Source organism: Macrobrachium rosenbergii, chromosome 5 (genome assembly GCF_040412425.1).
Source record: "Macrobrachium rosenbergii isolate ZJJX-2024 chromosome 5, ASM4041242v1, whole genome shotgun sequence".
NCBI classification, from domain to species: Eukaryota; Metazoa; Arthropoda; class Malacostraca; order Decapoda; family Palaemonidae; genus Macrobrachium; species Macrobrachium rosenbergii.
The window spans coordinates 54150125-54294303 of record NC_089745.1 but is presented as its reverse complement, the minus strand read 5'-3'; the positions used below and the strand labels follow the sequence as shown (position 1 = coordinate 54294303).

Below are 144179 nucleotides of genomic sequence, written 5' to 3'. Positions count from 1 at the left end.
GTCTTGAGTTGAGTCACCAAAAATAAGACTCATTACATGAAACATTACTGTATTACTGCATGTGTGTTTATATAATTAGTAATATCAGCTCCTTTATCTGTTATCCATCATCTCTTCAATATGAGACATCTGGATGAAGTAGTTATAATTTCATATTTCTCATAGTGTCAGGATATGAAAGTATATTTGACAGTACTTACTGCAGGCCAGTTGTTTGAGTTAAAAACAGCAAGGGTTATGCAGTTACTCTACTAGAGCATTTTAGGCTTGCATGCATAGTCAGTCACTCTTAGCTTTGCTGCTGGTTCTGTCTACAAGACACAGAATACACTCCTGTTGAAATATGAGCACCTAAACTTAAGGGTAGTCCTATGGATGGACCCGTCAGTCAAATTATCTCCATCACCTGTATGTCCTCATATGCTTATTGTTGCTGCCAATACATAGAATACCAACACTTGCAGAAGGTTATTGGGTAAGTTCTCAAGTTCCTCTACCACAGATCTCATTCCTTGTATATTTAAATCATTTTGCAGCTTTGTTTTTATTACTACCAGGATATATTTTCATCTTTATGAAGTTTCCAATTCCTGGGATGCAGTGGTTTTTGCATAAGCAATTACCGTGGCATCTCAACAGACCTCAGATTATATAGATTTTTTGTTAATTAAATACACCCAGGTCTGGAAAATAAAAATATTCTGTACCTGCTGAATAACCTGGAAGACACACTTGACAGTAGATGTTAAAGTGAACACTTTCCTGTCAAACCTTGTAAGTATGGCATCTCAGTTATCACCAAGGTAACTGAACAATCATTCTCTCATTCACTTGAACATTAGCATGTTTGTTTGTCATGTAAAGTAACTGCACTTCATATCAAAATGCAATCTCTAATGTCTGTCATTCGCTATACAGAAGCTTGTGGAGGTAGTGTGGTGTGGGTGTTTGCTGCTGCTGCTGCATTTTCTTTTGCATGAATGAATCTGTAATCAAACTATTGCCAAGTCTTTGTTTGATGTATCATTTTCATCTACAAGACTCCCTTTTTAAGGAAGGTAATTTTCAAAGAGACTGTCTGGGCAAATTCTTTGGCTACACATCCATAAAAACACACTTTTCTTTAAGAAAGAATTTTCAATTTACAGTACAGTGAACCCCCTGTATTCGCGGGGGATGCGTACCACACTCCCCCGCGAATAGCTAAAATCCGCAAATACTTAAAACCCCTCTAAAAACACTTAGAACTGCCCATTTTGATAGTTTAAACACAAGAAAAACCTTGTAAAAATGCTTATACCTGAGTATTTTAATAGTTTTATCACAAAAAGTGCATTTATTCATGAAAATCATATGAAAATACAGTAATTAGTGAATATTTCTGTGAAAAATACCGCGAATGGGCGAATTTTCTGCAGAGAAACCCGCGAATGCATGAGGCCGCGAATCATGAAAACATGAATACGGGGGGTTTACTGTACTCTAGTTTAGTTAACATTGATAACATGTGCCTACAGATGCTGTAAAATATAATTCACACTATAAAAGCTGCTTTATATATACATAAAGAGTTGATTCAAAAGCAAGGCATCTACAAAGTGAACGTAAAAGTGACGATGTATCAATTAACGTCCTGTTACTCGTATGATTCTGAATGACTGCTTTGACTTGAACTTAATAGTGTCCATCTCAGTGTTACATGGAAAGTTTGTATTAAATGATAGTGTATTGTATAAAATTAGAAAACTAGACTATTAAAATATTAGCATGTAGGGTTACAATAATACATGACACATAATGAGTATAAAACTTGTGAATCAATGTATATCAGCATTTCTGGACAGAGTTACTCTGTCTATCACCTCCATGTTCGCTACTGCTCGATGTACATTTTATCATGCACAATATTTGATAGTGTAGTTGCTGCTCATACTAAAAAAAGTTAAGCTTCATAGTCCCACTGGGACCCCACAAGACAGACCAACTTGTATTATAACACATGCTGAGCTATATTATTGCATTCATTATTGTATTTAACAGCTTACAAGACCCTCTTCAAAACTTACACTGAAATTATGATATACATACAGAAGGAAGAACAGTTGAGACAGATTCTCACAGTTGCTACACTGGTTCTGGGATATCATTTAAGCTATACTACCAGATTTTTGTCACTTAACAAAATTACTTATTTAACAGAAGGCCAGACCCCATAACTGTCTGTTTAGGTCAAGTGCTAGTGTACCTAAGTTCTTGTGTGGCCTGTGGCTCCTGCCTCAAGATGTGTTCAGAGTCAGTGAGCAGTGGGCATTAAAATGTGATTGTTGAGAGCAACCTGAATATCTTTGCCTGGAGATCCTCTTCAGGTTCATAGATTGAGTCCTTAAAAGTGGTTTGACACTTTCTTAGAAGTACAGCAGCTCAGCTCCTTGGAAGATGAAGTAGAATAGAAGTGGTCTTTAAGGTGGAGCTGCTATTGTCATAAGCAGAATGGCTGTAGTCACCTTATTAGGAGTGGCTCAGGTCTTTGAAATCACAAATTTTTAAAATACTTTGTATTTTTCATAACTAACAAACCTGCAGTCTTAACATTAGGATAAATCTTCTAGCACCAGCTGGAATTCAATAGAATTGTATATGCAAGATTTCTGCTGCCACACCACCTTCCAAAAGTTTCAGTCTACAGAATGGGTGTGCAAGAATAGCCTGGAGCAGTTCAGAACACAGATTAGCATTAATGTTCCCATGAATTTGCTCGGTCATCTGATGAAAGGGTGACAAAAAACCATCTCTTAGGTTTTGGTGAAGGAACACTGTGTTTAAGCAGCAAGCAGGAAACAGCCTCAGGGATCATATGCATCATCTCTGCAGTGGCAAAAAAAATGCTCTCCATTCTTTCTTCACCTGCCACAGCAATCAGACAATACTCAGTCTCCTCTGTATGTCGTCGGATTATAGAGGGATGAAGAAATTTGTTTTTATTTAGCATTTCCCAACGTTTTGTGAGAGAGAGAGAGAGAGAGAGAGTGTAATTGTTGTTGTGAGTGGTTCGGTTGTTGGAGTTCGTTTTACGGCGCTGTCTGTTTGTCTGTTTGTCTGTCGGGAGTTTTTCGGTTTTGGGGAAGTCTTGGGCAGTTGAGGTCCAACCTTGAAAGTGAACTGGGAGTTCGTCTGGCTTTTTTTTGTTTTGGTACCGATATTGATGGTGCATGTGTCTCTTTTTTTTTCGTTCGTTGTTGGTGGAGGGTTTGTTTGAAATTTTGTTTTTGTGGTTTCTGTGTGTTGTGATTGGCGACCGTGGACCTTTACCCATCTCCAGCAACCGAAGATCAGGGTGAGTGTTGTTTTGTTTGTGGGTTAGAATTCCGCCACATAATCTTGACCCTTAATGGAGGACAGGGCTCTTTTGATCCCCAATAATTGCACAAGAAACTCTTCAGTTCAACTCATATGATCACTGTTATTTGGGCCCATAATATTTGAATGAATTTTATGTGAAATCATTCCTGTCACATGAATAAGCCATAAATGACTACAGTATATGGCAATACTTATGACAACAACCACACCTCAGATCAGGATACAGTACTGGGAGATTATAGTGGCTTGTGATTTCACTGGAAAATGTACATCTCCCCATCCCAGTACATATATTTGCTCATAAATATACTCAGGGATTGCTGTTGGTTTTAATTCTCATCTTCTATGATAGTATATCAGCCGTAATCTCCGAGGAAGTGAAGGCAGTGATGGTTTAAAGTGCTGTGGAAGCCATGACGGAGTGTTCCCCAGGTTTCTACAGCTGGATCTTTCTGGTAGAAAAGGCTTCAGGAGCTTGGAGACTGGTCATAGACTTGTCTTCCCTGGACCTCTTCATCAGAAAGACCCGGTTCAAGATGGAAACGACTCTTACAGAACTAACAGCCATCAGGAAGTCTGACTTCTTGCTGACGATAGACCTGAAAGATGTGTATTTCCAGATACTGATCCATCAGCCTTCTTGCAAGTACCTTCGCTTCATTCTGGGAGAGACAGTCTATCAGTTCAAGGTGTTTTGCTTTGGTCTCTCTACTGCCCCACAGGTGTTCATGAGTGTATTCTTTAGTTTCGATCTGGGCCCATTTACGTGGGATACACCTCTTAAGGTACCTCGACAATTGGCTGGTCCTGGAGAGTTCTCAGCTAAAATTGATCCAAGACAGAGACTGTCTATTCCAATTTTGTCGTAGCCTAGGGATAATGATAAATTAGAAGTCAAATCTCATGCCCAGCCAAAGGACTCTGTACCTGGGCATGCTACTAGACACAGCAGCAGCAAGGGTCTTTCCATCAGGCCCTCGTATCGACAAGTTCAAGATCATTGTACAGTACTTCCTATCCAGACAGAAACAGCCAGCACATCGGTGGCAGATCGTTCTTGGTCACTTGTTGTCCCTGGAGAAGCTCGTCCCACACAGACGTCTCCACCTTCGATCCCTTCAATGGAGATAGAAAGAGTTCTGATCTCTGTCAAAAGAACTCTCCCTTCCTACAAGTTTCCCTCTGGAGGGACATGAGACAGGACTTGGCTTAGCGGCTGGATGACAGGAACCTAACCAGAGGAGTGCCTATTCGTGCTCCCCCTTCAGAGATTCTTCTGTTCTCAGATGCATCGAACGAGGGTTGGGGCGCACACTTGGAAGATCTTCTGACTTCAGGTGTGTGGGATCACCCAGACAAACAGCTTCACACCAACATCCTGGAACTAAAGGCAGCCTTCTTAGCCCTTCAGGAGTTCAGGATTGGGTGACAGGGTACTCTGTTGTGGTAATGACCGACAATACCACGGTGATGGCATATATCAACAAACGGGGGGGGGCGACTAGTCTCTCGACAACTTCACGAATTGACAATACACCTGCACCAGTAGACGGTGAATCACTCAGTGGAACTCTCAGCCAGATACATCCCAGGCAAGAAGAATGTAGAGGCAGACAAGCTGAGTCATTGGGGTCAGGTACTGGGGACAGAGTGGCCATTACACTTGAAGGGAGCGGAAAGGTTGTTCCTTCTTTGGGGAAGACTGATGATCAATCTATTTGCGACCTGGCACAACAAGAAACTGGAGGTGTTTTGTTCAGTCGTTCGGGACCCATGGGCCGCGGCAGAAGACACTCCAACAACCCTGGGACAATCTGGACGTGTATGCTTTTCCTCACTTTTGCCTGATTTGTCAAGCAATCAACAGGGTGATGATCACTCAGAACCTCAGAATAACCCTGGTGGCTCCCTTGTGGCCACACATTGAATGGTACCCTGACCTGCTAGCCCTGCTGATCAAGGCACCAAGAGAGATTTGCCCCCCCCGTACAACCTCCTCTGCCAACCGCACATCGAGAGGTTCCACCAGTCCGTAGGATCCTTCTCTCTTCATGGCTGGAGACTATCCAGTACCCCCAGTGAGTGAGAGGCTTTCTCGGGGAGCAGTGACAGAGATGTCTGGCCATCTCAGCAGGTTCTCCACAGCCGTGTACCAGGGAAAATGGGCCATCTACTGTGATTGGTGTTGTCAATGTCGTTTCCTTCCGTTTGGAACTTCTGTTCAGCAAGTAGCTGACTTCCTTGTGTTCCTCTGTAGGGAGAAGTTATTTTCTGTTTCAGCCATTAAGGGCTACAGGGCAGCTCTAGGGTTAGTTCTGTGTTTGATGGGTGTTGACCTCTCCCCCCTCCTGGGAGATCTCGATGCTTCTGAAAAGTTCTGAACACTCTTGTCCCCCCAGAGCAGTGGTTCTCAACCTTTTTCACTCCATTCCCCACTTCATGAATTCTCAGCGTTTTCTATCACACCTACACTGCACAAACAATTACAATTTCGCACACATACATACATACACACATTCGTAACAATATTATGAAACAAAATTTTATTGTCAACTTAATCAATTAAAAAAGAAAATTTTCTTTGCCAGGACAGTGATGCAAGTTTTTTTTTATTCAGATTCCTAACATTATTTAGAAATGTATAATTTGCAACAGCTCACCATGGCCCCCAGGTTGAGAACCACTGCCCCAGAGAGCTTAGACCCCCTAAGTTGGATCTGACTCTTGTCCCTAGCAGCTTAACTCAAGCTCTATATGGAGATCATCGGACAGGGATGTGACTCCAAGACGGTCTTCTTACTGGCCTTAGCCTCAACAAAGAGAGTAGGAAAGCTTCGTGACCTTTCTTTTGATGTTAAACATTCAAGGGGATGGGGGTTGGTAGCTTTCGAATTTGTCCCGGAATTCGTTGTAGAGACTCAGAATCCTTCTGAGTCCTTCTCGATCCCCTCCCTAAGAGACTCTTGGTGATAATCCTGAAGCGATGCTACTATGCCCTGTTAGGGTATTGTGAAGCTACCTAAAAAGACTTGACATCTCAGGCTTGAAAGTTGAAGACGTATTGTTAGCACTGGCCGGAACAAGAAAGAAGTGTCCAAGAACATCTCCTTTTGGCTTCGTGAGGTAATTAGACGAGCATACTGCACTTCTCAAGACCCAGATGTCAGTGCACTGCATGCAAGACCTCATGATGTTAGCGGCTTTGGCCCTTCCATCACATTCAGAAATAGCCTGTCAGTTCAAAGGGTATTGAAGGCTGGTATGTGGGTTCGTCAAACGCCCTTCACCTCCTTCTACCTGTGGGACATTACCCATGGTCCTCGGACACTTTTTCCTTGGGTCTGGTGGTGGCCGCTCAACAAGTTGTGTAGCTCATCCAGTGCCCCTAGCGGGACAGGTTGCATTTTGCCTAAGATATTGGTTGTGAAAGTAAGAGTGATTGTGGTGACTGGCCTCCTTCCTTTCTCTTTCTTCTCCTCTTCTGGTAGGCAGGGGAGTGGCTCAACCCATCATTTGGTGGAGCTGGCTGGATACAGATGAATGAGCACCCATTCTACTTACTACGTATATTGTAATTGTTCCTTCACAATACAAATTCTAGAACAGTAGAAGCAGTCCTACCTTCTGTCTATTACAAGGGGAGAGAGGGATTGACAATAGAACAAGGTCGTTACCTACCCATAGTTTTGTTATTTCCGACAAGTAGAGGTTCTTATATTCTTCCTTGACACAATGTAAACTTTAGTTATGCGTCGAAGCCCAGGTGTCTGACTGTTGAGCATACTACTGCTTAACAAATCAGAGGAATGTGGCTCCTTCCCATGCTCTTAACATATGACCAGGAAGTGAGCCCAGGTGAGCTGAACCACCAGTCAGTTCAGAAGCTTACTTTCATCCTCCCTCCAAGAAGTAAGTCTTCCATACATAAAAACTGAAAGGTTTGTACCTTGTATGGTAAATGACAAATTTTTAATCAGTTTGTATTTTTCATAACATACAAACCTGAGGTCTTTACGTAAATGACCCACCACCTCTCTCCTCCCATTGGCCAACGGGGATGAGCCACCAACCTTGTTCTATTTTTAACCCGTTTCCAGCTGGCAGCTGAGATTGATTCCATGCGTAAAGACCTCAGGTTTGTATGTTGTGATAAATACAAATTGATTAAAATTTGTCATTTTGCAAAGTACAAAAAAATGAAAAAAATTATAAATTGCTAAGTTACTACCTCTCCCCATCCCAGTACATCTGGTAAATATTTTACCGTAAATATACGCTTAGATTACCATTTTAGTTCTTATTTTATGATATTATGTGAGCTGCAATTGTAATTTAAAAAAAAAAAAAAATTGTTGGAAAGAACATGTATAACTTGCTAAAATTAGCATTTTTTTATGTCATGGACAAGAGGCCCTACGCAGGGTTGGAAATATTAACTTTCAACTTCCCATGGAAGGTACACAACATTTATTTTAGCATTTTTTCTTATATCTTGTGCACTTGCATATTTTCCTCTTCCCAGTGATTTTTTTTTTAAATAGGGCAGCTATAAAGTTTGCCTGGTCTAGTGTGTTCTTAATGTATATTTTAGCCTGGCCTGTAAGGGTTACGAGTATTCATTTCCCTAGTTTTTTTTTTTTCCAGAGATCCTGTGTATTTATTTACTTTTGCTTGGTTACTGTGTCTTATGTGCCATTTTTTCTCTTACAGAGAATGAACAAGGCCAGTACCAATGTGAGGGTTGTAGCAATGATGTAGCCGTTTCATGTCACTCGTTTTGGTAGACCCACTTGAGTTTGTACTACTTGTAGAGGAAGGGAATGTACTCTGTCTTTCCATGTGAGAAATGTGTATCATGGCCAGCACCCCAGTGGGAGAAGTATGACTAGTGGAGGATGAACCCTTCACCAGCTGCTTTGGAGGATATCTCTACGCTAGAAGTGATACCAAATTCTTCTGGAACCTTCTTGCCTCCAGCTACCATCTTGCTTCCTCCCCATCTGAATAAGGCAAGTTGCCTACTACAAGCCTGTTGATCCCTCATCTGATGGTGATGAAGCAAAGGATTTATCTTCCCAAGAGTATTTACGTCAGAATTGGCCTTCTTTGAATATTCCGAGAAATCCATTGCTTGCTGCTTTCATGGATTCTTAGCCAGAAGGAAGTGACCAACAACTCTCCAACACTGCCACAAGTGGGGTGGGTGTTCGCTGTCACACTCTTGGGCAGTGTGGCAGCAACAAGGAGTAGAGCCTTGGGTTGCATCAATCTTTCTGAATAGATACAGGGTTCTATTTAAGAATCTTTGCCCTTCCCTATCCTTGACAATAATTTTGTTTCCAACATACTCCCTGGACCTATGGAAATCTCAAGCCTTGTTGATGGAGGAGGAAACATTAAAGAAAGACACGTTTGAAGATGTGGATCACCGGTCTCTTGGCTGAGAAGGCTTCAGGGTCCTGAAGACCGGTCATTGACCTCTTGGCACTGAACGAATACATTCGTCAGACTTCTTTCATGAGTAAACTTCATGACTAGACAGATCTTTCAGATACTTACTTCCAAATTCCCATCCATCAGGACTCTTGAGAGTACCTCCACTTTGTCTGCAAGGAGATTCAAACCTCTGTGCTTTGCACTAACACCAGCCACACAGGTGTTCACTTGAGAGTTCACCCTAGTGGTCTACTTGGGGTCATTCAAAAGGCATCCACCTCCTATGGTACCTGGATGACTGGCTGATTCTGGCCTCCTTCAGGGGACATCTTCTGAAGGATTTGTCAACCATTGTTTGCTATCCTTTTGTCATGATTTAGAGATAAGTGATCAGCTGTCAGAAATCTGCCTCATACCCAGGCAGCAGATGAAGTGTTTGAGCATGCTTCTAGACATAGCAAAAAAAAAACCTTCCTGGTAGGCTTGCATCTGAACAACTTCAGCAAGGCAACAGCCTAGTTCCTGTTGTGCCAGAAAGAATCCGCTCGGTGATGGCAAGTAGTTCTGGGTCATCTGTTGTCCCAGGAAAAGCTCATCCCTCTTGGGTGAGTCACCTTCTGTCTTTCCAATGGCAACTGAAGCAGAATTGGTCATCCTTCTGGTACCTGCCTACCCAGCCTGTTCCTTTGAACTGAGACATGAGGGGAGACTTGCCTGGTGACTGGACACCATCACCTTCTTTGGGGAGGGCCTTTGAGCCTTCAAAAAGAGGCTTGGGTGCACATCTGAGAGGAGAGATCAATTCGGGGGTAGACTCAAGACTTTCTACATCTGCATACCAATGTGTTGGAAAGGCAAGCAGTCTGGTTGGCAATGCAGATGCAAAAATGGACAGCTTTTCAAATGGTTAAGCTATGGGCCAGGTACATTCTGAGCAGGCAGAGCATCCTGACAGATCAGCTAAGCTGCAGGGGTTAGGTTGGGGGGGTGGAGTGGCCCATACACCCCAAGTTTACAGAAGTTATTTGATCTTTGGGGATCTCCCATGATTGATCTATTCACTGAAAGTTTTCCTAGCCTAACCCATCCAAAAGTGCTACAATTATGCAATCCACCCACCTGTTCATGTTGTTCTTTTATAATCCAGCTTACAACTACAAAAAACCACAAAACAGACTTACTGCCCAAAATTGACAACCTAAGCACCACAGCCTTTTTAACACTCCCGCCTGTATTTGTTTACATTTTGCTCCCTCCCGCCATTTGTTGTCCTACGACGTCACAACACGAACAGATAATTTTAGTTAGTTAGTTAGAAATGATTTGTTTAACCAGACCTCTGAACCCTTTTAGGGTTCTTCTTGGGCTGGAAAAAAGGGGAAGAATACATAAAAATTAAATAAGTAATTAAATAAATAAATAATAAAAAAGGGGAAAAAATTAAAATAAAAAAAAATTGAGGGGAAAAAAAGGTAAAAAAAAAAGGGAGAGAAAAAAAGGGTGGAAAAATTATATTTTATTTATTAATGTAATTTTGTTTAAGAAGAGAGTGATATTAATTGAAAAGTTATTACCTTCAGCTAGAATATCCTTTTTTGATTTATAATGTAAATAAGTATTTCTTTCATGTTGCCATCTGGGACAGTCAATCAAGATATGTTTGATATTGGGATGTTACACCTTTCACAAGTTATTGGAGTTGTGTGTGGAGTTGACATCAGATGACCATGTGTGAGCCTGGAATGTCCTATTCTGAGTCTTGTTAAAATTACTTCATTAATTCTTTGTTTTTGGGTAGAAGAATGCCACTTTTTAACTTCGTTCTTAATTTGTCTTAGTTTGTTTTGAGGGGGAGCATTTGACCAATCATTTGGCCAATCCCTATAAATTAAAGGTTTAACTGATGCTAGCCAGTCTGGTATGGGAGCTTTTGTAGTAGCTGGGGGGTATGTTAAAGCCAATTTAGCAGCTTTATCTGCTTTCACATTACCCTCAATGCCTACATGGGTTGGCATCTAACAAATATGAACTTGAAGGCCGTTTGTAATTAATTGATGAAATACCCGTTGGATATTTTGGACAAGGTGATTATTTGATTTAAGGGGATCGGCCGCCTAAAAAAACCCAATAATCTTTAAAAAATTCGATTTGCTGAAAAAAATTCTATGGCTTCGTATAGGGTTCAAGAATGTGTCCACGAAATATTATGCTAAAATTTGCGTATTTCTCTAGTTATGGCCTGAAATGTAACAATAACTATATACCCATAAAACACCAGTAGCATAAATGATTTAGTCTGGTATAGTTTTTGCGATATATATTACGAAAACTTCCTTTGAAATGAAATGTATAATGTCAATAATATCCTACTCGGCACCTTTTTAGTTATTCTAGGCATGGCAACACACACGTCATACCATGACGCGACTGTGGCCGAGTTGCCTATAAACTTCCAAGCTAGAAGGACACGTTTTTTCATGCTCGCTAGCCTTGACTGAACTCTGTATTTTCTGTGGTGTTTTTGTTTTTCACCGTGCCTAAAAGGTCCAAGAGTTCACTTCATGCTTCTAGAATGCGGAAAAGCCAAGTGGAAAAGTCCAGGCGAGAAGTAGAAGAAAGAGTTCAAGAAATTAGTGCCATAGAGGGAATGGAGCGACGGAGAGAGAGCTGTCGCCCATCAAGCGGCGCAGGCAGCGATCTCTGCTGACCAGAGACCAACCACATCCACCCCTAAACGCCTCTTTATTTGTTCGTCACTGCAAAAGGGCAAAGATATTTTAGAAAAAGAAAGCAGTAGCTCGGAGGCTGATATTATAGACGATCCTGAAAATAAAATGATCATAATAAGTGAAGCAAGACTTGATGAATTACTTGAATCACGAATCCCTAATTGTGAATGAAAAGTAATTCCCAGGATCCATTTGGCAAGGGATGGATTCGAGACACTAATAAAAAAGTGTAGGCAACTATGATACCTAGAGTAATACCTTGCAGCAAGATCAGACAGGGGGAACCAGGAACCTAAAATTTATAAGAATGTGTCTTAGGCACATAAATAATCAATTAATATTCTTATTTATAATCATTTTGCATTAATTAAAACCCAAAAATAAAAATTAAAACCATAGAATTAATTGTAACAGTCTTTGAAGTCCCTTTTACTTTTTATGTAACTAAAACTTGATTTCAATAACGGTTCAATTTCAGTACGATTTCAATAACGGTTCAATTTCAGTACGATTTCAATAACGGTTCAATTTCAGTACGATTTCAATAACGGTTCAATTTCAGTACGATTTCAATAACGGTCAATTTCAGTACGATTTCAATAACGGTTCAATTTCAGTACGATTTCAATAACGGTTCAATTTCAGTACGATTTCAATAACGGTTCAATTCAGTACGATTTCAATAACGGTTCAATTTCAGTACGATTTCAATAACGGTTCAATTTCAGTACGATTTCAATAACGGTTCAATTTCAGTACGATTTCAATAACGGTTCAATTTCAGTACGATTTCAATAACGGTTCAATTTCAGTACGATTTCAATAACGGTTCAATTTCAGTACGATTTCAATAACGGTTCAATTTCAGTACGATTTCAATAACGGTTCAATTTCAGTACGATTTCAATAACGGTTCAATTTCAGTACGATTTCAATAACGGTTCAATTTCAGTTTAACACTAGTAAAGACTCTTATAAAATGCTGATGTTGAATGATTAATAATAAACTTTTAATAAAAGTTCAAGTGATTAAAGAAGATGTTTTAATTCTGGAAATACCAGGGCTTCCTGCTTTTCACTCTGAGCATACCTCTTACTATGACTTACCTGAATCTGCAAGCAGCATACTGTCAGGCAATGGTTGAATTTTTGTGGCAAAAGATCTAGTGATGCCAACAACTCTCTCAAGGATCTCAGATACTCTATAAGAGTCCATTTTGATGACAAAAATTAATCCTTCCTGCTCAGCTGGTCAGCAACAAATGTCCATTTGCTCCGGGAAAACTGAGGCAAAGAGAAACATCTTTCCTTTCACCAAGTGAAAAATATTACTTGTGACTTTGTGCCCCTTCATTGCTTAGTAAGCCAGAGAGGTGGTGTTGTCTGAAAACATAGTTATTTTCCTTCCTGAACTAGCTCTTTCTCATGCTAAAAGTGTTCCCCAAGACTGCAAACATCTCCAGTTGGATCTATGTGCAGCTCCCATTCTCTGCAGGCCAAATCCCTGGACATTGTCAGTTGCAACCACTCCCCCACCTTCAGCTGAAACATCTGAATAAAACGTGGGGTCTGGGTTCTTTAACTGGCGGAGACACCTGTAACAGACGAGGTTCATGACTCACTCATCTCTGGGTCCTGCTAAATCCCTGGGGAATCAGAATTTTATGGAATCTGGTTTCATTTCCTGTTCCATCGATAATTCAGAGAGAACTGGCTTGGCTCTGAACTCTAATCTGGTTTCTGACACCAGCTTGTCTAAGGATGCCATATGTCCAAGCAGAGACAGCCACTTCTTGGCTGGCAAGCAGAGGACTGAAATTCTTCTAGAAATTATAAAATGCTCCGTACACATCTCTGCTGAGAAGCCAAGAAATTTTTGTATTCCTCTAACATTTCCAGATAAGTAATTTTAAATGGAGGTAGTGTGAATTCTGGGAATATTTATTAACATTCCAACAGACTTGCTAATTTTGTGAAGATTGTCTTTGCTCTCAGGCTTTCCTGGCTATCTGCTTGAATCTAGTCAGTTGGCTAATAAGAGGAACTTCTGATTTCCAACAGTGAGCCACTCATCCAAACTGGGACAGGACTTAAAAAACTTGGGGAGCTGAAATTCAAGCAAACATCTACAAATTGAAACATCTTCCTTGAAAATGAAATGTAGACTTCTTGAATGGGATGAAACAATATGTGGAAACAGGTGTTCAGTGCATGTCAACCAAGGTTTCATTCCTCCTCCTGGATTCCGCTTAAACCAAACTTGTCACCTCCACAGTGACCAGAGTTGGGTGAGTGAAAAGGTTTAATGTGGACATTGGGAAAGAATCCAGTGTCCAAGGAATGTGGCTCCTGAACACCCTAGAACACTGTGCAGAGGTTAAGGCGCAAAAGATGGAGATCAACACAAGACAAATAAGAAAACGTGACGCTTTAGCATGGTGTGATGCCAAGGGCAACTGTGATCTAGAACAAGCAGACTGATTACACTCATATGCTCAACTTTACATGTGAATAAACCTCTTGCATGTCAAACACACACATACACACAATATATATATATATATATATATATATATATATATATATATATATATGTTATATTTTATAGTATGATATACATATATATATATATATATATATATAAAGGACTCATTCAAACTGGATGGTATCTAATGGAGTATTTTGTCTAAAAAAAGTTACAAGCTTTCTGGACAAACAGTCCACATTATTATCAAGTGATCCATACAATGAGGAGACGTGTAGTCCAGCTGTATTTATACCTGTGTGCCGGGTACTTTTAATCTCATATCACCTGAAGCTCCTCCTGTGTGACCCCACCCCTCGTGATCTTGGTCTTTCTCTGCTCCTTCTTTCCAGGTGTCTGTTTTTCAGTGTTCTTGCGATTTTCTCATTTCCTTGCTACTGTGGAGTACACTTTTCTAGATATGTTGATATGCTGCCTTCAGCTAGTTTCCTGGTGTTCCTGCCATTGTGTTGTTGGTGCAAGTTATGAAAGCGTTCTCTACAACCAGTCTAGACGTTTTGTTGGTGTTCCTGTACAGAAAACTCATATTTTCCCAGTCTATTTTATGATCATTTTCCCAACAGTGTTTGGCAACTGCTGATGTCTGATTGTAATGCCTTATGTTCTGCAGAGATGTTGTTTGCTTCTGCTCTTACATGATTTGCCAGTTTCATTGTATAGACCTTTTCTCACAGTCTAGACACGCTGCCATATATACCCCCTCTAATCTCTTTCTCTACCGACTTTATGTTTCTAACTATTTTATTCCTAATGGTGTTTTTGTAGCTGCCTATCAATTTGAAATTATCTAGCTTTCTGTTGATGGGCGCAATAGAGTTGTTGTTCGGGACTGTAATTATTTTCTTCCCTACTAAATGTTCTTTCTATCCTTTTTCCTCTCTCTAAAAATAGTTTTCCTTGCTTGATGTGTGCCCAATCTCACCAATACTTAGGGTAGCCTTCCACTCCTAAAATCCTCCTCAGGTAATCCAGCCTTCGTCTAAAAATTCGGGACTGTAAATCCATAAGCCCTGATGGCCAACTCCTGTCATTACTCCTATTTTTATTTTCATTCCTATGACTGGAGAACCTATGTATGTATGAATTGGTGTGTGTCTTCTTCCTATATACAATTTGAATTTTAAATTTTCCTCCTTCCTCTTTAACTAGACATCCAAGAAAGGAATTTCTCCTTCTTTCTCTTCTTCTATTGTGAACTTGGTGTGTTCATTTAGTTTATTTATGTTTTCTAGGAACTTGTGTAGATCTTCCCTTTCTCCCTTGTAAATAATCAAGATGTCATCCACGTATCTTACCCATTTTACGATATTTAAGTTCCCTTTATTTACTTTGGAACTGGAACGAAGCCCCGCCTCAACATCAAGAATGGACACTCCTGTAGGACGGTAAAGTGCCCTGAAAGATTGCTTAGTCACATTTCTTTCACCCTTGTGCGTTCATTAGACTTTTGGGCCAGTGCCTTGCTTTCCCCTGAATTTCTTGGTTCAATCCCAGCCCACGTATTCAACACTGCCCCTGTGTTCAAGCTTCTCTCACTAGTCAAGCTCGAGGTTGTCCTTGGCGCCTTCAGTGCACCCTGGTAGAAAGCATTTTTTCCAATTCCTACATTAGACTGTAACCTGTGTTCCATATCATTTCAGAAGGACGCTAGTAGCGGAATTCTCCTTGGCTTGTGTTCCTGGCACTCCCATGCTATTCGAACAGTCAGACTAGCATCGCTGACCCCTCACCCTCTCGCTCGCCTAGCAATAGGGCGAAATCATATTTCAGGCTAGGCACAGCATAGAACTCATAGAGTTCACTATAGTCGAGCCAAACAAAAGTGGCGCATGAGAGAAGGTCTCCGTCCAATGCATCACATCAACATCAAAAGATTTTGGACATCAGACCTTAAGACCACTCAGTGAGGATACGAGCGAACAATCTGACCAGCTTATTACCTGTGGATTAACTGATTTAGTGTGCCAGACGAAAAAAAAAAATAATCTCGTTCTTGTCTGAGAGGGGTTGATATTTACCCAACTACGCGTCAAATTATCTGTCTTTTCATATAAATAAATACTACGTTTACAATTAAAAGGTTCCCTCGAATTTGAGCCAATATGTTATTTAGATCCAAATCTTTGGGTATGATGGCTGAAATATCATCAACATAACAGTACCTTGTTACAAGAAAATGGAAAATCTTGGGGATGTACAGGTATCGAAAAATTCCATATATAAATTTGAGAACGTATGAAAGTGGGTTTCCCATTGCTATACCAAACGTTTGTTTAAAATATTCCTCATTGAAAATAAAGTTTATGCAATTCATCTTTAAGGTATTCCAATACCGAGTCAATGGGCAGTTTTATGTGGGCGTGTGTATGTATGTATGTATGTATGTATATATATATATATATATATATATATGTATATATGTATATATGTATATATATATGTGTATATATGTATATATATGTATATATATATATATATATAATATATATATATATATATATATATATATATTTATATTATATATATATATATATATATATATATATATATCACACACACACTTAAAGATGGCAAACAATCCTGTACAGAAGACATGTGGGTCTTAAGGATAAATGTATTTTTGAAGGAAGAAAACACTTATAATCTATTAAAGCGCTCCCTGTGTGGCTCTGATTGACCTGGGATCATAATTCTTCCAAGGTTCCTATTTGTTTTCTACTGATCACCAGGAGAACAAAGCCAAAAAGGAAAATATATCTGGGATTATGACCGACAGAACCTTCCCACCTTTAAGATCTTAATGCATCTTCGGTTTCAGGACTTCTCTAAATCGCGTTCTCCAGGTAAAATGAACGAACTCTTTAGATTTCGCCACAATACATTCAGTCTCTCACGCGCCACTTTCGTTTGGCTCGACTATAGTGTTGGATTGAGTTGATGGTTATTTCTTTTTTGATTTTTTCATTCATTGGTGATGAGTTGTCTTGTGTCGATGGGATTTTAGAGGATTACTTGTCTCTATTTTAGAATTATTGTCCCTTATGTATGGTTCCAGTGTTATGATACTGGAGTTTACCAATTTGTTTTTATTTGTTTCTTTTTGATTTTCTAAACTCTCTGAGTCTTTAGGAATTGATATTTTACTTGGAACAGGATGTTCCTTTGTAGCATTTATGTCTATACTATGGAGAGTCGGGAGTGACATTCCAATAGTCATCAACTGTGCCAGAATTTTACCATCTTGGGGCCCAGGGGTACTGAAATCTTAATGACTACTTTGCATAAGAAGGAAAAACAAAATTAATAAATCTTGAAAAGATATCATTGGCTTTTTATGAAGTTGAATCTTCCACTAATGGCACAAGTGGGAACTGACTCCCAAATTTCCACGTCCCTACCCTACCCCAAAAAGGGGATGGCATATCATGATTAGTATGGTCCAAGTATAAGCAAAACCCGCTTGCTAGGAATGAGTGTATTGTAATAATATAGTCATCCCCATCCGAATCACAATATGGGCTAACTGGACAGAAAGCCGAGAGTCCTATTCCTAGAACCATGCCCCTCCTGGAATCTGTGGTCAAGCTCCACAGAATAGTTCCGCCTGTAAAAACAGATTCAACTTCACTCCATGCTATGATATGTTTTCCTATTTATTAAGTTTGGTAATTTTGACAAGTGGCAAAATCCACAAAATTACTCCTAAAATATATTATTATATATATATGTGAGACACTTGGGATCAAACTTAGAAAAAAAAAACAAAAAACAGGTTTGACAGGCCCCTCACCACGTCAAGGTGGTCCCAATTGGAGGAGGACAGATACTTTTAAACATGAATGTTTTGCTATAAAAACATCTCATGAAATTAATCATGTGCTTTTTATACATTTTGCAATGCCCATACCATTTCACTAATGCAGAAAATAAATATAAAATAATAATGATTAACTTCTAAAACTAACATATATTCACACTTATATCCTTCTCCCCCCCTCTAACATTTTATCCTAATCCCCTCTAATCTCAAATCCTTTACCCTCTACGTAATTCCTAATTTGTTCCCCTGAAACTCCAGCTTTAATTCATCATCAGCTATTTGATTGTTTTGCTTATTGCTGCAATATCAATTTTTAATCTCTTACTGCCTACTCCCGCATTTGATTTTATTGCAGTCATTAGGGTTTTACTATCAGTTTTAACCAGTGCTTCTAATTTTCTCCCTCCTACTTTCTCATCCCACAAATGTTTGAAATATATCAATCCTTCTATGGCCTCCCCCACACTCAGAGCCTCTGCTTCAATGGTGGACTTTGCTACTCTTGTGGATTTCCATATGGGACTTCAGTATTCCCAAATGAAGCATCTGCACAGGCTTCCCAATAAATATTTTCTTCTTCTAACTCACTTCTTATCACTTCTCCCATTATGCTGTTAGTTTTTCTCACTATTGCAATCAGCTTTTTCATATCTTGAGTTGTTCTTTAAAAGCTTTACTTAATTCACTAACATCATATGATATTTCTGGCATGGTATGTAGCAATACCCAAATCAACTGTCCTATCACTGATCTATATTCTGTTAACTCCTTTTGTCCTAATACTCTATTACCTGTAAATTTTCTAGCTTCTGGTTCTCTTATAGAATTTATATACTGCCACTGATTAAGACAAATTCCATTTTCTTAATGCTCTACTATTACTCCTATATACTTTAAAATTTTACTTTCTTGTTCTCCTACTTGCAATTTATCCCTTTCAATTTCCCAATTGTTTCCTTTAAAAATCCTTCAGTTCCTCCATAGCAAAAATCATCTACGTGTACATAAAATACCACTCAATTTATTGTCTTTCTTCCAAAAGAATATATTACGTTCTAATCTATTTCTCTCGCCTTTAAGCTCCTCCACCACTTTTACCACCTTATGATACCATGCCTTTGCTGCATCCTTGCGCCCATTAAGAGTTTTCTTCAATTTCCATAATCCACTCCAACCATCTTCACTAGGTGGTTTTAAATATGCCTCTTGTTGAATTTCATCACCTAGTAGATACGCAAGCATCAAATAGCTGATGTATTGACTAAAGCTGGAGTTTCAGGGGAAAATATCAGAAATTACGTAGAGGGTAAAGAATTGGAGAATAACGGAGATCAGAGGGGATTAGGATAAGAGGTCAGAGGGGAGGGAGAAGGATATAAGTGTGATTATATGTTAGCTTTAGAAGTTTAATCATTATTATTTTATTTTGATTGATTTTCTGAGATTCGCTTGTTCTAGTACATGAAAACCTTTTGCTTCCCCTTCAAGCATGCTTTTCCCTATCGCTCTACTACACTCTGACTCTGCCTTTTCATACCTAATTATAAAATCCCCTATCTTTTCATCTTTCCACTAGATCCTCTTTCTGTTTTGTTGTAATTTTCTATTAGTGTATTTTTAAGATACACTTCATCTAGTTTGGACAGGATTATCTTTGAACCCTCTTTATCCTCAAGTTCATTTCTATCTATTCCTTCTGTTCTAAAGCTTTTCCTTTTAAGCTCATTCTTATCTCTATCCCCCGATATTTCTTCTCCATACACCACAAGCCAATTTTCGACTTGTCTCCATCCTCTGTAATCATCCTGCTTCCTGCTAAATCTCGGACAGTCTCTTCTCCATTTCATCTCCCAAAGTTTACCATCAGATTCATCCATTTTTAACCAACCATGCTCTGCTACCACTTAAAAGTTTTCCTAGGCTAGCCCATCCAAAAATGCTACAGTTATGCAATCCACCCACCTGTTCACGTTGTTGTTCTTTGATAATCCAGCTTATGACTACAAAAAACTACAAAACGACTTACAACCCAAAATTGACAACCTAACCATCAGAGAGCTCTTTCTACCACACCACAGTCTGTTCAACACTCCCACCTGCATTTGTATACATTTTGCTCCCTCCTGCCATCTGTCGTCCTATGACGTCAACACGAACAGATACTTTTAAACAGAATGTTTATAAAAGCATCTTTTAAAATTAATTATGTGCTTTTTATACATTTCGTAACGCCCATACCATTTCACTAATGCAGAAAACAAAAATAAAATAATAATGATTAAATTTCTAAAACTAACATATAATCATTCACAACCAGACTGAACAGGAAACATTTTATGCTCTCAACTGCCAGATCTGCAGGCAGTGATGAAAGACACTTGCATTCCAACATCCTGGGGTCAATCTGGATGTATGTGCTTTTCCACCATTCATGGTACACAGATCTGCCGACTCTCCTGGTTGTGGTGCTGAGGGAGTTGCCCAGTGGTCTCCCTTCTGTGTAAGCCACACATTTGCAGATATCATCAGGCAGTTCAGTCCTTCATCTTAGGTGGGTGGAGGTTATCCAGTGTGCCTTGCAAGAGAGATTTTCTTATAGGGCAGTGAGAAATGTCTGGTTACCTCCATCATTCGTCAGCTATTGCGTACCAAGGAAAGTCAGCTATCTTCTGTGAATAGTGTCATAGAGGGGGTTACACTCCGTTCCAAGTTACTGTTCAGTGGATGGATGATTTCCAAATCTTTCTTTGCCAAGGTAAACTTCTCTGTCTCCACAGTGAAGGGCTACCATAGATCTTGTGACTGAGAGGGTTGGATCTCTCCACCTTGATGTTGTCTGTAATGTAATTATGAGGAACTCTGAGTAATCTTGCCCGCCTTTGAGCGCCATTCCCCGAAGTGGGATGTTTTGTTTGTTCTACATAACCTTTTGTATCTCCCTATGAGCCCTTGTCTTGTTCAGACAACTGTTCCTTGGTGAAGTTTTTTCTCATTCAGCACTTAAAGGATTGGGATCCTCTCATTCTCCTTTGTACCTTCAGTTTCCAATGAGACAAGAGTTTCTCAATCCCTTCCTTTTGAGACTGGTGGTGGAGACCTGGATGAGATGCTGTTGTGCCTGGTCAATGCTATTTGAAAAGAACCCACTCCCTGATGCTGGAATTTAGGAGACTTTGTTAGCACAGGTCAACAAAAGGAGGATGTGTCTGGGCAGGCACACTCCTGGCTTTATGAAGCTATTAAGTGGGAGTACAATTCATCTCCAGAGGAATCTGATCCCTGCACACCCAAGAGCTCACAAAGTTTAGCGTGTGGGACCATCTCTTTCCTTCGAGAACAACTTTTTGGTTCATCAAGTAATGAGGGCTGGGGTCTGGTGTAGCCAGACCTCTGTTACCTCATTCATCTTGAGCCATGTTGACCCGAGTCCCTGAGGACCTATGGTGGCTGTGCAACAAGTGGTGTGATTACCAGGTCCTGTCAGACACCCTCCTCCTCATCCAGTTAAGTAGACTGGGCGCATTCTTATTTAGATAATGGTTAACGGATGAAAGGTTACCTCTTCCTTCCTTTTACCCCTTCCTGAGTGCATCTGGGTAGAGGTGCTGGGACCAAATCAGGCTATGGGAAGTACACTGCAAGTTTGTATGGAATACATCGTCCTCTGTCTCCTGCTTTAAAGAGGGGGAGGGGCAGGTTACAGCTTTTCTGGGTTCGACCTGTCAGCCAGTGAAATTGGTTCCAATTACCACATTTCTAGGTATAAGAAATTTGGGACTTTGAGAATTGAGAAGTCTGTTGGACGAAGGCCTGTGGTAGTGGTAATAGCTCACCCCTTGTGTATATCGACATCTATTTAAGATGAGCGAACTGGAGGTAGTAACTCCAGCATTCTAGATAGCTTTTTTCTCTGGTATATGTAGCAATCTTATACCTAGAAATGTGCTAATTGGAACCAATTTCACTGGGTGACACAGGTCTTCCCCCAGAAATAGATTTTTCCTTTGTCAAAATCCCTTTTTTCTGAACCCATCACTTGATTAGCCAGACAAGGCTGCCTGCCAGCTTGACAACTACTGTGGCATTGTCTTGGTTTCCAAACTTTATTTTTTTTCTTGTTCCTAAAGAAAAATGGAACTTGGTCTTCTTTGCCCTAGGACTAACCCCCCCCCAAGGGGTAAGTCTCCATATATGAAAAGCAAATGTTGTATTGTTCTAAGATCAATTTTTTTTAAATTTGCATTTTTCCTAGATATACAAACCATAGCTTATACTTACCTCAGCTACTCTGCTTTGTCCTTGTGGCCAAAGGAAAGAATGGAGTGACTCGTGTGAAGAGAATGTGGGTACACCCCTTCCCCCAATCTACACCATTTTAACTGCCTTGCTTTCTAAGATTTAACAGCTGTTCCAGCTTGTTCTGAAGGATACTTCACATATGTGGGACAACTGGTCTGGGAATTGGAAGGCACATCACTCCCAGGTAACTTGCTTTTCAGTGGTTGACAACAAAGACACACCTGTTACAGACAGGCTGAACACATCATGACTCTGCCAACACTCTTCATACAGGCATTTTAAATGGCTTACCAAGGTAGCTCACTACAAAAAAAAAAAAGTTAAATGCTTATGCAAATTTAAACACAACAGGAAACTATCATTGACAGTAGTGATGAACAGAAAGCAAATTGCTCACAGATGAAGCTTTATGGGAAATAAAAAAGTAAATACAACTGACATTCAAACTAGAGAAAATGGCAATTTTGCACAATTTCCTAAACATCTGACTTACTAGGCCTACCAGAAACTCCCAAAAACTGTGAAAACTAACTTAGCACTAATCTTGGCAAAAATCTCACCAAATCCTCTCCTGGTGGAAAAATTTACCAAATGGGGGACAATTGCACTACCACCTAAATTCTAATCTCAAAAAGTGCATAAATCAACCCAAAATAAATAACTAGTTATTGGAAAAAATACAGCACAACATAATGAAAAAAGATAAGAATGATTATCCGTCAAAAAATTTCCTAAAATGTCCGGGGAAAAGTGTTCACAAGCAAGTTAAAAGAATGAACCAGATGGATTGGTGAATACATGAAATTTAGACAGCAAAAGTCTGGGACTTAGAGTCATACAGATCCATATGGTAAAATGATGACATTAAGACATTTTGAAAGCTGAGCACTTTAAAACATAATCCCTTGTATAATAACAGCTGTCATTGGTTACAGGCAGAGATCTAGTTTATCTCGCCTGCCCACCTTTACTACTCTACAGTTACTATTCTTCCTCCTTTATGGAGATTTATTGACAGAACATTTCACAGTTATTGCAACTGGCACTATACTATTCTTCCTCCTTTGTAGAGATTTATTGACAACATTTCAAGTAAATGCAATTTGCACTATGTGTAATAGGTTTATGAAACAAATGGCCTGAAAGTTTTGATTAATACTAATTGGCTAAACCCTAAACCTGAATAAAAAATATAAAGGTTAATTTTCTTCACTCAATTTTACAAAACTTTGTTTATACTTATATATCTCCTTAGGTGTATTTATAATTTTTATAGAAAACTTCTATGCTAAAAAAAAAAAAAAAAAAAAAAAGCTGCATCCTTAAAGGAACGGAACAGTTAAACCATCAGATAATGATAGTTCTAACAAAGAACTATTTTATTACTCTCAAATAGACAGAGGGTGAAAAAATCACTGGAATAAAAATTACAGAATATTTGCATGGATTTTCATGAAGGGAAGCAACCAGTCTTTCAATTTGGATTAAGATTATACAGCCAATTTATGATCTATATAAAAGTAATTTTTTGTAAAAACTTACACATATATTACAGTAAATTATATTTATAAAACACAAAAGCAAAGAATATACTGAAGAACTGCAACTTTCATTATGACATAATTAAACTAAAGGCAAAACTTCCCTCCATTTTGCCATCAAGATATAAATCTCAACCAATCCTCCTGGCATTCAACTAAAGACCTTTTTAACTGAATTACATAATTTTACAAAAAATACATAAGAAATATTACAATCCAAGATAATATAAAAGATTTTTTTATATAAAAATTGCAATATATTCCAAACCATTCCAAATGCAAATCTTTGTTCAAGGAGCTTTCCAACAAAGAATCAAATGGATAAAATACTTCAATACAATGTAGGTTTGAACAAAATGAAGCTTACCACTATTTAACACAAATGCGGGGAAAAATAGTATTGCAGTATTTTTCCTAACATACAAACCCACATCATATGATAGGAGATCCTTAGGTGTGCATACACATCACATGACACCACTGGCTACTTAAGGCCTATCCTGACCCTTGCCACCCCCCTTGTGAATTAAGCCGAGTGTCACTGCCATACGTTTGCAGAGAGAGAGAGAGAGAGAGAAACTTGATTCATACGATGATACGGGTTTGTATGTTAGGAAAAATACAAATTTGTTTAATTTGTTATTTGCTTCGACATGGAGACAAATCCACATCATCATATGACAGGGGACTCACAGAGAGGAGGGAGGACGATCTCTCCAAAAACATAAATAGCAAGAAATGATATAATTTGACAAACGCCAAATTTTAATGAACAGTACTTACTCTTGCTTCTCTGGACTTCCATTGTGACATCTAAGCAGTATGACAGAGCCTTGTAGCTCTAATGGAGCTATGAGGCCACGCTCTGTTTACACCACTTGCTGAGCTGCTACCACCGGACCCAGGTGTCTAAGGATTTGTGTGTTACATCTTTAAAGTAGAAAGATGTAAAGGTAGTTTGTCTCTTCCAAACCCCGCCACACAAATGTAGGTTTTCCTTACAGATCGTATTCTTTGATATCTCCTTAGTGTGCCCTGTACTTATGAACAGCCTATGTTTGGTTGGTCTGAGGGCAGCTGTAAGTTTCAGTTAAGCTTTCACAGCTCTGACTGGACCTGACAACATTTCTTCCTGTTTGTTGCCCACAAATTCCTTGAGAGAGGGAATGGAAAAGCCCTCAAACCTTGGGTCATGTGAAGATGTATTGTATCTTTGCAATGACGTCTGGGAGAAAATTAAAAGCCAATTCTGTCCAACCATGGTTATGAGTGACACCATATGAAAGGGCATGAATTTCTCCTGCTCTCTTCACTGATGCCAAAGCTAGGAGGAACACTGTTTTTAGAGTCAAGTCCCAGTCCGAAGCAGTCCTGATTGGTTCATGGCTTAATCAAGAAAGCCAGAACTTTGGTTACACTCCATTCAGGTGGTTTCAGTACCCTGAGGAGAACAACTCTTCTTAGTGTTTCATCATATCTGAAATTTCCCATGACATTGACAAGTCTATGCCTCTTGCTTTAAAAACTTTAGAGAGCAGCTCTGTAGCCTTTCAATGCCGACACAGACAGGTTTTTATCATGTCTCAGAAAAAAGGGGGAAATCAACTACATCCTTTCAAGTTGTTTTGAGGGGATGTACATTCCTTTCACTGCACCAATCCAGGAAGACTCCACTTTCCTTGGTAGAGGTTGGAAGATGATTAGCAGAATTGGCAATGACTTCTGCAACTTTTCTTGAAAACCTTTTTCTGAGAAGTCGCTTGACAGTGTCCAACTGTGAAGTTGGAGGGCGGCTACTGCTTTATGTACTCTGCCGCTGTGCTCTTGTTTCAGCAGATTTGGAGTTAGAGGCAGATGTCTTGGAATGTCTACAAGCAAGTGGAGATCTGCATACCACTCTGCTTGAGGCCACCTTGGAGCTACTAATGTCATCCTCAGACTGTGGGAGATGAAGCACCTGCCGATGTTGGAATGCTTCTTGCACTATGGCTTTCTTGTCTGAGACTGGAGAGCAGCACAGGGGTAGTCTGTGATTCTTTGATGTTGCAAACAAATCTAGTGTGGAGCCCACCCACAACTTGAACAGTCTGTTCACCACTGGTTGTTCCAAGGACCATTCTGTTCTCACTATCTGGTCCGACCTGCTCGAAGTGTCCGCCACAACGCTTTTCTTCCCTGGGATGTATCTGGCAGTCAGTCAGTCCCTTGGTTTCTGAAGATTCGTGATCTGAACTACTAGTTGATTCAGTACTTGGGAAATCGTCCCCCCTTGTCTGTTCAAGTAAGCAACAACTGAGATGTTGTCACTCATGATTACTGTTGTCTTTCCTTGAAAGTACTCTTGGAAGTACTGTAGAGCCAACCAGGATGCTTTCATCTCCAAAACACTGATGTGTTTCTGACATTTCTTTCTGCTCCACTTCCCTAAAATGCACCTTCCATTTAGGTGGGCACCCCACCAATTTCAAGATGTGTCTGAGAATACTAGCATCTTGGGAGCTAACTGGCTTAAATGCACCACCACTGCAGATCCTGTCTGTTCCTCTCTGTAATGGAAATCAAGTCCTCCCTTGATCTTTTCTGATCCTTGTCCTTTTCCTTCAAATTCCATTGCAAGGAAATGTAGGTGGGCTCTGCCCCTTGGTACCAGCTTCTCCAATGAGACCGGATGTCCTATTAGAATTTGCCAATTCTTCTTCGGTTGGAGCAGATTGGAGAGGAACCTGTTTGATATATCCAGAAACTTGTCTAATCTCTCCTGTGACGGAAAGGCCTTCGATGTTTGAGTGTTTATTATCATGCCCAAGTATCTGATGTTTTGAGTTGGAATAAGTTCCAATTTGTTGCAGTTGACCAGAATTCCCAGGGTTTTGCATATATTCAAGACTATGTTCCTGTCCCTCCTGGCTTGTTCTGCTGTCAGAGCCAGAATGAGCCAATTGTCCAAGTATCTTTGTAGATGAATTCCTCTCTTGTGGGCCCATTCTGCCTTCCTTCTCATTGTCTACCTCTGGAAGATTGGAAGCCGTGACGAAACCTCAGCCGAAAAGGTTGTCCTGTAGGTCTTGAGTGTCTACCTTGGTTGCTGGAACTGAAAGGCTGTCTTCTAGATGCTGGTCTAATGGAGGACGACATTAAAATATATTTTGCATCTTCTCTCCTGCTGCAATTGCCTGATCCATATGTTCTTGAAGAAAATACCCAGACATATCCGACAAAGCACTGTTTCTCAGATTCAGCCAACTGTTTGAAGAGATCTGCCTTTGTGCTACAGAAAGGAGAGATTCTCTTCTTTTCAAACGTATATTAGCCCACAAATTAACTGTTTGGGCTTTACTGGACAGAGGGAAGAAGTCTTTCATAACTAACCACGACTCATTACACTGTCCTTTCAATAAGTTTTAACAATGCCCCTTGAAAGTTGCCAAGCCAAGAGGCAGCTCTCACAGTCCTTCCTTAGGTTAATTCAAAATTCACCATCTCAGCACTAGTGAATTTTGATCTTATTCAACATACATAGTCCAAAGAAGTGTTACCAGACAACCAGGATAGTGTCCCATTAACTATCCTGGGAAGAGAGGCTGGTTTACCTGGAATATAATGTTTTGCTTGTCTAAGCAGAGGAGGAGGCAGTAGTTTCTGAGACCTGGAGGCAGCCAAGGAACTACCACCTCCTGCTATTTGAACATCCGCTTCCTTTATTGCCTACTTCACTAACTTGGTTAATGGGAGGCGGATGGACTGCTTGATTTCTGGAGCGGTATGGGTTACCTGTTCTATTCAAGAGGAACTGGCAAAATACTTGGTTTCCTCTCTCTCAGGCTCTGGTTATCTCAAAATTTTCCACATAATATGGATAAGATCAGGAAACTTTATCCCCCCCTTGTCTGGAAAATCATGCGCATTAATTGACCTAATTCTGATTCTAAGTCCGAAGGACTGAAACGCCTAGACGGTGCGGATCGTTCCCGATCGCCCTTACGTACTGGTGACCCATGGTTCCTATGTCTCGGTGGGGGAGAGGCAGGAGATACTCGTTGCCTCCTTCTCCTACTGTCTATAGGTCTCGCTGAATGGCAAGAGGGCGAATGAGAATGAGACCTATCATGGTTGCCTCGTGAAGGAGACCGTGCCCATGACCGAGAACGTTCCCGTGAGAAGGGTCTGCTAATCTGGAGTGGTCTTACTATAAGTTCCCCATTCGTATCCCAACTCCAGGAATGGTAATGGAACCTATTACTGCATGTCTTTGGCTTCGTGGAATCGCTGCTCTGAAACAAGTCTTCATTGATGGCACAGGGAGTACCAGCCCGATGCCTGGATTTTCGAGGTACCAGATGGCTCTTTTCTTCGTAATATCCATTCTTGAGGGAGTTACTGTGCCACGTTACGCGCCTAGAGCGGGAAAGGGAGGCGACTAAAGGCTGTGTGAGACAAGGAGTGCCTGCTTGGTGCCTGGATCTGCGAGGTACTGGCTGACTTTTCTCTCCATGCCGCCCATTACTAAGGGAGGTACCGTGCTGAATCGCACTTCTAGAACGTGACTGGGAGGTGTCCCACAGATAGGCGTCTGTGACGGGAGGGATGAGGCTTTCTGCGTTTTACAAGTCTCAAGGAAGCAACTTGCCGAGTCATGCTTCTGGAATGTGATCGGGAAATGCTTCTCAGATGGGAATGAAGACTGGTTATCCTTCTTAACAGTGGAAGAATTAGTACGACAGTGTTTCGAAATTCTTGGTGACAGTCGGAAGAGACATCTGAGACAGATCTCCCTCTCTTCTGCCGGCAACAACTGGGACCTGGTTCCAGGCTGACTGACTCAGAAGAGGGAGCCCTCTCCCTCTTCTGCTGGTATCCACTGGGTCCCAGTTTAGGGCTAGGTGGGGGGTCACTGCCCTTCATGCTATTACTATTCTCCATTTTCTTAGTCATGTTATCCGTCACACTAACACTCTCAACTCCTTGTTGAGGAATTTCGACAGTGCTGACATTCTCTCTTGATTAATAAACTGCTTCTGATCAGAGGAAGTAATGGATAACAGAGGAGCAAAGATGGCAGGAAATGGATGCAAGTAATGGAGGGGGTAGGTTTCTCTATGGAAGAGGATGTAGGTTTCTTCTTCCCACTCTTTTCAAACTTTTCCCATTGAGAAGCTGTCCACGATTTACATTCATGACAAGTCAGTGTTCAAAAACATTCTTGTCCTCTACACTTCGAACACACAAATTGGGTTAAGAGAGAGCAGAGACAAGAATGTTCCAAAAGCCTTCCCTTTTCTTGTAATTCCCGTACACAGCGAGACACTGGTTTTACTGTTACTTTCATGGCTAGGGGAAAACACAGTTGGAAACTGTTAACACTTGAAAAAGAGTACACTTATGTCTAGCAGCACAGAAAAGCAACGCTATACTATTTCGGGAGAAAACTAAGAAACTGAACATTTCCACACATCCCAAAACAAAAGCACTGCCCAGCACAGAGATGCGTAATACAGACTCCAGCCAGCCACATATGATCTCGTGATCTAGAAAACAATGAAAAACTCTCTCTCTCTCCACCAGAGAGGGAGCTCAAGAGGGTAAAACATAACACTTTTCACTTTAACATTGGAACAGAGGAAAACAAATGGAAAACGATGAAGTCCCACAAAGAATAAATATGCGAGTTTAAAATAGGCAGATCATATAAATAGCATGTATGAATGCCACAGTGGCTCAGGAACAATTGGGGGAACAAGGGTCAGGATAGGCCTTAACTAGCTAGTGGTGTTCTTCTTCAGAGAGAGTCTACTCATAGCTGTCATGCGTATGCACGCCTAAGGATCTCCTGTCATATGGTGTTGTGGGTTTGTTTCCGTGTTGGAACAACTGCAAATAAATGAACCCACATGAATCCTATCACATCTACAGCATGTAAATAACATTAGTCAAGTTTTGTTCAACTTTGTACCAAGATTTTCATCACCAAATTTTTTAAGGAAAAATTTAATTTACAAATGCAAGAAGGCCAGGAGATTGTTTATACTTTGGTATCTATTTCTCACTCTGTCTATAATAAAATAGATATTTTCTTTTGGAAATTTCATACATCCTTACATATATGTTGCACTTAAAAAAAGTTAAATTATTACACCAATATATAATAAACATTTATCTTTGCCAAAAACACTAGAAAATCCCATTAGTATTCAAGGAAAAAGTTTTTATCAAGTAAACCCTTCCTCAGTAATTTTGCTTTTTTATATCACCACTACAAATCTGGCAGTACTTCCTTGTTCTTCATGCATTTTTCAAGATGCATATTACCTCACTGCCACGAGATTATTCATTCCTCAATTCCAAACAGAAAAACAAACAAATACAGTAGGATAGCAATGAAGTGTACAAGTTCAGATTGACAGATATTAAAGATATCACAAAAGGTCACATTCTCAGGGCAAAGTTGCATTATGAAACCTTTGTATTAAAACCTCAATTCCAACAAGCAAGCTTCTGTCCCCAAAGAAAAGGTGAAACCAAAATTCATCTACATGATATTTTTATGCATTGGTTTTATTTAAGGAAGAATGATATCTTGCCAGGTATCATACCCAATCATCAACAAGTGCAGTTTCCACCCAGTGGCAAGTTCATTAATAAATTTTGTTACAAATAAAGTTCAGAACCATTGTACCATATACAGTACATGATTTTCAAAGTTCTCAAGAACCTGAAATTGAAATTTCATGACCCAAACTAGGTTTCAATCTCTCAGCACTCGTTCTAGCTTTCCATACCCTAATTAACATTCTGCCTCTCTTGTATTTATGTACAGTACAGACTCTTAAGTAATGTTCAAATCATCGCAATCCTCCAGTATTGCTCAATGGCATTATGAACTTAGCCAACAATACATTCCACTTAAAACCACCTTCTCAGTTCAGCACCAAATTCATTTCTCATATCAAGGAGCCAATTTTTTTTTTTATCCTATCAATACACCTCCTAGTGTATATATTTATAAATGTGAAGTTTAAGCCCAAATTCTCATTTTCTTTGGAGAGACAACTACACCTAGTCAAACCTGCTTTCACCTAGGAATGCCAGCATCCTTGACTGAAAATGCATTAAATTACCACTAATATATACTGCATGTGGCCACAGATGACCCCTTATCTCTACCTTGAGCATTTTATTTGCCAATATCCAGATATTTTGAATGAATTTTGTAACATTTTCTCCTAAACAGACATTAAGAATTGTTTTATTCTACTTCTGTTGATTAGTTACTATGATCCTTCACCATGGTCCATCTTGAATAATACTTGTATCTTTCAACAAAGTCCATATTCTTGATTAATACTTCCTCAAAAAAGGATTATTTTCCCATACTGTGTGTATAACACACACAACCTTTCTAGTATTCTTCCTATTGTTATCCTTTTTACTGCTCTGTACATCATCCCTTTCCTCCCATGGAAAGAATAACAGACAATTTTTTCTCTCTGCTATTGCAACTGAGGCATTAAAAATTTTCCTCCAGATGTCTTCCTTCCCTTCCCATAACAATTACTACAAAAGTGATCTCTCATCCACTAACCCTCAAACTATACCAAACCCTCCAACAGTATCTCACATTTTACTATCCAATTTCTTTTATTTTGCTTTTCATAAATTATCCCAGATTTGGCTTGCTAGTTCCCATCCCCAGCTATATATTTGTTGGTAAATGTAACTTTAGTTTTCCAAGTAAATTTGCAGGACAAATCACATTTCTCAAGCGTCTCTGCTTAACAATTTATCTAAATTATAAAAAACTAACTTTTCTTTTACTTTCCATTTGCTTCTTCACTACCTTAAACAAATTATTTACCATCCCAACTAGCATACCTAAATGCCCATGTATTTTATTTTACACCTATTACATGGTGTTTAACAAGTCTTACCAGGTAAAGTCAAACTTTTTATGCCCGAGTGCTGTACTGTAATCACAAATGTATGGCATGAAAAAAGTTGCAACTGCTGACAAAAAAAATTTATAAAAAGTGAATATTCTTCCCAAGTCAACACCCTCCTCATTTTGATACTAGAATAATGCATTAAGAATACTATAATTAAGCTACAAATTCATAAATACAGAAAATGTACACAGATCCAAACATGGGTCCTTGCAAATATGTTTATGTTATCATACATATCTGAAATTCAGTACTTTCGGTATTATACATGAATACTCTCATTTATAAAATACAGTCCAGCGATATACAGTATAGCTATATAATTTTGTATTACCAAATGTTATGTTTTCAAATGGAGTTAAATTGCTAATAATTTTCCTGTGTAAATGAGGACCACTTCCTTTTTATTTACAATAAGATGCAAGGTAAAACATAGTAAGTTTTACTACGTATTGATATGATCCATGGGGGGTGCAAAACCCAATATCAAACAGTATAACCTATGAATATGGATAATTCCAGGTTAATATAAAAAAGAAAAGAAAATAATATAATCAATTACATCTACCCCACACATACACAAGAGAAAAATGCTATAGGAATATTATGGAGACACATAACAAACAGGCGTGATTTTAGCTCTGAGGATCTAGCCTTGCCAAAAGCCTCTCAACAGCTGCATTAACATCCCCAAAGGTTGCAATAAGAGCTGAAAAGAAAATTTCAATAGTTTTATCTAATTCCAAAACTAAGCTTATGAGCTTATGAATATCATATGTATACAACAGAAATATATTTAAAATTCATGTAAGAAATACTGTACTGAAAAAGAAAACCACAAATACAGCAATCAGTATAAAAAAAAAAAAAAATTGTTTCACCAATATAAAACCACTGTTTTGCCAGACATATTTTTTATCAAATTTTTATTCCATACAACCAATTTCTAAACTAAAATCATTCTTTTATGGTAATGAAACAAAGGAAGTGAGTCTGCCTCTTAGGAAAGGGAAGAACAACTGATTTTATGAAATGTAGGCTATCAAGCAAAGCATTGGGGCACTTTTGGCCATTTTGCACTTATAACAGAGATCTCCAGAAAATAAAGGAAATGAAGTATAAGAGTCTACGGGCGGAACTGTGAGAAAAACAGTTGCACTAAGTACGTTAGAAAGCTTGGATAACAAGACTGAAGAATGGAGGTAAAGTCAAAGGCTAGGGGCAGATGGTGCTCTCCAAACACCCTTTACTAATAACATCAGTGCACTCTGTGAGTTGCACTGATGGCACTACCTCTCCCCACAAAGACAGAGAATGTAAGCAGCACTCTCCCTTTCCAACTTTTATAATTTGTTTTACATGCACAAAATGTAGTCTGCGTGAGATAACTGTACTCCTCATTACACTGTAGATCTGCTAAGTAAAACAATGCTAAGAAAGAATTAACAGAACTTGGCTATACAGTAAAAAAAATTAAACAAGAAATAAGGAAACAACCACGATGTTCTGCATCTGGCAAGAGAGCGCTAAACCCAATGCCAGCATCATATTCAGAGCCATTTGAAACATTCTTAAAACATAAGCTAAACTACTACATCCGTTAAAACTCAAAATTTGAAATACAATATTTCACATCTGGCTACTTTCAAGGAATTATTGCTCAGAAGTAACATGGCATTACATTTAAAACTGGTACTTGATTGTTTAAATTGCTAAAATTCCTTTTACCCTGATATAAAATGGCTGTGGCATTCATGGATGATCCCAATAATATGGGAAATAAGATTTCTGTAGAACTGAATGGGAGGTAAAAGAATTTGCTAATCCCTGGAAACTTACCTAACTCTGATGATGGGAAATATAGTTCCAAGAGTAACAAACCTCCATCTACCATCAGTCTTTCAAGACTTCATGGGATAGAGAGGAGCAATAAATTTCCCAATCAAGTCTCAAGGCATTCTGATTCCCCCCTCTTTCCTGTGCTGAGCTACTACAGTTGCCGTAAGTCATTTATGGACCACTGAAATACTATGAACCTCTTTCCCACTAAATTCACCCAAATCATATGGCGCGTAATATTAATACTCATAAGAGTTAGCCCGTCCATCACTTGAACCCTGTTATAGATACTCATATGATGATGCCTGCCCATTAAGGTCTAAAGATGTTTGATCATGGCATATGGCATGCCATCAGGACTGCAAGATGTTCCCTTGAATTTTCCCGATTCTTAATCAAATTCTCTCGGGAAGAAATGTACACTATAGGATTCTTCCTTATATAGTGTAGAGTATTTTTCATCTTTTTTATGTTGCTATTTACCTACAGCTTGTCACTAGGTTTCTTTGAAACATCAGCATGGTTGGAAAGTGTAAGCCACTAACCTAAGGATCGGTAGTCTTGTCATTGTTCAACCTCAGTATTCATGATTTAATAAGGATAAATTTGCCTGCTACCTTTATCATTTGTTTTGAGACCAAGGTAAGTGTCATTTTAAGCATTAACTGACAAAATGTATGTTGCCCAATGAGGAACTAAATGCAAGAGAAGACATCTGTGCTGCTAAGCCACAGTGATCTTCATGAGGTGACTCTCATTTCTATGTTTATCTTGGAGCCTCCGAATGCCATCATCAACTCCTCGAGGAAGAATCACCATACCCTTATCAGAGTGGTCCCTCAATACTAACGTGCAAGGCATTATGACATCAATGTAGACTTGCTTGAGACATCCCTAAACCACAAGTTGTCCCTGTATTGTTCCAAACAGTCAAATCCAGTGGTGTGGACAACAGATGCAATGCTCATGCCTTGGTATGCCTAAAAGTCTATGCCCCTTCCTTTCACTCTGATCCACTGGGTGGTGGTGGTGACATTCAGGAACTCTAAAGCACCCATATTATCCTTGTGACCTCAGCAGGAGTGGTTCCCAGACCTCTGGGTCTAGTCATGGACTTCCCAAGATCACTTCCCAAAAAGAGGAAGCTACCGAAACAATCCCACTTTCACTTGTTATACAACAGGTTAGAAACCCTCGGACTTCGCGCACAGAAATATTCCAGCACCCACTCCGCAAGAGAGGCTTTTCAGATGCAGCAGCAGCCACTACTGGTACTCTGCAGAAAATCAATAATGAACCTTTACCCAGGGAAATGGGCAAAGTTTGCACGGTAGTGAAATCAATGGAATGCTTCAGCAATTGATGCCTCTACCCTCTAATTGCAGACTTTTTCATCTTCTACAGGTCCAAAATGACTTTGTCCTTGCTAGTCATAAAAGGATATAGGTCAGAAACCTCTCTCTGAGTCATGGCATAAACATGAACATGGGTGTAGCCTGGGACATGTCAGACCTAATCCATCATCTAAGCCAGTCCACCTAGATTGGCAGTTAGGCCACCCAGATGAGGCTTGACTCTAATTATAAGGAGCTTAACCAGACCACCTTACAATCCCTTCTGGCAATAGCTTCACTGCAAAGATCGAGTCAATAACATACCTAGTCAGACAATAAAACATTCTGAGAACTGGTCCTCCACTGACCTTCCCTTTTGCTCACTAATCCATGGCAAAGACCCAGCAGGCAGGGCCAAATGATGTCACAACTCTCTTCTTTCTGATACCAGCCCTATCTTTAGCGTTAGAGAGCAACTTTCTGCTGTGTCCCATGTAAGCCTTGGAAGACTAAAGAGGGAATGTTCATCTGCATCCAGGCTTGCTTCTGAATATGAGTGATCAAGCCACAGTCTCTAGAACATGATGTCATCCTGCATTCAGAAGCATCCAGCAAGGATTCAGTACAGCTCAAAATTAAGAACCATAAGGTCCCAGGAATCTCCAACTTGGCATTCAAACAAAATATGAATTGACACTACCCAAGGGCAGGTATCTGGAAGTGCCACTCCACTTTCTCACAGTTCTGTCACCGAGATGTAACTCACAAATACTTAAGACTTTGGGGGGGGGGGAATCCTATAGCAGCATTTGACCACACTGGTTGGGGCGCGGGGGAATCCTATAGCTGCATCTGACCACACTGTTCATGTAGCATCTAGTGGCACCCACTTTTTGGCCCTTTACTTTACATCCTTTCCCATTAACTTTCTTCCATCTTGCTGTCCAAACTCTGTATTTAATACTTCCTAGTGGAACTATGGATTTTTCTCAAAGTTTCACCTTTAAATCCCTCCACTTCATCTAGTTTTTTTTCATGTACAATCACTCCAGCTCCTCCTCTTCAGTCATAAGTGCTGAACAGCTCAGTGTCTAGTGCTTTGGCTTTAGAGCATAATTTCATAATTTATTCATTCATAAAATATTTAAAATATTTATCAGCATACTGTAATTTTTAATAATTTTACTTTTCAAGCATATTTGGTCCTTGTAACTTTACTATACTGTCTGAATTATCCAGAATCAGAGATTAACATTAGTATACTTCCTATTGCTGATAAGAGACCATTTTCCACTTGTTCACAAAATGACTTTCACTAAAGCATTAACCCTTCCTTTTAGCATTCAAGTCATGGCATTCTTTATCAAGAATCCTCTTAAAGCTTACCTTGAAGATTTGCTTCCCGATTTATGAAACCCATTGCTGAAAGCTGCTCTAGCTGAGATGCATATTGCTGTTCCGGGTTACCACTGCCTGACAGAGCCTGTGACTAAGAGACAGAACAAAATTAGTTTCGAGTAGTTAGTTATAAATGATTTGTTTAACCAGACCTCTGAACTCTTTTAGGGTTCTTCTCGGACTGTAAAATACAATATAAATTTGCATTTTCCTATCTGACATTACTAATTAAGATATGTGGTAAAAACATAGCACTCACCTTAATATTCATATTTTTTATTTCGTTACATATTATTACTGCAATTACTAAACTATAAAATAACAGCTTTACCAAATATTAATGATCACCTTTTTTTGTGTTTACATATCATACATCAATCATTTTTGTACTACTTGTAACTTCAATGGAAATACAATTTATATACTCTACTAATTTTCTACACCAATTCTCATTACAGACGTTTTGTAACATTGTGGTTAGGTTACTTAATAGTTAAAATATTAACCCTGGACCATTCTCCCCCAGATTATTTCTTCCCTCCCTTATATTATTACACCAATTCATTCTAATCTGAAGGTTGGTCGACTGCTTGCTTTGGGGTTAAGTCTATTCTTTTTTCATTTACTTTTTATATTTTTGAGAAATAGACTATACAAAGGAAAAATGCAACCACAACAACAATAAAAAATAAATTCTTATACCCTCCATGTTATGGTAAGTATTCCCACAATCCCTTTACACAATGGCAGAGTTCAGTGTTCATACAACAGATGGACACTTGTTTTATGCAATTTGGATTTAAGCTAATAATGTAAACTTCTATGAAATATATATACAACAAGAATGAATAGTTAAAAGGTTTTGAAATTTATTAAAACATTTTAGTCATGAAGTGACTACATGATTTGTAGATACCTGAATATGTTTCATGGGAATGCTCGAACAGTATAATACATACCATCGTGGTCATTAAATTACTGAAGGCATCTGAGCCTGGTATGAGGCCTGGCATAGAGTTTGAAGTGGAGGTAGTGGTGGAACTCGAAGAGGCTGTAGTGGTGGAATTAGTTGTCGAAGAGGTTGTTGTTGATGGAACAATAAGGGGAGGCAGGCCCATTCCAAAAGTGTTAAAGAGGCCCGGTGATGTTTGCCGTAACTGCTCAATTCCATTTTGTATTTGAGCCACAGCAGAAAGTGCCTGATTTAAGAATAAACAACTTTTCAATGTGAAATGATAATAGTGATCATACATTAATTTTTACCCCATTGAAAGACGTATGGCAAAACAAAATACTGTAGTTCCCAATACAGTAAATACACAATCAGTTTATGCAGTTTCAGTTTCATGCAATTGGTATTAAATGCAGTGTAGCAGTTAAAAATAAAAAAAAAATTTCAAGAAGTGATATACAGCATCTGACTTCTAATTTTGTGTCTGGCCACATGACCACACTCAGCCACACAATTAACACAATAAGTTACAAAATTTTACAAATTACCCAATTTTTATTCTTTCATTACTGGAGTTATTCCTTCCCGTTTTCAATATCCATTTTATTATCTCCTTTTTTGGAAGGAAACCACATCAGGAAAAAGCAGGATTCAATATCAGGAAAGATCATTAGGATTTTAATGAAAGCATTAGAATAATCCAAATTTACACGAGTAGGTGGGCAGATCAGCTGTTAGTCCAATTCTGACTGTCCTTAAATGCCAGTCTTCCCAGATTAGTAACTTTTTTAAAAAGTTATTAATCTGGCAGGGAGTCCCTGGAAGTTTTCCTAGCCTAACCCATCCAAAAATGCTACAATTATGCAATCCAACCACCTGTTCACATTGTTCTTTTATAATCCAGGTTACGACTACAAATAACCACAAAACAGACTTACAACCCAAAATTGACAACCCAACTATCAGAGAGCTCTCTCTACCGCACCACACTTTTTTCACCACTCCCGCCTGTACTGTTTACATTTTGCTCCCTCCCGTCATTTGTCGTCCTATGACGTCACAACATGAACTGATACAGTACCTTTAAACATAAAGAATGTTTTGCTATAAAAACATCTTATAAAATTAAACGTGCTTTCTATACATTCGTAATGCCCATGCTACTTCATCACTAATGCAGAAAATATACATAAAATAATAACGATTAAACTTCTCAAACTGATATATAATCAGTCCCTCCACCCTTAGTCACAAGATACTGAATCAAGCAGTACAGAAGTAGCCACCAACCCTGTTATAGTATGGAGTGGAGTATAGGGTTTAGGCCAAAGGCAAAGCACTGGGACCTATGAGGTCATTCAGCACTGGAAAGGCAATTGAGAGTAGGTAGGTTTCAAAGGTGTAACAGGAGGAAAACCTTGCAGTTGCATTGTGAAATCATTATTAAGAGAGGGTGGATAGCAAGATGGAAGAAAGATGAGGGTGGATAGCAAGATGGAAGAAAGGTAATATGAATGGAGGTACAGTAAAAGGAATGAAAGGGGTTGCAGCTAGGGGCCGAAGGGGTGCTGCAAAAATCCTTCAGTAATACCTAAAGTGCACCCCATGAGGTGCACTGACGGCACAACCCCCCTAAAGGGTGTTATAGTATGAATGATACTGCTGACTGCTTGTTGGCATATGCACTGAGGCACCACCTTCTAACAAAAAGGAAGCCTAGGTGCCATCTTGCAAACTCAAAATCAACAATTTTTAAATTTTAAGAAGTTACCAGCATTATCATAAATATGTACTGCTGGTATCGCACAAGACATACTACATTATTAAATTACAGATATATCTAGACATGCATTTTTTTGTGGTAGATAGGACCCTCCCATCTCTATTCTGAGGTTACAAGAAGTCACAAACAAAAAGTAGAGGTGGTTCAGCTTAGCCATTATGTATAGTCTTTATTACAAATATTTTTTAGTAAATATTGGCTAAAGGAGGGTAGAGTAATTCAAAGGACAGAGCAGCAATGTACAGTCTTTGTGGTTGGTAAGGATAACTTGCCTCATGGGGGCACCTGAAGTGAAAAAGAGAAAAATTTTATCCTTAAATCAGGAAATCACTCTCCCACCATTCAAAAGGCAGCAACACACACACAACCACATGGACCCTAGCTGATCACAGTCAAGGTCATCCACACAGTAGTCCTGGATTAAGCAGAGCTTGGGTTTCGCACAACAAGGCCTGAAACTGAGCATAGGTCAGTCCAATCACGCTTCCATACGGTCTAATGAGTGCAATACCTATTCCACATGGAGCATTACTGACCTGTGTAAAGGCCAGGCCTATGCTGAACCAACCAGATGACGACATGGAGCAGGCTCTGCACTGTTCCAGGATGTTGCCAAGCACAGGAGAATAATCATACTTGTGATGGTCCTGAGACCATTAATAAGCACATCCCTGGACACACAGAACTAGTTCCAAAGAACTAGAATGATGCAAAGTCCATGAGGTGCAGACCTTTCATTCATTTTTCTGGAGAAGCATGGCAAGTGTCATGGTCAATCCTCTCCCTAGAGGCTTGTGTAGGTAAACATGTAACCATGATTGCAAACTGAGGAACTAATCAAGTCCAGGAATTGGTCTGTTTGCACTGCCACAGTCACACTGAGGGATTAAGCAGGTGGTGGTCATGAGCAGACTTACATCCAGAGAAAGCAAACTCATGAACTGATTAATCACTCCACTAAATGTCTGGGTCTTAAAAAGAAAGTCCATGACAGGGCACAAGAGGGTTTACGCCTGGGAAATTAACCATGAGTAGACTCATGACCAATCTTCTAAGTGCCCAAGGACAGCAGTCAATGTAAGTGAAGTCCAGGTGAAACACACCTCAGGAAAACTGAGCAGGTGACTGAGGACAAGAAGACTTGTGACCTATAAATTAATTGTAAGAAGCTAGCAAACCAATTCACATACGGTCAGCTGCTTCCTCTAATAGTTACAGTGACTACCATCATCTCCAAAGAGGGCTATATCTGTATGAAGACTTCCCAGCTTTCTTGAGGGGTGTCCTCTAGATTTTCCTCCTGTACATTTTCAGTTTGCAATCTTTATGAACATTCTTGCTAGTACCTGGAGTAAAAGCCTTCCTCATTATTCATGTAAATGCCACAGATTGCAAACCAAAAATAAAATCAAAATAATAAAGATTTACATATAAACACAATACCCTAGAGCCAACTTGCATAGCATATAGTATAATAGCAATCACACATACTGTAATTAACCCTTAAACGCCGAGCCTCTACTTACGAAAGTGTCTGCCGTATGCTGGCGGCGTTCGGGAGTTAGCGCCAAAGTGGGAAAAAAGTTTTTTTAAAAAAATCACAGCACGCTTAGTTTTTAAGATTAAGAGTTCATTTTTGGCTCCTTTTTTGACATTGCCTGAAGTTTAGTATGTAACCATCAGAAATGAAAAAAATATCATTATCATATATAAATATTGAAATATATGACAGTGCGAAAAAAAATTTCATATATAATTGTATAAAAATCGTGCTGTGAGCAAAACGGTTAAAGCTAATGAGTTATTTTTTTTCTTTGTATTGTACACTAAATTGCGATGATTTTGGTATATAACAAATTGTAAAACGATCAAAGCAACACAGAGAAAATATTACAAAATGATGCATGAATTTGTAACGCTCGGACGTAAAAATTTTTTTTTTTTCAAAAATTCACCATAAAAGGGATTTTGACAAAGGAAAAATCTATTTCTGGGGGAAGACCTGTGTCACCCAGTGAAATGGTTCCAATAGCACTCATTTCTAGGTATAACTATTGCTAAATATACCAGAGAAAAAGCTATCCATAATGCCGGGGTTACTACCCCCAGATCGCTCATCATAACGGTGTCGGTATGGACTAGGGGTGAGTGGACTCCACTATCACAGGTCTTCATAAATAAATATTGTGCTAGAGACTTCCCATTTGTTGCAAAATGAAGGTAATTGATTGAATATTACTAGACTGTAAGTGTTTAAGCTTACAATTGCAGTTTTCGACCATTTCGGTCGAGTTAAAGTTGACTGAAGGTCGAATTTTTTCTATTTATCGTGATTTATATGAAAATATTTCAAAACTGATAAAAGCTACAACCATGACTTATTTTTTGTTGTATTCTACATGAAATTGCACACATTTTCATATATAAAACTTTATGTAACGACTAATATAAAACGGTGCAAACATTACGACAAAGTAACGAAAGAATTTCTGAGATGTTCGGCAGTTACCGCACGGACGTAAGGAAAAAGTTTTTTTCAAAAATTCACCATAAGTCGAAATATTGTGCTAGAGACTTCCAATTTGTTGCAAAATGAAGGTAAATGATTGAATATTACTAGAATGTAAGTTTTAGCTTACAATTGCATTTTTCGACCATTTCGGTCGAGTCAAACTTGACTGAAGGTTGAAATTTTTGCACATCGTGATTTATGTGAAAATATTTCAAAACTGATAGAAGCTACAACCATGAGTTATTTTTGGTTGTATTCTACATGAAATTGCGCACATTTTCATATATAAAACTTTATGTAACGACAAATATAAAACGGTGCAAACATTACGACAAAGTGACAAAAGAATTTCTGAGATGTTCGGCCGAGTTACCGCACGCGGACGTAAGGAAAAAGTTTTTTCAAAAATTCACCATAAATCAAAATATTGTGCTAGAGACGTCCAATTTGTTGCAAAATGAAGGTAAAATGACTGAATATTACTAGAATGTAAGAGTTTTAGCTTACAATTGCGTTTTTTTACCATTTCGGTCGAATCAAAGTTGACCGAAGATTGAAATTTTGGCACTTATCGTGATTTATGTGAAAATATTTCCAAACTGATAAAAGCTACAACCATGGGTTGTTTTTAGTTGTATTTTACATGAAATTGCACACATTTTCATATATAAAACTTTATGTAACGGCTAATATAAAAGGTGCAAAAATTACGACAAAATGATAAAGAATTTCTGAAATTTTCGGCCGAGTTACCGCGTGGATGTAAGGAAAAAGTTTTTTTCAAAAATTCACCATAAATCGAAATATTGTGCTAGAGACTTCCAATTTGTTGCAAAATGAAGGTAAATGATTGAATATTACTAGAATGTACGAGTTTTAGCTTACAATTGCGTTTTTCTACCATTTTTTGTAGTCGACGTATGGTACGTCTGCTCGTCACCCGACAGACAATTTTAGTTGACTTACGATACGTCCAGTCGGCGTTTAAGGGTTAACAGCCTATCCAAACTGGTATTTTGTACTTATCATTCAATTTAATTCAATTTCAGAGATATATCTGCCGAGTAAATTGCTTGTAAAAATACATATGGTACAGTATTGTACAGCATAGCAGATTCCGAAAATTCTACTTACTTATAATTCCATATTATGTAACTTACATAAAATCTCACATACTGTAAGGAAAGACCATGCTGTGGCCAGTCTAAAATTGGCTTGATGGCTTCCTTGCATAGCAACTGTCTGATATCTTTCAAAATTAAGAACTTCTGTCTGAAAGAGTGGGCAAGGAAGGATACTGAGGTAGAAATGCAATAAAAGTACAATGTCCTTCCATGAAAAACATCACTACCTAAGGTTCTTCACAGTTGCTTTGCCAGACATTCCAAAAACTCTGTAGATGGCACCCTACTTGACCCTGAGAGTTCATAACATCAGTTATGATTGCTCTTGCAATTCTTTCACTAAGAACATGAGCCTTGATCACCTTCAATGACCTTACTGAAGTAGAAGAACTCAAGGGCAGTTTGAGTTGGTATTCTGTGTGGCACTTTCATGTGTAAAAGGTTGCAGGCACAGTACATTAGAGGGAAGACTTCAAAGATTGTGCTAAGAATTCTCTATTCTCCTGATTTCAAACATCTTTGGATATGGTCTTAAAGCCTGGGATTAAAAAAAAAAAAAAAAAAAAAAAAAAAGTGATGGGAGAGGTGCCAAAAACAGTAACTGACTCCTGAGCTGGAGCCACGACTGTTGTAAAAAACATAAGACATTGCTCCCTAAGCTTTGGAAACAGATCTACCAAGGTTAAGGTTAATATTCCAAAACCTCATTAAGAAGTGCTACCCCTTCAGGACTAATATTTATTTAATTATTATTACTGTTGTCACTATTTTTCTTTTTTTTTTAACCTGGCACATAAAACGAGCACTTGTCCTAAAAATGATATACGGACTTAATAAGTGCTTTCACCTCACTATTATGCCAAAGTACCTTACTGATTTGAGAGCTTTTGCTTTCATGAGGCATGCAACTTGAAAATCTTGTCTTGAATGGAGGAAGGCTGAAAATCTAACATTGTACCTGTCTTAACATATAGCTCTAAGCAGCTTCAAAAAACTGGAAACTGAGCAGTGGCATTCTGAAATACAGCTTTGAAGGATACACTTCCATGAATGCCTAAAAACACACCTCAACAGAATCTGATAGCTTCAACTTTCACGAGTTTTAGTAAGGGCCAGATAGAAGCATACAAAAGTGTGCCAATCAATGGATTCATCTTTGGCTGAAGCGAAGAAATCAAACTATGAATCACTATCACTTAAACTGAAGGAAAATCATCTGAATCAGGGTTGAAATCCATCAAGTCTAAATGAAGAACAGTAGTAGAACCCAGCAAATCTACGAACTGAGACCGTAAGGCAGTGTACATCTGAGACGGTGATGTACCCAAGACCACAATGTGTCATGGGATGCAAAAGGGAAGTGCCACACAACTGGGAGGGAGACAGTTGGATGGGAGAAGGCAGAGAGTTTTGCTTGCCATCATTGCAGTAGATGAATCCCCAACTTGCGCTTCCGCAAACAATACAAGAGATGAAATCTTCGACTTGAGAGAAGATCCTGCCGACACGACAGTTGGAGCTATCTGCACAACACTGAAAGTGGCTGAAGAGGAAGAGCCACTAATACAAATAGGTATAGCTGAGGAATATGAGGTGATGAGAGGGGGGAGTTCAGTAAGAGGGGGAGGGTTAAGATTACAAACGGAAGGAATAAATGATTACACAGGGCAAGTAAATCATTGAACAACATTAGTACTGATGTGCAGCTCAGAAACTACTGAAGTAACTGGATTACTAAGTCTATAATCCCTAGATAACTCAGTCGCTTCACACACATCATCACTGTCAATATTGCCAAATGAGAATAAAGCATGAGCCAGTTGACACAAGTGCTTTACAAAATAAATCTTTTGAAGAACTTGTCAAATTCATGACAGTAAACAGTTGAGAGAGGTGGCGAAGGGCACAGACCTCCATCCTAAGACGTGCCTTGCCTCACTAGCAGAGGAGAGGACCTACTGACGCAGAGCAGTTCAGAGGGCTGGTGACATACAAACGAAGTCTTCGACACCTCTCTCTGGGAAGTAATGAAAAGGTTGATCACTATGGGGAGAAACTGCAATTCTTACCCATAATATACTTGGTCAATTACCTAACTGATGACATAAGTAAACTCTTATTTTCAAGTTCCACCTCTGTTTCTCCTGAACCACACAGAAAGCGTTAGAAGATGGAGTAATAGGAGTGAGAGAGGAAAAACACCAGAAGAAGAAAGAATAGAGTAGACTTAATTCCAGACCTAACTGATTGTTCATGGAAAATAATGGCTCTTCCATCTTCCAATACCTCAAAAAATTATTCATTCTCATCAGACCACTACCTACATTCTCACAATACAAGGAAAATAAAATTACTCATTAGCCCTACAGGCAACAACCCTGTAATTATCATACAGAATCTCATGCTTCTATCTCTGCTTGCTGTAGATGGCATAATGCAAAAAAAAAGAAGCAAACAAGCACCATACCATACAGGAGTAAAAGAGCCAGAAATAGTCATAATTATTACAACAAATTCACACTGTATGCACAAGGGCATGGCATAAATAATTCTGACAAGATTGTAAATATTCCAAGGCCACTGGTGGGGAACAGATGATTACACACAGTCCATGTGGGTCAGCAAAGCATTATTATTTTGTTTACTTTGAATAGCAATCTCACCTAACAGTGTGAAGATGTAAGCTAACTTTAACAACAGATAAGTTTCATGCCAAATAATATTTATATGTAACATTACTGTATTGAGTACAATACTGTACTGCACTGAAAAAAGAGAGATCATTTATATTAAGAATCATACTTTATAGCATCTATACAAATATGATATAGTTACTGAAGAACTACAGTACAATAAGTAGAAAATTAATTCTTAACGAAGAGAAAGGAAATGTTTGTAAGGACGTATAGTCAAATTTTCCCCAACAGCTTTCAAGATTAACTTCCTTTACAAGCCCTACAAATCAAATAATTACTGTAATATTCTTACAAATAAGCATATTCATTATTAAACGAAAACTCGGCAATAATTTGATTATAGATTTAATCATAAAAAAGAGAAATGTAGCAGAGCAAAAATACAACCAAAGATTAGCCCAGCCAAGCTGCCATGCATCCAAATTATGCTGGACATAAAGATCACATTTTCATATGAACTGCAGTCTCTCTAAAAAGCACACACACTCATGTACACTAACTGCTCAAGTGAGTGGGACATGATGGGTGTGTCACCCTTGAATCAAAGAAGCCACAATTACAAGTTAAAACAAGCAAATATCAGTCATGTTTGTTTCAAGATGCATTACATCTAGCTCACTTACTGAGATATTCCATTAAGAATTATTTTTCTGGACTGGGATTTAACAGATACGAAATTAAATCCCATAAACTGAGGTGTCAGTGTACCCACTATTGTAGGGACCAAAGTAAAAGACACATCATTTACAGTTAATGATATATGGTACTTCAGGAAATCTTAATTTGTTTAATGATTATTCAACATTTAAAATCTCACCTGTGGATTTGACATAAAACTCTGGATCTCTGGGTTCTGTAATTGATTTAGAAAAGCGGGTAACATCGTACGCATCTGCTCCTGAAGAACTGGGTTTCCAGAAAACAATGGATTGGCTCCTATAATCTGCTGTGCCAACTCTGGATTGGCCATTAGACTCTGAAATGTGTATATAATTAAAACAATTTCATCAATTCCAAAACTCCACTTAAAAATATGTAACTTTTAGGCAAAATACCTTAGAATTATTTTCAAGTAGTTTTTCACAATGGAAGCACTTTCATTATACAACAGCAAAGCAAAACAATCACCTGAAACATAGCCTGAGTGTAAGGAGCATTAATCATAGATGACATCAATTGTGGATTTTCAATCATTTGTTGCATCAACGACTGCATCCCTGGACTTTGAAGCATTCCAGCTATGCCTGGAGTACTACCTATGCCAGATGTACTATTAGTAGTGGATGTACTTGTGCCAGTTGTACTACTGGTGGCAGCTGCTGTAGATGACGGAGATGTGGTCGTAGTTGTCGTTGTGGTGGCATCAGGTGTAGATCCACGTGGTGCCCAAGGATTAGGCATCGGGTCACTATTTTCTCTTCCAGCTTGAGCTGCATCTTTAAAAGATAAACAAATAAATATATTGCATAAATTCAGTTAAAAATATTTCTAAACAAAAAATCCTTTCTACTGGGCACACCAATGAAGGGATTTTCAACTTGCAGCCCATAGGATAAACAAAATACAGCAAAAAGATACATTGTAGCTTCATATAAAAAATTAAAAGGGTATTTCCCACATTTGTTAATATATACCCAAAAATCATAAAACAGCCCCGACTAGTCAGAATGCATCCAGGTGCACAAAGTGAAGCATTTCAAAGAAATGCCCTGACTGAGCAGAATGCATCCAAGTGCATGTTTAGCCAACTCTCAGATCCTTGCCAATACTCTACTAATTTTCATTCTGTGCACCTTTGTAGTGGACAGAACAAGCTGCCATTCACTTCTGGATTTACCAGCATTTCTATTGCATTTAGTGTTCTGCCACCGACAGGATCTCATTTTCAGTACACCTACCATTTCATGTTCATTCTGTGTGATGTGCTAAACTATTTTATAAATTTTCCAGAGTCACCTTTTGACAGGCAACCAACATACTGCTCTACTGTTACTATCATCTGTTTTGTTTTTGGCTGTTTTTCTCAATCATGGAACTTCTGGCATCATGGATATATGCATTTTTATAACAATTTTGCTGACTATTATATATATATATATATATATATATATATATATATATATATATATTTATATATATATATATATATATAATATATCCTGATATCTGGTATATATATATATATATATATATATATATACATTTTTTTTGCAGGGGTAAGGGCTATTACATAACCTTTTCCTGATTCTGGTTCATGGCTTGCATAGTAATGTTTGCTCTGGCCATTCACTTCCTGCCAGCCCCCTACAGCGTATTGCATGACTTTTTTAGTATTCAATATTTGCATACTATATTTTTTGGCATTTCAATTCCAATGAAAATATACCTCAAACATACTAACATACTTCAGAGAGAGAGAGAGAGAGAGAGAGAGAGAGAGAGAGAGAGAGATATTTATCCTTGGACTTTGGCCTGTCATAAAACATCTAATTTTAAAGGGGTTGCATCATACACAAAATATAAAATTAGCATATGTAATACAAGCCACTAACCGAAAATCGGCGATTTCCGGGGCTTTTTTCGGGCTTATTGGCGCCGAAAAATGCCGATTTTCGGTTATCGGTGCCTCTGTTTGGTATGTATTGGCGCCAATACTCAATTATCGGCGGCGATACGCAGAAATTGGCGATTTTCGGCACCGAAAACTGCCGATTTTCATCGCTAGACAAGCCCCATAAAACTGGATCACCATTAACAGAGCCTGCCCTTAACCGGGGACTGCCTGTATTCACGTATTAGTATCATATTATAAAATAAAAACATAGTAAATATGCATCTTTTAACAAGTTATGCAGTACTTTACTGTATCTAGTAATACTGTATGTATTCGCGTATTGCTAACTGTATTATAAATACAAACATAGCAATCATGCGCCATTTGCATTGTTTAGGTTTTCGTGAATGTCAACGTTACCTTCCAGGAATTTTTGTTTCAGCATCAATTCAATTTCCGTTTAAAGAAAACCATGGGGGAAGGTTTCGTCCCATTTGCCATACACGTTAAAACAACAGTAAAATGTGTTCTTTCATGCCCAGTAGTTTTGATTAAAATACCTTTCTCTAATATTATTTACGGTCGAGCTTGATGGCATATCGAAGTTTAGGAGCTTCATCCATGTTGCTGATGCACGGTAATTTATAGTCATTAGCACTTGAGCATTGTTTTCTTAGCTTTAGCTACAACTTGCAGCTTAAATTTAGCAGTATATTTCCTTGTGATCTTTTCTCTATAGCGAATAAGGGTATAATGTACAATATATATCAGTCCTATTCTACTTAACATCATTTGTAACATAACTACAGTAATTGCTTAGTATCGTATGATGATTGAAATGCAAGCTAAACAGCTGTTGTTATCCGATTCGGTTGTTCATAGCCACAGCCCGAGAAGAACCCTAAAAGAGTTCAGAGGTCTGGTTAAACAAATCATTTATAACTAACTATAGCAAACAGTTGTTTCTCGTTCGGTTGTTTATGGCTATAGTCGTTTACTCAAGTATAACGTACGTAACGATACTTTTATCATTCACTTTTACTTTTTTAACCTATTTAACTAGAAGATGGGATAAAGAGATGGAGCAAAAGAGGTTAGTCCATAGCAATTTGGTCTCTCATCAAAGGAACTCGCTTGATACATGAGATAAATGATAAAATCTTTTTTTATTGGTGAAAATCTGGGGGTCGCACGATGCACGAGATCGCGCGTTAATGAGTTTATATGGTAAACGAAATAACAAAGTTGATTCTATATCATGTTTTTCCTACACACGTCGCCTAAAAGGGTAACACTGTTTTGTTTACGTTTCATCGCCAATCACAAGCAACCCCTAACAATAATACAATAAAGGATGATAATTATCATACATAATTATCGTTCGTATGACTGAACTGTTCTAAAGTTACAACCAGTCTGAATTTTTATGGAAAAATGAATACTATGTTATCCTAAATGTTCTTACTACCGTAATTACACTACATTACCGAATGATAAAGGTTGTTTTGAGTGCAACCATACCTCGATATTTAGGCTACATTTTGTCAGCTGGCCTCGCATAGAAAAAACTGATTTCACTGATATGGAATTATTCCTCGAATAGGCTATTTATTATGAAGATATGCCAATAATATATAAGGTAAAAATGGTTTTATTACCTTTACTATCAGTTTATTTCATAATGTGAATCTTTTCATGTATGTCGGTGGTTATCATCACACCGAGGCTGAGGCTAGCCTGCCGATAAACATCAGTTAAAATTCAAGGTTAGATTTTTAGAATGGTAGCATAAAACGACCCCCAAGTTTTAGGGATGAATTTTCTGATTTGAAAATGTCTTATATGCGGAAATATACGGTATGTATGCAACCCCCTCCATCTCTCCCTCATTTATACTGCAGACACTTCTTTTTGTACATCAGATAGTCAGAAGAAAATGTTTTCTACTGTTACTGCAGTGTTGTTCCTGGAACTGGATTTTGAGGGCAATGTCTTTTTTTCTTTGTCCTTCCTAAATCACAATTCAGGCTATTAATGGGTTTGCATTAAACCTTTTTTAACTAGTTTTTATACAAAATCATAAACTCTACTGCCCTCCTTCCTTTCCCTTTCTCTTCAGGTGGAACTTGGCACAGAAGAATGAATATTGTTATCTGTAAAGATCGAGGAATTGGCTACGTATACTCAGTTTACTTTTAAATACTTCAATTTTGGCACCTGGATGCTTTCAATAAAGGCTATTTTATGAATAATGGGTTTACATAAAAACTATTTAAAAAAAAAAGTTTTTATGTAAACCCATTAATAGTTTTTATTTAAAAAAATAGTATTTCCACTTATTTAATACAAATTGGAAAGCCACTGTCCTTGTAATAAAACTATATCAATGTTCATGAATAAAATATAAATAAATATCTGAATTAACTTACCAGAAGCTGTATTATTCCCAACTAAGGACGCAAATGGATTTGAACCAAACTGTTCTTGTGCAGCATTCAACATAGGTTCCTGTATATCTCTATACATACGTTGTAAAGCACTATATCCACCTATAAAGAAAAGAAAAAATCAACTCACTAAAAACAGTTCTTATGTATTATATAATCTATGTAACTTTCATGATAATGTACAATACCTGCCAATCAAACACATTAAGTTCAGCAAATATAATATCAATGGCTAACTTGATTCAATAAAAAAGTCAGAGATCTATAAAATTTCAAATAATTTTTACATTCCAGTCTTACAAATTTTGATTTTTCAAAAGTTCTGCCGATTGATACTGTGTAGCATTATCCAAGAATAATCATCAGCACAGAAATACTTGAGACTTTCTCTCCAGTGACTATTCCTAATTAGGGCGGAGCACCTTCCCTCACTAAGTCAACATTGTTATGTTGCTGTTGCCTTGGTAAGCTTGTAAGATCACTATTATTCATCTTAAAGTGTTAAATTATCCATAAAACCTTTTCTTCCAGGGTACGATTGACTGACTGATTTATGACTATTAAAACTGGCTTCCATGCAACAAAACCTTCAACTAGTGGAACAGGTTTGTCTCTATTAGGCTGGCTTAAAGGGCTTTAACCATACTAACCTCACCCAGAAATAATTTATAATAATAATAATATCAAAAGCATCAATACAGTATTGCAAATTTTTAGCTACTGTATTTTTTCCTATATAAAGTACAGGCAGTCCCCGGTTATCGGCAGGGGTTCCGTTTCTGGCAGCATGACAATAACCAAAAATCGCCGATAACCGAAAATTGGCGATGATAAGAGGCAATAACCGGGGATTGGCGCTGCCGATAAGTGGTGATCAGCGGCGATAACTGGGGGTTGGCGCTGGTAATTGGAGATCGGTGTCGAAAATCCAGTTATTGTCGCCACTAGACAAGCGGCGTAAAACCAAATCACCAATAACCGAGGCCGCTGATAACTGGGGACTGCCTGTATATAGGAACAAAATGTTTTTCCACATGGAATACCGGACAGAAGCTGGTCCTGTTGCTGAAGCTTTGTAACAAGGTAGATGGCTAATAGCAGTAGATGAAGGGGTGAAGAGGTGGGGGACTCACCCCCAACAAATTCACCCACACAGTAAGCAGTGTCACTATTTCTTTTAGCAAAAGGGACAAATTTGAAGTTGGTTACAAGTTTGTATTTACGAAAAATACAAAATACTTGTACCTTAAAGATTTGCAATTTGTTCCTACAAGAATACAAGCCTTCGTCTTTCATACAGAGACTAACTCCTTACATATGAAGTAATGTCCAGAGATCAGAATGGTGTTTATCTCTCATCTGGAAACATCAAGCTTCCCAGTCTTATTTGTGAGCAGGAAAGAGACTTCTGTATCTACCTGTACATCCTGGCATATGCACTGGATGATAGGACCCTGTGCCAGAGTTGGGCTTGTTTGTGACCTTACTTTAGGAAAATAGAACTCTGGATTTCCCATGTAGGACTGTAAGACCAGCTCAGGCATTTGCAGGCCAAGGATGAGTGACTCCTGTAAATATCTGTACATCCTGGCATATATAATGTAGACGAAGATAGGGCCCTGTGCCAGAGTAGGGCTTGTTTTTTACCTTACCTTAGGGAAATGGAAGAACTCTGATTTCCCATGTGAGACTGTAAGACCAGCTCAGAAGGTAGCACAATATTGTGGAGCCCCTGATTGTATGTTCTAAATCTCTCTCTTATTCCCCCTTTTAACCCTTTAACGCCGAAGCCCTATTTACAAAAACGTCTCCCGTATGCCGGCGGCGTTCGGTGAGTTAGCACCGAAGCGGAAAAAGTTTTTTTAAAAAATCACAGCACGCTTAGTTTTTAAGATTAAGAGTTCATTTTGGCTCATTTTTTTATCATTGCCTGAAGTTTAGTATGCAACCATCAGAAATGAAAAAAATATCATTATCATATATAAATATTGGAATATATGACAGCGAAAAAAAAAAAACTTGTATATAATTGTATAGAAATCGCTGTAAGCAAAACGGTTAAAGCTAATGACTTAATTTTTTTTAGATGTATTGTACACTAAATTGCAATGATTTTGGTATATAACAAATTTTAAAACGATCAAAGCAACACAGAGAAAATATTATCACAAAATGATGCATGAATTAAATAACAGCATGACGTAAACAATTTTTTTTTCAAAAATTCACCATAAATCGAAATATTGTGCTAGAGACTTCCCGTTTGTTGAAAAATGAAGGTAATTGATTGAATATTACTAGACTGTAAGTGTTTTAGCTTACAATTGCAGTTTTCGACCATTTCGGTCGAGTTAAAGTTGACCGAAAGTCGAATTTTTTCTATTTATTGTGATTTATATGAAAATATTTCAAAACTGGTAAAAGCTACAACCATGAGTTATTTTTTGTTGTATTGTAAATGAAATTGTGCACATTTTCATATATAAAACTTTATGTAACGACTAATATAAAACGGTGCAAATATTACGACAACGAGAAGAAAGAATTTCTGAGATGTTCGGCCGAGTTACCGCGCAGACGTAAGGAAAATGTTTATTTTCAAAAATTCACCATAAATCGAAATATTGTGCTAGAGACTTCCAATTTATTGCAAAATGAAGGTAAACGATTGAATATTACTAGAATGTAAGAGTTTTAGCTTACAATTGCGTTTTTTTACCATTTCGGTTGAGTTAAAGTTGAATGAAGGTTGAAATTTTGGCAGTTATCGTGATTTATGTGAAAATATTTCAAAACTGATAAAAGCTACAACCATGAGCTAATTTCTGTTGTATTCTACATGAAATTGCACACATTTTCATATATAAAAGTTTATGTAACGACTAATGTAAAACGATGCAAACATTACAACAACAAGACGAAAGAATTTCTGAGATGTTCGGCCGAGTTACTCAGCGAGACATAAGGAAAAAAATTTTTTTTTTCAGAAATTCACCATAAATCGAAATATTGTGCTAGAGACTTCCAGTTTGTTGCAAAATGAAGGTACATGATTGAATATTACTAGAATGTAAGATTTTTAGCTTATAACTGCATTTTTACCATTTCGGTCGAGTTAAAGTTGACCAAAAGCTTGAAATTTTGGCAGTTATCGTGATTTATATGAAAATATTTCAAAACTGATAAAAGCTATAACCATGAGTTATTTTCTGTTGTATTCTACATGAAATTGCGCACATTTCCATATATAAAACTTTATGTAACGACTAATATAAAACAGTGCAAACATTACGACAACGCGATTTAAAGAATTTCTGATGCGGACATAAGGAAAAAGTTTTTTCAAAATTCACCATAAATCGAAATATTGTGCTAGAGACTTCCAATTTGTTGCAAAATGAAGGTAAATGATTGAATATTACTAGAATGTAAGAGTTTTAGCTTACAATTGCGTTTTTTGACCATTTCGGTCAAGTCAAAGTTGACCGAAGGTTGAAATTTTGGCAGTTATCGTGATTTATATGAAAATATTTCAAAACTGATAAAAGCTACTACCAAGAGTTATTTTCTGTTGTATTCTACATGAAATTGCACACATTTTCATATATAAAACTTTATGTAACGGCTAATATAGAACAGTGCAAAAATTACGACAAAATGACGAAAGAATTTCTGAAATTTTCAGCCGAGTTACCGCGCGGGTGTAAGAAAAAAGTTTTTTTCAAAAATTCACCATAAATCGAAATATTGTGCTATTACTAGAATGTAAGAGTTTTAGCTTACAATTGCGTTTTTCGACCATTTCGGTCGAGTCAAAGTTGACCGAAGGTTGAAATTTTTTGTAGTCGACGTTTGCTACGTCCACTCGGCATTCAACAGACAATTTTAGTCGACGTTTGCTACGTCCAACAGGCGTTTAAGGGTTAAAAGGGAAGTTCCTCATTGGACAGGTTGGTATCGTTCTCGGCTAGCACTCTGCTGGGCCAGCGTTTGATTCTCCGACCGGCCAATGAAGAATTAAGAGAAGTTTATTTCTGGTGGTAGAAATTAATTTCTCGTTATAATGTGGTTTGGATTCCACAATAAGCTGTAGGTCCCGTTGCTAGGTAACCAATTGGTTCTTAGCCATGTAAAATAAATCTAATCCTTTGGGCCAGCCCTAGGAGAGCTCAGTTGTCTGGTTAAACTAGGGTATACTTAACTTTTAAAAGGGCGATCAAGAGTGTCTTGTCTACTGACTAACAAAATTTCAGACTAGAAGCTCTTCAAAATAACTAACGTGCATCTGGCATGACCAGAAAGAATATGGCTAGTCCTCTTTCTTTCATCCAACCTTTCACCACAGTCAGTCTAAAGTAATACCTGTTGCGTTCTAGCATAGCTGCACATTGCACAACATATGTAAAGCAACCAACACATCCGAAGTAATAAGTACCCAAGAGCTTATGGGTAAGATCCCTCAGCTGGAATGAGGAAAAGGTGGTTTGGTGATGCCAAACACCTGCCCTCAGGACCTGTGTTGCCAAGTTCCTACTGAATGCTAAGATGGAGCAACACCTGAAACCAGAGTGTAATAGTAATCTTGAATACTTTCTTCTTGTGCTTCCAGGCACTAATGAACATCTGTCAACAGTCAGGCCTAAGATGTCGAGTCCTGCACAAGTAGTACTGTTAAAACTCACACTGGAAATAAAAGCATCTCATCTTGATCATCATCTAAAAAGTCCTGAAGGAATGGGATTGAGACTCCTATCTCTCCTCAGCTGAGGGGTTCTGAATTTTTACCAAAAACTCAAGAACACATGAGAACAAGAATCCCAATTCCTTAGAGTGATGCACTTTGCAGAGAAGACAGTGCAAATCACCTGTTCTCTTAGCTGATGCTAAGATTTGCATGAAAATGTTTTTGAGTACAATAACATCGCATAACAAATCATGAAACTTCATGTTGTTTATTGCTTGTTATTGGCTAATTTGGACGTGTCATCAGTTTAAAAGCACATAGTAGAAGATGCAAGGGTGGACAGGCACTCATGCTTTTTATAAGGTTTCTCACTGTTGGTGGAAATGTATATGTTACTGTAGTTTTTTATTTGTAATGGCTGACAGACATGGAATCATAAACATATCATATGCTAAGTGCCTACATCCAGAAAGCATCAGTACACTCAGTAACAAAGACTGTTCCCTCTTTGTGCTTGATCAGTTGCTTGTTTGAACTGTTCTCGAGTGGCATGCGTTCACTATGCTTTTCTCTCAGCATGTGGCTTTCTTAGCAGTGCCTGCAGCAGTGTATGTCCTGCTTGTGTTGTGTGTCATGCTGTCGCCTGTGTGCATAGCCCCATCTCGTCCTAAGAGGGCAAGAAAGGTGCTGATCCTTAAACAGAAATAAGAAATTGTTGAGAGGATGGAGCAAGTTGGTCCCGGTCACGCATAATGGAGGAGTACAGCGTGATATTACGACTTCCCAGGACAAGCAGAATTCGATAAGTGGACAGCCAGGAGTCAAGTCCACAAGGTCAACGAAAAATGTTGTGTAACATACCAAACTACGTGATGCATGTGAGGGAAAAAGACGGTGGTTGCTTTTTTTTTATTGTAAGTGTATTTTTGGGGACTATTTTGTTGCAAATATTAAAAAATGACAAACTTTTACCTAATCTGTATTTTTCATATCTAACAAACCTGCAGTCTTATTTGCAGTTGCAAATTAAAAACATTTGGCCTATCAAACAATGTGTTGCATACAAAAGGAAAAGAAGGGGGTTGCTTTTTGGTTTTTAAGTGTATTTATGGAGTTTACTTTGTTACAAATAAGGGAAAATAGGATAGATAACTGCTTTTTGCATTGTTTTCAGTTTAAAGTGGGATGGTTGTTGTTTATAAGCATATTTAGTGTTTCTGGCTACAATTGAAAGACATGTAGCCTACCAAACTACAGTGAACCCCCGTATTCGCGTTGTCAACGTTTGCGGACTCACGCATTCGCGGGTTTCTCTGTGGAACATATCTCGCCATCATTAGCGGAAAATTCACCGATTTGCGGTATTTTTCACTGAGAAATATTCACTAATTACTGAATTTTCATATAATTTTCATGAATAAATGCACTTTTTGTGATAAAACTATTAAAATATTCAGGTATAAGCATTTTTACAGGGTTTTTCTGTGTTTAAGCTATCAAAATGGGCAGTTCTAAGTGTTTTTAGAGGGGTTTTAAGCATTCGCGGATTTGACCCATTCGCAGGGGGGTGTGGGACGCATCCCCCGCGAATACGGGGGGTTCACTGTACATGTCCCACGGAGAGAAAAAGAAAGGGGTTGCTTGTTTGTTATGTATATCTATGGAGTTTATTTTGTTACCAATATTGGAAAATAAGGCATATAATTACTTTTTGCATAAAGTTTTCAGTTTAAAGTATGATGGTTGTTGTTTATAAGAATACTGTTTACCACTATGCGGTACTGACAATGTTAGGTGAGGAAGGGTATGGAGTTGCCCTTGCACACCCCTAGATTTTTTTTACTTGCTCTTATCCTGATCTTGCCTTTATCTGATGGGCCCTTGGCTCTATTAACCTGGATAATTGAGGGATTACTTGTACACACTTCACAACAAATAGCATGGAGTATTATCTTCTATTTTTCTCTTTCTACTATCAAAATCTCCAGTATAAAATCAAAAGAAAATATACTTCAAACAAGTCCAACCTGGCAGTTCTATGGAAACTGATTTCCTAAGATGGCTTCAAGTGTGTTAATCATTACATTACTCAAACTAAACAAAAAATTCAACAAATTTTACTACAACTAAGTGCAACAACTGTAATCCTGTTTTTCTAAAATGGGAAATTACATTACTCAAATGCATTAATATTATACAATAATAAATAACAGTTTTTTAAAGCTATTTGTATTTTTCATAACTATACAAATCTGAGGTCCTTTACATTAGGAATTACTTACAGCGAAGCTGGAAATGGCCGTTAAAACTCCTGAACAAGGTAGTTAGGCAGTAACTACTGTTAGGTAGGCATGAGTCCCGCCTGCCCGGATGTAAACATTCCAATTTGCCTTTCAACCCAGGTTTCAGATTGAAGGGGTGGCATGAGGCAGGCATAAATGTAATGTAAAGGACCTCAGGTGTGTATAGTTAGGAAAAATACAATTTAATTTAAAAAACTGTGATATGTTCCTACACGATATACAAACCAACGGTCCTTTACATTAGGAAGACTCACTTGGAAGGAGGTATCTGAGCGAGTCTGAACTGGCTGGAGTTCGCCACACCTGGGATACTCCTGGTCAAAAGAACGAGGAGGGGTACCGTGCCTCTGACATACTGATTGGAGTATAGGAGCTGCAAGATCAACTGTCAGCTTCTGGACCTTTTTGAATGAGTGAGGAATCGTAACTCATACGAAAACTGGCTGGGAAAAATCTCAAGAGTTGGAGGCATTAAGGAAAAAACCAGAAAAGGGTTTGTCTTATTGCAAGGGGAGGAAGGAGCAGGATTGCTTCTATGATTCTAGGAAAGAACGGGTGCTCGGTGTGTAAGCTTACCGCATCAGACGCCAGTTCCAGCAAGTGTCGGTCAAGTTCCATTCTCTGCCTGAAGGAAGAGAAGCAGTGGGACAAGGAAGGAGGAGGAGAGGCCAGTCACTCTCGTAATCCCTCTCACTTCCAAAACCGTACACCTTAGGTGAGATGCTACCTGTCATCTTACAGGAGCTGGGTAAGAAAATTCCAATGACTCATGGGCAAAAAACCAAAGGCAGAAAGACATAAATGTGTTCTGATGAGACCACATCCCTGCTTTCAGACCTACAAACTTCTGGAATGCAAGGGATGGACCAAGCCATTGACTTTGTGAGCTCTTGGGCAGAGTGTACAGGTGTCGTCAATGTCAGCTGCAGAGTACACCCTTCTGAGCGTCACACGAGGCCAGAAAGAAAGACGTGTCTTTGGACGATGTCGAGTCTTCTTCAGAAAGTACTGCAGCACCTTAACAGGACAAAGCAGCAACTGATCTGGGTCATCAGCTACAAAGTCCAAGGGAGAGGGGATTATGAAGAACTTGAACCTGGCAACAGGCTCCAATGGGTTCAGAGTTTGCTACGACATCCGAGACGGAGTTGAGCTACTGATCCTCATCCCTTGAATGCTCACAGCAAGGAAGGTCCATGAAGATCGTCTATCCTCTTCTCCAATGCCAGAGCGAGATGAGAGATGGTCTTGAGTTGGATCTCTGTCTGACAACTTTCGCAGGGGCCCTTGCGGAGCACGAGACAGGAACCCTAAATGAGTCATATGCCACCCAGGGGGCTGAGGTCCCTGGGAGAGCAAGGCCGAAGCTTCTCATTGGTAGCTAAATCTCAATGAGGAGAAAAGGGCTGCTTTCAGGTGAGAGACTAGGCCAAATGTGGACCTAAGTCTTCACAACTGAACCGGAGAGAAGAAACTCTCAGCAAAGAGGAGGAGGAAGTCCGTAACCTGCTGAAGAGTGGATCTGACCACAGAAAAAGTCCTATCAATGACACCAAGCAGCAAAGATGGCTCCAATCACTGGGTACTACTGCAGAAGGCTCCGTTGCCGCTCAGTGAAAAGCCTATGCTTGCAAAAGAAGCTGGATAGTCTATAGTCGTGAGGCACAGGGACTGTACTGCCCGTGGGTCTGGTATGATGGAGCAGAAGATCTGCAGACTTTTGCTGTGCTGGGCGGCAAACAGAAAGATGATAGGGAGCCCTCAAGTCGAGCAACCTCTCTGTGAAGAATTGAGTGAAGGGAGCTCTCTGTCCCTGTCACTTGATGCCAGAGGCTGAGAGTGCCTGCCAATACATCCCACTGCCTAAAATGTATCTGGCTGATGGTTCTACAGAATGCACCACAGTTCACTCGAGCACCTGCAAAGTCAACCAAAGCAACAGGATGGAAATGAGACCCTCCTGTTTGTTGATAGATGCCATTACAGTATCTCAAAAGACTGATCCTGAAACTCTTAGAGGAGTTCCAGGATGTTGATGAGAAGGTACTTCCTGTCTCAAGTTGCACACCTTGAAGACAACGGTCTTACAGGTGTGTGCACCTGTTCTCCGGTTGGTGCATATGAGGACAGAGGCATGTCTCGAGGAGAATATGCAGACATAGAGACATAGACATATTCTGAGGTTCCTGTCGATCAAGCACCAGCCTAAGTCCTTCCTCATCCTTTGAGAGGACAGGATTAAGAACTGGAAGCAGACCTCCTTCAATCTCCAAGAAGAGAATCGAAGGCGAAACTGCCTGAGGGGAAAGCTTCTGCCGCGACGACAGGAACCCGAAGACAACTAGCTCTAGCCAGGCTAGCTGCTCCCGAAGACAGGAACATGGGAGAGGAGATGGAATGGAAGTTCGATGAAAGGTGGCAGAGACCTGGAGGAAAACATACTTTTCCTGAAGGATATCCACTACCAGGTCTCGGCTGTGTTGCTGTCATACACTCCAATAACTTAATTCCTTCATCAAGGCACCAGCAGGAGAACGCTGCTCCGAGTGTTCTCCCTTCCTCTCCTCCCTCTGCCCTCTTCCCAATTGGAAAGAGGGCTGAAAGAGACATGTATGCGCACTTCTTAGTATAGGGGGTGAGGAAGGGTTAGCCTACCATTGTCCAGAGGACAAGGCAGTTGCCCTGACACATTACTTGAGTACTGCAGTATCTACCTACTCTCTGCGAAAGAGGGAGGCAGAACCAAGTAAAGGTCCATTCCTGAGGGAATATGACGACTCAGGACTTAGTAGACTGGAGATCGCAATCAGGACAGTGTCCCTCTTCTTAGCACCAGAATTGCCCAAAGGTTGCTGTCTGGTGCTGGTTAGATGAACCCACCACCAGACTGAACCCACCAAAGCCAGACTGGAAGGATCAGATTCAGGAGAGACTACCTGGAGGGACACAGCGTTGTCCTCCAGGTTCGCCTTCTCTTGTTGCGAGAGGGAACACCCTTCACAGCAAAGGGAAACAGCGACAGATTCGAGTCTGGACGAGCCACAGCCAGGCCAATCTGGTAGTCGGCACAAGACCCTTCCAAGGCAAGAAGAATCGCTTCTGTCAAGGAAGAGGAAGAGGAAGGAGCTTGATTGGGTGGCTCGACCAATATGAACTCCTTGTCCACGGAAAAAATAATTCATCTGGTCGAGAACGCCCTTATAGCAAGCAAGATCTGTGGCAGCCTCAAGGAAACTCCTGTCAGGAGCAGTGAAGAGTTACAGTATTCACAGGAGGTCGTGGTCCTCCCCCTGAGATCACTGTACTGATGAATTGGCGTGAAGATCTCTGCGAAAAGAAAATCGAGGTATCCACATCCTGAAGAAGATCCTTGAGTCCTCCCGGGGCATGACACTCACAATCTCTTCTCCTTGGAGGGATAACCTCACCAGAACCCAAAAGACCATCCTCAACTACTCGGGTGTACAGCGAGCCAATCCGAGAACCGAGCCTGAGATGTAGATCCTTGTAGCGGAACTCTGACAAGAAAAAAAAAACATGTTGGAGTCCTCTCTATCTGACTCGCATCCCCTGGTAACAACAAAAAGGGTTTGAGGGAAGAGGAGGAGAAAAGGCACTCTTACCTGTCCCACTAGAAGAACCAGCAGGAGAAGCTGCTAACTGTGGGCGATCATCAACCAAGAGGTGATGACGGCAGCACAGAGGAAGGAGAGCGCTAATGCCACGGCGAAGTTCTAACCTAAAGAGAACAAAAGGTTCACTTGAGCCGAGTCTCCTGAGAACCTTGACAACATCTGGTTTGCCGAACCGATCACCAAAACGCAATCAGGGGCTGGGTGAGCAAGCCGAACCACATGAGCTGAGCGAGCTGAACCGATCATGTAAATGTGATCAGAGGCTGGGTGAGCAAGCAGAGTCGAGAGAGAGCAGAGTCAGCCTCGTAACATGATCAGGGGCTGGGCGAGTGGGCCGAGCTGAGCCGAGCCGGGAAAGTTCTGTTCTCGTCTACCGTGAACTAGCAGTCCTCAAGACATGCTTTAATCTCCTTCAAGGCCAAAGCCCCTCGAGAAGAAGGTTAAAGGAGATTCTTGACTGCTATCCTGAGTGCTTGGATCCAAGGATCCGAGACATGAGTTTCAGAACTGACCAAGCACTCAAAATGAAGCTGGAGAAGTGTTGAAACACCTGAATGTCTCGACACCCTCTCTCGTCCTGTGCCTAAACCAGACCAGAGAGTGAATTCCCTAGTACTGGGACACTCGACGACTCGTGATCCTTAGGAATCCGAGCGCTCAGTCTTAGATGAAGACTTCTAAGAACTAGAATCGAGAGCATGACCTCGAAAGGTCGTGCACTCGAGGCCCCCGAGACACGAGACCCCAATGGGGAATGCGAATCGGTTCCCAACCCCAAGGGCCGGGAAGAAAAAGTTAAGTATAGCTTAGTTTTACCAGACCACTGAGCTGATTAACAGCTCTCCTAGGGCTGGCCCAAAGGATTAGACTTATTTTACATGGCTAAGAACCAACTGGTTACTTAGCAACGGGACCTACAGCTTATTATGGAATCCGAACAACATTATAGCGAGAAATGAATTTCTATCACCAGAAATAAATTCCTCTAACTCTTCATCAGCCGGCCGGGGAATTGAACTCCAGTCCATCGAGTGACAGTCCGCAGCTCTACCGACTCACCCAACAAAGAGCTTATGCCAAACGAGGGAACCCACTGCCTCTCCGGAGAGTGTTACAGTAGTCCCTTGAAAGTCCTGCAGGACCTCTGAAGCGACACACCTCCATCCCCTCCAGGCACTTGAGACACCCGGCTGGGAACCTGACCGAGCACTATCAGTACTGGCAGGAAGAACCGAGACACTTGCAGGTCTTGGTTCTTTCTCTCGCCCTGTGCCTGAACCAGGAAGGTGAGAGGTCTCTCCGACACTGGTTGAGGATGCATGAGACTCCAAAGATTCTTGAGCACCCGGTGTGACTTAAAGTTGAGCACCCGACACAGCACCAGTCTAGGAGCAGAACCCCCAGAATGGCAACGGGAGCTCAAACCCAAGTCTGTGCACCCGCAACTCCCGAAACACAAGACCCTGGGGTAAGCAATTCAGTTCCCGAGCCTGAAGACCGGGAAGAGCCCACGAAAGATCCCACTGCCTCCTCGTGAAGGGAGGCAGTCCCTTAGAAGTCCCATGGTGGGACTTCTTAGGGGAGGGAGAGGCAGCCTTCCTCTTCTTCAGCCGACGAGCCTCAGAAGAAAAAAGGGAGAAAGCAGCAGAGGACGAAGTAAAAGATGAGGTTGAAGACGACGCCTACATCTCACATGACTTCTTCCTCGATCCCTTCTCCGACATCTTCTATAGGATGGCTGTCAGGAAGCACAGGAACTGCCGGGACAGCTAATTCAGGAAGCGCAAAAGAAGCGGCCCAGGTGACATAAACACCAGGTGAAGCAACAGGAGCGACCAAGAGAGCTGAGGCAAGAAACACAACATGAGCGGCCCCGGCCAGCAGGAGCTTCAAGAACATCAGCAGTGGCGACAAGAGCAACCAGAGCAAAAAGACAGGAGGCACAGCAGGAGCAGATGGGACCACAGGTACGACAGGAGGCAGTGGCACAGCGTACAGGAGTGCCAGAGAACGAACAGTGGTTGGTCCCCCTTGTCAGGGCACAGTGTTTACACTAATGTGGGGATCTTAGCCATTAACGTCACTGTGGTTGTCGTCAAAGTATCCCCATATGAGGGCAGCCTTCCTGCTACAGGGAAACTTCAGCTGCACCTTACGATACTTGCTGTCAACCTGGAGAAAAAAGCAAAAAAAAATTAGCCAAAGAGAGACTCCTCTCGCTCTGAGGGGGATTGCCTTATGAAGCAAGAGGAGGCCCGAGAAGAGGTTGCCCAATGCTGACCGCCCCCCCACCCCCCGCCGATCTTTGCTTGGAGTGAGCAAAGAGGAAGGAGAGACGGACAGGAGGGAAGCTACCAGAAGGAATGAAGGGGCAGTCACCAAGGGTGCCATCGGAGGCGAATAAACTTCCAATAACGGCCAGAACCACCCACCCCCGAAAAGGTTCCTCCCAGCAAAACCACCACAGTGCAGGCAGTGAAGTGCAACACTCGCACAAGACAGAAAAGGTTACAGTCACACCTGCGAACAAGGACTGGAGGACGTGAGGTCCAAACGAGAGGGGGAGCAAAATTGTTACCCCCACTGGTCGCTGACCCCAAGAAACACACGCTGAGGAAAGATGGCCTTACCACGAGGCTATCAAAATCATGGGTTTGTATATTAAATAATATCGAACACAAAATATATATACACAAAACCAACATAAAAGATCCCACCAGGAGAGAAGAGTTTAACAACAATCAGGCAGAGAGCTCTGAAAGTACATCTGCACAGCATGATGGCCAGAATCAACTTGGGATGTTTACATCTGGACAGGCAGGACTCGTGCCTACTGGACGGTAGTTACTGCCTAACCACCTTATTAAAGAGTGTTAATGGCCGTTTCCAGCTTCACTGTACGTAATTCCTAATGTAAAGGACTGATGGTTTGTATATCATGCAGGAACAATTTACATTTCAAGACACTCATACAGACCATGTGGTGGTTTGACCGAGATTTGGTAATGCCACAGCTGTGTGATTATTTAAACGAATACATTTCCCACACATTTTAAAAGTTACTTGCCATATTTACAAGACATGTACATCATGAAGGACTGTATATAATATGGATACAAGATATTTGTAAATATCTATAGAAACATAATTCCTTAAAATAGACAACAAATGAACTGAAGAATAAATGCTCAACAAATTTTTATAACAAAATTTAAGACTAGGAAAGTAATGGGCTATTACTTTCCAACTAACCTGGAATGGATTCAAGATTCGATAGCGCTCTATCATGGGATCGCATTAGCTCCTGTAACATCGCTGGATTTCTGGCAAGTTCCATGGTTTGACGAAGCATTTCAGGATTATTCAACATGTGGGAAATTTCAGGATTACGCTGTATGAAAAAATCAAGAACTTAGGTATATCACAAAACTATCTTTAAAGGAAATACATATATAGACTTTTTACCACTGGCAAAATAATAAATTGCCCATTCTCTAATCACTAATATTATAAACCTATTATACTGTCACTTACTTTAACATGATGAAAACTGTACAATGAACCTTGCTTTGAAAGATTTAAAAATAATGAAGTCATAAAAGGTGGCAAAAATCTTATATATCATGAGTATTATAGTACATCTGAAAACAAAAATACCTCCTATGCACATACAATACTAGTGACCAACACCTAATTTACAAATTAAATTACTAATGAAAAAAGGGATATCTAACCTAAGCTCTAATCACCTCAATGATAAATTTCTCTCAGGAAAAACAAAAAGATTAAAAATCCTTAATGCACATACAAAAATCATGTCTTGGAACTAAAACAGCAGAACATGTTTATATTACTGTGCCATGAACTATATAAGTCATCATCAACATCACTCCCATCACTGTAGCATATAAGGCTTTTGAGAAATTCTGCAACTCATTCTCTTCCACAAATCTCCAGCCTCCTATCTCATAGTTCTTGGTCTTCCAACTCTATCCGGTTCCCAAGGGATCCCTGCTCATACCACCATATACTATTGCCCTCAGGGTTCCTAAGCCACCTTTATCCCCATTCCTCATTATTTTATCTACATGTGGAACTTCCATTTTCCCTTATAGTGTTATTCTCATTCTATGCTGCCATCCAACTCCTCATATTTCTGCTTCTGCTTAAAGCTTTATTCTCAAATGAACATATTAATAAATAATTATACCATACCAGAGTTGAAAGTCTTAACTGTCAAAGGATTGGTACAAAGGGGGTTGTTGTTAATGAGTACCTTAGATCTTATTTAATAATTTGCAACCCCTTGTAGGTTTAATTGTTGTATAAACTGAATTTTTAAGACTGGCAAATATTCTTTGTAGGATCTGCTTCAAATATACAAGTATGGCATTTTTTAGTTGAAAATTGGACAACCACTGAAGATAAGTTTGACTAAGTGCTGTTCTGCTTTCTCTGCATTTACAGATTAGTTTACGTGGGTTTCAAATGTCATAGGAGCATGACCTATTCAAAGGCAGGATTATATTATTTCAATGCACTGGTCTTTTTCAAACCACTACCTAAAAGATGGTAGAGCACTTCTAGTCACTGAAAATTACAAGTCACTGCAGTGGCATCATTTTAATAATCCTAACTACTGACCATATTAGAAACACTCTTGTTGATAAGATTCACTGCCATGACATGAATTATGTCTATTCAGCAATAGAAATCATACTAGACAAATGGGATATGATCTTATTTATTTTTTACAATTTTAGTCAATATGATTTCCAAATCTTACTCAGTCTGTCCATTACTTGTTTCACATTTTGTCTTACACTAAATTCTAACTCAAGGGAACCTATATTGGATTTAATTGTTCCTAAACAGAATTCACTCTCTTTAATCCTTCTCTACCTAAAATTAATTCATCCCTTTGTGTATATTCTGTCTTCATCACCTTTTATTTTTTATTTATCTTAATTCCCATCTCTTTATAAACATTATACATTAAGTTTTGTAAATCTTCAGGTGTTTGTTGTTGATCCAAACACCATTAGCTGTACATAATTCTGTCAAGTTTTTAGAATTTCTTCATTATAAAATCCACGAAAAACGCAAACGGCAAAAGTGACATCATTACCCTACAACACCCCACTATGAACTACTAATCCAGATAACCAGATTCCAACATTAACTTTTAATCTACTTCATTCATGGGCAATTTCAATTAACTTGACACAATTCAAGGGAAGATCAAAATAATACACGATAATCCATAATATTGGTCTGTGGACACTGTCAAAAGCATCCTCTTACCCAAAAAAAGCCATCACAAGGGGATTTTCAAATTTCAGACTTTGCTGCACATATGTATTACAATACCTGATCTGTGCAACGCCTGCCTTTCCTTAATCCCTCTTGTTCATCTCTATGCATTTTATCAATTTACTTCATACTGAAAAGCATACTAAATGTTTCCATCACAAACAATACTACTGCAATATCTCTATGGTGACCATTTTTAAGTCAGGTGACCTTCCAATTCCCAGTCATCAGGCCAATTCCATACTGTATTTGGAAAAAGTCTAGTCAGTATGAGTCATTTTATTTTCAGCTAAAATCATCTCAGTAGTGGCTCCACCATAGCCAAGTGCTTTTCATCTCCTCAGTTTCTTTATTACCAATTCCACTCCAAAAACCATGAATTCAATCAACAGCAAATTCATGTTTTCTTCAATTTATGGTATACTATAATTAAATCATTTCCCTTACATCTCTCATTCATGCCCTTACAATTATGTTCTGCTGTTTTGTCTTTCATCTTTAACCTAAAAATATTTCCTTACCAATTATGTCCAGTACATTATGACCAACTCTACCCCCTGAATATGGCTTTGTCAGTATCATCTGCCTGTTTTTCCAGATATTCTTTCCTGTTATCTTGCACTTCTAACTAGACTGAGTACAACACCCTCAACACATTCTACTTCTCAGTCTTCTCTTGAAATTTTCCTGCAAGTCAGTCTTGTTTTGTCTCTCCTGTAGTCCAGGGTCTTACTAAATATCCAAGGTTTCCACCTTGTTACCCATATCCCAGTTTTTCCTTGTGAGCAAATTGATATAATGTGTATTCCTGATGTCAGTTGTCTTCATTGATTGTCTACAGATATGGTTTCTTGAACTGAAAATCTAAGCTTTAATGTCTTAAGCACAGATGCTGTCAAAATTTTTGTTAGGTGCTTTCAACTTTACATTGGTGTGGTAATGACAAGTTGATCAGTGCCAACACCTGCTCCTCTATAGCTCCTAACATCACCCGAGTTCTTTTCCCTTTCAATTAGTGGCCATGTAATCTATTTGGTTTTTATAACTGACATCTGGAGATGTCCAAGTATATTCATGAATGTCAATTCTAATCATGAGTGTCAATTCTAAGATTTGCAGTGCAAAAAATAACAAACTGCATCCTATTAATATCCTCAGCACTCTCATTTCTCCTACCAACTTCGGAATTCATAACATTCTCAATTCTTGTCCCATATCGCACCGATCAATGGTGTGGCCTCCCTATTAAAAGTAACAAAATCTGTTAAATAATGAAGACCAGGTAATACAACCTAGGCAATACCCCAGACCAGGTGAGGTAATCATGTACATCTCTGTCTTGTTCTTTCCTCCCTCGCATGTAATTTCACTTTATGCTTTGATAAAGGAGATTCCTAGCGACTCCATATGCCTGGGACTGAGGGGCCTTTATAAATTTTGCCTACCCATTAGTGTGGAAAAATCCATGAAAGATTCACTGGCTAAATACACCAAAAACAAAACGTTTCCTGAAGAGCACAGCTCCTAGTTGACCAAAGCTAGTAACATCTACCACTGCCTACTAGTTTTTAAACCAAAGTCATTCATCAAGCATCCAGAGTCGAAGTCAGGGTGACAAGAAAGGCCACATTTTTCAACTCTGAATTTAGCCCTTACCTAAAGAGACCTCTGCCTACAAGGCAGCATGTGCTCATAACCTGAGCTCTGGGCTCCACTGGTATTATTAACTGGGCCTGCTGTTCACAGGCCCCTCACTTTCTGAAGATATTTACTTACACTGATAATCATAATCTTACAAATGCTTTCTTTTATAAAAATGGATCCAATAAGTCATATTTATTAATCAATATTTCTATGTCCTTTTATTTGTTGTTGTAGTCACTACTGACTTGTTGTCTTGTCACCTTTTCTCAAATTTCTCTTTGTAATAGTCATAGTAATATGCTGGCTGGATGTCATATATTTGATAAAATGTATTGAAAAGACACAATCAGATCTGGCGATGTCCTAAGTGTATATCACCAGACCTACATATGGACAAAATATAAATTAAATGCCCTAAGTCAACAGCAGAAAGGAGTAGTATCAAAGATTAAGCTCCTTAAACTTGAAAAGAAAAGGCATCAGTAATGATATATAAGTTAAATAAAAGCAAAAACTACCTGGGCCAAAACAAATTCTAAGCATATTGAAATAACAAATACTGTATCAAAAAACCAATATTAAAATTCATTACATATTTTCAATGAGAAAAAAGTAGGATCAATACACCTAAAAAACAGTAATAATGAATTCAATCACTGTTAAAACATAGAGGAAAATGGCAGTACCTAGGTAAAAGAATCATACTTAACAAAAAACACAAACTGACTCAGCCCATACAAAAGGGGAACTATTAAAAATTCAAGATATATCTTATGAAGGATTACAAATTAAACCTTTCAAGCCTTAGAGATAAAATAAGGCATCTACGACACTTAAAATGCACATGACACTTAAAATGTGCAACCTTATAAGAAGTTTATAACAGGACAAAGATTTCCATTAGAAATTTCATTAACCATAAACACCATTAATTTTTACATCATGTCTAACTTTTCAAATGGTTAGAAGTAAAGTAAGTTCTCTTTACTGTATCGTGTCTTTACACCTGAAATCGCCTTTAGCCTAGATCTACATCTATGGCCCTTTTCCAAGATTTTCTGGGCTTTCCTACAGGAGTTTGAATGCTCCTAACCCATTATCAGCATAAGTTCAAAGCACAACAAACTTCAGCATCTGTCGTAACACCATTACTATCTGTAAGTTCCTAATTTGTAATATGGTCTTCTCATATCATGAATAATGAACAACTATAGCACAGGAGTAATGAACATATGTAGCCATGCATAAAGTCTATGAAACCATACAATACAGTGATAACTTATGGTCTATGAATCCATTCAATGTTGAGAAAAAGTCACCAAGACTTAAACTATTATGGTAAAACTCATCATTTATGCCTCATTTAGTAATCAAAATTTTAAAAGAAGTAGATGGAAAGGATAAGCATTCATTTAATATCCTCTAATGCCAAAAAAAAAAAAAATGCATAAATAAGAAATGCAACCAACAAAGTTTCAAGAATTGAATGTGAAAATATTCAATTTACAGTAACTGCTCTAAATAGGCAATGCACTTACTTCCATTAACTGCTGCATCTGTGGGTTAGAAGTAATGATGGCCCTCATGTATTCAGGATTATTCATAAGTTGCTGAACAAATGGGTTATCCATTATCTGTCTCATCATTTCAGGATTGCTTAACATTTCACGTTGCATTCTTTGTTGCAATTCTTGGAAATTTGGGTTACCTACTCCCAAGTTTCCTAAGCCTCCTAAACCAAGCCCTAACCCACCCAGACCACCAAGGCCAGCAAAACTGTTGGCTGTGTTAGCTTGATTGTTTGCAGCAGTAGAATTATTCTGGATTACTGGCGAAGTAGTAGAAGAGGCAGGACGGTTATTTGGTTGGGCATTGGAACTTCCACCTTTAATGACAAGGTGAACAGTAAGTCCATCTTTGATATTGTGCTGATCTAATTTTTCACCTGCAAGAAATAAAAAGTTTTTGATAAAACCTGGGATAATTCAAGTCTACCCAACAGGTATGGATTATGTGCTAGCACCATTAAGTATAGGAATATCAAAAACCTCTATGGAAGGTTTGTGGCTCGCTTTTCTCATGGCTGCATATATAACACAATAATATTGGTAAAGTAGCATTAACAAGCCTTCCACCAATAGTTATATATTACTGTACTACTCTTTATTACTTATGATTAGCTTCCCCAACAAAACTTGGTAAATTTTCCAATGAAATTTGAAGCAATTACAATAATAAATTTAATGTGCCAAGAATATCTTATTCTGCTTCTAACTTACAACTAAAGTTAAGCAAGCTGGTTCTATTATAAGAATCTCACCAAAAGTCAATTTTGCCACTGTACAATCATTACCTAATAGGTCTACCAAATCTACCTAACATTACAACACATGATAAAAATTGAAACTGTATTTGGTAAATTTTACTTTTTGAGATTGAATGATGTTTTTTTCAAATTAAGCTCATACAGTACCAAAGCCAGCACTGATGGAATTAAAAAGAGCTTCTGAATGAAAAAAATGGAGAATACTGCCTAAAGTTTCCAGGCAATGCAATGACATTGGGCTTATTTCACTGTCCACTGACGACAGAGTAAGTCCCAATTCGATAGACATGCAGCTAGGGGTTGAAGGGATGCAGCAAAAAACCTTGGGGTTGAAGGGATGCAGCAAAAAACCTTAAGTAATGCCTAGTGCAATGACGGCACTGAATATTGCTTATGTAACCCAAGGTCTTCTATGTGAGCTTAAAGTCAGAAAGCAATGCTCCTGACTTTGTGAATCGTTTCCCCGTGTATAGTCATCATCCTTGCCAAACAACTTCAACACCTACTTGAAGATCTCCCAAGGACAGAGCAAGGTGCTCTTGGGAACCTAACTCTTATGCCTGCCAGTACTACTGAATTGTCATCCCTACTCAAAGACTCCCTAGAAACAACAGCATTTCCTCTTGGTCTTTACCTAAGCCCTGCATGGGGAGGTGTCAGAGATCAACCCATGGGTTCTGAGTGTTTGCATCAAACTCAGAGCGTGCAAGGATGAGAGATCAACCCTTATGTGCAGCAGAGAGAGAGAGAGAGAGAGAGAGAGAGAGAGAGAGAGAGAGAGAGAGAGAGAGAGAGAGAGAGAGAGAGAGAGAGAGAGAGAGAGAGAGAGAGAGAGAGAGAGAGAGAGAGAGAGAGAGAGAGAGAGAGAGAGAGAGAGAGAGAGAGAGAGAGAGAGAGAGAGAGAGAGAGAGTACAGCTCATCTACTCAATTTGCCAAAGTTACGACTAGCATCACATTCCTTTCAAATGGCTCCATTGGGGGCTCCAACAGTGGTTTGCAGGGTGGACAAGACTGCTTGAAGCTCTCTAATTGAAAAAAACTGTCCTTGTCTTTTAGCAGGAGCAGCTGGGAAAGGACTGAATTATATCTTGTTTTGGCAGAGATAGAGTGAGAAGTCCAAGATCTGCTGAAAAGTACTTCAACCAAAAGATATCTTCTCCATGTCACCAATGACAAAAGGTGGCCCACTAAACCTGAAAACATATGCTGGGGACTTAAGGACAGTACCAAAGATACTGTAGGACAGCAACAAACATATTGTGCTGTTCTGAGAAAAGCATCTCATTTACAGAAGCTGCTGGAGAGTCTTCAGCCATGAAGCACAAGTGATTCCACACTGTCAGTACCTCAGTTATGTTGGCCATAAAGATAACTCTCAACATCTTGACAAGGAAGCCAAGCAGATCAGGATATCAATCAGCTATAGCCTAGCTATGAAAGGTTGAGACTTTCCTATACTTAGTGGCATTCGCATGTTTCCCCATCATGCTGGAGGAGGTATTTAATCCTAATCTACAAAGGTACACTTTCAGGAATAACCTTGAGGTTAACGTTAATCCTGAGAATGGATATTCAAGAGTACAGCCCAGCTGTTTGTTTTTACTTACAAGTAAGTTCATTTTTAAGTAACGTATGCACGTGTATGCATGCATATATATTCGTGTATGTACTTTATACATAAAAGGTATACTGTATACACACACACACACACACACACACACACACACACACACACACACACATATATATATATATATATACACCTTTAATTAAATCATGTATTGAGCAAAATGAAAAATGTACAGCAAGGTCCAAGTATAATGTTTTGATCTTTTTGTTTTGCTTTTGTACTGATGACTGGAGGGAGGTGACAGACAATCCCCTTATTACTGTGAACTGCAGTCACCTCTATTAATCATCCATACACAAGGAAATTGCAGCACTGCTCAAAAAAAAAAAAATGCCAAATCTACCAAATTATCATCCTTTTCCTGAAAAGTTTAAATGGGTTCAAGAAAATAAGGCAGCAGTGCTAATCACCTTCGAGTCTCAACCTTTTGTAGCTAGAGTATAGTAGTGAGCAATGAGGAGCCACCATGAACATCCCGAGACTTAGTGTGATCAATGCATGGATCAGGCTGAAAAAGGGAAAGGCAAATGATCTAACATCTCAGGATATACCAGTTCAATGGCATGGTGAACTGCCGACTCAAGGCCTGCCTTACCAACTGCCTTTTACTGTATCTTCATTCATATTCTCTTTCTTCCATCTTGCTATCTATCCTCTCATAACAATTGTTTCATAGTGCAACTACGAGGTTTTCCTCCTGCTTCACCTTTCAAACCTTTCTACTCAAAATTTCCCTTTCAGAGCTGAATGACCTAATAGGTCCCAGCACTCTGCCTTTGGCCTAAATTCTATATCCCATTCCTCTCTGGGGTCTGTTTAGGTCCATTTGCTCAGGATTCATATACTATATTATGTTAATGATGGGCTGATCCTGTTGTTGCTATGGAATTTGGAAATTTTTATTATGATCTGTGGATTCTGATACACAGGGAAAAGCTGATCTAAAGGATAACATCAGTAAGTTCAGGGAGTAGTCAGAGCAGTTTATATCTTAACAGGAACAACCAGGTGGCTAGAAGACAGAACCCTCTTCATGGGAGTTCAGTTGAACTCAACACATATGGAGGTGCTTCTTTTCTTGAAAACACTAAAGGAGGGGTAGGGCTTGTTCACTTTGGGTGTTTGTACACAGGACAGTTCTCATCTGCACATCAACATTCTGTAAATGGGCACAGTGCTTAAAGTAGTGCTGATGAGGGACAACACTACCATCATGGCAAATGTCAACAAATTTGGTGAGAGGTGGTCTGGCCTCTACTCAAGGTGATGTCAAAGGTGTAGCCACCCCCAAAATCCTTGTTAGCAGATACAAGCACAGAATCCAAAGGCAGATAAAGTCCTGAATACCAAAGATTTTTCCACCAATGTCTCCACCTTTCTCTATGAAAAGAACAAGGAAGAACCCTACACCAACTATTCCAAAGAGGAAGAGCACTCTCCACTGAACCCTTGAGGACAGTCTATGAACAGCAATGCGGTGGCCTTAGACCAGGATCTCCAAACGGTTTGGGGACAAGTTGTCATCTCTATCCTATCCTTTCATATGACCTAACCTTGAAAAAACACACTGATACATCTTTTCACCTGCTGTTCAGTTGTTTTAGTTTCTTTTCTCTAAAATGACATTTTCATAATAAAATAATGTTTCATATATACTTACCCAGTAATTACATAGATACTACTTTCTTTTAACCTGCAGCTCAAAGTTTTGAAATTGCAGGTCATGCTAGCTTTGTTTTGATTATGGCAATGTGCTCTGCCCACTTTCGGGTGTACGAGAAGGTACAACATAGCAAAGAGCTTCAATTTGTTTATGCCCTTATGTCCAATTGAGGGGAGGCGGGTGGGCTCTGATCATGTAATTACTGGGTAAGTATATATAAAGCTTTATTTTATTATAAAATGTCACTTTTATATAAGTAACTTACCCAGTAATTACATAGCTGATTCCCACATTGATGGAGGTGAGAATGTTGGACATGTCTACCCCAAAACATTATTAATAGTAATGAGTTTGAGAATAGAAATTTGCTAACACTGAATCAATGTTGTTGAATCTTACCTGATAAGAGAGCTACAAGTAGATACTGCCTCTGGTTAGCACTCGTCTTATCCAGTAGAGGTGAGGCGGTAAAGCCTTGAGCGCCTACTACTATAGTGAGTACTTTGTAGCGATGGACTAATTTCCAAGGGCTAGCAAAGTACAACAAGATGTCCCTGCCCAGGGCACAGTACCACACAAAATAACCAGAGTAAACAGTCACCATAACCACCAAAAAATCAAATTAAAAACACCAATACCCAACTGCAAAACCAAGAGACTGGAGGGTACTCCAAGTACATAGTACTACCATGCTCCCCAAAACTCAACACCCTAAGCAAGGCGAAGAGCTTAAAGAAAAGATATTGCTTTCTACAGTTCCTTCCCCAACACCACGCCAGCCGCGTAAAACAGACCCAAGGTACTGAATTGATCGTAAGTAGTCTCGATATCCCTTGAATAATGCGATGCAAACACTGACGTGCACTTCCAAAACGTTGCTTGCACAATTGACGTGAGGGGTAATTTGCACTTAAATGCCAAAGATGTAGTGACTGCTCTTATCTCATGGGGTTTTACCTTGAAAGAGGAGAGCGAGTCTTCGTTCAACATGGAATGTGCTTCGGAAATCAGATTCCTCAGAAAAAATGCCAGGGCATTCTTAGACAGGGGTCTACAGAGATATTTCACAGAACACCAAAGGTTTCTTGAAGTGCCACGAATGTCCTTCGTTCTGTGAAGATAAAACTTACTGGACAGAGTTCTTTCTTCTTCAGACGGCCCCACTATCTTGGACAAGTTCTTGATAGTAAAAGAACGAGGCCATGGATTCGATGGTGATTCGTTCTTAGCCAGAAAGTCTACTGGAAAAGGAGCAAACAGCATTCCCCTGAGAAAATCCTATGTTTCTGTCTAATGCATGGATTTCACCGGACCTCTTAGTGGTGGCCAAGGCGACCAGAAAAAGAGTTTCCCTGCAGAAAAAGTTTTCCTGGTTAGATCCCTTAAAGAGACAGATTGCATGGACTCAAAATGTGAACTGGAAAGCCACTTAAGGACCACGTCTAAGTTCCAGGACAGCAAAGGTTTTTCTTTAAGCTTTGCTGTGTCAAAGGACTTAATAAGGTCAGACAAATCCTGGTTTGATGATAAGTCCATTCCTTAATGGTAGAGGTGGAAAGCCCTTTAGCAGAGTGTAGGAACAGAAGAAAGTCCGCTATTTCTGCTAGAGGTCTCAGAAGAGGCTCCGTTATTTTGTCTGCACCAGGACCTGAAGATGGACCATTTTGCTTGGCAGACATTATCTGAAGACTGTGTCCTACACTTCGCAATTGCGTCTGCAGCCGTTCTTGAAAACCCCTTCTTTCGGAGCAGTTGCCTAACAGTTTGAACCCTGTTAGGGCCAGAGAAGACAGGTTTTGGTGGAACCGACAGAAGTGAGGTTGCCTGAGAAGTTGTTGCTTCTGTATCAGCAGTCTTCGGAAGTCCGCAAGAAGTTCTAGTAGATCCGGGAACCACTCTTTTGCTGGCCAGACAGAGGTTATCGAGATCATGGATAGGTTTTGATGAGACCACCATTCCCAGAAGTGAAAGAGCCGCACTCCTACCTGAGTACGGAGGACTATGTTTTCATTTCTTGAGGTAAGACTTGGAAGAGGACTTCTTGATGGAATGCTGTGGGAAACAGGTATAAGTTCTTGTTCTAGTCTGGGATCTAGAACGGGAGCTCCGAAAGAGAGTAGGTTGCAGTGGAGACGAAGGTCTGGGAGGAAGAGTCGAATCCTTGGGTCGTCTCGTAGACTGGGAGAGCAGGTCCTGAGTGTTCTTTTTCTGCAGGTCAGAGGCAATGTTCAGAACTGTAGCCTGTGGACAAAGATATGTCTTGTCCAAGAGGGAGAATAGAAGGGCCAATCTCTAAGACGGAGTGATGCCTTTCGAAGTAAAGGAGCACCAAAGCTCCCTCTTCTTAAGAATACCCATGGCGTACAGACTGGTTAACTCCTGCGTACTATTGCGAACGTCCCTGTCAATACAGAAGAGTACTCCCAAGAGATCCGACGAGATTTCTTGAGGTAGCAAAGAGCACTCTTAAGTTTGTGCGCCAGAGCGCCCATCACCCAGTCAAGGAAGCTCATCACTTCGAACACCTTAAAAATATTTTTAAGAAGGTGCGTAAGTTCTGAGGCCATGAACATAATTTTGGCTGAGGAGAAAGCTGATCTCCTAGCCGAGTCGATAGGCCCGGAGAAGTCTCCCTGAGAGGAGGCAGAGACTCCCAGGGAAGGAGCTTCCCCGGTTGCATAATTTGGAAGGAGGGAAACAAAAAACTGCTCTGCCTTGTTCCCTCTTCTCAAAACACCACCCTTCTATTTCATCCAGTGCCTTCTTTGCTGAAGAGGAAAGAAGCCTTCTTTGCTGAAGAGGAAAGAAATAATTTCGGTAATTTCGATGGACCGACTGAGGGGGCTTCCATAAAGAAGGTCGAAGCAGGAATGGAGGGAGTAGCTGGTGAAAAGAAGCTAGGATAAGTCACTAGCAGGAGTCTCAAAAGCACAGAGTACGCCGACAAAGGAGCATCTTGTTCTGGAACAACTTCTTCCTCAGAAGAGACAGGAGAAAGCGATAAGTCTGCTGTTGCTTGAGCCGTAGGAGGAGCCTTCTGAAGCAAACTGAGAATATTATCCAGTTTGCTCTGAATCGGGTCAACTGGCGGAGGAACAGTGTCTGAGACGACACTACTACGAAGCGGTGGAAGAGCGGGCGCCAATGGGCGCTCAGGTGGCGCTGTCGAGATGGGAGTCAGAGACGAAACCTATTGGAGAACGGGCGCCAGTGGGTGCTCAACTGCAAATGGGAGTTTGGGCGCTTCGACGCTAGATGCTGGTGCTGATTGTAGAGATGAAGGTGCTGGGTGCGCAACTCCTGATGCAGTAGCTCCTTTATTTGACAACGAATGTCTCTGCGCCACAAGGCGCTAATTTATGACCGTCGTCAGAGCAGAAGAGAATTGTTTCCAGGGTATCCTAGTGACTACAAGATGGACACGCTGAATCCTTGCCCTTCTTACAAGGAACAAGGGAAGAAATCCCAAACTCCACTGCACGCCGCTTTAGTGGGCGTGACTTGTCCGCATAGCACCGTGCGTGCCTTGGACTAACATCTTCGGAGCTGGAGGACATACAGTGAGCACTCACTTGAAGGCCTTTCCAATGACCTTTGGTTGCAGTCTGGGATTCATCACCAGACTGAACCGAGGGGGCGACTGCTTGGAGGCAGACCCCAACCGACCTCCCTTAGGCTGCCAGTTTGACTCCTCCCAGGTGCTGGGGAGTATGTCAGGGACCGTGGCCTAGGAGAATCGGCGGGCTGAACAGCCACCTCCTCCACTACCACTGCACTTGCACTTGGCGCCACGAGGCGCTCTGACTCACTTTTATCCATAAGCACTTTCACTGATGACGCTAATTTAGCGATCGATTGCACAATCAATTCAAAGCGAGTGTCGATTTTCTACTCCAGACTGACGATGGTGTTGGGGTCGGAGATGTGAGAGCCAGGTAAAGGACAGGGTTGCACAGGTGGAGGAGATGGAATGGGATCGGAAGAAATTACAGGTGCAATTGCATCCGACTTAGTGGATGAATCCTGACTAGCTAAAACTTTACTAGATTCCCTAGCCTATCTCTAGCTAGTTTCTTGAGATGTGCATCTGAAGTTTTCCACTTCTTAATATCCCAGTCATTACACTCCTCACAAAGTAAATATACTGAACATGTTTGTCCCCTAAACAGATACAAACAGTGTGCGAATTGTAAGATTCTTTAGTTAGTCTAGTATTGTAGCCTTTGCTGCAATACCTAATACTAGAACTACCAGTGTCAGACATCTTAGAAGGGTCTAATACAAGTCCAAAACACGGGCAAAGAGTTGTCAACCAATGATCAAACCTCACCTAACACTATCTTAATTATGCCGAAAGGTTACGAAAATAAATACCTCACCAACTGAAGATAAGGCAAACAATCAGCAAAGTATAAATTCCAAAATTCGAGCTGCTGCCAACCACAGTCCTTCAACTACAGTCGGCAGAAACAAATTGAAGCTCTTTGCTATGTTGTACCTTCTCTTACACCCGAAAGTGGGCGGGACACGTCGCCATAACCAAAACAAACTAGCGTGACCCGCAATTTCAAAATTTTGAGCAGCCGGTTAAAAGATACTAATAGCTATGTAATTACTGGGAAGCTACTTATATAAAATTTCTCTCTTCACAGTAGTTCTCTTATGTATCTCAAAATTTCTCGTAATATTTCTTTATGTATCCCCAAATCTCTCTTCATTTTCTGTATACCATATGAGTGGCGAGTGTAATAAGGTGCACGCCGTTTTTTAAAAATGATAAAACGCATTTAAAGTTTGCAACTATGAAAACGCTTATAAAAGAAAAAACCAGCCAAACGATTTCTATGAATCATACCTCATTTTAAAGGAAATTTATTCGCCTATTACATATGCAAAAATCATTATAGTATGTTTTGTCATTTAGCAGCCACAACCACAAAAAGTGAGGTAATGTAAGATTGTAAAGTGTTAATGAACACAATGAAAATGTTTTCTTCACGGCAATTAAAGCATGTTTTTGTGAAAACAACCTAAAATATTTATCCTAATAATGCTCTAAAATTATTATTATAACATATCTGAGTAAAATTTCCATGAAAATATTATAAAACAAAAACATCCTCCTAATCCAACGCACCTCCACTGGTTGCCGCTTGCCTCCTTTTTATGACGAGTCTTATGATGTAGCAGTGAGAACTTCTTTCCCTTTGTTTTGCATGGATTTTCATCCAGTAACATAAGGGGACAAATCAGGATAGTGCTGTACTTCATTTTCTGTATACCATATACACTAGGCAAACAATTAGGCTTTAGCCTTTTTCTTTCGGTCATATTTACCAGCTACACTTTACTTCCATTAACACTGAAATAATGTTAATGTCTTCACTTTCATGTTTTATGAAAAAACATTTCCTTTCACATATAACTGCCCAAGATGTATGAATATATGCAGTCTCCATATATGATGCCTCTAAAAAGGCTCAGTGAGACTAAAAATTTGTAGTGTATAAATTTCACAAACTCCATAACTCATTAGTTAAGCTAATTCAGTTAGTACTTACCATCTTTTAGTATCTTCCCAGCAAAGATAAGGCAAACTTGTTCCAAAGAAGAACTGAATTTCTCACTGACCATCTCACGCAACTGAAATTTAAATGACTTGATTAGTTTTTATGAACTAATACAAAACAAAGTAGAACACATCACCTTTGCTTAATAAAATTCTTGAATACTGTAACAAAGAATTATAAACATGAAATAACTTTAAATGAATATAACAAACATACTATGAAAAGTTATCAAAATTACAAGGTATCATTAACTAAACTTGGAAGCTTTTAGGAGTAAAATAGTGCAACCATACAAATTGGACATATTCTAATATTACAAGATTCTTCCACACACTATAACTTAATTCATGTACATGTACATATGTGATCTGCTAGACAATTATCCATCTAAAATTAAAAACTAAATTTTTATGCTCCACAATAAAACATATTTATTGTACTTATGCTATACTGCATTCCTGACTTACAGCAGTCACTCGACTGACAAAACAAAGCTCTCGTTATTTTCAGTTAAGCAGCCTACAACTGCAGACAGTTTTAGCGAGGTGAAGCAGTTGAGAATGAAATTAATCTAAGTGGCTTGCGAAAAGGACATTTCATGAAAAAAAAAAAAAAGAGGTCCGTAAAGTGAATGAACTAGGAAATTTAGGCCACTCTCAGTCACTCAGTTCTTACTCCTTTTGCTGAGCAGGAGTGATCTCCTCAGTCATCAAAAGGTCTCGCCCATGATGTAAGACTCATCTCCTCAGTCATCATTCTTCAGGTTCTAGTTAGTCATCTCATAACAGAAAACATGTTTCTCTTGGTATTTTAAGGAGCTTTTATTTATATTATAGCAACAATTGGCAACATTTGATGTCAAACTTGAGATAATCTAAGGACATGGGCTAGACCTTCAGTAACCATCAAAATGCCATTGAGAGGGGAGGTTTCTCTCGATGACGAAGTACAGTAGTACTGAGGCTTTCATTCGGAAATGGCACTGAAAGTAGTAGACTTGAACTATCATATAGTTCTGATAGTGACAGCAATGAATATAGTGATGTTTATTGTAACTTAGTTATAAACAAACCTACTTTAGATAATTTTTTTATTTTAGGCTTTAACAGAAATTATCATGGATCAGAGGAAATGACAACAAGAGGAAGCAGATATTTCAAGCACCTGGTGTATGTAAACACAGAAAACGTGATTCAATTTGTGAATGGAAGACCACTGAAGATTCAGTTTGTACAAAATCGGTGCTTGGATACTTTTATTGGAGATAATATTCTACAGAATACTAAGTCTATTTTTATTATTTTTGTGGAATTGGAATATAGAATTTAGGCCAAAGGCCAAGCGCTGGGACCTATGAGGTCATTCAGCACTGAAACAGAAACTGAGTAAAAAGGTTTAAAAGGTGTCACAGGAAGAAAACCTCGCAGTTGCACTAAGAATCAGTCGTTAGGAGAAGGTGGAGAGTAAGAAAAGAGATTATGAACAGAGGTACACTAATAGGGATGAAAAGGGTTGCAGCTAGGGGCTGAAGGGAGGCTGCAAGATCCTTACGTAATGGCTAGTGTACAGTGTGAGGTGCACTGATGGCACTATCCCCCTACGGGAATAATTTCTCTCGGGTTTTTTTCCAGATGAAATTTTTGGCCCACAGACTACATTCAAGGTTTGTAATAGTTTCAAACTGAATAAGATAAATAGCATTACTTTACCCAATGCTTTGAGAGGTATCACACTGAAATGAATCACTAATAAAAGCTACATAATTCAGTATTTGAATAATTACCTACATACTGTATTTGCTTATTTTATGACTCCACTATTATAAAACATCATAATTATGTAATAGTAGCATGTAATATTATAACAGCAATGAAAATAACAAAGAATTGAAGTACATATGTAAAAGGGAGTAAATTAGTCAGTTATAAGATTAGCAGGTCATGGATCTCATCACTCAAGGCAATAACAGGCTTGCAGCAAGAAGGTTAAGACAGTGAAAAGAGGGAGTTGGGGTGGTTGCACTGCAAGACAGAAAGATGAAGAAAATAAGTGAGATGAAACAAAATGATCTAGAGGTGGAACTAAGAGACTAACCCACAGTTGCATGAAGAAGTAATAGCTAGAGAGGCTGGACAGCAGGATGTACTAAACTATAGAAATTCTCTCTATCTCTATCTCTCTCTCTCTCTCTCTCTCCCTCTGTACCACATTAACTTCCTAATTTTGGTTCTTTGTTAGCTTTCTTATATTTCTGTGATAATTGTACAAGTCATGAATTTTACCCTACTTTTCTATTTACATTTTCTGTACATAGTTTATTATGAAAGTGGGCCAGGTTGAGCATTTTTCCGTCTGGGTTCTCATGCTATTGTAGGCCACCAGTGGTTCCTTTTTAAGCTGAAGAGGAATTGCCAGCATTGCTGGTCCAAGTCCTCTTCCAGGATTTCATTGATCCATATGACCCTGGCTTTGGAATAGGCATATATCAGACTGACCCTTGACCCCCTTACCAAAGTATTACTGGAATGGGATACTGCTTTCAAAAGATGTCTCCTCTTCCCTGCTAACCTTAAAGAGCTTAGCATCTCTAAAACCCTAAATATCATCCTTTTCCCAGGATGTTGGGGGATGAAACTGACATCCACAGCAACCAGTGAGTTCTAGGTCTCCTTATTGCCAGAGATCGTTCCCTTCTCAGCATTCAAGCTCTACTCTCCCCCTATCTATCATACAACCTTATGACTTACGGGGTTAAAGTAAACAGTGTTTTTAAAACATATTTTTTACAAAAAACAATTAATCACACTGTTATTGCCCTCCTTCCTTGCCTCTCAATCTGCAATACTGCCCTTCTCCCTTGCCCCTCAATCTGCAAAAGTGAATGAGCTGTCTTGTATAGCAACATCATGAGCTGTCTTGTATAGCAACATCCCAGGGTTTTGGTGGGCATAGTAGGGCCTCCTCCATCTACATCCAAACAAGTTAGTGCCACTGGGCCCAGCACAGAAATAAGGTTATCTTAAAGTTGGTGGTTTTGTACTGAAAACATTTTGAGTTGTAAAAGCAAGCATAACCATGAGCAACTGGACCAGGTTAGCCATCAAATCCTGATGTACTGCAAAAGAGATAAAATGAAGAGATGAACGAAGTTGCAACGATCACCTCCCTACATATAACTACTTACATAATCAACAATTTTCTCTTTAAATGAATTATTCTGGCTATGATGGCAGCATGGATAAGTAGGATGTGGCACACTGCATTTATACAAAATAAATCAGAGGCCAAGTAGGATGGCAGCAAACTAAGGTTTTATAAAGTTGTAGCCCTTTACGGAAGGATAAAGGAAGTCCAGTGATGATTACTCCATGGTGAACTTCACGTAAAGGGGAGGGTGTTGAAATGGCCACTCCAATCTCAAGATGTTAAAAATTATGTATCTTCTCCAGAAATGAAGCAAGCTTTTGTTGTGTGTCATCTATCAATCTGGCTTGTCACTGGCAAAGCTTACTGGATTATCCACTAAAGTCTTTATTTCTCACTACAGTCATTATTTCTAAGTCATCTACATAATCCAAATTTTACATAACCTAGGCCTCCATGTCATACCTGACGAAGGGTGACCCAACAAGCAGCTGATTGGCTTGATGTGGCAAAGCATATACTTTCTACATTTTCTTATTACATTTTTTGTGCATTTAACATGATTCTTCAATGCTATTAGGGATATTTATCACTCACTTGTGTTGTTTCTCCACTTCTTGAAATATGAAAAATTTTGGAAGTAATTTGTATTTTTCCTAACATACATAACTGAGGTCTTTACCCAGGAATTACCTTCAGCGCAAGCTGCATCAGGCTATTCTACACAACATGGCTGTTCAGTAGTTGAAATACCAGTAGGAAGGGTACCCCCACCACCTCCCTTCGCTGAGTTAAGCAATCACTTGCCTAATAGGCCAGGTATCAGAATGAGGGGTGGCTAAAGGTGGGCAATGCATGTAAAGACCTCAGGTTTGTAAGTTAGGGAAAATACCAATTACTTCTAACCTTTGTCATTTATTCCTACACGAATACAAACTATCGGTCTTTACATAGGGAGACTCACTGATTGGTGGGAGGATCTGAGTAAGCTTCGGGAACAATTGTTTGTTCAACTGTCAGACTTTCGGGCTTTTCGAAGTAATGGGTTTGGAAGGAAGATTATTTAAAAAAGGCTTGGAAGACCACTATGTTGGAAAAGGACCTATGGGCAATGTCCCTAAGGTAAGAGGAGGTGAATGTTGTCTGGCGGAACCACAATCCTGCTCTCAATACACCTGATGTACTGACTGGTTCTTCCTGAATGCAAGGGACAGAGCAATGCCCCTGACTTCGTGAGCTCTGGGCTGGAACATACCCGAATCCTCTTCGTTTGACGTTGAGTATGCCCACTTGAAAGTCTCACAGAGAGATTGTGCTCTTGGACACCTCTTTCTTGGTTTTGCCAGTGCTAACAAAAAGTTGCTGACACCCAGGCCTAACCTGTTGAGTCCTCTTAAGGTAGAACCGCAGCACTCTAACTGGACAAAGTAGCATCTCGTCTGGTTCATTACCTACAAAGTCCTCTAGGGAGGGGATAGAGGACTCGAATCTAACGTCAGGGGCCGATGGATTCTGAGCCTTTGCTACGAATTCCAGGATAAATTCAAGCGAAACAGATCCCCATCCCTTCGAGCGTTTGACATTACAAGAAAGACCATGGAGTTCGCCTACTCTCCTCGCTGATGCCAGGGCAAGCAGAAAACAATCTTGAGTGTCAGATCTGTCTGATGACTCTCATGGAGGCTCGTAAGGGGCCTGAGTTCCCTGGGAGGGCAAAACTTTTCGAAGCTTCTCATCAGCATGACAATCTCCCATGAGGAACAGAGATCTATGCCTTTTAGGCATGGCACTAGGTCTAGGGTGGCTCTGTATCCCTTAACTGCTGAAACAGAGTGATGCTTCTCTCAGTGAATGAAAACAAGAAAGTCCACTCCCTGCTGAATAGCTCCTACCGGAGAGAAACCCCTTCCATGACACCAACCACAGAAGATGGCCCATTTTCCCTGGTAGACGTCAGCAGAGGATTTCCAAATATATCAAGACATCTCCGATGTTGCTCGTCGAGAAGAGCTTCAATCGCGGGAGACACTGGATAGTATCCAATTGTGAAGGGATAGGGACTCTACAGACTGGTGGAACCTCCCTGTTTGGGGTTGGCAAAGGAGGTTGTGCCAGGGAGGAATTTCTCTCGGTGCCTCAGATAGCAGAGCTAGCAGTTCTAGGTACCATTCAGCATGTGGCCATTTGGGAGCCACCAGGGCCATTCTGAGATTCGTGGTGATCCCTGTTGATCACTTGACGAATAACACAGAATGGGGGGGAAAAGCACACGCATCAAGATTGTGCCAGGTTGTGAAGAAATCTATCAGTGGATGTCCCCAATGGTCAAACAATCTCTCCACGATGTCTGGGTGTTGGGACCATTCTGTTTTGATGGCTGAATTTGTCTGCCATTATATTCCTCTTGTCCACTGAGTGTGCTACTGCCCCTTGTGCACTTGCACCGTCAACTGAAGCTGAAGGGACACTAATTCCCCTCTCTTGTTGACGTATGCCGCTACCATGATACTGTCGCTCATCAGTACCATGGAGCGCCCCACCACTCGATCCCGAAACTCTTGGAGAGCTAGGAGGGCTGCCTCGAGTTCCAGGATGTTCATGTGGAAGTGCCTTTTGTTCTGATTCCACATGCCCGAAGTGAGTAACTCCTCCAGGTGTATGCCCCATCCCTCCCTCGAAGCGTTGAAGAATAGAAGCATCTTGGGAGGGGGAGTGTGAAGCTGAACTCCTATTATGAGGTTCCTGTTGTCTAGCCACCAGGGTACGTCCTGTCTCACTTCTCTCGAGAGAGGAATGAGAAGGGACGGTGGATCCCTTGCTTGAGACCAGAACTCCTTCATTCTCCACTGAAGGGAACAAAGGTGAAGCTTCCCATGAGGGACCAGCTTCTCCTAAGACAACAGGTGACCAAGAACAACTTGCCACACCTGGTTGTTCCTGTCGGGACAGAAGTGATTACGCTGCCCCCAGAACCTGCTGACATGGGAATCTGAGGGGAAGGACTCTCACTGCTGCCATATCTATCAGCATGCCCAGGTACATTATCCTCTGCTTGGGTATAAGGTCTGAATCATTGAGATTTATCACAATGTCCAGGCTGCAACAAAAATCGAGAAGACGATCTCTGTCCTGGAGCAACTTCAAACAAGAGTTTGCTAGGACTAGCCAATCACTGAGATACCTCTAGAGACGTACCCCGTATGAACAGGTCCAATTCGATACAAGGGTGAACACTTGCTTAAACACCTGGGGAGTGGCTAAAAGCCCAAAACAAAGTGCCCCCAAATTGGTAGACTGTCCCATTGAGGATAATGCGGAGTTACTTGCAGGAGGACTGACAGATGGGTATCTGGAAATATGCATCCTGCAGATCACTGTAAGCATGAAGTTGGACTCCCTGATGGCCGCGAGCACTAAACATGTCATTTCCATCTTGAACAGTGTTTGGTGAGTGAATAGTTCAGGGCAGATAGATCTATGATCGGTCTCCATCCCCCTGATGCTTTCTCTACGAGAAAGATCCTGTTGTAAAAGCCCGGAGACCAATCTGTCACAACTTCCACGGCACCCTTCTTCAGCATCACCTTCATCTTGACCCAAAGTATGGGGTGCTTCAGCGAGCCGGGAACATATGTCTGTAGATGGACCAGAAGGTTGGTGAAAGGTGGAGGAAACTCAAAGGGAAGTAAATAGCCTACCCCCTTCTTTTCCCTTTACCTCCTCTACCTGGTTGGGCAGAGGGCTGAAAGGGATGCTGGTTTGCACCCTTCCTGACTGGGGAAGAAGGCAGGGAATTCCTACGAGGGACCTTAGGATTCTGGGGGTTTCCTAGGACCCGTGGAGGAAGGGCCAGCCTGTCAAAGAGACTTGGGAGAGCACTTCATCTCTCCTCTTAAGCGTCAAGTTTGCCCACAGGTTAGCTGTCTGGTGGGCTAGGTAGGTGATCATCCTACCACTAGACATAAACAATCTGTTCAGGTTAGCCACATCTTCGTTAGTGTGCGACGAAGAAGAAGTGATAACCTTAGCCATGGTAGTAGATCAATGGTCCAGCCAAGAGACTGCTTGAAACACTGCCACGGCAGTCATCTCCAAAGTCGCTGACTCATGATGTGAGAGGGAGATGCCCTCCGCATGGAGCTGCTCCAACAACAGACCAAGACTGAGACAAACTAAGTCTGGGTCAACCTGTGCTGTCGGAACTGACCTCTCCAAGGAATTATATAATTTCTTCTGGTGAGGGAGTGAAGGAAGCAGCTTGAACGAGTGGCTGGCCCGAAGTGGGTTCTCCCTCCCAGAGACGGGAGAACTTGTTGGCCTAGGACCGACTCGGCAAGCTCCAACCATAGCAACTCAATTGAGGGTGAGGATTCCTTGCTGGCGCTAACCAGTGCTTTGAGGCCTGAAGGAACAACCTCATCAGAGGACAAAGTCTCTTCCCCGAGATTGTTGTACTGATCAATCAGCTTGACAATTGAGACCAAACTGGGGGTTTACGAAGGGCTGCGATAGGAGACCAAATCCCAATCGCCAACCCGAGTCCTGCCCGTTCTACGGCTCCTGGGATACCCCCAAGGTTAGAGGAACATGTGAGAGGGGCCTAGCACCCTTCACGGACCTGCCAGAGGCTGAAGTCTCGGTAGGAGAGGAAGGCCATGGATGACTGTCGACCTGCGGTGGCAATCAATACACGGGTCTGGGAGAGCTCCCATCACACGAAGATGAACACGGGTTGTCCCTGGGAGAATACACACGATCCCGCGAATGCGCTTGGAAGCTATCCCTGGAAGAGTAGGCCCGGTCATGCAAATGCAAGCAGGAACTGCCCCCAGGAAAGTGATCGCGCATTCTTGAGCAATAGTGTTGGCTGTCCCAATGACATGCTGGAATCTTCTTCAAGGCCGAGGCCTCTACGCACGAAGAAGATTTAACAGGGGACCTCCTCCATGCTCTGTTGGGCATGAGGACTCTACAGTTGGCATCATCGTCACAGGACCCTGTCCTCCGATCAACCAAGGCGTGGCTCATGGGACACCACGTCTCTGGTCATCGGAGTTACACTCACACTCTCTTTGCAGGCTGCATCCTGGTCCATAGACTGTGAATGCTTATTGTAGCCGCGCAGGTCTGTTGGAACCTGAGCATAAGAGCCTTTGGTGGCATGGGTTGGGGAAACCCGCGCATGCGGAGCATCAGAGGCATAGGAGTCCGCAACAGATGACGTTGTTACGTCGGGGTCCATGATAGGGATGAGCTTCCAGGACGAATCCTTGAGCCCTGTGTAGCAGAAGGTTCTTCCACAGACCTGGAGACATCCAGTGTCTAGTACCTGTGCCTTGGATGTAGGTGGACGTGAAGGATCCACGTACACGGACTTGATTTGTGGAAGGGAAGCCGCACCATGGCTGATCCGTGCACAGGCTGCTTCCGCACCTCGGATGTTGGGGAGACCAGAGATGTGGGTTCCCTGTCTGGGGACAAGGGAGAGCCGTAGAGAGACCCCAATGCTTCTTCCATGGAAGAACAAGGGTAGGAGGCAAGGGCAGGTGGTGAAGAAGACACTAACGAAGATGACAGAGGCGAACATGGTCTCTTCTTTGAAAGCTTCTTGCAGTTGCACTTGTATTTCTTCAGTAGCTCATCTAGGATAAGATCTTTAGCATCGGGAGACATCAGAGGAGTGTAGACTTAAAAGGGACCGGATGCACACCTGAAGTTGATGTGGCCGTGGTTGTGGTTCCCTTGGAACCCGTAACTGAAACCATAGTCTCAGTTACTGACGCAGAAGAGACTGGTGGCAAATTGGAGGCACTTACGTGTGCAATTGAGCCCTGCACCGAAGGCTCCCCAGGAAGACCTAGGGAGGGCCAGAGGTCCCTAAGCTCTTGGAAAGTTTTCCCGATCTCTCCCACACCTGCAACAGACGGGTTAGTAGAGACTGTCTCCCTTTGCCCCAGGGGATTGCTCCCCCCCCCCACAGAGGAAGTTCTCGAGAGATCATGATCGATTCCCACCCTCCCCCATGAACCACTCATTGCTGAAGCAAAAGGGGAACGCAGGGAAATGACCTCCCCTCTAGAGGCAGCAGTAATGGGGAGTAGCATGGGAAGAGACAGGGAGCTACACAGCATCAGAGGAGGAGAATGTCCCTCCGAGGACAGGCGGACAACCTTCCTGGATTTCCTCTTTCCAGCAAAATGCACCCACTGCTCCGGGGACCAATCACGCCACTCAACACAAGGATCAGTAATTGAACACACCTTTGCAGCATTTTTTTGCAAACGGTGTGAGAGTCTACTTTGATGGTTGAAAGAAAACAGACAGTATATCGCCACTTTCCCACACCGGGGCAAAGACAGGGTTTAGTGATAAATGACTCTTGAGTTTGCATAGCAAAAAGTCAAGAAGGTAATCACAACTATAACCAGTATCATACAAAGCACAACAAAACAGGAAAAACTGGGATTGAAGCGCAGAACAGCTGGCATATATTCAGGTAGAGGAAGGCGAGGAGTGCGTCCACTCTAAGTGAAGGCTACAGTATAAGGCAAGTGGTTGTGTAACTCAGCGAAGGGAGGTGGTGAGGGTACCCCTCGCCCCTCCCATTGGTAGTTCAACTACTGAGCAACCTTGTTGTGCAGAATAGCCTGCTCCAGCTTGCACTGAAGGTAATTCCTACGTAAAGACTGATGGTTTGTATTCATGTAGGAATAAATATGTACACTGGTAAGGAAACTAAACATCTCAGTATTTCAGGATATTCCAAACAATTTATATTCTACATTTTCTTTATTATGCTAACTCCATTCCCTTCTTCGTCCATCACATACAGCTCAACACATGCTCTAAAATTATGCATTCCTGGTAATACTGGGGTGCTTCAATTCCTTAACAACTAGGAGCTCAATATCACAAACAGTTAAGATCGAGCCATTCTGTCATTTTTCCATTGGGAAAATGATTGGCAAAATAAGTACTTCCTGATAAAAACATGAACGACACGTACCATACTCTTCTCGGTCTACTGTTTTTATTGTGAAAATGTCATCAATAATTCTCAATTTCTCCAGCCTCTAAATCCCCCCCTTGATCACCATTCTCTTGCTGGAACATTCCATAATGAATAATGAGAGCAACCACATGGCTCCTTTAAAAGCACAAGGTCACTTTCTTTGTCCAATTTTGCTCCTTTCCTCACAGATACAGAACTCACACACACTTGATGAGGATCTGCAGACTTGGGCTTTGTAGAACAAAGTGCTTGACTAGCACAAATAAACCACAAGTCTCAAGGGCATCAATTGTAGTTGTGAGCCTAAACTAAATTGGCCTCATCCAAAGAACTCGAGAGATATGCCCAACTTCACCTGGTATGTCCGGAATACAACATACAAGATGGTAATCTGAAGCAAACTTAACAAAACCACTATGGGTTTGTTCTCCACTTACAACTGACCACTCATTCAAATCTACAGTACTGATAAGTATGTTGCAATTGCTTCAAGTTTATCATTTAATCCCTTGTAATATTGTTACTCCTCCTTATAACTCACAATCTGGCTTATTAAAATTAATTACATATACTGTACTGAGATTTTGGACTCGAGGAACAAATGTGTGCCCTATGGTTGTACCTCCCAACCTGAGGGTACCAGATGTGTTATGCCTAATACTCAAGGGAAGATAGGGAATGGTCTTTTTGACAGTTAAGGGCCAATGTGCAAGGTCAGATTGGAAAGAATTTCAGTTCATCACTTTATGATGCAAGGCACTCTAGCTCTAACCCACCCAAATTTGTTATCAATGGGGGTTTGGAAAAAGAAAAAAAAAGTGGTTTAGACCAACCATGGTCACAAATGCCTAAACCACAAGAAAAGCAGTCATCAATAGGCTATACATATGATGACATGAAGTTAAAGAATCTTAACATTACTATATTCAACATTAACAAAACCTTAAATGTCTAGGTAGGGTTTAACCCAAGGGGGTTTTTCTTTCTCAAGTCAAATTCATTTTAAAATTAACAATTACATAAGCTGTAAATGAACATCTAGAATTTATGGAAAATATGACAAAAATTCACTAACAGGCCTACAATTGATGGTGAAGCTTAAGCTACATTAATTCTACTAGACATCAACCTTCAATGTAATTAACCCCAACACAGCATGATAGGCCCGGCCTTGTTTACAACAGAGAAGCCATGGGTAAAACTGACCCCAAACACCTTTAATAAGGCTGGGCTGGCATCTAGTTAGGATATACAATTCATAGCCTCAGGTGGTTTTTTGTTGGCTTGACTAACAAGAAACAAGGAAATTTCTGCACTAACTTCCATAAATTACCGAAACTAATTAGGAATGGGCTGAAATACAAATTAACTGTACTATGGCAACGAATAAAAATTTTGACAACCTCATCGACTAAACGGAGGTGCATTGTCAAATGAGACCGAGAACGTCAAGTCATCCTGACATAGGCCGTCAAAGTATGTTTGTAAAAGCTTGGCCCTTCAAGGATAAACACTGATACACAATCAGGATTCGTCCTTCGCACAAAGGATTCTTAACGACCGACCCAGAATTATATAGATGCTCTCGTCTAAAGCTTTAATATTTCCAGTTTAATGATCTTCCACCGTAGGCCTAAGATCTTGAGTTGCCTACGCTATAGCCTAGCGGTGCCGACAAGTCATGTACCGTGTTCCAACGCCTCCTGGGGATTACTGTTTCAACAATAAATCCCCTTTACCTGGCCAAATATATGGCTTTCCCAAACCACACTTAAGATATGCATAACAATTTCAGACCAAATATTAGCCCTGGACACGATAAAACCAAGAATGTTCTAGACATAGCCTACATGTCTAAAGAATGACAAGAAAAAAGTGCCATGGGCTTGCACTAACCTCTTTTACCCCGGCATCTTCCTCAATTTCGATGAGCTTTTTGTCTTTGGCTGTTTTCACTGTTAAACTGATCTTCTTGGAACCTTCGCTGCTTTCCGCCATAGTCAAAAACACTTAATAAACGGATTTTATTTACTCCTTACTTGTGATCAATCTGAATGACGAAACATGAATCACATCAGTACTTCGCTATGACAAGGAAATCATTTCGTATTTGGAAATTGAATAATGATGTCATACAACCTCAAATACATTTCTTAAAATGATAATGGTATGATATTTTTCAGTAATTTATGCTAGGGAAAATATATACTATTAGCCTTCAATTGTACACGACATGTAGCTGTAGCTGTAGCGGGAATTTTGAATTTAGCTAAAGTTCAAATACGTCTCTTTAACTAAAGACAGTATCTTTTCCTGTGGCATAGCAGGGGCTAATTTTTTATTACATTTAATTGCTTTTTGTGTGTTCTATCTCTGCTCCCTCTTTATTTCCTTTTTTCGAAATGTCATCTGACATGGAATAAATGTGTGAAGTCCCATTCTTTAAAAGAGTTTTATTCTCTCATTCTGTATTAGAAAAGGGTGACGACTGAAAGATATACCAGTTCTATTACATGTCAGGCTTAGACAATTCATAATTGCTTATATCATCAGACAATTTGTGGGATGATAAGTACACTAGTTTTCGGAACATTGTAACTTATAAATATATCCTTCTACAATGCATACCAAGGAATGTGAGGAAAAAGAAAAATAAAATACAAAAACAAAATGAAAACATTAAACTGATGAATACCGAATTGATTTTGTAAGAAACCTCCGCGATAAATATTCATTAGAAGTTGTAGTCAGAATTTGTAGTGTATGTATACACACACACACACACACACACACACACACACACACACACACACACACATATATATATATATATATATATATATATATATATATATATATATATATATATATATATATATATATATATATAATCTTCTGCCCTCTCTGCATCTTTTCCCACTTCTATGTGGGGTCGGTGTTTCTGACAGCTTTCCTCCACCTGGCTCAGCCAAACACATCGTCCTCTCCTCCCTACATGTCTCATCCCTTCTCATCACATGGCCATACCACTGGAGTCTTCTTTCATGGGGCTTCTTTGACAGTTCTACGACTTTAGTAGTTCCTCTTATTCTTTCATTTTTGATCCTGTCCATTTTTGTTACTCCACCATCCACCTGAGCATTTTCATCTCTACCGCATCCAATTTCTTCTCTTGCACTCTCTTTCCCGGCCATGTTTCTGCTCCATACAACAAAGCTGGTCTCACTACTGTCTTATACACTCTTCCTTTAACCTTTATATTGATTTTGCGGTCGCACAAGATACCCGATACCTTTCTCTAATTTTTCCATCCAGCCTGCACTGTGTGTGTTATTTCTACATCCAATTTTCCATCATCAGCCACTGTTGAACCAAGATACTTAAATTTTTCTACTCGGTTCAACCTTGTTCCTTCCATACTAATCTCTGAGTCTTGATCTTCATTAAAACTTAGGTATTCAGTCTTCTTCCTACTGATCTTTAAACCTCTGTCTTCCAGTACCTTCCTTCATTGCTCTAGTTTTGACTCTACTACCCCTCTGTTGGTGCTGCATAACACGACGTCATCAGGAAACAACATGCACCAAGGGGGGTTCATCTCTTATTCCTTGAGATAGCACATCTACTATCAGGTCAAAAAGATATGGACTTAAAGCAGAACCCTGATGTAAACCAACTCTTAATGGTTCCATTCAATTAACCCAACACTGCTTCTAAGCTGCGTTTTTGCTCCTTCGTACATATCTTAGACCAACCTCACATACTTCTCCGGTGTTCCCTTTTCTCGTATGCACCTCCAAACCTCTTGGCGTATATATATATATATATATATATATATATATATATATATATATATATATATATATATATATAAACTGTATATATATGAATATACGACGTACTTCACATTACTTGTCAAGTTCACACTTTTATTACATTTGGAAAATAAGACTATTTCTTCCTTGAAGATTTATATAATAACGAAATATCTGCATATATATATATATAACGCATATATATATATATATGTAGTGGTTATATATAACTTAATTTTTCATATATATATTTTTACATACCGAGTATATATATAATTTCTTAGCATTTTTTCCTCAGACATATATATCAAATTGAGTGAATGAAATAACTGGATAAGCCATATGAAATTATTTCATTTTTATTCAAGACACTGCAGCATCTTTGGTCAACTTTTAACTGTAGGACGACCCATTACTTCACGATTACTTGTCAAGTTCATCTGTGAGACTAACTTTGATTAGGCTAATTCTTATTGTCATTATCTGCATCCATGTGTTTATGTCAAGGATATTATCATGATCTATTTCATCTTCACAATTATTTCTGTTCATGCCATGGTCCAACTGTCTTCTTCATGATGATTTTCCACTGCATATGCTTATTCTACATAATTTTCCTTCCCAATTTTATTAGCACACCTGTGCTGAGAGCTCAGGTGTTGTTCTTAGTTTGTCCAGCTGATGCATGCATGTATGGATGTATTACATGCGAATGTCAGTAAAGACTTTCCACATTTTGGACTTCTTATCCGGGATTACAGAATAAATTTTGACCAAACTTTGAATAAAGCATCCTTGGGTAAAAGGAAATCAAGTGTATTAAGAGGGGCCACACCCAAGATCTTCAAAGGGGGCCATAATATAGAAACAGTGAAATTTTGGAGGGGTCGCCTAGAAAATGTTTTTCTATAGAAAAATGGCCCAGAAATAAAAAAACTTACAAGGAAGTTCCCTCACGCTTTGTAGTTTCTAGTTCGTTCACACCACGAAACTGAAGAATCAAGATGGGGCCACAACGTGGGTCCGAAGTTTCCTACAGGAATATGTAGGGGTACGCTTGAAACATATCGAAATTAACATGGATACAGCATGCCAAATTAATGTGCACCCACTCTCGCCCCAGGGTTCAAAGTTCTACCTACGAATATCTCTGTGAATTGTTAATAATAATGATAAAAGTGCAGCAAGGTGGCTAGGGTGAGCAGCACGGTACATAGGCCTTTTATTTCGCATCTGATTTTTTCAAGCTCCCTCAAAAAATTCCGTGGATATACATCCATTGTCTCAGATATTTTCAGCTTATTTCCAAACCCCAATACAGTAATTTTTTTCCCCTAATGGTAGATGTAAATCACGAATTCTTGTACACCGGGATAAAGTAAAACTACTTATTAGCGACTTGTTTTAGGATCTCCTGCGCTCGACAGCGATAACGTGGCATGGCCTACCGGTCTTCCTGCTCTTCACTTTTATCTTGTCCTGCGGTTGGCTTGGTGGTTGAATGAGGTAGGGAGTGCTGTTGCACTTAGCCTCTGGCGCCATTCTCTTGTATTCCCCCGTTTTCTTTCTCTCATGCAGGGCCTCTATAGTTTTGCAATTCTTCTCTGTTCTTATCTGCAGTTTCCCCACACTGTTACAAATTCTTAAACCTCTCCCAGTACTGTGATATATACTTCATAAACTATTTCTACCGGCTCTTTCCAATTTATTTATCATAATATGATAATCGCTCTCAGGAAGAAAATATTTGTAAGCTAAGAAATTTTTGCTTTGTGAAAGGATAAACTCTGAGATTATGCACGTCACGAGACATCATAATCTGCATAAAGATTTTACTGACACTAGATTCGGTAGGCTTTAAAAAATTCGCCTTATCGACTATTATTGTAATACGTTTTAGTTTTACTTAAAAAGGGCTAACTGTGGTAGAATGCAATATATAATATATACATACACACACACACACACACACACACACACACATATATATATATATATATATATATATATATATATATATATATATATATATATGTGTGTGTGTGTGTGTGTGTGTGTGTGTGTGTGTGTGTGTGTGTGTGTGTGTGTGTGAGTGGGTGCCTGAGCACGTGTGAGTTTTGAAAGCATTGCACACATTCATTTCTTGTCTGATAGTCCTTGCCCATACCAGGTAACTATCTGACCTAAAACAAACGAACTTTTACCTTATCTTCTGATTTTGGGGCTTCTAATCTACGTCCAAAGTGGAGCAACTGAACTTGTGGATTCAGAGACCACTGGGATTATGCAGTGTGGGGAAGATGCGAGTGATTGACGAGTTCGTTCATTTTCCATCAGACTAACTGAGAATTAAGGGCGATGCTTGTTACACTACAAATCCAATGCTTCTCGGAATGATTATAATGTCTAGCTGAAAGACCAATCCGTTTTTTAGAGAACTGGATCCTCTGTTTAGATCTGACTTTATAAGAACTGTCTAATCATATCTTATAAAGATTTGAAAGTGTTACCTTATCGTAAATGATTAGATACATACCTTACTCATTAAAATTGCACATTTCTAGCGTTATAAGAGGGCATATCGTCTTGATTACACATAAAAGACATCCTTGCATCCCAGCATGTAAACAAATCCTTGCTTCTTTGTGAGAACCTAGAGCTGACTGAAGGCCGTTAGAGGTGACCTTACCATTAAGTACATCAGAGAAATCCTTGTCAAGCTCCCACGGGCTTTGGAACAAAACTTGCAAAACCATTAATACCAACTCAAGACCTTTAATTAAGTCCTTAAGGCACATAGAAAACCCATTAAAAAGCTATTAATGTCATCTGAATATCCCTTAACAAGTGCTTAAGAGCCTTAGAGATTTTCCTTATAAAGCCGTTAAAGCCATCGGAAGACACCATATAAAAAAAGGGCCCTTAAACGTGTCCTTACTCAGACATTAAGGTTACTGGACGACCCTTTACCAAGCCCTTCTCAGCTTAGTAGAGCACTTACCAACCCATTAATTAAGCCATTGGAAGACCCTTATCAGGCTCTTAAACCCTTTGTGCCCTTTAAAGCAATCAGAAGACCCCTTTTCAACCCTTTATGGATCTCATAAGCACTCTTGCCAGGACATGAAGGTCTCTGGAAGATCATTTATCAGGACACGAAGGCCTAAGCAGAACAATTACCAAGCCATTAAGGGCATCAAAAGATACTTTCCGTAGCCTTACGGTCCCCAGAAGTTCCTTGTCAAGACATTCAAGCCACCAGATGCCCCCAAAACGACCCACTATGGCCATGAGGAGAGCCTTGAAAAGTCATCAGAAGACAACTGTTAAGCCATTATGATCCTTAAAACAGCCTTTACTTAACCATGAAGGCCTTTAAAAGATCTCTTACCAAACTACTAGTGCCATCAGAAGAACCCAAAGCCATCAGAAGATCTGTATTAAGCCCTTGAGACCATAAAAAGGGCACCTGGTGGTCCTTAAAGTTATCAGAAGACCTCTTATCAAACCATTAGGACCCTTAGCAGAGCACTTACCAAGCCACTGAAGTTATCACAAGACCTCTCATCAAACCTTAGCGCCCTTAGAAGATCGTTTAAAGTCACCAGAGGACTGCTTATCATGCCATTAAGGGCCATACAAAAATTCTCACAAAGCTATTAAGGCCACAAGAAGACCCGTTATCAGGCTCTTAAAGCTATCAGAAGGTCTCTCGTCAAACCTTTAAAAGAAAAAGAGAAAGAATATTGAGTTTAGGCCAAAGGCATAGCACTGGGACCTATCATGCCTTTAAGCCCTAAGAACAGAACCCAGCAAGCCATTAAGGCCATATGAGATCCGTTACCAAGCCTTTAAAGTCATCAGAAGAGCTCTTATCACCTTACAAGAACCTTTACCAAGCCATTAAGAGCGTAAAAGATCCCTTATAAAGCCCATAAAACCATCGGATGATCTGTTATCAAGCAAGACCCTCAGGAGATCTTTTACCAAGCCATAAGAACATCAGCTATTAAGCTCTTAAACCCATCGGAAAATCTCTTTTCAAACCTTTAATGCCCTTAGAAGAGTTCTTACCAAGCCATTAAGGTTATCAGATTTCTTATCAAGCACTGGAGGCTTTGAAACGCCCTTATCAATCACTAAAAGCCTTCAGGACAATCCCTTACCAAGTTCTTAAGGTTCCTGATCAAGGCCCTGAGAACACATGCAAAGAAAATGGAAGGTAAAGACAGCAGAGCTTAAATAATGGGAAAGGTTATAAGATTCAGGGAAACTGGATGGAGAGCGAGAGTGCCACAGCTTTGTAATAGAGGGAGAGAACGAAAAGTCACCTGATGGACGCCTTCCTCCAACCCAAGCCCTCCATACAATACTAGGACGATGACGTTCATGACATTAGGACTGAGGATGGTGGTAATTACGTCAAGTCCTTATTTTTGGTTTTATATTACCATCTGTTATTACATTCCTTTTTCACGAAAGGAAAAAGAGAGCAGTGGAAAAGACGAGAAAAATCTCCATATTTCTCCGATATATGCAGAAACTGAATAATTTTGAAGTTGTGAGTTTCAAGGGATCGGCTCTAATCCTTCCCGTCGACCAAGGTCACATTCTTATCTATAAAAACACCGTCCTCCGGTACATTATCTCCTTGCTCGTTACTTACAGTCTTTTAATTGTAATCCAGCAACTGCAACCATGAATTTGCAATGCAGCAGATAAAACAAATGTAATGATGCTACCTCTCTACCTTGGTTGAAAAATATCTGATGAGGTAAGAAGCAGCTATACAGTGAATTAATTTCATTGTTTGCTTCTCAACCACTCTAAAACTTCTGTGCATTACTGTTGTTATTGGTTACTACGGCTAATGGTAGTCCTGTTAGATGTATGCAAACTTTGCATGTTAGAGTAAACAATAAAACAGAGGCATTTAAATCTCAATTTCAGCGTCGTCTAAAGATAAAATAATTTGAGAATTCAAGAAATAAATACAGCTGAGGAAAGGTACGAACAAAATTTAATAGTAGAAGCCTGGTATGTACATGGCGATAAAAGACTAGAAAGACTACGAGGCATTGTGCTACAACTAAGTTCGACATTGTGTGGTTTCTTTGGGAGCATGATGTCATTTTACTTATTATAAAGCGAGGTTAATGTCAACATTAAAATTAGTACTGCCTCATAGCACAAAACACACAAGAAACCGGAAATTCAAAGTACTCTTTGGTGACCTTTGAAGAAGATGACGTCGTCACAGTATAGCGTATATATCCGAGAAAGAAGAACTAAATCTGAAAGAGGTATTTGTTTTTAGTCAAGTGAGACACTGGTGTTAAGATGGAGGATGTACAACTGCGCAAGTTAAACGGGCTCTCGGATACATAACAAAACCCGCGCAATGGATTCTGCATGAAAATTTATTTTATTACAATACATAGAAGCCAAGGAAACAATAACTTCATGGGTGAGATTGAACGAAATAGAACACTACATGAACGACATTGAAAAGAACAAAATGAGAAAAGGCCAAGTCAGCCCATAAAACAAAGCTTGAAAGGAATTAGGTAATTGGCTTACAAAGTTACCTTCGTTTTCTGTCCTATCATAATAAAGGAAAAGTCAAAGGAAGAATATTCTTTTTGGAAGTTACATACTTCCTACAATCAAGTTCTTCCGACCATTTACAGCGGGTGAATGCTGTCTCACGTCCGGTAATGTGACTGAACGTTTGTTGCATTTCCTGCAATCTCCTTTAGTGTTTTAGCGTCCTCCAACATTTACATCCTCTACTCATATTTAAACCCAAGAGCAGGACAGAACACAAAACCATGAAGTTCTCGATCGTTCTTGAGAGTGAAATTGCATCATCAATGGCAGGTTTGGTGCACACAAAAGACTATTCTTGACTAAAGCTGCATGCAAGCTAGGAAACGGAGCTCGACAACGACACTCCATTGCTACACAATTTATCTGAAGGACAAGCCCCTTTCATGTGGCAAAATACAAGGCATCAACTGTACAAGACTATTCCTTAAGCTCACCTTCAGAAATTTTCAAGGGCGCAGCATCCAATCTTTAACCTTTTCCTGAACAATGCTAATTGGAGTTTGTGAATAGCTCTCCACATCCATTGCTGTGATGTCACCTTGTTGGGTCGTCGTTTCCTGGTCAATAAACTCCGCAGGCTATCAGAGAGAAAGGCATCGCTTGCCAGTATTGTGTTTAGCGCCTTGGACGTGCTGTTTATGGGATTTCTAGGCTTGCAGGACTTCATATAGTCCCTTAAGAATAGCGCAGACTAAAATTCCCCACCGCACAAGGAACTTGATACAAACCTAATTACCCTTTTCTGTAGGCACCAACCTGTCAGTTTTCTTCTTTCATTAGTAAGTTGAATCTTTTGTCAAGTGTTGAAATTTTTAGCAATCTCCATCTCCGAGGATATGACCCATTCTTTCATCCTACTTCTAAAGAGACACGACTACATATATGGCTACCTTACAACCCTTTACGATGGGTTGTCTTGCCATCTACAGGTCTCAGTAAATCTCACTCCGTAGAAAATACAATTATCTTTCATATCTTTTGCACCTGCTACACTTCCTGGATTCGCCTTTGCTTTGACTCTTCTAGTTCTCTTTTCAGTACCTAATCATCTGTAAACATTACCCATTCTGAAAGGTTAGTGAACAAAAGGCTCTCAGAATAAAAGATGCAAAAGGGGATATGCTGTCTGCAGACATTGCAACCTGGGGTCGATGGAGTGAGAATTTTAAAGTTTTGTTGAGTGGGAAAGATGCAAGAGTTAATATAAATTTGAGCACGCCCGTGGAAGCGACAGCTGAGGATGCAATGAGGCCAATTAAGAGGATGAAGAATGGAAAGACACGACGACTTGATGTGATAAAAATTGGGATGCTTCAGAATGGTGGTGTTAGTACGACTGAGTGGCTGTCAAGGGTTTGTAAAGTATACCTGGATTAGGAAAAAGGTTTCAAAAGAATGTTTAAGAATAATGATTCCAATGTAAACAAAAAAAGTAAAGGCAATAGCGGCGACTGTAAGAATTATAAGGACGTAACATTAACGAACATACCAGGGAAGGTATATGATAGGATTCTGACTGAGAAAGAAGGACACATAAAAAGGATGGATAGGGTTTAGTCAAATTTTCAGTGTGTGGATCAACTGTTTGTTGTGAAACAGTGATGTAAGAAGTTTAAAAGTAAAGAGACAAAGATCTATGAGGTATTCATGTATCCAGAAAATCTTAAAACAGAATTGATAAGGCGATGTAGAGGGTCTATAGTGTAGAAGCTAATTTGTTGAGAGCAATTAAAAGTTTTCATAATGCACGCGAAATCTGAGTTAAATTATACAGACGGGTCTGAGACAAGAGTGAGCATGTCTCTATGACTCTTGTGGATATTTGAAACGAAGGAGAAAGGACAACAGATGTAGGTGCAAGCTTCCGGACCAAAATTGAGACGTAGATGGAACGTGGGGTGAGTGATGTCTCCAAAAAGGGAAGGTTGAAAGTAAATGTGAGCAAGAGTAATGTTTTGAGGGTAACATGACCCCCAGCAGATGGTGGAATGAATATAAATATGGATGGCAGAAGAATAAGGGCAGGTGATTCATACGGAAATTTGTAAGTGAAGATAATGGATGATGGTTGGGCGACGGATAAGGAGAATCACATAAAAAATAAACTGAGGAAGAGCAGAAACGTGTGTGCAAGAGACCGAGAAGAAAGGTGAACTGTGTATAGAAACGCAGGCTGGAATGTATGAAAGGGTTGATGAGCGAGTCATCCTCTATGGACGAGAAGTGTGGATATTGAATGTGGAAAAAACTGAAGTTGTTGAGATGAACTGTTTACGTAATAAATGAGAGGTATGAAGAATTGAAACAGCAAGAAATGTGGAGATATGAAGAGGTGAAAAAAAGGTCAACGTAGGTTAAATTGATTGATCAGAGTATTTTGATAATGTTTGGCCAAGTGGAAAGAATGGAGGACGGTAAGTTGCTGGAAAAACACTGTATAATTCGTAAGTGTTAGGAGGAAGGAAGAGAGGACCTAGAATATGTTGGGGAGATAATGTGAAGGGTTTTATCAGGCGAAAGGGTGCATGCAAATAAAGATGAGTGACACAATGCGTGTACAGGTGGGCTCGATATACTGCTAGTAAGCTTATGTAGATGCAGGAAGGGATTAAAACTGGGGAAGTGCTCTATACAGGGAGTTCAACTAAGACTTAGTAATGTAGCAGTGACTGGATATATATAAATATATATCTCTATATATATACATAATATATATATATATATATATATATATATATATATATATATATATATATATATATATATATATATATATATATATATATATATATATATATATATAGTCATATATATATTATATATATCCAGTCTTACATTACTAAGTATATTATATATATATATATATATATATATATATATATATATATATATATATATATGTATGTATATGTATATATACATATACATGTATACACACACATATATATATATATATATATATATATATATATATATATATATATATATATATATATATATATATATATATATATATATATATATATATATATATAATACAAACACACAAGCTGACAAATCCAGCAATGCCTGTGAAAACTCTGAAGAGCTCAGAATAATTTTCCTTCACCGCCTTGTACTGACTGTCCCTTTTATCCACATTACTGTGCTGATTGTCCCATTTATCTAGGTATTACTGTGGTGACTGTCTCTTTTTTTCAGAAATTACTGTATTAACTGTCCCTTTTCTCCAAAAAATACTGTGCTGACTGTCCCATTAATTCAAATATTACTGTGGTAACTGTCCCATTTATCCAGTTATTACTGTGGTGACTGTCCCTTGTATACAGATAAGACTGTTCTGACTGTCCCATTTATCCAGGTATTACTGTACTGACTGTCCCTTTTATCCAGATATGACTGTAATGACTGTCCCATGTATCCAGTTATTACTGTGGTTACTGTCCCATTTATCCAGTTATTACTGTTGTGACTGTCCCTTTTATCCAGATATTACTCTGCTGACTTTCCCACTTATCCAAGTACTACTGTGCTGACTGTCCATCTTATCCACATGTTACTGTGGTGACAGTCCCATTTATCTATGTATTACTGTTCTAACTGTCCCATTCATCCAGGTATTACTGTACTGACTGTCCCTTTTTTTAATTACTGTACTAACTGTCCCTTTTATCCAAACATTACTGTTCTGACTGTCCCATTTAGCAGATATTACTGTGGTAACTGCCCCATTTATCCAGTTATTACTGTGTGACTGTCCCTCTTATCCAGATATGACTGTGCTGACCGTCCCATTTATCCAGGTATTACTGTACTGACTGTCCCATTTATCCAGGTATTACTGTGGTGACTGTCCTTTTTATCAAGGTATTACTCTACTGACTTTCCCAGTTATCCAAGTATTACTGTGGTGCCAGTCCCTTTTATCCAGATATTACTGTGGTGACTGTCCCATTTATCCAGATACTGTCCCATTCATCCAGATACAGTATTACTGTGCTGAATTTCCCTTTTACCCAGGCATTACTGTGATGACTGTCCCTTTATCCAGACATTACTGTACTGTTTGTCCCTTTTATCCAAGGATTACTATGCTGACTGTCCCTTTTATCCAGGTATTACTGTGGTGACTGTCCATTTTATCCAGGTATTACTGTGGTGACTGTCTATAGTCTCTATACCATGATACAGAATTACTAATCACAGGAAAGAAAAGCATTTTCAATTATATATTTCTATGGTATCAAGTACCCGTAGAGTATTTTACACATGAAATAAGGTATGATAAACCCGTAAAGATTATTTACCACATGCTTTACAAAGAAAAGGGGATGGGGGAAAGGGGTACGGGTTTGAAACCTACTCTATTATCTAAGTTGGGTCAAATGATGGCCACGTGCCAAATTTTGTCTAGATCGGTCAAGCGGTTCGCCTGCTAACATACAAACTTACAAACATACAAACATTCACTTTAATATATATATATATATATATATATATATATATATATATATATATATATATATATATATATATATATATATATATATCACGAGCCTCGATGGCACAGTCGGTCACAGCAGCAGCTTCGGACTTCGTAGAGGTCTGTGGCGCGGGTTCAAATCCGCAGCCGACTGATCAGAGAGGCAGACACTTTGCTATCCGTGTAGACACCCCGGGATTAACGGATAGGTTTGCTTAAAAAGCAAATGGGTGTTACAGACTAAATACACACACAAAACAAAGCCACTACAACATCTAAAAACATAACAAACATCTCACACGTCTCGAACTCTCGACCTACCCGCGCAACAACTTCTCGCTGCTGGGAGAAAGGGCGTTGGGTCTGGTATGAGACATGTACCATACGCTACCAGGGTCTAAGCGATGTCAGGCAGGGCAGCCGATCGAGACTACGGTCTACCCCAAAGCCAAATCAAAAGTCCTTCAAAAGAAGGCATCGTGCTTACCCCATACAAAAATGGGAAAAAAGCATGTTAAAAGAAGAAGAAGAAGATATATATATATATATACACGTCAGTAGTTGCTTGATAATGACATAAAAGGCGAAACAGCTGTCGGGACAAAAATCAATAAATGGAAGAAGGTAGTCTGTGTATCTTTCGCCAGAAATTGATGAACGAGAATCGGAAAAAACTCCGGTGGTATGAAGACACCTGCAAGGAACTTATTCATGCCACTAATGCGATTGTTTTTTAACGAATATATATATATATATATATATATATATATATATATATATATATATATATATATATATATATATATACAGTATATATATATATATATATATATATATATATATATATATATATATATATATATATATATATATATATATATATATATATATGAATTTTGTCACATACACCGTGACATTTTTTCACATTCACAATGTTAAGCCACAAATATCGTTTAATACGCAATCCACTAAACCTCGGGAATAACTTTCACCCAAGGGAAATCAAACTGATAAGTGCTTCGTCACCAGTGGGATTCGAACTGCTGCCTGGTTTAGAAACAAAGATGCACAGTGATTTTGGACAGTTGTGCCATTATCGCTGCACGTCGTCGTTTATAAACCAGGCAGCGTTTCGAATAACACTGGTGACGAAGCACTTTATCAATTATAATTCCCCTTAAGTGTAAGCTATTCCAGATGTACAGTGAACAGGATATTAAACGATATTTGCGGCTTTACGCACACACACTATATATTTATATGTATACTGTATTTATATATATATATATATATATATATATATATATATATATATATATATATATATATATATATATATATATATGTGTGTGTGTGTGTGTGTGTGTGTGTGTGTGTGTGTGTATACACCGCACAGTAATAATGGCATAGTGATGAAAAATAGCAGTTCATCGTCGTTTCTAAACCAGGCGGCGCGGCGCCTCGAATCCCACTAGTGACGAAGCACTTATTAGTAACTGGATATTAAACGATACTTGTGGCTTAATGCACGCAAGTGTTTATATATACGGTATATATATATATATATATATATATATATATATATATATATATATATATATATATATATATATATACATACATATATATATATATATGTGTATGTATGTATGTATGTAAGTATACGAAATTTACTGTAACAGGCCTTTCTACCAATTTACAAAATATAGCGCAAAAGTACATGTATTGCAAATAAGTTTTAAGGTCAATGAATGTATTCTTGTCTCTGCTCAGCTTCAACTTGTGACGAATGCTTGCATGTCTACGACGGGATATCAAAAGACGATAAAAAGATAGCTGAGCAAGATGCCTGGCTGCGTCAAACAAAACTGTTACAGACGGCCTTCTATTATCTTTACTTCGCCATATTATTTGTGCATAAATTATTCCTCTGGCTATGATAGCCTAAAAGTGAAGGTTGCTGTTTCTCATTAGAGTCAGGAAGTTGCTTGACCAGTTTCATAATGTAGGGTAAGTATGAATATGGCATTCCTATCGCACTTTCTAATCCCTGTGCTTTTTGTTTGCCAAGTCTACCTTGCAAACATCTTGTTTATAATAACAGACAATAATGATGTATATGACAAGATCTAAATTTTCGCAAAAAATGGGGAACGTTACGTCACCTACCACTGTTAGTTTATTTTTGTAAATAACGCACCCGATAAATTAATTAACCTTCTCTGCATAGATATTCGATTAAAAATCATTCGTTCAACGCCGCAGTTTTCTTTTTAGGTACTAAGGTTTCGTTACGGGAAAAATACCAGGACTTCCCTTACCAACAAGTACATATATTCTAATCTATTTTATCTGACAATCTTGTCGTTTACAGCTAAAAACTGTAAACATTCCATATTATCATTATTACTTATGTATAATTCACTATCCATTAATAAATGTACAGTACAGTGCGAGCATGGAATTTCAGCTAATCTCACTCAAATGGGTTCAGAAGGGTGTTTTCACACTATAGTTGTATATATAATATATATTTGCGAAAACGCAAAAGTGTCAAAACTGGCAGTGACTGGAATAAGGCTGTTAAAAATACTTGAAAAAAATGTGAGCCAATAGCAATATTGCCAAGAGAACATGCTCTCAGGGGCCATGAGATCGCTAGTCCTAACTTCCAAAATCTCAAATATAACATATGGCATCGAATACGAAACAACAAACGCCTCTCTATTTTATACATTGCATCTATGAGTGCTTGTCTCTACGTTCCAAGATACTTCCGCAAGAGTATTGAACGCAGACTATCAGCTGATGATGTTGCGGCGAAGCCTGGTACAATTAGTGCTGAACGCTAATAGAAATTCATGCCCAAGGTATGGCGTTTCTTCTGAAACACACGTGAGGGGCATTGGGACGACGCCTATGGCGAAGGGAGCTTTTAATATCCAAGACGAGGAGGATTTCACAGACAGAGTCCTGAAATCGTCAACGCCAGTGGTAGTGGATTTTCATGCACAGTAAGTTTTCAGTTACGCTGTGACTTTAATTAGTAGCTTGACTATATTAGGTCTAGGTAAGACGTCAGAATTCAGGAACAAAGTTATTGTACTATACTTACGTATTATGGTAACCTACTTTGTTAAGGAAGTTCTGGTCAAGGACAGTAGGCTGAATGGCACCAGCATTCAAGCCCAGGAATTATGTACTCTATACGGTTTCCTTGATGGATGTAGGCCTATTTGATATGCTTGGCCAGCTTCGCCAGGTGAACCGTGTTGGTATGTGGTAAAGAATGCAGTTTTAGATAATGTAGTTATGAAGGGACCCATTAAGAAAAATCAAGATTTTTGTACTAAAAAAACGAATGGTCTAAAAGCATAAATCACAAGATAAGCAGTAGGAAAAATGCAAATTATGAAGGACAGAGATGTCACAAGGCCTGTTACTAAGATGCATCTTTGAGTTGGGAGTGGGGAAGGCCCCACCCACCACTACCTAACCCAACTTGGAGTACTGTAAGTCATAGAGTAAAATATAAGGAAGCATCGTAACATAACCTTCCCTAACTTGATGTAAGGTCCCGAATTCTCATCTGACCCTGGAACCCCCCTACCTCAGCCTAATCTGACCAAAACCAACACAAGCAAAAGAATGTGCAATACACCAGCTTATGGGGTCCTGACTGGCCTGGGGGTAGCACCCTATATCTTTTCCATAGTATTGCATACACCATTTTCTTTAGCTGAAGGTTGGGAGGTACACAGCTAGAGGGTGCACATTTCTTGTCCCAATCTCGGTAATTAATTCATTGGTCAATGTTTGTTTTACAGAAGAGAGGCATTTATCGTCCAGGATTCATTCCAGGTGGCAGAAAAGACATTTTACATCTACAGTAGTATAAAGTGTACTATTTTAATCTCCATGAACTCTTCTTACATACAAGACAGGCATTGTTAAAACTTGTGAAAAGTGGCCTAAGCCTAATACAGTTGTCTTAAACTGAAGCAATAAGGAAGGTGTGATCATTTTTTTCCACACTATGTCAAACTGTGAACTGGATCACCACTAGCGGGTTCCCGGAGGTCATTTCAGGTGTTTTAGACGTTGGTGTAAAATCTAGGATAACAGCTTGATGGAATTGTCTTAATATTATCTTATTGTATTTTTTTTTTTTTTTTTGGATAGTTAGGGGGATGATTATTGTTGTCAGACATTATCTGTCAAGGGTCATTGCATTGTTGTCAGACCACCCCCATTATCAGTGTAGGATCATTGCCCCCAGACTTCCCTGACATTTGGATGTTTGTTCTACGGAACTGTATTCAAAAGAAGTATGAGATTGAGATGAATAATTTGTAGTAAATTAAATGCAGTTCCAATGCCTGAACTTACTGCGAGTCACAACCTTCTAAGTCACACTTACAAGAATTTTTAATGTATTATACATGTGCTTTAGCACATAATATATTAAAAATTGCAGTATGTGGCACATACCCAAGTTAATTCTCGGTTGACTTAAATTTTTATCAGTTTAGGGGGAGATGTACAGTATTTTAATTTGCCAAACTTAGTCTTTTAGTTACTGAAATTGGTGCCTAATATGATAGACAGGAATTAGTGTGATAACCTAACTGAATATCTTGAAAGTAAACTATGAATTTAACAAGGACAGAACTGTTTTAAACTGTTGTAGACTCACTTTTTTTTTTTACAATCAAGTAAGGTAGTGTAGGAAGTTGATTAAGTTAAGGCAGTTTTTCAAAAATATCAAGTTTTTATTGCCATCTAAATGTAAACAATGTGAACCAACTAGAAGCTGGCAAAAGTTATTATAAGAGATATTTGGTACATATGGTACAACACTTGTAAGACTGCTTTGGCACAGACCTTTATGTGACATTAACTTATTTAGCTTAATAAGTTTATAGTTATTCAACTAAGAACCCTACAATATTTTTGTCTCTACAGTACTTTTGTTTGTAGTTGATTTAGTTCAGCATTACTGGCTGTTTATTCCTAGTACGATATATAAGTGCCACCTCAACTTAATGGACCTTTAATCAGTGGACTTCATTACTTAATGGACTCACCGAAGTCTGATAAAAATAAAAATGTTTGTACTTTACAGAGAAATCTGGTAAGTACAATAGGATTATCAGACATGGGACAAAGTGCGGCCAAGCGGACACCCCCTCCTTTTTAGTGAATAATCCACTATATACACTAGAGGTATAGGACACTGTACAAATGAATGTATTCTTGTTTACCAACACTTTTCTGGCTGTGCCTGTGAGGGTGGACGGTGAACAAACAGACACACATAACCAACATTTCTCTTTGTGCATCACATTAGGAAACAAGATGCACTTCCAGTGAGCCCCCCACTCTCTCTCTCTCTCTCTCAGTTCCTCGCTGGGTGAGCGGGTTCCGTTCTCAACTACCACTCTGTTGGTCGTGAGTTCGAATCTCCGACCGGCCAGTGAAGAACAAGAGGAATTTGTTTCTGGTGATAGAAATTCATTTCTCGCTATAATGTGGTTCAGATTCCACAATAAGCTGTGGGTCCCGTTGCTAGGTAACCAATTGGTTCTTAGCCACGTAAAAATAAATCTAATCCTTCGGGCCAGCCCTAGGAGAGCTGTTAATCAGCTCAGTGGTCTGGTTAAACTAAGATATACTTAACTTTTTTTTTTTCTCTCTCTCTTTTTTTGCAAAGAATTCAGGGTTACTTATGGTAAAATGAAAGTTCATTAACATATTTTGTAAACAAGTAGATACAGGTATATATGCTTATTTTTAGAAGAAGTTACTTTTTGAGATTCTGTACTGTATATCTCTGAATTGGAAAGATGTAAATCAGTATTTTAAACTGAATGATAATTACAAAATACTGGTTAGGATAGGCAAGTAGCCCAAGTACTTTATATAAATTACAAAATACTGGTTAGTATATAAATTACAAAATACTGGTTAGGATAGGTAATTAGCCTAAGTACTTTATATAGAATTGCACTCTACTATACACAATGCAAGTTGGCTGTGAGATACCTTATACTATATGTTGGTCTTTATTATGTAGTCTATATCATTACTTAGCGGAAGGGGCCGACCCCCAAGTTGTTCATTAGGTTGAGGTGACATTTATGGTTTCTGTTTGTTATGGAAAATTGGGTTGGGTTGAAGTAATATCATCACAACACCAAAGATAAAATACTTTGCATGCTAGTAAGAAAATTGGGATAATTTTAATTTTTATACTGTGTTTTGTACTGGTCATTTATATCAGGATTCATTGGATCCTAAGAGTAGCTTTTAATTTTACTTCTAACATATAAGAAAAGTTTTTACAATTGAGTTGCTTTTTCTCTCTCAATATTTTGGATCTCAGAGATTTTCCAAGTATTTTTTTTTCTATTTTTCTTCCATTATGTGCATCTTCATGGACTTGGGGTTGGGGTTAGAGTAGATGTGTGTACAATTTACTGTGTAAAGGTTCTTTCAGTAAATGTTGTAGATACAGTAGATAAATCAAAACAGTATTTGTCACGTTCAATTAATTTGGCAGTGCATGATCACAAGCGTGTTTATATTAACTTGCTATGCAAGCTTCACTTAAATGGTATATAAATGGAATACCCATATGAAACAAAGAAAAACAAAGCCAAAAATAAGTGTAATATTGCTCAGTTAAGAGTAAACAAACTGGTAAAAATCATATCAGGTGAAAAATATCTGAACAAATTTTTTTCCTATTCAACAAATTTTGGGGAGAACTTCATGACCAGTGAACTCAGATGGGTGATATGCTGCAAGAGTTTTCAGTTTTGTTATGTTTACAATATTTATACTCTGTGACCTGAGGTAATTTCCTAAAATTCACATATAGAAAGATAGGATGTTATCATGAAGATTAACAGTTTTGTGATTTATGATGAGTGATAGCTTGTACATTCTAACATTTTGTATTCCTGTAGCCAACTATTGACATGCAGATTCTTTAAAAAAAGTTACTCCTTAATTTCTGCTATCTTTTCAGATGGTGTGGTCCATGTAAGCTCCTTGCTCCGAGATTAGAGAGCATTATAGGAGGAAAAGGAGAAAAAGTTCATCTTGCTAAAGTGGATATTGATGAAGTATCAGATCTGGCACTAGAATATGATGTAAGTAAAACTTTTAATTGATGTATCAGAGTAAGATAGTGGACTGGAACAGTTGAAGTCATTGTGCAATATGCACAGTGGTTAATGTTAAAATCATCTTATATAAAAACTTGATCCCAAGTGTACATTTAACTTTTGGTTAAATGTTTACTGTACAAATAACATGGGTTGCATGATTTCTTTCAGTTTATGCACAGTACCAGGTACTCTACTAAATTTTATTACGTGTTTTGACCATGCTCTTTTCTCGCTTTACAAGCCGTCATTGAATGTAACCTTCAATATTCAAGTTGTTTTCAACATTCCTATATTACTCCTTTTATTCAGAATGTAATTCTGTGGGGTTTTTACTGGATGGATATAAGAACCCTTTTCATCCTCTGAGTACAGCATTGTTAATTGTGTTATCAGCAATCATGTGCTGTCATACTTGTATCTGACACATCCATCACAAATAAGGACTTGGTGGTGAAGTGGTGGCCTACTTCATTCTTCACATCAGACAAATTCTTGGGCATGGTCCAACTTACAAGACCACATGAACAATTGCCATTGCCTCACTTAGTCTTATAGTTGTTCAATCCACCTTGCTGTTTTCAAATGCTTAACTGTTACCTAGTCATAGGCTATTGCTGTTGGGATGCTATGGATATGAGGTTGCAAATCCAATGTGCATAGCCACTGTGGTACTGTCATACTGCTAGTTTCTTAGTGGCCTCTTACAAAAACCTTGAAGTAATTGTGAATAACCTTAAGCAGTAGTTCCTTTGGCTCATGGGGTGTATCTCTTTAGACTGGGTCTCAGTCCGGTACTAGGTATATTCCGTGTCTCGGAGCACTGTGCATTATTGTCCCCAGATTCCTATATGGGGCTACTGCATAAAGTGTATCTTGCATGTTGTGCTGTAGACAGTGCTGTAGGTTCTTTGAAGCATACTTTTAGCTCTTTGTTCCCTTGCTTTATGTCTCTCTTTTCATCATTTGTCTGTAGTCTCTTTCCATCTTGCTGTCTTACTTCTTTAACTTTATCTTGCTCCAATTTTCACCATGAATTTCAAGAGCAGATTTTTGTGGTCAGCTCTGTAAGTATAGAAATGTGACCTTCTGGTGTGGTTAACTATTTGTGACTTGGTGGTCCAGTCTGGTCTGGCCAACTAATAACTACTGTAACTACTAACCAGTCTGGTCTGGCCAACTAATAACTACTGTAACTACTATGTAAAACAAAAAGTGCTCCAGACCAATGTCCAGGAAGTATAGTACTATTTAAGTAAAATTTTCATTTCATTTTATACAGTCAGTTATCATAGGGACTTGAATGTTTATTGTGAAATGGTTCCATCACAATTTATGGCAGAGTTAAATATCAGACAATAAGAGACTGTGGTTCCAGTTTATTTTTCTTTTTCAAACATCTAAAGAGGATGATTAGCTATAAATTTAAAGTAAACTTGCGATGCCATTTTATCTTATAGAAAAGGTTGAATTACCTTGAATTTTTTATAGAAACTTTAAAACTCTTCTAGTCCTTCTGTAATGTAGAATAAATTTCAAAATTATGGTTACTATACATGTATTTTGTTCTATTTCAAAATTATGGTAATTTTATATGTACTATTGTGTTCTATTAATGAAGCTCTTCTTACAGGTGTCAGCTGTCCCCTCTGTTTTGGCCATTAAGGATGGGAAGGTTGTTGATAAATTTGTAGGTTTACAAGAAGAATCCAGAATTGAGGCATTTGTCAACCGGCTTATTGGAGAATAGAATAATGAAGTGTGTATTTTCTAAGAGATTTCAGGATATATAGGCGGAGTATATATATGTTAAAATTATCTTGTATATGTTTAGAAACAATATGCTATAGTAGGAAATTGGAGGAGTAAGCGATTCTATGCTCAACTCTGAGACAACTGTATTATATCCTAAGCTTGAATTTCATCCCAGTGTACTCTTCTGTCTCAGGTTTGGTATAGAACCTGTTACTGTACTGTTTTCCTTTCATATATTTTTCTCTTATTTGTGTAGGTAATATGTACTAATTGTGATCTTTTAAAACAACATATGCAATGCATTCTTTGGCTATGCAGTGCTTTTCTGTATAAAGTGTATATGACTTTTTACTAAGCTGTAATATCTCTGTTTTCGATCCCTTGTGGACCAACTTAACAAACACATCGCATAATGTTATATTTAGGTGTACACATTTTGCTATTCTAATGATTGTACTTAACACTTTTCTCATACGTTGATCTACTTGCCATAGGTGTACAGATGTGATGTAATTATTGTTGGCTTAAAATAAAGGATTGAAAACGTCCTAACAAATCTTTTTTTTACAATTCTTCCTAAACTGCCTACAATATTATTTACAAGAAGTAATTCCTCAAGGTAATTTTACCCTGAACTGTAGGTAGGTGTTGAATGAATTTGACTCCCATTACCCTAACTCCAAGTAGGGTTTGTGATGATGGCAAGTTAGTTTGGTCACCTAACTAATGTGGATAATTATTATTACAGTATAAAAATATGTTTAAATTGTTTAACCAGACAAATGCACAACCATTCTCAACTTTTGAGGGCTGGTCCAAGAGATTTGTTTTTAATTTTTGAGGGCTGGTCCAAGAGATTTGTTTTTAATCTTCATATTTGCATATAAACTGTGTATATCTTTATACAGCCCTGCATGATGTACGAACATGCACATATTATTTATCTGTAAAATAATAGATAAATATAAGAAATTCCAGCTTCTAAGAAATTTAAAATTTTGGAACATTTAGAAATGTAACTTTAAAAACTATGTGTTGAATATCAGAAAAAAATACTTTAAGGGTTTACTTGTCCAGATCTCACATGCCACTGGTTGAAATGAGAGCAATTGCTATGCGTTTTGCTGTTATGATTTTAGTGCATTTCCACCAAGGGTCAAGTTGATTGCCCATCAAATAATCTTGGGTAAAAAAAGTGTAGCCAGTCTGGAGATTGGCTAGAATTATTTTGGTATGGTCTTTTTAAAATGAATGCTGCAGTCCTATACCTGGATTAATCTGTTATAACTTGCTGCTATCTAGTTTATCGTTGCAAAAAATCTACCAGTTATCCTGACAATGGGATTTACTTTTCCTAAGAAATCATCTACGTGAATAATGTTGATTGGTATGGGCACTGAGAAAGGTATACTGTATCGTCAAGCTTTAGCTCTTGAATTATGCTATATTTCAATAGCCTGATGACATATCACACTCTTGATGATTTGTTTATATGCTGAGACTGTACTGTGAGGTCAGTTGTCCCTAATTTATTGCCATTGATGAAGTAATGAAAGTTCTTAATGCAATCTGTAACAGAAATGAGTCTGGCAAAGCAAAAAATCTACATTCCACTCTAGCAAAGACACTTAACTATACGATTATCATGCCTTATAGATGTTTATTATTATTATATATTATTATTATTGTTATTATTTTGATTATTATTTTTTTTTTTGTCTATCACAGTCATCCTACTTGACTGGGTGGTTTTTATAGCGTGGGGTTCCGGGTTGCATCCTGCCTCCTTAGGAGTCCACTTTTCTCACTATGTGCACTGTTTCTAGTAGCACACACTTCTGCATGAGTCCTGAAGCTACTTCAGCTTCTAGTTTTTCCAGATTCCTTTTCAGGGATGTTGGGATTGTGCCTAGTGTTCCCATGATTATGGGTACAATTTCCACTGGCAAATCCCGTATCCTTCTTATTTCTATTTTCAGGTCTTGATACTTATTAACTTTTTCTCATTCTTTCTCATCTACTCTGGTGTCCCATGGTATTACAACAGCAATGGGTGATACTTTCTTCTTGATTTTGTCAATCAACGTCACGTCTGGTCTACTGGCACATATCACCCTATCTGTTCTTATACCATAGTCCCAGAGCATCTTTGCCTGATCATTTTCTATCACTCCCTCAGATTGGTGTTCATACCACTTATTGCTGCAAGCTAGCTGTTGTTTCTTGCACAAGCTCCAGTGGAGGACTTTTGCTACTGAATCATGCCTCTTTTTGTACTAGTTCTGTGCAAGCGCCTGACTTTCACTTGCTATGTGGTTTATGGTCTTGTCTTTTAATATTGCACTTCCTGCATATGGATGAGATGTTATTTCCATCTATTGTTCTTTGGACATAACTGGTTCTTAGGGCCTGATCTTGTGCTGCTGTTAGCATTCCTTCTGTTTCCTTCTTGAGTTCTCCCATCTGTAGCCACTGTCATGTTTCATCGCTGGCCAGTTCTTTAGTCTGTCTCGTACTGTCCGTGCATTGGTTTGTGCCATTCATCTGTTCTGTTTTTCATTCTCCTGTCTCTGTATATTTTTGGGTCTTCGCCTACTTTTATCAGTCCTTCTTCCTATGCACTCCTTAGCCACTCATCTTCACTGGTTTGCAGATATTGCCCCAGTGCTCTGCTCTTGAAGTTGACGCAGTCCTCTATGCTTAGTAGCCTTCCCCCCCCCTTCCTTTCATGTTATATATAGTCTGTCTGTATTTGCTCTTGGGTGTAGTGCTTTGTGTATTGTCATGTGTATCCTAGTTTTCTGGTCTATGCTATGGAGTTCAGCCTTCATCCACTCCACTACTCCTGTGCTGTATCTGATTACCAGTACTGCCCATGTGTTTATGGCTTTCATCATGTTTCCAGTGTTGAGTTTTGACTTGAATATCACCTTAAGTCTCTGCATATTCTTTCCTGATCATGTCCTTCATCTCTTGGTGTTTTATATCCTCTCCTTCTATTATTCCCAGGTATTTGTATCGTATCTCATCTATGTGTTTGATGCTATTCCCATCTGGTAGCTTTATCCCTTCAGTGCTTGTCACTTTGCCTTTTTGTTTGTTGACCAGGGTGCATTTTTCTACTCCAAACTCCACTCTTATGTCCCCAGATACAATCCTTACAGCCTGGATTAGGGTATCTATACCCTTGGTGCTCTTACTATACAGCTTGATGCCATCCATAAACATCAGATGGTTAATTCTGTTGCCTCCTTTCTTGAGTAGGTACCCAGCAACCATCTTCTGCAGTACTTTTGTCATGGGATTCAAGGCCATTGCAAAGAGTAGTGGGGACAGTGAGTCGCCTTGAAAGAGCCCTCTCCTGATGTTAACTTCTGCTAGTCTTATCCCAGAGCTTGTAAGTACTGTATTCCAGTTGTGCATTTCATTTTTTGGGAAGCTGATGGCGTTTTCCTCTGCCCCATATATTTTCAGGCATCCTATTGGCCATGTGTGCGATATCATGTTGAAGGCTTTCTTGTGGTCACTCCATGCCATGCTTAGGTTGGTTCTCCCTCTCTTACTATTCTTCATTAAGATTTTGTCTATCAGGAGCTGGTCTTTTGTGCCCATACACTTTCCCTCTATAGCCTTTCTGGTGGTGGGGGATGGTGTTTGTATCCTCTAGGTAGTTGTTTAGCCTTTCACTGATGATACCTGTTAGTAACTTCCACATTATTGGTAGGCAGGTGATAGGCCTATACTGTAGTTACTTGCTATATTTCCATTGTTCTTGTCTTTCTGTACTAAGGATGTTCTCCCTGTGGTCATCCGTTTGGGTGCATGGTGGTTTGTGATACAATGCTGGAGTTGTTCTGCTATTCGTGGGTGTAGGGCCTTGAAGTTTTTGAGCCAGTATCCATGGATTTCATCAGGACCTGGGGCTTTCCAGTTGGGCATTTTCTTTAGTTGGTGTCTGACTGTGTCTGTTGTAATCTCGGTGACTCTTTGTTTTATTATCACCATTTCTTCTGCCTTGATTTCCTTGAGGCATGTTGCATGTTTGTTGTGTGATACTGGATTGCTCCATATGTTTTCCAAGAGTCTCTCTCTTGGTATGGCTTCAGGAATTTCCTGGTGGTTGTCTTCCCCTCTCAGTTAGCTGTCTAATCTTTTCTGGTTGGTTCTGAAGAGTCTGTTCTGTTGGTATCCTTTATTCCTGTTCATGTACCGTTGGATTTTATGTACTTTGGCTTTAAGCCTCTGTTTTATATCTTCTATTGCGTTGTTTTCTTGCTTCTTAGCCTCTTTTCTGCCATCTCTCTCAGTTTACTCAAGTCAGATCTATTGCCATGATTTGTTTTTCCCTATAGTTTTCCTTTTGTTGATGCTCTGTCTATTAGATGTGAAGGAGTATTGCTTCAAAAAAGGTAATATTTTTGTGAATAATGACTCAATGGCTGGTTGACGTGTGCCAGCCAAGTTTCAGAGAAATTAGCCAGGGACCAACCCAAAAAGAAGTGAAAGGGAAGGGGGGTTGGTTTCTTAGATTTAATGGAAGAAAATGGGAAAATCACAGCTTGGAAGCAAAGGGCAGGAAATGTTTAGATACTGGACTAAACCATGTACAGTATATGCTATGTGGTGCTCAGTTGGTAATGCATTGCTACTTGAGAAGACAAAAGACTTCATCTCTCTGATTAGACAATGGTGAAAACTACCTGTAAATGAAAGACAGGCCATTCAGCAGGAGAAGAGAAAAAGCCAGGGTAGGCAGCTAAACATACTGTCTTGCTTTAAGCTTTCCAAAAAGAGAAGCAAAAGAAGTAGCATGCTAAATATGAGAACAATATGCTAGACAGATGCATTATTAACATTTTCATTATGATAAAAATCATTACATACGTGGATGCATGAAACAAGTCGAGAAAGCCATTAACTAGATGGCAGAAACACTGCACTCACACAGACATCATTAAGCCCGGTTAAACAAAGAGGGTTGGAATCAGGAAAGGAATCCGTCTGTAAAACTTCTGCCAAAACAAATATATGAGAGATGCCTCAGAAGTGAGCAATGTATCTGCTGAACATTTTGATAGTGCATTATATAAATCAGGAATTAACCCTGGATTTCAATACTGACGTAGTGAAGGAAGCAAGCCACTTGATTTCACAAGAAATAAAGAATATTATAATTTTCATTTACTGAAAGAAAATTTGGGGCTGCATTGGTATTATGTAAAGAAACAGCCACAAACCCTAATGAGATTCTATATGCATGACAGGGCACATTTCAATCAATACCAAGAAATTTACAATAAGTATTCTAAATCAAATGCATCGAAACAGCTGCTACTTAAGCGTTTGGGAACTCGCCATGATTTTAGCATTTTTAAACTGAGTTGAATATAGAATTTTGGCCAAAGGCCAAACACTGGGACCAGTGAGGTCATTCAGCGCTGAAACGGAAATTGACAGTAAAAGTTTAAAAGGTGTAACAGGACGAAAACCTCTCAGTTGCACTATGAATCAATTGTTAGGAGAAGGTGGAAAGTATGGTTGCAGCTAGGGGCCGAAGGCACGCTGCAAAGAACCTTGAGTAATGCTACAGTGCACCGCAAGAAGTGCACTAATGGCTCTACCCCACTACAGGTTTTAGCATTTTTAAAGCCAGTTAGAGATAAGTTTTTATTCGCTTTGGCATCATGCTTATCAAAGCTGGTGGAAAAGATGGTCAAAACAAAACTTACGTGGTTTTTAGAGAAGAGGGGTAATTTGTTACCTGCAAAATGTGGTTCTTCGACAAATGCACCCAACAACTGTCGTATTGATTTCCTTAGAGATCTCCACCTCTTTTTACATGCTTTCATTTTACTTGACTTCTGTGTCTGTTTATGTCTCTTGTCAGATCTTGTTACTCAATTTTCGACCTGTTCCCTTCATCCCACGGGCTTGAAATTTTGCATGGTTACTCAATCCCGGTGACAATACAACCTTACATGATCAGTTGGTCAGCAGTGACCTCTAGTGACCCTACAGTTACCTTTCCCAGTATCCTAGGATTTTTATGAAACTCTTAGGATTTTTCACAACTTCTTTGACTCGGTAGAATGAGTTAATAACTCTACGGATTTTTCAAACCTTTAGCTCGACAGGATATCAATTTCGTTAGCTACAATCATGAATGGGTTACAATTTCTGTAAAAATAAAAAAATATAAAAAAAATTTAAATACGCTCTTATTAAAATGCACTAAAAGGTAAAATATAATTTTTTGAGACACACCAGGATTTTCTTACAATTACTCATGTCTACAAAAATAAAAGCGTGGGCCTACGCTTTTATTTTTGTAAACATAATTAATTGTAGGGAAATCCTGGTGTGTCTCAAAAAATTATTTTTTACTTTTTAGTGCATTTTAATAAAAGCGCGTTTAAAAAAATTTATATATATATATTTTTTTGACCTGGAAAAGGCGTATGATACGGCTCGGAGATAAGGAGTTCTTAAAAAATCAATTCCATTGAGGCTGCCATTCTTTTTAACAGAGTTCTTAAAACGTTACATTTATAGCCTTCTGGCTGATGATGGAGAGCTGCTTTTGGTCCTTCAACGTCAATCCTCCCAGGGGCGTTCCTAGACATTTTGGGGCCCGGGGGGCACAAACCCATTTGGGGCCCCTCTTATGGGGTGAGAGGCGAGTGAAGCAAGCCAAAGCAGCTGGGGGTTGGGGGGGCGCTGTAAGCCGCCCCCGGAAAATTTTTAGAATATGAACAATTGTAAGATCATTTTAAACGCACTTGTAAATGCAAATTTCAGAAATTTTATTTCTTAAAACTAGGTGTACACTGAATAATTGAAGATCCACTTAATCCAAAGTTTCGCATTTTGGGGCCCCCCCTCGCTTTGGGGCCCGGGGGGCGATTTCAAACACCACCCCACCCCGGAACGTCACTGAATCCTCTGTCATTAGGCATTGGTATAGGTTACAGAGATTGCTGAAGTCTCTTGCACTGACAACGGCTCACAAAGAAATTTTTAACATATTCTGAGGCACACCCTAAATCTCCCCAAAGATTTGGCTTTAGAGCTAAATGGTTTTTAAACAGTTTTAATATGTCGAGAAGTGAGGTTATTCCTTTCAACGTTTCGATTACTCCTCCATAAAGACACCTGACGTTTCTTTTTTGTAAGCATTTTAGTAGTTTTAAAGTTGAGATTGCATACGACCACAAGCCTACAAAACGGGAGACAGCCTAACACGCAGTTTTCTTTGACTGTAAGGTACTATAATAGTTATCGAATGCCCACGTCATGGGGATTATGGGGACCTATTTCTCTCTCAGACCCGAGATGGGGATGGCCGATGCATCCTTACCAAGATTCTTGGAAAGAATACAAGTTACACGAGTAGTGGAATTTAAAAATTTGTTGCAGGGGCAGGCCTTCTGTAACAAATTCAAGTTCTAGGATTTATCACTATCATTGTACTATTATAATAAGTATATTAGTTTTGAAACAATTTGCTTTACAACTTCATCTTCAATCACCTGAAATTCTTATCTACAAAATGCATCCGGCCCTGGTAGTTATGGCGCTAGATAACACCTAACAAATCAATCAAGCAATAATTCCCTATCTATATACTAATTATTACATTCACTTTTACCGCACAGACTTTTATTCCTCTCAACAAATCCCTTTGTACATAAGGTAGCTTCTACATCACATCTTACTCACTGCTATCGTATTTTTCCTCAAGAGCCATATAGCTCGACACATATATTCCCCTTTATTCTCACACTCCTTACAAAACTGCCTCTTAGAAAAACAACTGATAATGAACAATATCATTGTCTCGCGTGTGTAAAAGAAATCTGCAGTAATAAATAAACAAATATATATATATATATATATATATATATATATATATATATATATATATATATATATATATATATATATATATATATATATACATATATACATACATACATATGTATATATATATATATATATATATATATATATATATATATATATATATATATATATATATAAGGACAGGATTGAATTGAGTGACATACTGGCTGGGTGTTGACGGGTTTATTGGTAGTTCCTTACTGAATGAACGTACAGTTGTTGTTTCAGATTTAGCTGGCCTTGTGCCAGCACAGGCTATTGCTCCTACAGCAGCCCGTAAATGAATGTACGGAATATTCGAAGATGTTATTGGCCTGTGCGAGCCGCAAAGTAGCATCTACCCAGAGCAAAACAGAGGTAATGTTTCGGACATCTGTGTTTGTCGGCAGACAAATAGATGGCGACTGTGAGAGACATAATAAACGTACAGTGATAAAACATATATCAAAGGAAAGGCCAGGAAATTCTACATATGGCCAATTGCATGAGATTTGAGACAGATTAATGAATACAATGCAGTAGCATAATATATGTGAAATGGCGAGACGTTTGGAGTCTTCACAAACAGGAACATACATACAGTTTGATACAGAAGATTCGGTAGAACATTATGAGTACATGATTAGAATGCTTGCATGGCAATGCAAGTAGTGGTGATTGTACATATATCAGGACAACAATAGTTAGGGAGAAACAGACGGAAATATTTTATGGTAGAAGTTGTGTTCCTTGAGAGAAAACGGAAAGTTTTTGTTCCCTCTTTGTCTGGATCCCTCCGAAGATATGACGCACGAACGCACACACGTGTGTGCTCGAAAGAGACCGCCATCGGTGCGATGGCCCGCCTCTCTTGTGGCCGATTTCGCTAGTGCGTCACTGTGTCCTGATTCTCGTCCGTCGCTGGTTCGATCCCACGGGACGGTGGACTTATTATCAACCCCCTTCGGTAACATATATGAAAATATATTATTTCCGATAGAGTGAATTGGATATTAAAGGACGTTTGTAGCTTTCTGATTGTATATGAATCACGGTGATGTGATAAATAGTCATATATATATATATATATATATATATATATATATATATATATATATATATATATATATATATATATATATATATATATATATATATATATATATATATATATATATATATATATATATATATATATATATATATATAATGCACATACATACGCGCACACAGAAGATAAACAGAGCATATGGGTGAGAGGGACGTGAATACGACGTGCATAAGGTCTTTCACCTTTACTCTGGAGCATTCTTAAACAAACCCGAGATTGCCTAAGAAGGCGGAAGATATTGCACTTCGTTGTTTCTTGTAAGTAACGTATCATAACGAGATTGCTCCCGACCAATCTTTTCTATCCCGCTTTAACAATCTGGGTCTTCGGTTTTGAAACAGAGACAAAGAAATCATGCATGTATAAGTGACACAAATTCATAACTAGCCAAGCGTTACAAACATACCAATTAACTATCTCGGTGGAGATTAGTTGATATCGATTCTAAGCACAGAACCTAAATTTTACAGGAATACGTACAGGAGTGTCGATATCAGATTTTATCTCAATTAATAATTGAGTAGCCAAAGTAAACTCTTTATCGATGTTTCTAAATCAAAGGCCTAAGTTCGAATCCTATCTGAGGCAGACGCATTTATCAATTACAATTCCATTTGGCTGAAAGTTATAGTGAACAGGATATAAAGCGATAACTATGGCTTAATATTTGTGAATATAAAAAAAGTCACGAATGTATAAGTAACAAAATTCATATATATACATATATATATATATATATATATATATATATATATATATATATATATATATATATATATATATATATATATATATATATATGTATGTTTGTATGAGTGTGTGTCCTATTCAGTCATTTCAGTATATTGTGTTCTCGCCTTCTCATGAATTTACATCTTCCTTATTAATCAGCAATCAGTAACATTTATTCCAAATTGCCTACATGATTCCATAACGCCATTCCTAATACGCGTTTGGTGATGGTGACTCAGTTTCATTACATTTCAGGAGAAAAAATGAAATAGCATTGCTTTATCAAAGTGCTTTTGGATTTTTCATTTTTTCGTGGTAATGTGGAGATTTACTATGAACTCTACCCCTTCTTGTCCTTGTTCAGAGCTTTGCCTAGATTACCTGTTTCCTCATTAATATTCAAGGTTTTCTGTGGAAAATTTATCCATAAATAGTAGAGAATCAATAAGTTGGGATATATATATATATTATATATGAGTATAATATACATATATATACTTATACACATGCACACACACACACATACATATATAATACATAATCATGAAGCTACAAATGTCGCTTAATATCAAATTCACGCTACCTCGGGAATATCCCCGATGGGGAATTATCACCGAAGGAGAATTTATAAGTCATAAGTGGACTGGACTCGGCAGTACCAGCCCATTTACCACTTATAAATTCCCCTTCGATGATAATTCCCCACCGGGGATATTCCCGAGGTAGTGTGAATTTGATATTAAGCGACACTTATAGCTTCATGATTGTATATAAATCACGGTGTGATAAAAAAAATACATATATATATATATATATATATACATATATGAGAAAGAGAGAGAGAGAGAGAGAGAGAGAGAGAGAGAGAGAGAGAGAGAGAGAGAGAGAGAGAGAGAGAGAGAGAGAGAGAGAAACTCCCAACTCACTGATTCCCTAATAATTCTGGATAGTCAGTCTAGGCACAGATCTGAACAAGGTCAAGAAGGGACAAAAGTCCAAAATAATTCTCCACATCATCCCTACAAATGAAAACGTATTTTTGCTCACACATAAATATTCTATCTGTCGAAATAAGATAGAATTTATCTGAACTGAAACAAAACCATATGCACTTTGATAACGTAATATTATTTAACTTTTCCTCCTGAAATGTATGGAAACTCTTTAAGTCACCATCACCAATCGCGTATTAGGAATGGCGTTATGGAATCATGTAGGCAATTTGGAATAAATGTTACTGATTACTGATAATCAAGGAAGATGTAAATTCATGAGAAAGCGAGAACACAAGGGGCGAGGGAAGCTTTGCAGATGCCGTGGGGGGTCTTGGGAGGCGCAAGACTGAATATATAATAGGATTGTTGGGACAAGACTTCTGTCCTTGGGAGGAGGGAATAGACAGACCAAGAAAATACTGAAATGACTGAATAGGAAAAGTAAGAATGCAAATTAGATAAAGGTGGATGATGAAACTTGTGTGGGGAAGTTCATTCGCTTCAGGTAACTAGGCTTAATGTTTCGGGGCACGGAGCGGTGATGAAGTCGCGTAAGTTTATTGTACAGGCTCTTCATTCCTGAATCGGCAGTTAAAGGATACCTAAAGTAATGAATTATGATTTTACATATGAACAGACTCACATGTATGTGGCACCTAATGCGTATGTGTTAACATAATTGTATTTGCATGATACATAAGATACACCGACCTAACGACAATCCTAATTATGTATTTAAAGTTTTCGATGACAATATCGTACATCTGCAATAAAGGTAATAAAAATATAATTATTGCTTCATCGGTGAGGAAGAATAAAAATAATGGTAGGGCTAGGCTAATTCAGACTACGACTATTACGCATTCCCCAAAATAACTTTCCCACTCTAAAATAACTCTGCCTATGGCAACCATCGCCGTCCGACACGCCTCCGACACATGTCATCTGTATGCTAATGAACTCATTGTGGCTGTGTTTGATGTGGCGCAGCAAGATGCTCGATGAATATGCTGCTCAGATGGACCTTCGGGAGAGGAGCGGGCGTGACGCCGCCCTCTTTAAAGTTTAGAGACGTGTCGGTAAAGAAGGTGGAATTCGGCTGAGAGAATATCAAAATATTGGGCTGAAGTTTTGGAGAGACATCTGGCGCCTATTTGTGGCTTTGAAAGATTACGAGGAAATGTGTCCGGATGAAAGTGAAATGAATACCTCTATAACAATTTTTCTTCTCTGGCAAGGAATTTGGTTTTCAAGACAAACGGTGTATCACATTGTGATTAAACAGCTAGAATGTCAAAATGAATTTAAAAGCTGTCTCTTGAAATATCAAATATTTAGATCTCGTCAGAAGAGGGGTGTAGTTTTAAAAGTTAGCGAAAGTGGTGAACTTCATGCACAAGACCTGTTCAGCGTCATCTAAGCGTCTTGGAAGTTATCCTCACTACGGAAACTTTGGTACACAGACCATCAACTTCAAGCCGAGTTTATGTAGTCCTTTGGCAAGATGTGCGCTTCAAACGTTTAAGCCGTTGCTTCTAATGGGTCTCCGTCTATTATCTGATTTCTTACTTTATAGCTCTCCATAAAGTTCTATAAAGTTAGTTCTCTAACAAAATTCAATAATTATGTCAAGTATACCCGGTATATTATTTTATGACTTCGTGATCTTATGAATTTATATCATTATGATGTGATGGGGTTAGTTCAGACACTATTTGTTTAATATTTGGCGATAAAAAATCATTTTTACTACATGGAAAGAGAAATACTAATATAGTGGCATATACATAATTTTAATCTTAATTATGGAAATAAAATGCTGTTGTATTCTTGGGGCGAGATGATTTCCTTTAACTGTTTGATGCATGAATTCAGTTACTGTGAAAATAAATTTCTGCTAAAAAATCAATGATATCCATAGTAAATGTGGGAAGAGGTGGCCTGACATGTAGAGGCAGCCTGAAAGGAGAAGGGGTTTTCTTTTAGCTAAATGGAAGAGGCTAAAATGGTAGCCTCAGAAAAATGACTAAGAAGTCACCTTGCAGATGAGAGTCGGAGGATGGGCATGGTCATCGGTCAGGCTAACTTCCTTGGATTCATTCCTATCTCTCCATGGGTTTAATCCTATCTTTCCCGGGAGTCAATCCTATCTTTCCCTGGGTTTAATCCTATCTTTCCCTGGAGTCAATCCTACCGAGGAGTGAGACAAAAGAGGAAGTATCTCAAAAATGAAAGCAATGTTTTCATACAGATACAGGCAATAAAGACAAACAAAGCAACAGAACCAGAGGTGCAGGAATGACTAAGAGATGAGTTGGTTAAAAAATGATGTAAGGATGACACAGTGAATCCTCCTCTTGAAGGGAAGGTGATTAGGGGATCCACGAGCCAAAGGAGACAGGTAGGAATATCGCAGACTGAAAGTCGATGGAAAAGATACAAACACCGAATCGAGAATGCGGAGATTCCTGACCACGGCAGAATAAGTAAAGAAACGGATAGCCTGGCAGGCGTTGCGGCCCCCTGAGGGAGTGAAGACTTTTCTTTCATCAATTACAATTGTGGAGCAATTATTTTCATTTATTTTCATTCATCCACTCATTAACATTCGTTAATGAATGGATATTTTATATATTACTGATGTTTCATGACCCGGTCCTCTCAAGTTCTTCAATGGAGGGGTGGGTAGAGCTCTCGGCTAGCGCGCTGTTGGCCCAGCGTTCGACTCTCCGACCGGCCAATGAAGAATTAGAGGAATTTATTTCTGGTGATAGAAATTAATTTCTCGTCATGATGTGGTTCTGATTCCACAATACGCTGTAGGTCACGTTGCTATGTAACCAGCTGGTTCTTAGCCACGTAAAATAAATCTAATCCTTCGGGCCAGCCCTAGGAGAGCTGTTAATCAGCTCAGTGGTCTGGTTAAACTAAGATATACTTAACTTTTCCACAGTATTCACGAAAAAAAAAAAAAACTATGGATCTTGACGACCGCAAAGAAATATAGCGGGCCCACGGGGTAAACTTGAAAAGTCTAAGGCAATAATACTCAACATTTAACTATACTGCCTAAAGTCCCAAACTGAAAATATCTTGAGCTTCTCAGAAATGATCGAATAAATCCTTATAGATATGCAATAAAACTGAAATAAATATGTTCAGAATAAATTATAATTACGATACCATAATAATGGCTGATCACTAAAGTCTATTAATAAAATTTTTATACGCCCAATAAACATATAGTTACATATGTACAATAAAAAATATTAATCTAGTTTTGTCGTTCACGAAGATGAAATATTTTTGTGTTCTAAGCTGGAAAACAGGATTTATAATAAAATACTTTCCTAAAACCCTTCACTTGACCTATCCTAACCTATTTCAGGTCTATCTAGCACTGGAGAATCAACCTCAACATGCCATTAACTTAAAAAAACAGGAATTCCTAAAACTTTGAGCCTATTACGCATTGGAGAGAGAGAGAGAGAGAGAGAGAGAGAGAGAGAGAGAGAGAGAGAGAGAGATCACACGGTACCACAGATCCCAAGAACAAAGAACGTGACCAGGTGCAGGATAGGCAATGAAGTGTTTTGTTTATGTAATCTGAAGGCAAAGTAAAAAAAAACTGCATGTTAAACCAAAACATACTTTGATCAAACCTTATATGCAGTGCGAATTTATGTCATGAATATTCAATTTTCGTCTAAAAGTTCGTAAAATTTACACATGAACATTTTAAATTTCACTGGGACATTAAAGGAATTTCTTTATCGTCCCGCAGTAAGTCCATACTGGCTGCTATATCATGTCATCATATTAAACTAACAATAATTCTAATCATTATTAAAACTAACAATAATTATATATATAATATATATATATATATATATATATATATATATATATATATATATATATATATATATATATATATAAATATATATATATATATAAATATATATACATATATATATATATATATATATATATATATATATATATATATATATATATATATATATTTATGTGTGTGTGTTTGCATATGGAGAGCCCAATAAAAATTTTTCAATTAATTTTGGGAAATGTCTATGGTTACTGTACAGAGATTAAAGTAACCGATCTATTTCTCGCGTTTGCTTGTTAATTTCTTGACTTCCGAAAATTTATGAAGAATGGTTGATTCAAAATTTTTACTCAGATTATTTTTTTAGAAAGCACGAGCTGCGTTTTCCCAATAACCAATGAGCTCTGGGCTGAAAATATAACGTTTTGGAAGGAAACAACCTATTTGCAGCCAGAGCCGTTAGCAACTCGAGATCGATTCCCAAGAGAGCGGGTAAACTGTCTGATCTTGCATGTTTATCTCCCGCGCTTTAACACAATCATTTGTTTTGTCCGCAAACCTCGAAACCTCACATCATTTCATTTCCACCTTCCGCCTCTCTCTCTCTCTCTCTCTCTCTCTCTCTCTCTCAGATTTACTCAAGCTTCGAGTCTCCGAAGGTATAAATAACTGTCATTCACTGAAGATGATGCCGAATCAGAATGAGATGAGAAACTGGCAAATCCTTGAGATTATGGAGACGTTCTCTTGCCCCTGAGACTGAAAGTTAAAATAAGCTTCGTAACTTAATCCACAGAATCCTAGAGACGAAGCAAAGAATATCTTCATTTATTTTTTAACTTCTTTATCACAAGCATGAATGTAAATGTCTTTGTTTTCTCTAAAAAATTTCACAATTACTCTCATATTATTCATGCCCTGCCTTGGATAAGGATGATAATAATAGTTCCATCAAGGGAATGTTGACAAATGTCAAAGTTTCCATCTCGATAGGCCGTAAATTTGGCAGTTTTATTAACTGCTTTTCCGCTTTCTAACACTCCCATTTAAGACTTGAATATTCCTTTGGTAATTCTATCTCCCGATTTCCGCAACTGCTTTTAAAAAAAGCGCCCTATAGCCTCACTTCATCAAGACATCCATTCTTTCGCCTAGGAAAAACTTTCATGCCATACATCAGATGTTCTGGATTTTCTCAAGGAATGGGAAACAATCGAGCGCTTGGCAACCGCCGCCAAAAAAGGCCCCGCCATATATACTGGGCAACTGAAACACAGAAGTCCACTCGTTCTCCCGCTGGCAAGAGGAAAGCTCCGGAAGAGGTTGGTTCTCAAGAGTCCTGCCATTTTCACCTTTTTTTTTTTTTTTTTTTTTTTTGCACTGCTTCTGTGTCTTAGTTTTTAAACCGTATACTTTCTTTAGTATTATAACATGCTTCTGCTCTCTGGTTTAATGTGTTCTTCCAGAGGATAGTGAAACGGGTTACATATTTGCTAAATTGTGTTTTTACTTTTTTTTTTTTTTACCAAAAAGTGGAGCTTATTTTATATAAAAACATCGAAACCAAAGGTTATCAGCTTTAAAATGCACGACTGTGCTTTAGGCGGATGTAGTTATGAAGAGTGCACGTTGTAGTACATATACATGCATAACTAAAATAAACACATTAAATATATACATACAGTATATATATATATATATATATATATATATATATATATATATATATATATATATATATATATATATATCTATTACCTATGTCAATACATACGTGTATACACATATGTATATATGTATATGTATGTATATATGTGTATACACATATATATATACATATATATATATATATATATATATATATATATATATATATATATAATATATATATATATACTGTATATATATAATGTACTGTAACATTAGCTGACCTAGTTTTAAAACTTAAGCGAAAAAGGACATCCATATAATGCAATAAAATCGTTTTCTCCTATCTCACTACACCATCCACATCGCCGAAATTATATAAATTAACCAAACGGCCGCAAATTCCCGAGACATACTAGTATTGCACCAGCCCCGTTTTTTCCCCATGCCCCTAGGTTAGGTTAGGTTGGGTTAAGTTGCCTGCGATTCTTACACTACCACGTAATTTGGGTGTGGGAAACATAATGGGATTATTTTCAAGAAAATTCTATGGTTAGTTTTGTAAGATATGGCGTTCCGCTTTTTTCAGGGAAAGGTCCTGGTACTCAGTTACATCTCAGGAAAATGCCAACCGGCCACCAGTCATATGAACTGTTAACAAAGTTACGGCTCTGACAAAAATAAAATCAGAATAATCATCATTCTACTTACTTCGTCCTTCCGGAGATTGCCACATCAGTTTTCTGTAACGAAAAATAATCAAAAATTACTAGACGTTCATTTTTGCATGAGTGTGAAAATTATGATTTTAAATGGAATGACAGATTCATTTACGTTTCTTTTATGTTTAGCTTCATATTTAGCGCTTTGTTTCTCCTCCATTGTTCTTTGTTTGAAAAATACAGTTCTTTATCATATCTCTAACATCACACCAATTTAAATGCTGGTTTTATCTGACCGGTATTTGCAGGTTAATAATATTTTCAACATAAGGGTTTTTAATTTAGAGTGGGGGGGGGAGCACCAGCTAATCTTTATCATTTTGGGGTGGGGTTGCTAACCCAAAGGTCTAATAACAATAATTTTAATTTTAATAATTTACATACAAAGATTTTGTTTCCGCACAAAATATAAAGTCGCTGTCCCTTATAACTTTCGAATTACCTTAGTGATAATTAGGTATCAACTCTGCCACACCCAAGCCTCTTTCACCTTTTGTACCGTAGGGCCATGTCTTTCTAGAAGAATTTGCTCTGTCTGAGCTGTTCTCCTTTTACTACAGTGAAACAACAGATCTGAGATCTTCTTTCTTAACAGACTTCAGCCACAGATACAGCAGTTGTTCCCTATACGAATTTAAACTCCTTTTTCAAGATATTACAATGGGGAGGTGGTGTACAGACGCTAATTTTCCTTGTGGTGACATTATGATGTTAAGGTAATAAGTTCTTTGCCAGAGGCGTGCTAAATATTCCGGCAAAATTTCGGTGATAGCATTTTTTTTCCAAAAGTACGTAGATTTTGGCATATGGCTTTGGTAACTTAACAAATTTTGAAGCCATTGCTCTGAAACAACAGTGATAGCTCCTGATTTGCCGGCTTCCTCGAGTCAATGTAGTTAAATAATGAACGTTTTTTTTTTTTATTTTCGAAAAACCAGCAAATCAGATTCTACCATTAGGTCAACTTCTTGATATATCTTGCTTGATTTGAAGGCTGCGCACATTTTGTTTCAAGTAAGATGCCAAACAATCAAAACAAAGTTATTATTAATAATAATAATGCACGAACTCTTCTAGACGATAATGTGCATGAGTTCATGAAGAAATTAACTCCAAAATGGTCAATTTATAACATAAAAGGTAAAGTTTTATACTCTTTAACCTCCCACATAAACAAACTATTATGGATCACATTTCTTCAGTAACAACAATGATCATTCCTTTCCTGACTGTTTAACCCAATGAAGCTTTTCTTCCAGCCCTTCTTCAGCTTGGTTATCATTTCTGCACTGCTTCCAGTGATGTTATTTCGCTCATTTTCGCAGACTGAGATGGGCTACCTTAACCTACTGATGACCATCCTTACTGCAGCTATCATTGGCTTTGGTAGTACGGTCGACGCACAAGCAGATGAAGCTGCCCTGAGTCGTCCTTTATTGGAAGAATGTAAGCACTGTATATGGCGCTCACATCCTCTTTCCTATAGCTATCCTTCCTCTCTTTAACTCAGTATTAACCCGGCATATACCCACCTTTACGCGTCACCTACTCCGAGGTGCTCGTACTAAACAAGGAGGAAGCTCCTTGGGACGCCGTGTTTAGTACTAGCCCCTCGGGGATCAAAGTGTTATATGCCATTTAACTCCTGTCACATAGAAACAATTTTAACAGAGACAGTAAAATGTAAATACATGTAGAATTATAGTAGGCTATAATTACATTACGGAGGTCAACATACCAAAAGAACCTTTCTCGCATTGCTATTTGCTTTCCCATTCATCTGAATTGTTACCAAATGTACTTCTGAGATCCTTTTTTTTTTCAACTTCGCGGTCAAATACAAGCTGCGCATCGAGATTAAACACAGAATTCATATTCATTAGAATGATGTTAATTTGTTTCCTGGTACAGGTTTTCTTTTAAAACAGGAAACTTGGGACTTCATGATTACCAGAAAGGACATGGAATTCAAGTCACATAAAGGATAGTTATTAATAGAGATGTTCTTAGTCTTTTAAGAAAAAATCTGAAAATAAAACATAAGTAGAAAATGTACTTAAGCAAAGAAAGACTGTGCGTAATGCATGATAATAATTATGACTAGCGGGATCCATAAACCTTCCGTAGTTTTTTAACGCTTCTGAAAGAATCCAGGGATTGTAATTGTGGATAGAATGTATAAACGTAGCATTTTTCCTTCAATCTTGAAATGACTACAATCAACAGATATCTATTCCTTAGAATATTATTCAGCTTAAACCTGCATACCTTCGCTATGCGCTTCCTCAACTGTCAATTTACAAGATCATTGAACAATGGAGGAAGTAAAAGCACAATGCAAGCACAAAGATAAAATTATACGAATTAATAATAACAATTACTAATATAAATTACAAAAAAAACAACCATCGGATTGGAGTAACATACAAACATTTGAATGCGGGCAGGATTACTATCACCTCTTAAAATATTGTGATACAGCTTCACGGTTCATACTTTTAATGCGATTTATTCTGTATCTTAAAAAATAAATCACCGAATGTCCTGCTGAATTAGATGTTCGTCGGTCGTTAGAATAAAAACCTGCTAATACTCAAAATTCACTTTCACACGGCAGTGGATCGTTTGGTGGTTCCTATTTCCACACTACTGGGTCTGCATTCCACGGAAGATTTGCCTATGGAACCGAGCGCTGAGCTTCATCAAACTTACGCTAAGAAATCAGGGAGAAGATTCCGCATATCATCTGGGTAGGTTCATGCAAGGTCTGGACCTTGGGTTCATGTGCCTGTATGTTCGCTCTTATTATTAGTGCTATAATTACAGTTGTAACCAATTTGCGTGTTGGTACTGCGCAAAATACTATAGTTTTAGGAAAAAAATTTAAGTAAAAAAATGAATGTCTCGAGTTTATTACTTCTTATTGCTGTAATATCAATGTTATTTTTTTCTTCAGTACTTTACCTGCTTCCAGTGACATTAATTAAAAAGTTATAAATGTACATTATACAATACGCCTGGTTTTCCAAACACTAAGGGAAATAACCAATACTTATGCCACTGATGATATGAATTAAAAGCCGGCAGGATTACCAACTGTGCAACCCCAGTCGACATGAGGTCCTGCGTTTCCTGTTGGCCGTACACGAAGCTCGACTGGGGCGAGGAACAAACAAGATTGTCCAGCTTTGCAACAGACATTCAAATGCCGCAGATGTTGACACAAATATCAGGTTTTTAGGTTGAGACAGTTGATTTTGTTTATGGTTGTCTTTACAACGAAATGTGGTTAACCTGTTTAAGCCTTGACATGTTTAAGAATTGTTTCACGTTCATGTTACTTTACTGTTAAAAATTTACTTAACATACACACACAGAACATAAGAACAGTGGATCGTTATATTTCTAGTAGGTTTAGGGGCATCATCTGTAAAACAGGAAATGTCTAATCACAGGAAATTATGACAAGTAGGGTCCATTAGGTTCTGGCTTAGCCCCCGGTATAAGTTCATTTTCTTTAAAAAGTCAGAAAAGCAAGTTACGCTTATCAGGTTTCTGTGACTCGCTCGACGGATAAATATTCTTTGTCTTTTCAGTTAAAGCAGCCTCAAGTATCAGACCTAAGAAACGACATTGGTATCACTTATATAACCCCCAAAATTATATTTTTTTATTAAGTATGAAATACCAACTACAGCCTAAACTGGGATGTACCTACATCCAGTAGTACCACAAATTATTTATGGAAAGTTAATATTTCAAATGTCAGGATACTTGAATCTACTTTGTTTAAGAAGACAAATAACATGGTACTATTACAAAGGTCGTGGAAACCCAATAAGACTGACTCTATCTTTTTAAACCGTATTTAATAGATATTGACATAAACAATCCACGGGCAGTGTTCCCAAATCATCAGGACGAAAATATGCTAAATCTATCCGAAATGTGCTAAATTTAATATCAAATCATGCTAGCATTATGCCAAGTTGTCGATTCATTATTAGCTAAACAGAATATGCTGAGTGACATATTAAAGCAAAATTATAAGTTATTTAACACTTTAATATAACACTCATATTGTAACGTACTGAAAAGTTTAAAAAATTTGCAGGCCAGATCTGTCAAGGCACTTGAAACAATTTTTCATAAACAATATTACCCATTAAATTCGGGTCTCTGGCATAAACTTTTCCCAAACTAAAAAAGAATGTCTTCAATTTGATAAGGTGACTATTTACTGATGCCAATGAGGATATATATTCTTACCCATTGATTTAATCATATCTTCCGATCGCTCAAATTTGTCACACCCACTTTGTTTGATGCCCTCTCAACTCACAATTTTACTGGAAAGGGTGCTGTTCTTGAGCTTATTTCTTTTCTCAGTTTTTTTTCAAGTTAACCATAGAAAATATCCTTTCACAGTCTGCATTACATACTGGTATGGTTAATAATGCTTTAGGAAATTTGGAGACTAAAGGATATTTCCCTGTGTGACATATTTTTTACCAAACGGGTTCAGTGTCAAAGGCAGCATTCCGTGAGAGAATATTCTGTGCATCATCATTTTGGATTATTAATCTCCATTCATCGTCCAAATTTTGTTCATCTTCCTCACTAACAAACCCAGGAATCTTGGCAATGATATTTGAAACAGACATTATTCCCACGCAAAATTTTCTCAGGATCAAGGACAGAACAGATATCAGAGAGAACTGTGCTACCGAGAGGTAAGCGCTGCTGCAGCTGAACGGCCAGTTCTACCAGAAACAGATGCGTTTTTTCTCATGTTGATTGAGCTGGAAAGTTTGAAATTATGAAAGCTCAGTTTGCTCGTATGATTATGCTAGAATTAGGCTAAAAATAAATTAAGCTAAAAAAATGCTAAACACTTAATTTGAGGCAGAATTATGCTAAAAGCATAAAATTATGCTGAATTTGGGAACACTGAATGACCACAGGGCTTAGCCAGAACTTAATATCATAAAACCCCTAAAAGCCTGCAATTTAGAAATATTGTGTACTCTTATTGCACTATCATATCCGCTGTTGTTTGAATATATTATATATATATATATATATATATATATATATATATATATATTATTTATATATATATATAATGATCTGTTCTCCCTTTTTTTCATTTATATATGCATTTTCTCTTCACACACAAACATATATATATATATATATATATATATATATATATATATATATATATATATATATATATATATATATATATATATATATATAATTAAAAAGTACTACATACCTGTTTACACCCGTACTCTATCCAATATAATCAGTATATTGTAAATATGAAATGTTAAATAATAACCTTTTGAGCACCGTGTCTGACACTGAATAAATTTATAGTTTAAATAATGTACATCTTCAGCATTATGTCTATCACTGAACAAATTATAAGACTTTGTGTAAACCAATAAGCCCTGAATTGTGAAACCAATAAACCGTGAATTGTGAAGACAAGATTTTACTTGCCAGTTTCTCCCTATCCTTTTCCTTACACACCTCTCCTCCTCAGTTAAAACAACGGATCTATAATAGGCGTAATTTGCTCAGCCGAAAAGAAAATTATAAGAACCCAGAATTCCCAGATACCTCAAACACGGCTCGCCGCTAGTGAAGTTTTAAATGCTATACGTTATATACGGCAACTGACAGGAGAACCGAAAACAAACCTGATGAATGATAAGACAGACTAAGACAACTGACAACTATATATTAAAATAATTGCAGACACTTGGGGAAAATCATTATAACAACGCGAGTGTGTTCTCGATACCGGCGATTACTTGAACATGCATGGCTTATTAAAGTTCCAATATTCAATTATAAAAGTATCAACAGATATTCTCTCTGTTAATATCAAGGCTATGATTAAAACCGTATATGTGTTACTACGTGCTCATAGCCCAAGCTGATACTCCACGATTTCATTCTCCACGAGTAACGCGCTTGTCAATAAACAGTCCGGGGACTAACAGATTAAGCTTAACTGAGTGTCGCCATCTTTTCAAAAGACTAAGTGAAATTTTCAGATTATTATCTGTGGTGGGAGTCATATCTCTATCGTTGTCAATATATACCTACTGGCATTGGTAACCCTAAGTTATTACATTAGGCTATATTTGGTAGGTGATGTAATTGCTGTGCGTCATGATGCAGTGTATTAATGCTGTTGGCAGAAGCTTTTACAGCCTAGCCTAACCTCATGACATTTTATATCGTACAAGTAATCCATTAATTTATCTAGCCTGAGTGTCAAAAATAAAATGAGCGGCCTTAGCAACTTTGACAGGGAGACGAGTCATGCCAATGAAACAAAGTTGGTGAAGACACGGACCCCCCGATTTGTTACTAATAGGCTATATACCATTGAAAGATGCAACATGAATAATGGCAAGACTTACGATATTCAGGCATTTTGCAAAACTTGTCTGTCGGGTTACTTACAGGATACTGAGCCCTACCCCATCCCACGGTTGAGCTACATAGCTCAACCGTGCCCCATCCTAGGTACGACGAACTGGTGAGATAGACTGGTCCATTTTAGTTAACAAGTGTCTCTGCAGCACGATTAGTAGATCCGCCTTTACCGCCTTGTAAAATCTTTCAAGAGTACCGTATTATAACATCTTTAGAAGGTCGGTGTAAGATTTATTAAAGATTTCGTTATTTATTTTATTAAATATGTAAATGACGGTACCTGGATATTTCATTCAATTGCTAAACGAAAACAAATGACCGTAATTGTTGTGTGGTTGGCAACACTGGCTATCGTGTGGGCAATCGTGTTTTGGTTAGGAAAGTCAAGAACATTTGCAATTCACCAATTACAAAGGTAGGAAGTGATTACTAATCATAATTAGTCGAAAATCCACATAGTTTATGTGCATCAACAGTAGGAGTTGAAAAATATATGTATACATGCCCAAGCGTCAAATTTAGCACTGCCAATTACAGGGATGCGTCAAAACCTAACCTTTCCCAACTTAACCTAACCTATCTAAGCCTAGTATCAAGTCCCTTCTGGGAATCATTCAGACGTAACCTTTACCAACGTAACCTAGAGAGCCAGGTCCTTATCTGGCTTGATTTTTAAACAGTGGCGTCATTTAAGATTTTTCTTTTGGTGGGGAGCAAAAGTTTAGAACTTATGGTACGGGTGGGGTGGCGAGTGAAGCGAGCCCAATCAGCTGGAAATTTGTGCTTATTTTCGATTATTTTGAAGCCATAAAGAGCTGTAATTGAGTCAATAAAGCAGGGAACAGGTGTGCCACACCCACCCACCTTGGAGTGAATTTTCCTGTTATAATTATGAGTTAATTATTATTATTTTAAAGGCTAGGGGAGGGGAGCAAACCAAGTCTTGGGGGCTAGTCAGCGTCTTGAGGGGGCAAGTGTCCCCCCAGCCCCCCCCTCAAATGATGCCCCTGTTTATAAACCCCCTTGAACCTCCTCCCCATCCTAACCTTTCTTACAGCACCACATGTTAAAACAAAATCCAGAAGTCACTGTCAATGTAACTTTCACACCAGGTCCTAACTATTGCATATTCTTTATCTTGTCAGAAGTTGCACAGCCAGTGGCGTAACTAAGGTGGGGGTTCTGCCCCAGGCGGCACTGTCCGTTAGGCCAGCACTTGGGCATCTTTTGAGCAGGCCTGGTTTGGCATAGTTCTAGATTTTCTAGCATATTTCATCTGATTGGAACATTGAACAGTGATTTATCAACTCTGCTGTTGGACATCAAGCGAGTTTTGACACCGGCAACCCTGGTTTCTTTCTCCTCCTGGTTGTGTGCTCTAGTCTCTAAGATAGGCTACTATGAGTCAGCTCAGATTGTCAAACCTTGTGATATTGTGAATAGAGCATGAAATTACCAATCAGCTGGACTTTGGTGTTGTTATTAGCAAATTTGCTTCTAACAATGCTTATAGGGTTCTGTTGTAAATCTTGTGTGTTGTTTTTGTTTTAGCTTTATGAAATAAAATAAATGATTGAGATGTTAGGGCTGAAATTATGCATTTAATTTTCACCACTTAAGTACTTCTTAGAACAGGAATGGGGCAGCACTTTCTGAGTCCTGCCCGGGCGCCACTAACGTTAGTTATGCCACTGCGCACAGCAAAAAGGCACACTTCCTCTTGTACAGCTATGCTCTTAAGTGATATGATATGATTGCATAGGATTTCGTTCAAAATTCACAAACTGGCAACCTAGCATGGTCCAAATTTATCTTTTATTTCAATGCAAAAATATGATTATTGCTTACAATAAGATCACAATATGTTTCATAAGAGTGAAATCTATTATGTATTTCAAAACTAAGAAAATATCACATGCAGCCAAATTTCGGAAAAACAGTTACGAAACATTTTCAAAACGTTCTTTCAGTCATTGCTGATGCATTTGACAAAAAAAAAAGTCATCATCAAACCTCGGTTCAAATGTTAAATAAAAAAATGAAAAAAATTGTCATAATACCAATACTGTATTGCTTCCAATGCAACCATGAAATTTGAAATAGTCCTTTTTGATTTTTTTTATGCTGCATTGCTGAAAAAGTGTAAAAAATTAAATACAAAAAGTAGAATGCATCCACCGATAACGGGTGAGCGAGCGTGTGTGAAGCAACCATTAGAGTGGTTGTGCAACATGAACAACCTGGTGTTGACGTAGGTCAACAAAATAAGTCTACAGTGAGTAGCGACAGTGTCAGTTATCTTGAAACCATTCATTTTATATTTGTTAGAGGAATATTTGGATTTTCATAAAAATAAAATGATTTAAGTTATGTTTCTTAACCACTTCAAAAATTATGGCTTACTAGCAAATATTCACCTGTGCAATTATTCTTTTGCTAAAGTCAAGATTTTGTTCCTAGGCCTAGGTGTGTTAGATTTCTTTACTTTTTATTAATACATTACACTTAGCATTTACATCTCTATATTAACAATTTTTGGTCAGAAAGCTTATGAAGTTATCTTCACATTCTTGCACTTAAAATTACCTTATGAATGAATAAATTATATACCAAAAGTGAGCAGAAAGACTTAGGAAAGAAAATATTTTAAGCCAGTTAAAAAAAACAAGTGTTCCATAGACCTTGACAATAATACTACTGTAATACAGTATATATTTCGATTAATAGCCATCTTCTCCATATGATTAAAATCGTCATCATCATTTATTTCTCAAAGAACTGGTAATCTCTACATATAAATACTTTAGTAACAGAGATTACATCTTGGAAGGCTTAGATTATATTTTTAGGCCTATAAATCATTTTGCGACATCAGGCAGCTTGAACACAGCCTAAAACTTCAACATTCAAAGAAAAATTGTTGTAATTCATATTCCTATTTTGAGTTAAGTTTACCTTAGTTTTACCAGACCACTGAGCTGATTAACAGCTCTCCTAGGGCTGGCCCAAAGGATTAGACTTATTTTACGAGGCTAAGAACCAATTGGTTACTTAGCAACGGGACCTACAGCTTATTGTGGAATCCGAACCACATCATAGCGAGAAATGAATTTCTATCACCAGAAATAAATTCCTCTAATTCTTCGTTAGCCGGCCCGAGACTTGAACTCGGGCGTAGCGAGTGCTAGCCCACAACTCTACCGACTTGCCCAACGAGGAACTATTCCTATTTTGAAAATGTTGTTTTGACTGTTGAGCTCATTAGGTCTATTGTTATAATGCTGGAGAGGTAGTTGAATTGACCAGCCTGAGGATCATGTTAAGCACGCTGTCATTGATGGCACTGCCAACCTTATCACACCGTGCTTTGAGCTAAGCAGTGTAAAAAAAATAAAATCAGTTCATATCACACAGGTTACGAATTAACCAGTGCATAAAAGGGATCATATATAAACATAGGGAAAATAGTGCTAGCAGTGAATTTGCAAACTTTTTGACATATATGACATTGGAAATGAAAAAAAAAGTTTAACACTACTTGGCAATGTTACTTTGAGTCTGAGATTTTGTACGATACAAAACGAATCATGTCGCCTTAGATTTGAGCATGACTGTACCATTCCTAATTTTGGTAAGAGAATTTTAGCTATGGAATTACCTTATTTCCAGATAGATCAGAATCCTTTTATATACAATAATTTAAAATTTCCTATTATATATATATATATATATATATATACACACACACACATATATACAGTAAACCCTCAGTATTCATGTTCTCATGGTTCGCTGACTCACACATTCATGGGTTTCTCTGTGGAACATATCTAGCCATTTTTTGCGGAAAATTCGCCCATTCATGGTATTTTTCACTGAGAAATATTCACTAATTACTGTATTTTCATATAATTTTCATGAATAAATGCACTTTTTGTGATAAAACTATTAAAATACTCAGGTATAAGCATTTTTTTACAGGGTTTTTCTTGGTTTAAGCTATCAAAATGGGCAGTTCTAAGTGTTTTTAGAGGGGGTTTAAGCATTATATGATATATATTTGACCTATTCATATATATATATATATATATTATATATACACATCCCCATATATATATATATATATATATATATGTATATATATATATATATATATATGTATATATATATATATATATATATATATATATATATATATATATATATATATATATATATATATATATAATATATATGGTATATATATATATATATATATATATATATATATATATATATATATATATATATATATATATATATATATATATATATATATATATATATATATATATATATATATATATATATATATATATATATGTATTGATTTAAAGTGAGTGCCATATTCACTCACCTCAGGAAGGGACATCTGCCATATGTATGGTTGACACTCGGTTTTCTACACTTCAGTCTTTTCCCCTTTTTGTGCTTTTGCCAGGATATGCAGAGTAAACTTGGTGCTATCCTCAGAGGCCGGTCCACTTACTGCTATAGATGTTACCTTTGGTTCTTCAAACTCATTTTGGGGATCCTACTCATTCAACTCTAAGAAATACTTAGCTTGTGAGTCTACATTGTCTTCCCTCAACTAAAATGCATTTGTATGTCTTAAATCTGTAATGTAGAGTACCATGGCTGTTGCCTCACTCCTTACTTGTTTGTAGATTTTTTGTTGTGAAGGATGTCAAAATCTCCACTTCAAGCTTTCTAGAGATGAAAATCATCTATAGTAGTCTGTATTTTTTCTAGTATCCAAAGACATCTGGTTTACCAAGATTGGTTCATGCAGCCACTGCAAGATTTGGGTTTCTCTCTTATGATATCACAATCTTTGAGGTGTTTAATTCTAGACAGAGTGCATATAAGAGATTGGTATCTTTATGCAACATGAGGAACCCATCATCATTTATTTTATGTCTAACATTTTCAGTTTGTCGGGTTAGATGTGAAATGAGTTCTCTTCTTTCCTATGCTCTTTCTCCTTGATCTCATATCTGGTGTAGATTTACATCTCTCCCTATTGTATAAAATTTCTTTTGGCATTCATACAGGTTGTCATCTTGCAACTTCCAAATATACTGCAGTTCTGACCAACTGCTCCTTGTTCTACTATCTCAATCTTTGTGATATCTGTCTTTTTTTAAGCTTCTTGATGCTGCATCTGTGTTCTTTCATAATATGATCTTCCTACTGTACTTCAGCCATTAATCTTGACATTCGGTGGTCACAACTTCAAAATTCCATTTTTCTCATCAGTAACCATGTTTATGATGCTTAGAGTATTACTGTACAGCTTTATTTACCCACTAATGGGTAAATTATTTTTGTGCCTTTATATTTCTACATTTTATCCTTGCTGTAGCTGTTCTTTGTACTGGTCGCTGAACTTCCGCTTCATAGTGCAGTGTGTACAAAATGTAACGTGTTCGGCCTCAAGTAAGAATTCCCCTTAGTATTGCAACAGTTCTTACCTCCCATCCCTTCCCTATTTCCTCTTGTAATATATTTTGGGCATCAAAAATCTTATTCAGTGTATGTCTTATAATCCTGAGTCCCTCTTGTGGTTCCATCTGTCACATTGGGTACACTGTAAAGACATTGCCCCCAACCTTTCCTCCAACAACTGCATGGACATTATCCTAGTACATTTTCTTTTGCATTTGTTCCCGTCTCTGTAAGCTTGGTTTTCTTATGCTGAATTTCAGTCCTCGCCTCTCCATTCTAATGTTTCATCTTTGAAGACATTTCCACCATCTTAGATTTGCTATTACCAATAGGTCATGTGCATAAAGCATCTTCTAGGGTGACCCTTTTTCTGTACTCTTGCAGTTTCTCCCATAACTGTAATTTCTTGATGGACATCCATATTTATCTCAAATTCTTCTGGTACACCAGCCACTGTCGTTACTCTAGATCTAGTTGTTTTGGTAGATTAAAGTCACCAGCTCAATGAGTTTTTCTAGTACCCTCTGCCTGTGTAATACCCTTTTGATTATTTGTTTTGGTACATGGTCAAATACCTTCTCAAGATCTATGGATATAATCTCTTGCTTTTTACTTGGTACTTTTCCTGTAATGCCTCATTATAGAGAGTGCGTATGCTGTTGATTTCACTTGCATGAAGCTAAACTTGGGCTTGTGTTAGAATGAGATTGTGCTCTTTGAATCTGTGTTAAATTGATGTTTTCCGAATATCCTGCCGCAGGAAGAATGACCAATGGATGTCATTGACACAAACAAATGTGTGTAGGTTTTGCCACTCATGACGAGTAACATAATGCAATTGTTATTTCCATTCATTGTCACCATTTCTCTGTTCTAGCAGTATTTTGTACTAATTTGCAAATTACTAGGAATTTTAATAGGGTTTTTGTCTTTTGTGATGGTGGGATCACTTGCTGCTGAGCTTTCTGTGAGGCCTGCTAGTTTTTGTATTAGTAAATAATTTCCATCATTCTTTTGCACCTTGTGATTGCTTGTTCATATATTAATTTTGGCCTTCTATTTTGTTAATTCAGTCGTGGAATTACTTTGGTAATAATTTTCAGTATTTTTTTTTATATGGTACCACACTGTTTTCCTTGCCAGTTTCTTACTAACCTACTACAGTACCTTATATTATTTTTTCTGTTCTGAGCATTGTATTCGCAGCAGTGCTGCTTTTTTCATTTTATTTTCTAATCTAGAGTGAGATACAGTACTATCCTATTATTAATCATGGTCTTAAGTTTTATTTTCCAACCAGTGAAGAACTTAGTTAATACTATGAGTCAGATTTAAGTCTCCCTTAAAGAGTTACTTATCTAATTTAGAGAATATTACAGAGCAAAGGGAGTTTTTATTGTAATTAGAGAAATTAAATTTACAGTACAGTATAGAGTAAAACTTTGATTTTCATCTCTAAAAAGTAAGGGAACTGAGTATCTGTTTATAAGGATACTGTATACCATAATGTCTTTTTTTTTGTAATTCTAAGAATTGACTTTCCAAAAATTTTGATTTGGATGGTAATATTTGCTAAATGTTTATAATGGTTCTGTGACATAGATCTTTGAAACATGTTTTAAATGCACTTTTATAAGGAACATTTACATTTACAGTATACTGTATTTGTTTATTAACATCCAATTGACTAGAAAGAACTTATACTTTGATTTATGTTCATGATAGTTGTACATGTAATGTATCCCTGTGTATTTGCAGCATTATTAAAACATTCATTTCTACGATATCATCTAATATCAGACTTCAAGTCTAAATAGAGCCATTAATTAGGCAGGATAATAGTATGTACCCTGTTCCATACTCTGCAGTTTATGCAGTCCACATAGTTTGTGCTTTTACCGTAATGTTTGGAAGTAAGGAGCCATCAGAGCTGCTGTTATGTGATGGTGAAAGTAAACATAACCTAGGTCCATGTACTGTATACATAAAGCAGGTTTGACAACTTCACCATTTCTACTGGCTGTTTTGTAAATCTCAGTGTACTACTCATTTTTAATGAATATTTTTTCATTTAGATTTTCTTTTTTATTTTGGTTAGTTTTCTTTAGTTACTATTCTAATAGTTTTTTTTTTTTTGTCTTTTTTCATACCCCTAATAATTTTGTATATTTTGTGTTCATTTGTGTCGTGTGTTCGTATTACTGCATTTAATTTCCATTATTATAGTGCATATTAATGCTTGCTTTACTATTTGTGTGTCTTGAGACAAAGTTTTTTGTTAGGCTCCACATTATTTATAGTTTAAGAACCTGATAGTAAGGGAATGCTTCAGAATTGTCTTGGTTATTTCAGATTAATTTACTAATTATATTGGCTTGCAGACTTGATTAAGACCCAGTGGCATTTACACCACACACTGTAGTTGCATCAGATTTGAGCAGTATTGTATCTGGCAAGACTGGGAAATTAATCCTAAATTCAGTCATTCTCCCTTCCTCTTTTATTGTGGCTTAATTCCACTGGTAAATAAATTTGTTTGTTCTTACAGCAGTGCAAGCCACCACCTTTTATTTAGGAGTGGTCCTCAGCATGAGCTGGAGTAGGTCATTGAAACTTGGTAACCAGGTGGTTAACTAGAAGTAGGCAGGTGAGAGTAGGGAAACCCTCACCCATCATCCAGGAGCAAGCAATTTTTCTTTGGCCACTGTCAAATTAAGACATCTTGTGCAGTGTGACTAACCACCTCTTTTATTTATAAGTATGGCATTTGTGGTTTTGTGTCCAACTTTCTTTTGAGAAAGAAAAAAAACTAAAGGTATGAAGGATGTAAGTGAGTGTTTAGCTACTATAGGTACTTAGTGTTAACGTAACTATGCTAGTTCTGTTGTTCTGCAGTGGTAGGTCCTGCAAAGAGTGTCCTGGCTGGTCTCCTGTGCAGTAGAAGGATTTGGAAGGCCAAAAGATGTTGGCCAGTTCCTTCCTGTAGGACTGGGCCTCCCCTCTCTCTTGGCCAGTTTCTTCCAGTAGGACTGCCCCCTGTCTCTTGGCCAGTTTCTTCCAGTAGGACTGCCCCCTCTCTCTCTCTCTCTCTCTCTCTCTCTCTCTCTCTCTCTCTCTCTCTCTCTCTCCTCTCTCTCTCTCTCTCTCTCTCTCTCTTCCTTCAGCTCATTCTCCTCTAGCTTGCAGAGGGGTTATGTGCATGAGGCTAGGCCACCAGCCTGCACTCTCTGAC

The 144179-nt window shown here is 38.6% G+C and overlaps 2 protein-coding genes across 4 annotated transcripts; one reads left to right on the top strand and one right to left on the bottom strand.

Moving 5' to 3' along the window:
• Positions 1–30266: 30266 nt before the first annotated feature.
• On the bottom strand, positions 30267–135628 carry Ubqn (ubiquilin). Of its 3 annotated transcripts, none has more exons than XM_067104395.1 (11): positions 135488–135628; positions 128991–129022; positions 79067–79148; positions 69424–69830; positions 64181–64319; positions 50289–50408; positions 46434–46741; positions 46123–46281; positions 37198–37437; positions 36227–36329; positions 30267–32376 (listed from the first exon to the last, which is right to left on the bottom strand). In XM_067104395.1, exons 3-11 carry the CDS (start codon positions 79137–79139, stop codon positions 32303–32305), a joined length of 1623 nt encoding a protein of 540 aa, XP_066960496.1. In that variant the 5' UTR covers positions 79140–79148; positions 128991–129022; positions 135488–135628; the 3' UTR covers positions 30267–32302. The 3 variants fall into 3 exon arrangements, with proteins under 3 accessions (XP_066960496.1, XP_066960497.1, XP_066960495.1); XM_067104396.1 differs by having other exon boundaries at positions 135445–135625; XM_067104394.1 differs by lacking the exons at positions 128991–129022; positions 135488–135628 and adding an exon at positions 91128–91394.
• On the top strand, positions 105898–112622 carry LOC136838803 (thioredoxin, mitochondrial-like). The gene is made up of 3 exons (XM_067104380.1): positions 105898–106153; positions 110173–110296; positions 111945–112622. The coding sequence occupies exons 1-3, from the start codon at positions 105948–105950 to the stop codon at positions 112059–112061; spliced, it is 447 nt and encodes a 148-aa protein (XP_066960481.1). The 5' UTR covers positions 105898–105947; the 3' UTR covers positions 112062–112622.
• Positions 135629–144179: the final 8551 nt, after the last annotated feature.

Bases quoted from the DNA above. Each gene is read 5' to 3' on its own strand.
- Ubqn (XM_067104394.1), bottom strand. From the start codon at position 91,229: ATGGCGGAAAGCAGCGAAGGTTCCAAGAAGATCAGTTTAACAGTGAAA. The intron at 79,149-91,127 runs GTTAGTGCAAGC...TTTAAATTTCAG, and splicing joins AAGATGCCGGGGTAAAAGAG to TTGCGTGAGATGGTCAGTGA. The intron at 50,409-64,180 runs GTTAGTTGGAAA...TTTTCTTTATAG, and splicing joins GAATCTTGAATCCATTCCAG to GTGGATATAGTGCTTTACAA.
- LOC136838803 (XM_067104380.1), top strand. From the start codon at position 105,948: ATGATGTTGCGGCGAAGCCTGGTACAATTAGTGCTGAACGCTAATAGA. The intron at 106,154-110,172 runs GTAAGTTTTCAG...CTATCTTTTCAG, and splicing joins GTAGTGGATTTTCATGCACA to ATGGTGTGGTCCATGTAAGC. The intron at 110,297-111,944 runs GTAAGTAAAACT...CTCTTCTTACAG, and splicing joins ATCTGGCACTAGAATATGAT to GTGTCAGCTGTCCCCTCTGT.